Source organism: Macaca nemestrina, chromosome 10 (genome assembly GCF_043159975.1).
Source record: "Macaca nemestrina isolate mMacNem1 chromosome 10, mMacNem.hap1, whole genome shotgun sequence".
NCBI lineage: Eukaryota > Metazoa > Chordata > Mammalia > Primates > Cercopithecidae > Macaca > Macaca nemestrina.
In genome coordinates, this window is record NC_092134.1 from 1,257,892 (window position 1) to 1,401,271 (window position 143,380).

A 143,380-nucleotide genomic window follows, 5' to 3' on the forward strand; every position below is an offset into this window, starting at 1 on the left:
GCTGCCCCCGCTGAATAGCTAATGAACTTGTAATTAAAACAACTTTTCACATGGTGAAAAGCCGCATTCCAGCACCCGTGTCTCGGGCTCTCAGTCCGGGGCTGGAACCCAGCCCGGCGCAGCAGGTGTGCAATCCCGGACCCTCATGTTTATGGAGTGGGTAGAACGGCTGCCCTCCAGGACCCCGCCCCTGTGCACCTTCTTGTGGGAACACCTTCCTGGGGGCGGACCTGGCCCACGAGGTGCACCAGGGTGCTGGCCGCTTTCAGCCGGGGGATGAGTGGCCGTATCGCGCTCAGTGGAAGCCCAGTTCCCTGCACTGTGGATTGCGAAAGGAGTTGAAGAAAGGCGGAGGCAGCCTGGGCCTCGTGCTGCACCGGCGCCGGGAGGGTCGTCCATGCGCCACCCCGGCCGTCCATGCGCCACCCCGGCCGTCCATGCGCCACCCCGGCTCTGGGACCCTCTGGAGCGGCCGGGGCCCAGCGCCCCCTGCCCTGGGGGAACCGCCCGCTGCCTGGCGTGATTCCCGTGGTTGGGGCGGAGAGTTGGCGTCTGCTGCTCACCGGAAAGGAGCCGAACGCAGCGTTTAGTCTCCAGTCAAAACGGAGCAGCGGCGAGACAGCGCGGGGGGCGCCAGCAACCGGGGGGCGCCTGGTTCTCCGGCCGCTCCCTGCAGCTGAGGAAACTGAGGCTGAAGAGGCCCGGGCGGGGCGTCCCTGCCCGCCCCACACTCCGCCCGCAGCGCCTTCCGCTCCTTCTGTTCCGGGTCCCAGCGGGGCGCGCTTTGCCCTGGGGAGGGTTCTGTCGTCTGTCTGGGTTGAGTAACGTTTCCAAGACGCCAACAGTTCAAAGATCTAATACAAATGTCTCCTTTTTTTTTTTTTGAGACAGGGTTTCACTCTCACCCAGGCTGGAGTGCAGTGGCGCGATCTCGGCTCACTGCAACCTCCACCTCCCGGGTTCAAGTGATTCTCCTGCCTCAGCCTCCCGTGCAGCTGGGACTGCAGGCGTCCACCATCATGCCCAGCTAATTTTTTGTATTTTAAGTAGAGTCGCGGTTTCACCATATTGGCCAGGCTGGTCTTGAACTCCTGACCTCAGGCGATCCATCCACCTCGGCCTCCCGAAGTGCTGGGATTACAGGCGTGAGCCACCGTGCCCAGCCACAAAAGTCTCTTTAAAAAGTTTATCCGGCCGGGCGCGGTGGCTCAAGCCTGTAATCCCAGCACTTCGGGAGGCCGAGACGGGCGGATCACGAGGTCAGGAGATCGAGACCATCCTGGCTAACCCGGTGAAACCCCGTCTCTACTAAAAAATACAAAAAACTAGCTGGGCGAGGTGGCGGCGCCTGTGGTCCCAGCTACTCGGGAGGCTGAGGCAGGAGAATGGCATGAACCCGGGAGGCGGAGCTTGCAGTGAGCTGAGATCCGGCCACTGCACACCAGCCTGGGCGACAGAGTGAAGACTCCGCCTCAAAAAAAAGAAAGAAAAAAAAAAAAAAAAAAAAAAAAAAAGTTTATTTAGGTCCGGGCGCGGTGGTGCTTGCCTGTAATCCCAGCACTTTGGGAAGCCGAGGTGGGCGGATTACTTCAGGTCAGGAGTTCGAGACCAGCTTGGTTAATATGGTGAAACCCCATCTCTATTAAAAGTACAAAAAAAAAAAAAAAAAAAAAAATATTAGCTGGGCGTGGGGCACGCGCCTGTAATCCCAGCTTCTCTGTCCCGAGGCTGAGGCGCCAGAATTGCTGGAACCTGGGAGCCAAAACTGCACCACTGTACTCCAGCCTGGGCAACAGAGTGAGACTCCATCTCAAAAAAAGAAAAAAGAAAAAGTTTATTTAGGCCGTTTGGTGGCTCACGCCTGTAATCCCATCACTTTGGGAGGCCGAGGTGAGTGGATCACTTGAGACCAGGAGTTCGAGACCAGCCTGGTCAACACAGTGAAACCCCCATCTCTACCAAAAAATGCAAAAATTAGTGGGATGTGGTGGTGTGTGCCTGTAGTCCCCAGGAGGCTGAGGCAGGAGAATTGCTCGAACCTGGGAGGTGGAGGTTGCAGTGAGCTGAGATCGTGCCATTGCACTCCAGCCTGCGCATCAAGAGCAAGAAACTGTCTCAAAAAAAAAAAAAAAAAAGTTTTTCAGTGTATTCACAGATTTGTGCAACCATCACCAGCCTGTTTTAGAATATTTTTAGCACTTCAAAAAGAACCTTACAGCCATCAGCAGTCACTCCTTATTTCTCCCCAATCCCCCCAGCCCTAGGCAACCACTACTGCTTGTGGATGTACCTATTCTGGACATTTCACATAAATGGGATCTTAGGTAGATGCCGAGCAGTGGGATTGCCAGGTTGCATGTTCAGCCTTTTGAAGAAGAGCCGGACTGTTTTCCAAAGTGCTGTACCATTTTACATCCCACCTGCAGTGTATGAGCGTTCCAATTTCTCCAACACCCCCTACTCTTGCCAGCACCTGTGCTGTCTTCTTGATCCAGCTGTCCTAACCGGTGTGTGGTGGCGCCTCACTGCGATTTGCGTTGCCCTTCCCTGACGGCTAATGGTGTTGAGCCTCTTTTCCTGTGCTGACTAGCATCTGTATCTGTTATGTGGAGGAATGTCTATTCAGATCTTTTGACCATTTTTTAATTGGGTTATTTTCTTTTTATTATTGAATTGTAAGAGTTCCTTACATATGCTGGATACAAATCCCTTACCAGACACGCGATTTGCAGTTTTCCTTCCATTCTGTGAGCTTTTCACTTGATGGTGTCCTTTGACGCACAAAAGTTGTACGTTTTGATGAAGTCCAGTCTGTCATTTTTTCTCTCGTTGGTTGTGCTTCTGTGGTCCTGTTGAAGACACCACGGCCACCACAGTCGCAAAGGTTTAGCTTCTAACGCTGGTCTGCAGTTTCCACTCTTACCTGTTGGCCTCTGAGCCAGTTTGAGTTCACATTTGCACATGGTGTGAGGGAAGGATCCAGCTTCGTTCTTTGCACGTGGACACATGCCTTTCCCAGCAGCGCTTGTTGAAATGAGCACTTTTTTGTCCCCTGAATTGTCTCGGCTTTCAGTTCTGCCCCATCAGTTAGCTCTGCATGGTCCAGGTCCCTGCGCCGTCCAGTAAGTTTTCCAACTCTGAATTGTGAGTCTTCCAACTTTGTTCTTTTTCATGAGTGTTTTGGCTATTCTGGGTACAAATGCTTTTATTTATTTATTTTTTTGAGACGGAGTCTTGCTGTATCACCCAGGCTGGAGTGCAGTGGTGTGATCTCTGCTCACTGCAAGCTCTGCCTCCTGGGTTGAAACGATTCTCCTGCCTCAGCCTCCCGAGTACCTGGGATTACAGGCACGCGCCACCATGCTTAGTTAATTTTTATATTTTTAGTAGAGATGGGGTTTCACCATGTTGGTCATGCTGGTCCTGAACTTCTGACCTCAGGTAATCCACCTGCCTCAGCCTCCCAAAGTGCTGGGATTACAGGAGTGAGCCACTGCACCTGGCCAGGTTATACATTTTAAATTTTGAAACAAATTTATTTAAAAAAATTTGTGAAAAAGAATATTTTGTGATATGTAAAAATTCTATGAAATTCAGATCTCAGAGTTCACACATAAAATTTTATTGGAACACAGCCACACCTGCTCATTTACATATAGTCTCTGGCTGCTTTTATGCAACATCAGAGTTGAATAACAGAAACTGGATGCTCTGCAAATACTAAGATGTTTACCATCTGGCTTTTGCTGAACGTTTGCTTATGCTAAAGATGTTTGTGCAGATATGAGAAATGACTTAGGTACAAGGCTTTTAGAGTAGTGTTATTTGTAGCAGCAGGATCAGAGACAACCCAAATGACTGGTTAATCAGCAATGCGCCATTTATAAAATGGAATATTATACAGCTATGAAAAGAATGAAGAACTTCTCCAGCCCAGAGGAGTCCAGGGAGACAGGACTTGATACAAGGTTGGAACCCGGATGGGATCCTGGGACAAAAGAAGGACATTAGGGAAACAAAGGGAATCTGAAGTATGGACTTTCAGTAATAATAATGTATCAATATTGGTTCATTGATTATAACAAATGTACCATCCTAATGTAAGGTGTTGCCAGGAGCGGTGGCTCACGCCTGTAATCCCAGCACTTTGGGAGGTTGAGGCGGACGGATCATGAGGTCAGGAGATCGAGACCATCCTGGCTAACCTGGTGAAATGCCGTCTCTACTAAAAATACAAAAATTAGCCAGGTGTGGCGGTGTGCGCCTGTAGTCCCAGCTGCTGGGGAGGCTGAGGTAGGAGAATGGCATGAACCCAGGAGGTGGAGCTTGTAGTGAGCTGAGATCCCGCCAGTGCGCTCCAGCCTGGGCAACAGAGTGAGACACTATCTCAAAAAAAAAAAAAAAAAGTTTATTATTCTTTGGGTGGCCAAGGCGGGCAGATCACTTGAGGTCAGGAATTCGAGACCAGCCTGGCCAACATGGTGAAACCCCGTCTGAACAAAAATATAAAAATTAGCTGGGCGTGGTGATGCATGCCTGTAGTCCCAGCTACTCAGGAGGCTAAGGCAAGAGAATCGCTTGAACCCAGGAGGCAGAGATTGCAGTGAGCCGAGATCGCACCACTGCACTCCAGCCTGGGCGACAGAGTGAGACTCCATCTCTTTTTTTTTTTGAGACGGAGTCTCGCTCTGCCGCCCAGGCTGGAGTGCAGTGGCCAGATCTCAGCTCACTGCAAGCTCCGCCTCCCGGGTTCACGCCATTCTCCTGCCTCAGCCTCCCAAGTAGTTGGGACTACAGGCGCCCGCCACCGCGCCCGGCTAGTTTTCTGTATTTTTTAGTAGAGACGGGGTTTCACCGTGTTAGCCAGGATGGTCTCGATCTCCTGACCTCGTGATCCGCCCGTCTCGGCCTCCCAAAGTGCTGGGATTACAGGCTTGAGCCACCGCGCCCGGCCGAGACTCCATCTCAAAAAAAAAAAAAAAAAAAAAAAAAAAAAAAGAAAAGAAAAGAAAAGAAAAAAGAGTTTATTATTTAAAAAATAGGGAAGCTCTTTATGTTCGGATAAGGAAATGACTCCGAGACATACAGTAACCGCAAAAGCAAGATGATGCTGGCACAGAATAGAAATGATACACACTTTCTGTGTATAAAGATGTGTATTGGGACTGGAGGGGGAGAATATATTTGCATATTTGCTTGTATTTATACAAAGAAACTTGGAAAGATTCACAAGAAATTCCTATGTAGCCACGTGAGTGAATCACGTATTCGGACAAATAAAACCCCAAATGTTGGCCGTGAGGTGGAAGTTCTCAGCATTCCTAGCGATGCCTGCTCCTCAAAGGCCTGCCTGGCCTCCTCAGCTCCTCGTTCCCAAGCCCTTTCCCGGCCTCACCCCGCTCTTGCTCACAACCCCCAGTGCCTGTCTGGCTCCCGGAATCTGGCAGAGCAACCCAGCCCTCTCAGCTTGCATTAGGGCTCAGAGAGCTGAACGATCCAGACACGGGTCACACCCAGGGACACACGGGGCAGGGATCCAAGCTGCACACCAGGACATCAAAGCAAATGACTTCTGACAAAAGCCAGCCTTACTAAACACAGGTGAAGGAGACATTCTTTGGAGAACAATTTTATTAACAGTTTAAGAACCTTAGAAGTGATACAGTAAAACTACTGTAAATCTGTCCTAAAGAAGGAAAGAATATTTTTATTGTTGTTGTTGAGACGGAGTCTTGCTCTGTTGCCCAGGGTGGAGTGCAGTGGTGCCATCTCAGCTCACTGCAACCTCTGCCTCCTGTTTCAAGCGATTCTCCTGCCTCAGCCTCCTGAATAGCTGGGATTACAGGCGTGCACCACCATGCCCAGCTAATTTTTCTATTTTTTGGTAGAGACAGGGTTTCACTGTTGCCCAGGCTGGTCTCGAACTCCTGGCCTCAAGTGATCTGCCCACCTTGGCCTTCCAAAGTGCTGGAGTTCCAGGCGAGCCACTGCGCCCGGCCCCAGAAGGACTCTTTTTAAAGGGGAAAAACTCTAATTTCACAGCAGCATCCTTGCCGATGGTAAGGCAGGAAGCTGTCTAGATGTCCAACGGCAGGAGAGTTAGGCCTGGGGAGGGTGGGGTTGCATCTCATACGGGTGAGGGGTCCAGCCAAAGTCACCCTTGGAAATCTCTTTTTTTTTTTTTTTTTGAGACAGAGTCTCGCTTAGTCGCCCAGGCTGGAGTGCAATGGCGCGATCTCAGCTCACTGCAAGCTCCGCCTCCCGGGTTCACGCCATTCTCCTGCCTCAGCCTCCCGAGTAGCTGGGACTACAGGCGCCCGCCGCCTCGCCCGGCTAATTTTTTTTGCATTTTTAGTAGAGACGGGGTTTCACCGTGTTAGCCAGGATGGTCTCGATCTCCTGACCTTGTGATCCGCCCGCCTCGGCCTCCCAAAGTGCTGGGATTACAGGCGTGAGCCACCGCACCCAGCCGGAAATCTCTTTAATCACCCATGAAGTAGGACATTTGAGGTTTAACATGATAGTCCTTAGCCGTGATAAGACTTTATTTTTTTTTTGAGACTGGAGTTTCACTCTGTCGCCCAGGCTGGAGTGCAATGGTGTGATCTCGGCTCACTGCAACCTCTGCCTCCCGGGTTCAAGCAATTCTCCTGCCTCAGCCTCCTGAGTAGCTGGGACTACAGGTGCCCGCCATCACGCCCGGCTAATTTTTATAATTTTAATAGAGACAGAATTTCACCATGTTGCAGGTTGGTCTTGAACTCCTGGCTTCAAGTGATCCTCCTGCCTTGGCCTCCCAAAGTGCTGGGATTATAGGCATGAGCCACTGTGTGCCTGGCCCATGGTACGGAATTACTACTGTGTCATACACACAGTAATGTGTCTTGTATACACTATGCAAAGTCTAATTTTACAGGTTGTTTTTTTTTTTTTTTTTTGAGACAGGGTCTCACTTTGTTGTCCAGGCTGGAGTGCAGTGGCTCATTCATGGCTCACTGCAGCCTCGACCTCCCAGGCTGACGCTATCTTCCCACCTCAGCCTCCTGAGTACGTGGGACTACAGGTGTCACCACGTCTGGCTAATTTTTGTGTTTTTTGTAGATACGGAGTCTTGCTCTGTTGCCCAGGCTGGTCTTGAACTCCTGGCCTCACGTGATCCTCCTGCCTTGGCCTCCCAAGGTGCTGGGACTGAATCACTTGTGCCTGACCCAGTATTTTGTTTTTAAAGATGGGGTCAGCTGGGCGTGGTGGTGCATGCCTGTAGTCTCAGGTACTCAGGGGACTGAGGCAGGAAAACCTCCTGAACCCAGGAGGCAGAGGTTGTAGTGACCTGAGATTCTGCTACTGCACTCCAGCCTGGGTGACAGAGGGAGACTCCAACTCAAAAAACAAAAAACATGGCTGGGCGCGGTGGCTCACGCCTGTAATCCCAGCACTTTGGGAGGCCGAGGCGGGCGGATCACAAGGTCAGGAGATCGAGACCACAATGAAACCCCGTCTCTACTAAAAATACAAAAAATTAGCCGGGCGCAGTGGCAGGCGCCTGTAGTCCCACCTACTCAGGAGGCTGAGGCAGGAGAATGGCGTGAACCCGGGAGGCGGAGCTTGCAGTGAGCCGAGATCGCGCCACTGCACTCCAACCTGGGGGACAGAGCGAGACTCCGTCTCAAAAAAAAAAAAAAAAAAAAAAACAAAAAACAGATGGGGTCTCCCTGTCACCCAAGTGGCAGTACAGTGGCGTGATCGCAGCTCACTAGTCTCGACCTGCTGGGCTGAAGTGATCCTCCTGCCTCCGCCTCTCAAGTAGCTGGAACCTCAACTGCGTGCACCACGCCTGGCTCCGGTATTTAGAGTGCACGTGTGCTGCTGAGTTTACCGGGGGGTCTATGCAGAGTGTGACACCACTGCACTTGTTTCCGGGGCACACTCATTTCCGGGGGACACTCATTTCCAGGGGACACTGGCCATCACGAATGTGACACCATTGCACTCATTTCCGGGGGACACTCATTTCCGGGGCACACTGGCCATCACGAATGGCCGCTCTGGAGACTGGAGTGGTTGGAGGCCGGGTGGGTGGTCTTCCTTGCTCCAGGCACTGATGCCTGCTCCCATCTATCAGGGAAGTGCCTCAACCCTTCCAGCACCAACGCACCAAACAAAAACATCACCGTTATCAGGACGTGGCAGGCCCCTCAGGATTCCCCGACGTTCCAGACGCTGGCCAAGCCTGTGTTGCCCTCGCCGACGATCCTGGCTGCTGCCGGCATAAACGTCGCCTTGACAGTGCATGGGTAAAACCACGGTCCTGCTGACGTCTGGTCCCACGTAACGATCTCCCTGCATCAAGACGCCGATGTCTGGCTCATGATCCCCGACGCTTTACAGTGGAAAATGACCCAGTGAAACAAGGAGGGTGTGTGTAAAACTTGGAGGTGCAAACCCGAGGCAAAGCAAGGTTACCTCTGCACAGAGGGCCCATCTCAGGAGCAGCGCCCAGGAGCCACGGCAAACACAAACAGCCTGAACATGCTGGTTGCGTCTGATCAAGGAAGCTAAGCAGGGTTGGGCCTGGTTAGTACTTGGATGGGAGACCAACTGGGAATACCAGGTGCTGGAGGCTTTTGGTAAAAAAACAAAACAAAACAAAAACAACCACTACATACAAAAATTTTTCCATGTAAAAAAAACCTTAAAAAAAAAGTCAAAACAGCAATGACAAATTGGGGCAAACATTTACAAAATAAATAATACCAGAAGGCTAAGTCCCTTAATATGTAGAGAGTGGTTATGACTGAAAAAGAAGTCCATGGCAACACCCAGGCATGGATGCGGTTGAGTTCATAAAGCAACATAAACGCATTTTTAAACAGAAGAGAAACTGCGCCATTTGACTCATCACTAAAGAAATGCAAGTAAAATCAAGCCCTTTCCATCTTTCTGATTTAGCAAAGATAGAAATGTTTGCAGACGCTGCACCAGGAGGATGTGGGTAACATCTGCCTGAGGACGGTCACCACGGCTCTGCCCCAGCAGCAAAGGCCACCTGCGACCCCGAGCAGCCACTGGGGAGCCTGAACTGAACCGCAGTGCGCCGCGGCGGGAGGAAGCCAGCGTCTTCCCAGAGACGGCTTCGTGTCCAGGTGCAGGGGGCCGATGAGCGTCTGTGGGATGGACGGCTACTGCAAGCCGTGGGCGGGGGCGGGGGGCCCCGCGGGACGTCATCTCAGAAACCAACACATCAGGAGACGCCTAGAGTGCTACATAAAGTCAGCCACCGCTTGTGAGAGGAACCAGGTATATGGGACCGTGGGGGTGGGGGTGGCAGAGGAGCCTGGCTGTGCAGGGTGCAGGCCACACGGCTTTGCTCTCTGCCTCGTCCAGGGCCTGTGGCATTTCCGAGTCGTTGTGGGCAGCTGTGGGGCCTGTGCCTGTGTGTGTGCCTGGCCCCACGCACCCACCTGCTCCAGTTTGCCCTGCCTCACCTCACCCACACTGGCCTTTGTGGCAGGCAGTGTCTGGACCCCAAGTGCCATAAGGAGGAAAAAGTGTAATTCCCTTTCTGGGTTTTGGTAAATTGGCAGAACTGAAAATGGAACGACCTCGGCACAGCAGGGGTTTAAGTGAACGCCAGGGAGTTTCCTTCCTGTGGGGACCAAACTATCACTGTGACCTGACTGCAGCAGACAAGCAGCAAATCCTCATTTCTGGTGTAAGGACCTTATGAGCCCCAACTCCAGGTGGCCGGACCCTCAGCTACACACAAATTATGTTTCCACTGGGGCGGCCAAAGGCTGCAGTGGAGTCCCGGGCATCCGCACGTCAGGAAAGGCACCAGGAGCAAGCAGCCAGCGCTTAAGGCAACACGCGGTGCTTGGCGCGAGGACGCGGTGCTCCGTGTGGTGACGCGGTGCTCAGCGCGGGGCCGTGGGGCCGGGCTGCTCCCCTGCTGTGTGCCACCGCGCAGGGAGGGCCTGTCCAGCAGCTGCAGCATGGGTGCCGGCAGGGACACACGCCCACGGGGAGCTGACGGCCTGGGAAGGGGCGTGCGGTGATCGCAGGAGGCATGGGATGGGGAAGGGAGTCCAGCGGCTGCTGTCAGAGGGCTGGGGGCCCAGGACAGGGAGGCCCAGCGCTGCCCATCTGTCCCCGCCACACCTCCATGACCACACGTATAATAGATGACAAACAGTCAAACAGACCCAGAAGCCAACCAAGGAGAGAAGGAAGAAACCACGCCAGGGTCTAGCTAGAAAAGGTGTTTCCTCCCATTTTATTTCATAATACATTTTCACAGAAACATGATATATTTACAAATATACAGGTAAGAGACTGCTGGTCAGAAATCTTAAAACTGAAAATGTCATCAAAAATTAATTTACAAAAGCCACCGAGGGTCCACGGAGGCGGCCAGGTGGATGGTGTGGCCAGCGTCTGCGTGAGCCTGCCCAGAAGCCCACGCAGCCTCCCAGCTCTGCCTCCGCTGGCCCCGTCTCAGGAGGCGCTGGTTTGCAGGTTTTTGGAAGCTGCAAGCATCGCTCTGACTTTGGCCATGAGATCCTGTGCAGGGCGAGACACAGAGGAGAACCTGTGAAGACCTGGCCAGACAATCCATGCGGTGAAGAAATTCATCAACGAGCTGGTGGTCAAGACCAAAGACAGTGCTTCTAGCACAGTGGGGGTGGCGGAGGAGCCTGGCTGTGTATGGTGCGGGCCACACGGCTTTGCCCTCGGCCTCACCCAGGGCCTGCGGCATTTTGCCTGAGATCCCTGTCCCGTGCTGGTGTCGATGACGGGAGAGACAGGGAATGAAAATTAGCAAAAGAAAATCCGAGGCCCCTTGATGAAAGGCTGGGAGTGGGAGGGGGCACGCCCACTGACCTGAGTGATTTTGCTCTGCACGGAAGAAACGATTGCTGAAGAGATCTGGGCTTCTTTTTCCTGAGAGACTCCCCTGATGCAGAGAGAGAGAGAGAGAGAGAGAGAGAGAGAGAGCAGAGCTTACCACCGTGTGAAGACGCTGAGCCAAGGCCAGCGAACAGCATCTCCACCTCCAAACCCCAGCTCGAGGACTGAGAAGAGCCCACTGCATCTGCTTCCAGTATCCTTTTTTTTTTTTCCCCCCCAGACAAGAGTTTCACTCTGTCGCCCAGGCTGGAGGGCAATGGCAGGTTCTCAGCTCACTGCACCTCTGCCTCCAGGATTCAAGTGATTTTCCTGCCTCAGCCTCCCGAGTAGCTGGGATTGCAGGAGTGCGCCACCACGCCCGGCTAATTTTTGTATTTTTAGTAGAGACAGGGTTTCACCATATTGGCCAGGCTGGTCTCCAGCTCCTGACCTCAGGTGATCCACCCACCTAGGCCTCCCAAAGTGCTGGGATTATAGGCGTGAGCATATCCTTCAATAAAAACAGGCTTCATAAACATGCTGTTACACGCATCTGAAATGTGTACAAACTGCAATCTAACTAAAAAAAAATTTTCATATAAAATTACCTTAAACACAAAGGAAAAAAGAAACAAAGAAAGGAAAGATGCAGCAGAACAGTGGAGCCCTCCCAGAACCATGGCCTTGAGTGGGTGCCCTCGGCCTGTGCACAAGGCGTCTGTGTGGGGAGCCAGCACCCCTGCCCCCCAGCGATGCTCAGCCTCCCGCACTGATGTGCATTTGGCCATTATCACATTTTCAGAGACAGGGTCTCTCTCTGTCACCCAGGCTGACGTGCAGTGGCGCCGTCACGGCTCACTGCAGCCTCCACCTCCTGGGCTCAAGCAATCCTCTCGCCTTAGCCTCCTGAGTAGCTGGGATTGCAGATGCATGCCACCTATTTTTAGTAGAGACAAGGTCCTGCCATGTTGTCCAGACTGGTCTCAAATTCCCACCCTGGCCTCCCAAAGTGCTGGGATCACAGGTATGAGCCACGGTGCCCGGCCCGATTGACATTTTAGCTCTAAAGTTGCCACCTCTTAAGAGATTCGGATCCATCTCAAATGAGCTGAGGCCTCTGCCACCTGAATGGAAGAGTCGCACGTCCCATGATTCACATTTACGGAAGCAATCAGTTTAAAGGGAGCGGCTGTTCCCAGATGCCGCCCTCTGGTCCCTCCAGGGTGTGGGTGCCTGGGCAGTGGAGGGTGTCTGACTTGAAGTCATTATCACCTAGCCCAGGACTGGGATGCCACATCTGTGCTGCTGCCCAGGTGTGATGCCCAGCAACAGGTTGGCGTCATCTGGCCCCGGCCGTTGCAGCCTGGGGACCTGCTCCAGCCATGGCAGCCTGGGGAGCTGCTGACAGTTCCAGGTCTACTGGTCACTGCAGAGCCCAGTATGCCTGGTGAGCATCAGGCACGTGTGTGACACCCGGACTGCTTGAAGTGGACTGCTCCACTCCTGGGCTCTGCAGGAGGGTCTCCCCAGTACAGGACCTACTCCTCTGAGAGCTCATGGATCGTGAGAAGCCGCGTCTGGGGGACTTCCTTGCTACAGGGAGTGTGGTTGGCTTCGTGGCTGGTGCCCCCCAGGACACAGGCAGGGACTCAGGGAGGGAGGGAGAGTCCTGCCGGCCACCCCTTGCCCTTCCCCAAAGAGAGCCGCTGGAGGACAGGGGTTACCTGGAGCGTTCCTGGCTGGAGCCCCGACTCTCCACAGGGGAGACGCTGGCCGAGTGGGCCGAGGGGGCCGCGGGCCGGGGAGCTGCCTGCTTGCTGGGTGACACCGACTGAGACCTGGCCTTGGACTTGGTCCGCGACCGGGACCGCCTCTTCTTCTTCTTCTCGTGGGGACTTCTGAAAGGCAAGTGTTTCTGTGAGAGATGGACCTTTGGTTTAAAGGCAGAGCACAAAGGGAGAAGCTCGGACCTGAGCCAGTTTTTGGGTAAGAGTTCGTCAAGGCACAATTCAGGGATGGAACCATTCCAAACACATGAATTTTTCTTAAAGCAACTTATTTCACTGAACTGATAACTGCAACGCGGCAAATCGATCCATGGGTTTAACAAAAGCCACCCAGCACACTGAAGACTATGGTCTCCCTGGAAGAAGCTTTGTCCCAGTTTAGGACCTCAAGTAAAATACTTGTGGTATTTAAGATGCAACCAGCATTTTATTCACATGCAAAATACGTAAGATAAGCAACCATAGGCAGTTCACAGAGCTTTGCCGCTACGTTTCATCAATAAAAATTTCCAAAATGATACAGGAAATTATTAAAGTATCAATACATCGAAGTTTAGCGTTCCTTTTTTTAAAAAAGCGGACAGGGTTTCACGCTGCTATCCAGGCTGGAGAGAGTGGTGCCATCACAGCTCACTGCAGCCTTCACCTCCTGACCTCAAGCAACCTCCTGCCTCAGCCTCTCAGACAGTTGAGGCTAGGGGCGCAGCTTCTGGTGCTGCTGCTTCCTTTTTCTGAAGAGATGGGGTCTCACTCTGTTGTCCAGGCCGGAGCGGTGCTTCTTTCTGACCTGCCAGTTGCCCGCCGCTTGGTGATGCTGCTTAGCCTCTGGGCAGTGGAGCCTGCTCTGTGGGCAGCAGCTCAGCTCTGACTGCTGTCGTTCCCTGTCCTCTTGCCTCCCAGAGTCCACATCACCAAACTGACAATCCCATACCAGAAATGCTTGCCAGACATTCCGGCCTGCACCTGCCCTTAGACCATCCTTCTCTCCTGCCTGTAGAGGCCGACCCTTTGGCTTCCGCCTGGTCTAGCTCCTTTCCACACCTGAGCCACGTGGCCCTCTTGGCCACTCCTCTACAAACACTTGAGAGTGAACACGTACTTGGTAAAGGCAGACAGGCCTGAGCCCTTCCCATGAGGCCCTCCAAGCCCTGAGGTGCCCTACCTGGCATCTTTCAGAATTCATCTGTAACAGACGCTGCAGCCTGCGCTTCTGGGCCCTGAGTACAGAGTTTCTTGGAGAGTCTTTGCATGGGTCATTTGCATCACTGATTTCCTTCCTTCCTTCCTTCCCTCCCTCCCCATCCTTCCCCTCCCTCCTTCCTTCCTTCCCCTCCTCCCTCCCTCCTGTCCTGCTTGCTGGGGCCTGGACAGGATCTCCTTCCTTCCTTCCTTTCCTCCTCTATCCTTCCCCCACCTCCCTCCTTCCTTCCCTCCCTCCTTCCCTCCTGTCCTGCTTGCTGGTGCCTGGACAGGATTTCCTTCCTTCCTTCCCTCCCTCCCTCCTGTCCTGCTTGCTGGGGCCTGGACAGGACAGATCCTAGGAGTAGGGCTGCGGGGTCCGCTGCCGCAGAAGCTGCCAGAGGCCTCCTGGCTCAGCCTCACCCTCGCTATCCAGGTGGACCCGAACTGCTCAATCTGCCAACCTGAAGGGGGAACCGTGGTTCTCTGCTGGTGTCTGACTCTCCTGGGGTTGCTATCTGCACAGCTTGCAAGCGTCTGGCCTCCCTTATGATTCTGCGTGCCACGAAGCCCCTTCCCAGCCTGGCCTCTTCTGTCTTCCAGGGAGACCCCCAGGGTCTGTGCACAGGCCCAGTTACCCCAAGCCCTGCCCCTCATCAGGGTCTCCCGACTTCATGCATTTCTTTTGTGCCAACCCCCAAGATCTGGAACATTCTTGCTTAATGGCTGGGGCTGTGCTCACAGTCTGGGGTGCAGACCCCCATCAAGGGGCCATACCCTCTACCCATCTCTCGGACCCCACTGTGCATGGCCCTGCAGAGCTCAGACAGAGCTGTGGGAGGAGGGGCCACAGCATGCCCTGGTAGGGACAGCCCCGATATGCAGAGGGGGACTGAGCGTTTCTGTCCGGGCTCCCTTGTGTGGTTCTGGGCATGAGCAGACTGTGTTGGGGCCAATGAAGTGACCTAAAGCAGCAGCGCCAGGCCTGGGGCACTCCCACCCAGCTCCATTCAAACAAGGCAGGACCTGCCAGAGGCGGTGCTGGCTGGCAGCTTAAATCCAGTTGCTGGAGGGGCTGTCCCTGGTGAGCTGGGCCCGGACAGATGACCTGGCATCTTCTGGAAGCCTGCCTGACGTGCCCAGTGAGGACAAAATGTTGTAAATGGAGATGTTGCTCTTACTGTTCAATACGCCCATGTGGGATCTGTACACAAGAGTCATTTTTCTAAATTGCAAAATGTTTTGTGAAATTTTTGTCTATGAATACATGCCAGGATTTCAAAGGAAGCAGCAAATAAATAAAATATATACCAGCATGTGACATGTGTCCGAAATGACTTACTCTCGAAATCCAGCTGAGTTTATGTGGCTGCATAATGAACAAAAAGCAGGTTACTAATCCTTAACTGTAAACTGGCTCAATTCTGCTACAATCTGATCTAAGCCCTTGCTGAAGGAATGAAGTAACTCATTCATTTTTTTAAAGCACTAAGGTGCCATTGGGTGAAACGATGTCCTCGGTGCTGGCAAGTGCGCACACCCTGACACCTGGGCCCTATCCACGCAGGGGTGTCTCTTCCTTCCAGAAAGTTCCTCAATGCCACTTCATCTATACCTTCTCCACCCTGAGCGCTCCCCACTGCTCTGATTTCTAGGGCACAGCTTAAAGCTCTATGGAAATGAACCCCACACTATGCCTGTATTTGTTCGCTGGTTTGGCTTCTTGGTTTTCTGTTGTTTCTCAGACAGTTTCCCTGTTGCTCAAGCTGGAGTGCAGGGGCACAATCCCTGCTCACTGTAGCCTTGACCTCCCAGGCTCCAGTGATCCTCTTGCCTCAGCCTCCCAAGTAGCTGCGACGACAGGCAGACGCCACCACAAACGTTTTTTTTTTAAGTAGAGATGGGGGTCTCTACTTAAAAAAAAAAAAGCCTGGAAATCCTGGGCTCAAGCAATCCTCCTGCCTTGGCCTCTCAAAGTGCTGGGATTACAGGTGTGAACCACCACACCTGCCCTGTGTCTGGCTTCTTTTGCTTAGCAAAGCATGTCTGAGAGTCCTCCATGATGCAGGGTGATCCTCAATGTGTTTCTTTCACCTATGAATAGTATTACATGACAGGACGCTACCATCGTCTGTTGATTAATTCTCCTGTTAATAGAGATTTGGTTGTTTCCAGTTTTCGGCAATTATCAATCAAAGTGTTTTTGGTCCAGTGTTGACCTACAGAGGAGGTCACAGCGAGGAACAGGACAGCTGGGTGAGGGAGTAGGTGTATACTTAACTTTACAAGAAACTGCAAATATTTCCCAACCCAGTGTCTGAGAGTGCAGCCGCTGGGCCTGTGCCCACTCTCCCCAGAGCCCGTCCCGGTTTTCTGGGACGGGCGATTCCCGTCCAGTCCTGTCTCACTGGCTTCATCAGCACGGCCCTGACTGCTGACTCATGCCGTTCCACATCTTTCCATGTGCTTACTGGCTATTTCAGTAGATCCTTTTGTGAAGTCGGCTGGCGTCATCTGCCCCCTTCTTAATTGGGTCCTTTGTCTCTTTGGTACTGACACAGGCTTTTGTCAAGAGATACACGCCGCAAAACCTGCGGCCTGCCTATTCATCTTCTTCACTGTGCCTTTTGAGAGAAGTTTTTACACTTCAATGAAGTCTAATTGATTTTTTCCTCTTATCAAGAGGGTTTTCCACATCTTAAGGAATCTCTGCCACCCTCAAATTCATGAACATACTCTGTGTTTTCTTCAAAAAGCCTAACAGTCTGATCCGACCTGAATTAAATTTTGCAGATGGTGTGCGCCGCACCTTTCCCGTTCCGGTGTCCGGCTGTCCATGCAAGTTTTGCCGGAAAGACTTTCCCGGCTGGGCACTGGGGCTCACGCCTGCAGCCACAGTATTCTGGGAGGCCACGGCAGGAGGACTGCTTGAGCCTAGGGGTTCAACATCAGCCTGGGCAACATAGCGAGACCCCGTCTCTAAAATAATAATAAAAATTAGCCAGGCATGGTGGCGTGTGCCTGTGGTCCCAGCAGAGGCAGAAGGATTCCTTGAGCCCAGGAGGCTGCAGTCAGCCGAGCTGAGCCGAGCCGAGATCCCACCACTGCTGCACTCCAGCTTGGGCGACCGAGTGAGACCCTGTCTCTTTAAAAAAAAAAAACAACACTTTCCTTTCTTTTTTCCATCACTGAATCACTGTGGCTGTGGCCCCAGCCCCCTGCCCTTTGGGTGATGAATTTTTTCTGCACTTTCTATTCCATCCCACTGTTCTGCTGTATCCTCATGCTGAGGCCACACTGCCTTGGTCACGGCAGCTTTCTGGTAAGTCTTGAAATCTTGCTCTTTGTCAAGGAGGCTGTTTCGGCTCTCCCAGGTCATCTGCATTTCCACACATGCTTCGGAGTTTGTGCCAATTTCTAGACAAGCCATGGGAGCTCTGAGTGGGACTGCACTGCATCTCTGCACCAACTTGTGGAGAACAGGCATCTCAGTAATACTTAGTTGGCTAATATTTTATGAAGTATTTTTGCATCTATGTTCTTGAGAGTCCTAGTCTGGAAACATATACGTGTGTGTGTACACACAGCACTGGTCTGTGAACACACACACGTACGCACACACAGCACTGGTCTGTGAACACACGCACGCACACACAGCACTGGTCTGTGAACACACACGTGCACACAGCACTGGTCTGTGGACATGCATGCATGCGCACCAGTACTGATCTGTGAACACACACATGCACACACACAGTACCGATCTGTGAACACATGTGCACATACAGCACTGGTATGTGAACACACACATGCACACACAGCACTGGTCTATGAACACACACGTGCACACACACAGTACAATCTGTGAATACACGTGCACACACAGAGCACTGGTCTGTAAACACACATGCATGCGCACCAGTACTGATGTGTGAATACACACGTGCACACACAGCACTGTTCTGTGAACACACATGTGCGTGCACACAGTACCTATCTGTGAACACACACGCGCGCACACACAGCACTGGTCTGTGAACACAGATGTGCGCAGACAGTACTGGTCGTGAACAGAAACGGGTGCACGTGCACACCTTTCCCCAAACACAGAATCTTTATCTGTCTTAGGTATGAGAGATGATGGACTCAAGAGATGAGATGGGAAGTGTTCCCTCATCTATTTTTTTAAATAGAGTACCCCTTCTTTCTTTTTTTTTGTTTTCTGAGACGGAGTCTTGCACTGTCACCTGGGCTGGAGCGCAATCTCGGCTCACTGCAACCTCCACCTCCCAAGTTCAAGTGATTCTCCGGCCTCAGCCTCCTGAGTAGCTAGGATTACAGACGCACGCTACCACACCCAGCTAATTTTTTGTACTTTTAGTAGAGATGAAGTTTCACTATGTTGGCCAGACTGGTCTCAAACTCCTGACTTTGTGATCTGCCCGCCTCAGCCTCCCGAAGTGCTGGGATTACAGGCATGAAACACCACGCCCGGCCCCTCCTTTCTTGAATGTTAGAATTCACTGGTGAAGCCATCTGGGCCTGGAGTTTGGTGGAAAAGTTTTTTTTTTTTTTTTTTTTTGAGGTAAGAGTCTCACTTTGTCATCCAGGCTGGAGTGCAGTGGCACCATATTGGCTCACTGCAGCCTCCGCCTCCCAGGTTCAAGCAATTCTCCTGCCTCAGCCTCCCAAGTAGCTGGGATTACAGGTATGTGCCACCACACCTGGCTAATTTTTATATTTTTAGTAGAGACGGGGTTTTGCCATATTGGCCAGGCTGGTCAAAGTGCACTCGGCCTCCCAAAGTGCTGGGATTACAGGTGTGAGCCACCGCGCCAGGCCAGGTCTTGCTCTGTAATCCACTCTACAATCACTGCCTTTTAACTAGTCTTTAGTCTTCTTACATTTAATGTAATTATTTTACAATGGTTTTAAGCCTACAATCTTGTTTTTTATTTGTCCCATTTGTTCTTTCCCCCACCTGCCCTTTTCTGCTGTTTCATGAATTTAAGAAAGCATCTAGAATCCTACTTTATATCTTCTATTGGCTTTTTAGCTACATTTTTGTTTTTAGTGGTTGCTCTAGGGAATTAAGTTATGCATCCTTCAGTTAGCAAAGTCTACCTTGAATTAACATTTCATGGATAAAGAAAGATCTTTACTGCAGCAGTAAACTCCCATTCACTCACTCAACAAATAGCTGTCCATGTGCCTTGTGCAGTGTTAAGTACTAGAAACTCAATGGGGAAAACCTGTAACTAATCATTCATTGTATTTGCTACAATAAGATAACTGGGACATCTTGTTGAAGTGTGCTACTGTAAGATTTGGTCAATATTCTTGTGGAAAGCCCTGGGTGTGAACTCCTAGGCTCAAGCGATCCACTCAGCCCTCCAAGTAGCTGCGGCTGTAGGTGCCCGCCATTGTGCCTGGCTGAAAAACACTTCTATGACGTACTCAAAGTAACTTTCATGAATGTTGTTTTATATATATCCACATAGTACCAAATTTTACTCCTAAAAATTCCTCAATACGTCCACATCTGGTTTTCCAAATATTCACTAAAAGGAACCAGAGGTCCTTGAAGAAATGGCAGATTCCAGGGCTGGAACAGGGAAAATGCCCAGTAAACCTGGAATTTCCTGTACCAAAAGCAAGAACACAAAGAACCATGGGAGGTGTCAAAAGAACAGAACTGACTTGAAAGGGTTGCCACTGGCCAAATTGGAGACCATGTCACCATCTAATAGAATAATAATAGCAATGGGATTATCACACAACAAATCAAAAATCAAAACCAAAAATGCTCCTGAGTCCATGGTGAGATTTCAACAAAAGGGCAGGGTCTTCAGCTAATAAACACAGAAGGAAGAAGAGAGGGAGAAAGTCACTATTTGGCAGTCAGCAGTGTAAGAGCTGATTCAGGCAGGGCCACCCTGCCTGACGTATGCTGAGACAAATGAGGAGAGAGCTGCTGGGAGCAGCAGAGCCGTGCTGCTCACAGTGTCACCTCCTGGATTCCTCGCTGGTGGGGAGATGAAGGGGCAGATGCAGCCTTAATCAAGTGATCAAACTCAGCATCATGAATGATGGGACGAGCGGACACTCCTGTGTCTGCTGATCGGTGGTGCAGTGGGAAGCTACGCAACGTCGCCTGCGCAGCCAAAACATGCGCCCTGAACCCAGCCACGGGGCACAGCAAGACGAAGCCCGATTGTGGGACCATCTATAGTAGAGCTGGCCTGGAATTTTCAGGAATGTGAAGGTCATGAAATACACACACGAACAAAGGAGGGCGGGATGGGAGTGGATGGGATGGGTGCGATGGGAAGGGAGAGAGAGAGAAAGCAAATGTGGCAAAATGTCAGCTCTTGTGGAACTGAGCTACAGATTTTATGCATATGGGTGTTTATTGTACAACTGTTTTTGAAAGAGAGGGTTTCACTCTGTTGGCCAGGTAGGGGGTGCAGTGGCTATTCACAGGCACGATCACAGTGCATACTACAGCCTCCAACTCCTGAGCTCAAGTGATCCTCCTATCTTGGCCTTGAAGTGCTGGGATTATAGGTGTGAGCTACTGAGCCTGGCCCCATTGTACTATTTTAAACACTTTCCTGTAAGTTAAAAACATTTTCAAAGAAGTCAGTGAAAGAATCAGGCTATAATCAGTTTACAGAAATGACCCATCAGGGCCGGGCACAGTGGTTTATGCCAGCACTTTGGGAGGCTGAGGTAGGCAGATTGTTTGAGCTCAGGATTTTGAGACCATCCTGGGCAACACGACAAAACCTTATCTCTACTAAAAATACAAAAAATTAGCTGGGCATGGTTCCATGTGCCTGTAGTCCCAGCGACAGAGGAGGCTGAGGTGGGAGGATCAGTTGAACCCAGGAGGTTGAGGCCGCAGTAAGCTGAGATCGTGCCACTGCACTCTAGCCTGGGCAATCTCCAGCCTGGGCAATGGGAGTGAGACCCTATCTCAAATAAAAAGAAAAAAATTCAAATCTGGGTAGTGGGCATATCCCCGGGTCTGGTCTGGTGCTGTCCCAGCATTAAAGTGACAGCAACTCGGTAGCTGATTACGTGCACTGCACCACGGCAAGGAAGTGGATGCCCACTCTGAGACGGGGACACAGCCTGGCTGTAGGATTAATATGATTGCTAATAAAACATATTCTGTACCAGGCACGGTGGCTCATGCCTGCAATCCCAACACTTCTGAAGGTTGAGGCAGGTTGATCACTTGCGGCCAGGAGCTTGAGAGCAGCCAGCCAGGCACGGTGGTGGGAGCCTGTGGTCCCAGCAACTCAGGAGGCTGAGGTGGGAGGATGGCTTGAGCCCAGGAAGCAGAAGCAGAAGCTGTGATTACACTACTGCGCTCCAAAACAGAGTGAAACCCTGTCTCAAAAAAAAAAAAAAACCACCCCCCAAAGAAAACAAAACCAAATCCATATTCTGGATTTATAGACTAACTGGGGGCTTATAATTACAACTACAAAACTGACCAGTAATTACCGACATATTCACCTCTATTGAGTTCCTAGTGAATCACAGTTTAACACTCCACAGAGTTAGGTTTGCAGGTTTAATTCCGTCTATCCAGGCAGGGTAGCTCAGGGCTCAGCTCTGCACCGAGTCTAACGCTTCGCTTCTCTTGTGTGACCTGTTAGCGCTCGGTGAGAATATGAGCCGCTCACGTGAGTCTGGCGTCTGAGTGTGCTGGCTGGCCGTCAGGACGCTGCTACTTACAGATACGATCGCTACTTGCTCCCACAAGCTCTCTCTTAAAGCAAAGGTTAATGTGAAGGCCTCTTCTGTTGAGACAGAAGGAATTAATTTCTAACCATGCCCTTCACATATACCAAAGGTGATGGTGAATTTCTGATGTGAAATTACTTGTTTAAGGGATGGATTCTAACATTTTAATTTTCATCAGATTGTATGAGAGTAGACATGAACGCTCAGTGTAGGATTACTAAGGAACAAAATGTAATTTATAAACAGAGCCAGTTGTACATGAAACATTTGCTAGTATCTATCTGCTTTATAGTTCTTTTGCTAATTTTTCTGTTTTAAGAAAAAATCATATCTTGTCAACGGAGGGAACTGTGGTACTTGGCCAACTGCAGCAGCGTCTTCTTGCCCAGGGTGCTGTGGGGAGGACCTGCTGCGGCTCTCTGCCTAGGGTATGCCTTGCGGCTGGGCAGTGTGGGTGACGGCTGGGGCCATCTGTCCCAGGAGCAGGAGGGTCCCAGTGTGTGGGTGATCCTGGCAATGTAAGGCTCGTCCTCTGGAAGGCTCTGGGACCCTGAGTGTCTTGACCCCCATGCACTTAGCAGAACCGTGTTAAGAAACTCAAGGCTACGATGTGCAACGCTCCATCCTTCTCTGTGTGGCTCCAGACGCAGACACGGTCCACCCACACAGCCAGGAGGCTGCACAAACTCCATGTGGGGACACAAAACAAGCTCCTTGTGCTTGGAAAGAGTGGAAATGCAGGGCTGGCCCATGCAAGGCACTGGGTGGTGACATCAGTGGGTGAGAACCAGAGGAGGCGCTCGTGAGATGGCACCCTCATGGTCGAGAGGGCGGTGCTCACTGGCGGCACCAATGGAGGTGGCCGTCCACAGCTACTGGAAGCCAGGGCGAGAGGACAGATGGTGGATGTATTTCCTGAAGTGAAAGGTGGAACCTCTACTTAGTGCCAGGCACTGAGTGAGAGGTGAGCCTGTGGCACCCTGGGCTGTCAGAGGCCCTGCTAGGTACCACGGCTGGCGCTTCCGCTTGATAAACATGAACGCCAACCTCCCTCCATCTCCTGCTCCAACCAAGACAGGTTCTCCTTAGTGGTCAAGAGGTAAGGGATGGATGCTCCTTGCCCTCTAGGCCCCAACAGGACTCTGTGGCCTCTCCTGGGAGCTCCAGCCTGGGCTATGGTCACAGTCACACAGCACCCAGGCAACTACGGTGACTGTCCTTGAGACCAGGAGGCTTTGCGACCGGAAGCTTGCATTTTCCTTATGTTTGTGCCTTCCTGTCCTCTCCACCAGCAGGTAGAGGGGCAGCAGCTGCATGTGGACCCAGTCAAGGTACCAGCACAGTGGAAAGCTGGACACAAAGCCAGGCCACGCAGAGCCCTGGGGGGTAAGTGAGCCCCGCCCACCAGACACAGGAGCTCAGTGTGATCAAGTGTCAACAGGGATGGCCACGCCACGGGGAGGGACTCAGCACCTCCCTCTGGTCACCCACAGCTCTGCTCACAGATACCCGACCTTCAGACGCCCTTTCCGCCCAGGGAAACCTGGCCCGCATCCGGCACCTGTGCGCACACCCAGTGGCCTACCTGGAGCGGGTCCGCTTCCTGCTGGCCCCAGGGCTGCTGCTCACGCGGTAGGCAGTGGGCACACTCCTCTCTTCTCTCCGTCTCTCAGGGGAGTGGGCTCTCCTCCGAGGGGACCGGGAGCGGGACCTGGACAGAGGAGGAGGCAGCATTCAGTTCTGTGGCCTGGCTGGCGGGACGTGTCATGCTTCCGACTGCCTTGGCAGAGATCAGGCCCTGTCTGCAGAGGCTGCTCCTCAGGATGGTGCCCGTGTAGACCCTGAGGCTTCAGAGAACCCCCGCCGAGCTCCACTACTCTACCGACAACGAACTGAAACCCCGAATCCCATCTCAGAGGCAGAGATGGTCTCTCTCTCGTTCCACACACTTATCACACCAAGGATAAACTTTTAACCAATATACAACTGGCGTGGAGGCTGGAGCTGCTTCAAATGGTCAATGGCAACCAATTCCCCACAAGCCATGGTCTGAGTATGCAATTTATGACCACCTCAGGCTGCCGCTTTCTCTTCCTTCCTCCTGCCTTTGCCCATTTTATCTCCCTATACATTTCAGCTCACTGACGTTTCTACCAGCATGAGGTAAGAAAAGGCAAATCAGACTCTAGCGAATCGGGTCTACCTGTCTGAGTAACAGCAAGAAGAAACTCAACGGTAATGAAGCTAGAGGCCTACCTGGAAATTTCTCCTGTTCACACTAATCTTACAGCCTCTCAGCACAGACACTCAGAAACAGGCTGTGGGGCACTGGCATGAAGCCTGAAACCTTCGATCCAATTCGGAAATGCCAGTCTTACGACAGTTTCGGCTAACTTAAGTTTATGAGATTTCACAGATGCAAAGCCACCCATGAACACTGACTCCTCCTCCTCCTCATGTGCCTGGAAAGGACTAATTTCTCTCCTGTGGTGATACAACGCACACGTGGCCACGAGGACCCTGAGACCCGCGCCCCTCCAGGGTGATGCTCCTTAGTGGAGGCCCCGTAGCGATGAGTTGGGACCTTCGTTTTAGTTCTTTGTTCATTCAGGAAAGCTACTATTTTGGGAAGACCTGCAATGAGCACAAATCTGGAAAAAAAAACTCCATTTATTTCCATTTTGTTTCCATGACAACTCATTCAAAACAATATAAGAAGAGTGGTCTGATTTTGCCATTTGAAAAAGTTCTACACTGAATCATTTTCATGACAATAAACCGCACACGCCACAGGCTATGCTTCTGCAGATCAGCTCGGGATCACTCAGCCCCCGGCATCCTGGAGAGCCGGGAGTGGCCATCCTTTAACTGACAGAATGGTTTTGATTTTTTTTCCAGACCTTTCCTAAGATTTACAGAACAGACGATAAAGGCGAGGTCAGTTAGACACCTTGACATTTTACCAGGTTTTCCCTCAAAAGAACTCGCGGAGTCAAATCTGCTGGTGGCCGAGGCTGGCTGATAACTTCCTGGCTGGGCTGCCGCTGTCACTGACACGCTGCTCTGACAGGGCTCCGCGCGCAGCATCCCTGGGGAGGCTGAGGCTCTGGGACACGGAGGCACGCACTTCACACTCAGAATAAAAGGTGCTGGGCTGGGCGCTACCAGAACTCTGAAAAAAGCTCTGCTTATTCAAAGCTATAGCGGCTAGGGAATGCTTACACGTAGAATTCTACAATAAACTCAATAATCAGGAAAAATAAGTTAGTTTGTAAGGCCTGCAAATTCATAAGTTTGAAATACAATACCATTTGTAGTGGCTATTAGTAATAGACTTCTTTAAAGGGAAATGGCTGTTACCAGTAGATTTTCAAGTTATCGGGGGAAAACGCCCATCTCAGAATGAGGGGGTTACATACCATTAGACAATTCTCTAAGTTTGACTTTAGCTAAAGAAGCTTTAATGCTTTTATTCTGCTAATTAGGCTTCTCATATTGATACCACAACATAGTGCAAGAAACAGGAATTCCATTTTATAAGCAAATCATCCATATAATGTGACCAGAGGCCTTCTTAAAGATGAAATGGTCTGAATTAAACACTTTCAAGCATAACGTGACTCAGTTTTGTTTTTTTTTTCTTAAAAAAGCATAATGGTTTGCTTTCAAATAGAAACATAGGCCGGGCGCGGTGGCTCAAGCCTGTAATCCCAGCACTTTGGGAGGCCGAGGCGGGCGGATCACGAGGTCAGGAGATTGAGACCATCCTGGCTAACACGGTGAAACCCCGTCTCTACTAAAAAAAAAAAATACAAAAAAAAAAAAACTAGCCGGGTGAGGTGGCGGGCGCCTGTAGTCCCAGCTATTCGGGAGGCTGAGGCAGGAGAATGGCGTAAACCTGGGAGGCGGAGCTTGCAGTGAGCTGAGATCCGGCCACTGCACTCCAGCCCGGGCGACGAGACTCCGTCTCAAAAAAAAAAAAAAAAAAAAAAAAAAAAAGAAACATAATGAGACTTTTTTCAATGACAAAACTCCAGATATTTTATCTGAATGACAGTGGTCATATTTATAAATAGCCTCTCTTCTCCGACATGTAACCATTTCATCTACTCCACTTCCTCCATTCGCGTCCCTACCCACGGCATTTCAGTCACGGAATAATCTGTGCAGACGACTTAGCAGCAAGGGTCTGGCTCTGCCACAGCTGGAACTTCCAGCAGCTCCCGGAATAATCTCTGCAGATGACTCAGCAGCAAGATCTGGGCTCTACCAGCAGCTCCCGGGGCTTAATTTTTCTCAAGTTGAAACTGGATCTGATTTCACATGCAATTCCTCCTCATGTCCCCAGCCCAGTGACAGCCGCTGCAGCTCCCCTCCTTCCTGGACTGCTCAGTGCAGATACCCTCTGGTCTTATCTGTGTCTGGCTATGATTCACTTTGATTCACTTTGCAAGTGATGGGAAGACGGTCCTCACCTGAGCATGATCAACACTGCCACTCGCGAAACTGCAAGCATCTGGTTTCCTCCTTTAAGGAGCAGGATTAGGAGATGAGTCATCGCTTTGACTGATTTGCTATGCAGTTTATCGTGGGTAAAAAGGGCAATGAGGAGCCACAACTTTCAACCTAAAGTCGAAACCCAATGTTGCCTGAGTCCCTTCTGAATGCTAAACAAGACTCCTAAGAAAAGTCTTCCAAATCCATCCCCAGTCTCCTTCACCAACCCCAAGTATTTAGGAAGCTAATTTCTACAAATAAATAGATTATATATATATTTTTTATATATATTTTTTGAGACGGAGTCTCGCTCTGTCGCCCAGGCTGGAGTGCAGTGGCGCAATCTCGGCTCACTATAAGCTCCACCTCCCGGGTTCTTGCCATTCTCCTGCCTCAGCCTCCTGAGTAGCTGGGACTACAGGCGCACGCTGCCACACCCGGCTAATTTTTTGTATTTTTAGTAGAGGCAGGGTTTCACAGTGTTCGCCAGGATGGTCTCGATCTCTCGACCTTGTGATCTGCCCACCTCGGCCTCCCAAAGTGCTGGGATTACAGGCGTGAGCCACCGTACCCAGCCAGAAATATGTTTTTATCATATAGGTCTCTACACTAGAAGATATCTTAAAATGATAACATGCAGAGATCTATCTAGAACTCCCAGAAGCCCAGCCTAACTCTGAAGATGTATTTAGATAAGTAAATGAACACAAGAGACCATCTTAGCAAAAGTTTTAAAAATAAACTTAGTTTCAAACTGATACTTATTAAAATTTAATTTTAGGTTTTAAATGAACTGCATGAGTACTTCTTCATTCCATTAAGATAGAGAACCAGATACGATATCAAAATACAAATGAAAACAGAAAACAAGACAACAAAAGTATTTTAATTTTTTTTTTAAGATGGAGTCTTGCTCTGTTGCCCAGGCTGGACTGCAGTGACACAATCTTGGCTCACTGCAACCTCCACCTCCTGGGTTCAAGCGATTCTCCTGCCTCAGCCTCCCGAGTAGGTGGGATTACAGGCGCCCACCACCACACCTGGTTTTTTGTAGTTTTAGTAGTGGTGGGGTTTTACCATGTTGGCCAGGCTAGTCTTAAACTCTTGACCTCAGGTGATCCACCTGCATCGGCCTCCCACAGAGATGGGATTATAGGCGTGAGCCACTGTGCCAACCTCAATGTTGATATAAAAGACACTAAATACTACCTGGTCGTAACTAGTATACTTTTTGAGAAGTAACATAGTGATTTCCCAAAACTAAAGATTTTTACATGTCTAATTTGTCTTTGGAGATCCAAAGTCACCTATAACTTAGACATACTAAATAAATGGGACTTCAACCACAGGAACAGTATGGCCATTAAATAAATATTCATTGTGCTGTAAGAAAGCTTTCTAATCTTAACTTTCTGTATTTTACATAGAACTTTAGTAATTTAATATATACAAAAAACATATTCCACATAGCATCCTACCACAATTAGAAATATTAACAACTGTGGTATTCTACTGTGGGCTGGCAGCAGTCATTAAAAATGATCAATTAGGTCTGTTCAGGCCCAGGTGACAAGTCTGATCCATTCTGAGTGGAGGCTATGTTTGTTAACAGTTTATTCTATCTGATAACAACCGCATTAACACTTTCTTTTTTTTTTTTTTTTTGAGACGGAGTCTCGCTCTGTCGCCCAGGCTGGAATGCAGTGGCGCGATCTCGGCTCACTGCAAGCTCCGCCTCCTGGGTTCACGCCATTCTCCTGCCTCAGCCTCCCGAGTAGCTGGGACTACAGGCGCCCACAACCGCGCCCGGCTAATTTTTTGTATTTTTAGTAGAGACGGGGTTTCACCGTGGTCTCGATCTCCTGACCTTGTGATCCGCCCGCCTCGGCCTCCCAAAGTGCTGGGATTACAGGCGTGAGCCACCGTGCCCGGCAGCACTTTCAATACTTTGGTTAAAATTTAGTTATCTTTTATACTCCAATAATTCATATGACTGAGGAGACCACCACCCCTCCCATTTCTAACTTGCATTTTTAAGGCCACTTGGATCCCTGGAAATGATTATTGCTGGCAGAGCTTGGATGGAGGACGCAGGTTTGCAGCCAGTTTAGAAAAATGCAATCCTACTCAAAAAAACACACACTCCCTGTTCCCAGAAGAGCTGAGGCAGAATTCCACAAGAAAAGGTTATGGTGAGAAACCATCAGCTTCTTCTTCTTCTTTTGTCATAGAGAACATGTCCATCAGGCTAGATTCGAACTCCTGGGCTCAAAGGATCCTCCTGCCTCTGCCTCCCAAGCATCTGGGGCTTGACTAGCTTGTTTAAGTCATGTCCTTGGACTCCAGAACCCACGACACTGCTGGTCTCTGCACCCAGCCTGCCCTTGGCCCGCACTGCTGGTCTCTGCACCCAGCCTGCCCTTGGCCCGCACTGCTGGTCTCTGCACCCAGCCATGTCCTTGGCCCTGTGGAGGAAACAACTGCCAGGGTTCAGCACCTACGGTAGAACTTGCTCAACAATCCAACACCTGGAAGGTTTTGTTTTATAATACTCTTATTTTCATTTTATAATAAACGTGCACTTTGCCTTCATATTTTGTCTCAGTTGCAAAATTGAATGCTTTCTAATCAGTTATTTAACTAAAATTAACTAAAAGTATGTAGATACTACCTCTTCAGCCATGGAGATTAATTAAAAATTTGAGTGTTCTGAAAACACTTTGCTCTGTTGACACTGTAAAACATTTTAAATGTAGGTCAAATTAAAATTGGTAGCCTACCATCACAGTAGAAACCATACTCAGGTAATTTTTACCTTAATTTTTTCTTTTAACTGAAAGTTACAAACAAATGAGTAGGGTTTGGCTTCTTGGACTTGTCAGCAATGAATCCATAAAAATAATATAAAGATATATTTTTATATAAAGTAATATGCTACTAAAGCTATTCTAAAGTACATTATTCAAAAATATGTAACTCTAAATCTATTCTAAAACAAATCACTCAAGTAAGATGTAAAATGACCTTTTCTCCTATAGTCTAGTGAACAAAAAGGAGGCACAGCCTAGAAACCTGAAATTCCAAGTGTGAGGTGAAGCCTTTCAGCTCTGAATACACCAATATGGGAAAAGCTGGCGGCCACGGCATCATCTGTCCTTAGAAGTGAATGGTAGGAGACCTGGAAATATCAGATGCCGCATCCACTGTGTTTGCAAAAACTCCCCACGTGAAAGCTGAGCTAATTTCTTACACTAAAGAACCACGAACAGCTGTTACAAGGATCGGCCCCAAGGCTTGGGATTTAGGAAGGAATTATGCTTTCTTTGGAGCCTGTAGAAAAGGAAAACTGGGAAGAATTTTACTGCATCTGGTCACTAGGAGGGCTTGTTTATGCCTGTCTTCAGCTATGTAATGTCATAAGAAATATTTTCAAGTGGGAAATTTTTTATTTTAATCTTCACTTAATTGCATGTAGAGGCAGGGTCCCGCTCTGTCATCCCGGCTGGAGTGCAGTGGTGTGATCATAGCTCACTGCAGCCTCAAACTCCTGAGCTCTGCTCAAGCAATCCCCCCACATCAGACTCTACGCTTGAGCTCAGGAGTTTGAAGCACGCACTGCCACGCCTGCCTAATTTTAAAAAATATTTTGTATACTCGGGAGGCTGAGGTAGGAGAATGGCGTAAACCCGGGAGGTGGAGCTTGCAGTGAGCTGAGATCCGGCCACTGCACTCCAGCCTGGGCAACAGAGGGAGACTCCGTCTCAAAAAAAAAGAAAAAATTTTGTAGAGATAGGTCTTCACTGTGTTGCCAAAGCTTGTCTCGAATTCCAGGCCTCAAAGTAATCCTCTCATCTTGGCTTCCTAAAGCACTGGAATTACAGGTGTGAGCCATTGTGCCTGGCCTCAAATGAGAAATTTTTAAAAAGCTTTGATATATAAGCTCCTGGGAGCCTTCAGAAATTGAAGATATGTTAGCAAAACTGTCCATTTGATTAGAAAATAGCAAGGTTTCTTTTTTGTGTGTATAAGGGTATGAAGTGATGAAACATTTAAAACACTCGCAAAAATGCAGAGTGAAAGATCAAACTGATTTATCATAGAGTCAAATCCAATTTCACTGCAGAGAAGTCAGTGTAAATGCCTGTCAAACTTTAAGTGTTGGCTGCGGTAAAAATAAAGAAAGCAGGCTGGGCGTGGTGGCTCGTGCCTGTAACCCCAGCACTGTGGGAGGCCGAGATGGGTGGATCACCTGAGGTCAGGAGAGAGAGAGACCAGCCTGGCCAATATGGTGAAACCCCATCTCTACTAAAAAAACAAAATTAGTTGGGCGTGGTGGCGCATGCCTGTAATCCCAGCTACTTGGGAGGCTGAGGCAGGAGAATCACTAGAACCCTGGGAGGCAGAGGTTGCAGTGAGCCGAGATCACGCCATTGCAGACCAGCCTGGGAAACAAAAGCAAAAACTCCGTCTCTAAATAAATAAATAAACAAACAAACAAATAAATAAAGCATATTGTTTTTAGGATATATTCAGAGAGGCAAATGTGTAAAATTATACTTAAAAAGCCCACAGAGCGCCCAAGGCATCTGTATTTTTCCCATGGAAACGTAAGAGCTAACAGCAATTCCAGAAGAAAAACTAGACAAGCACAGTCAGTGCCGCACTACAGAAACCGAGAGAGCCAGTCAGTGCTCAGCAACAACCCGAGGTGTAACGGGGCCCTGAAAACACAGCAAGCTGTGCCAGCCTCCCACAGGCCGGCCACTGTTTTGTTTTTAAAAAATGGTTTTCACCAAGATGTAAATTCTGTGACTCTTAAATGTTTTTACATTTTTAATTTCTGCTCCCAGAAATGTTAACCTGCTTTCTGAAAAACTGGCTCCTCACCAGGAAGGCCTTTGGTTTAATAGTGACTTCCGGAAGGAGCGTGGAGAGGAAACAGTGTGCACCGGCGCCGCCCTCTTCACACACACCTGTGCCACCCTCTTCACACCCACCTGCACCGTCCTCTTCACACACACCCGCACCGCCCTCTTCACACACACACACTCGCACTGCCCTCTTCACACACACCCGTCAGCCCTCTTCACACACGCCCGCGCCACCCTCTTCACACACACACACCCGTGCCGCCCTCTTCACACACACCCACACTGCCCTCTTCACACACACCCACGCCACCCTCTTCACACACACACACACACCCGCGCCGCCCTCTTCACACACACCCGCGGCACCCTCTTCACACACACACACCCGTGCCCCCTCTTCACACACGCTCACCTGTGCTGTCCTCTTCACACACACCCGCAGGCCCTCTTCACACACACCGGCACTGCCCTCTTCATACACACCCGTCGGCCCTCTTCACACACACCCGTGCCACCCTCTTCACACACACACACCCGCGCCACCCTCTTCGCACACACACCGGCACTGCCCTCTTCACACACACCCGTCGGCCCTCTTCACACACACACACCCGCGCCACCCTCTTCGCACACACACACCCGCGCCACCCTCTTCGCACACACACCGGCACTGCCCTCTTCACACACACCCGTCGGCCCTCTTCACACACACACACCCGCGCCACCCTCTTCGCACACACACACCCGCGCCACCCTCTTCACACACACACACCCGTGCCCCCTCTTCACACATGCTCACCCGTGCCGTCCTCTTCACACACACCCGCAGGCCCTCTTCACACACACTCACCTGCGCCGCCCTCTTCACACACGCTCACCCGTGCTGCCCTCTTCACACACACACCTGCCGGTCCTCTTCACACACACCCACACTGCCCTCTTCACACACGCTCACCCGCGCCGCCCTCTTCACACCCACTCTGCACACATGCTCACCGGTGCCACATGAAGTATGTGCAGAGTGTGGCACCGGTGAGTGTATGTGCAGAGCAGGGAATCCAAACCCAAAACCAGTGCTAAAGAGTTCTCCTGTCTTGCAACTTTACACATTTGAGAGAAATTAGCATGGGAAACTTCACTTACACAAATAAAACAAAAGACCCCCCCAGCACACCACCCTGTGAATCAAGGTCCTGGTAGGCTTACTTCCAGGACCATTAGAATTTAAACAAACCAATTTTTAAAAACCTGGCAGTAGTTAAGTATAGGCCTGCGCGGTGGCTCAGGCCTGTAATCCCAGCACTCTGGGAGGCCAAGGTGGGTGGGTAACCTGAGGTCAGGAGTTTAAGACCAGCCTGGCCAACATGGTGAAACCCCATCTCTACTAAAAATACAAAAATTAGCCTGGCATAGTGGTGGGCGCCTGTAATCCCAGCTACTCAGGAGGCTGAGGCAAGAGAATCACTTGAACCCGGGAGGCGGAGGTTGCAGTGAGCCAAGATCGCACCACTGCATTCCAGCCTGGGCAACAAGAACAAAACTCTGTCTCAAAAAACAAACAAAAGTTAACTACAAAACAAACAAAAAACCAAAAAAGATCTTATTTGGACTTGCAGGGCACACGAGCACACGCATACACACGTCTGCTCAATGAGAGTGGCACTGATTCTAAACTTTCTACCTAGCTCTACTGGGTATCCTGTGAAGGACACAGGGGTCACGAAGGCACCAGAGGTGCTGCCCCCTGCACACCCACCTCGACCGCCGCACTGTCCGATAGGCACTGGGAAGAGAATGCTTTGCTTTTGAGTGTGATCTAGACCTGGACTTGGATGACGAATGGTACTTGGGAGAACGCGATCTTGTTCGAGATCTTTTTTTGTGCTTTTTCTTTTTCTTTTCTTTCTCTTCTTCTCTCGGTGGATCTTTGCTTTTGCTCGAAGGCCTATCGGGTGGTTTAACTTCTAACGTAGGCAGAGGTCTGCCTCCAGTCAGTAGAGGGCAGGGCGTAGTGCTGGGTTCCTAAGAATAAAAGGGAAATCTGGGTGTTAACAGGGAAAACAGAACACTGAAGTGTATGTATAAAGTTTCAACTTTGGGCCCCTCACACCAACAAACATAGCAACCATCCCTTACAAAGACCCGTCTCCTCCTGTAGCTATCCAGAGTGACCTCCTTTTCACCTCCCAGGATGCAAAGGGAGAAAGGGAACCCCCTCTGGTTCCCGAGCCTTTCCACAGGCAGCACTCCCTTCCCAGCCCCCAGGCTGTGGACAGCAGGAGCCAATAAGAGGAGCACAGTAATAGAGAAGCTATGCTGGAAAAAAATACGTTTCTTTTTAATAGTTTTAACTACCAACGGAGAGATTCCTCAAACCTCCAATATTAGGTTTTTAAATGAATCTCTGCACTACTCTGACAATAATTTTTAAAGGTCTAGGTTCCCCTTTGATGTTTTAAAACCTCTCCATCTGAGTGTCACATACATGCAGAAGAGCACACGAATCTTCAATGCATCCTGACACATTTCCACCACAGCGCATCGGAACCAGGTCAGGAGACAACACCCTTCAACAGTGTGGGCCTGCAGCCTGGCCCTCTTCCCCGGAAAGCTCACTCTCTCCTCAATTCACTTTAAGTGAATTTTAAACTACAGCCATTAAACATTTCACACCTTTAGACACAGTGAAAAAATCTGCAATTCATCATTTAGTGCCTCGAAGAAATTCAGGTCAGGTGCTGGGGTAGGACCCAGTCTCCCAGGCTGCCCCCAGCTGCTCCCCAGGGAGAGAGCTCCAGCCCAGCCCGTGGCACAGTGTGCAGGATGGCACAGTGTGTGCAAGACGGCACAGTGTGCGCAGGACAGCGTCTGTGAAAGGCAAAGTGCTAAGGGGGCTTCCCTTCCTTCTTTCCGCTCCCTAGGTCTGCCCTGGCAAGGCCAACTGGCTGAGGGAAAACACTGTAGAAATGATTCTTCTACAGTTATGCTTCTTACTTTGGCTTTGAGATCAAAAGCAATTCAGCGGAGCCCTGGTGGGGCAGGCCCCAATTTAAGATGAGATTCCACTCGAGCTGGCTGCTTTATGATGGCACTGTGATTTCCCAGTCCTCTGTTCAGCCTCCTTGCTGTTTCCGTTTACACCATGCTCTCTGATGCCCCTCCCTGGTTGTGGGTGTGCTACAGGCAGGAGGGCAGGGACGAATTCCTCGTCGGGATCTGATGGCCCTCCCATTTAGCCGCTACCAAGTTCACTGCTACCAAGTTCATCTTTACGGCTCTGCCTAAATTATCTCCAGGGACACTTTGGTAAAAAAAATCCATTTTACTGTGGGAGAGTTCTTATCAAAAAGGTCTTTCTCATTTGAAATTCTATAAGTGTAACAATATTTTTCAGGTCTAACTTTTAAATATTTTATGTTTTTTGGTTTGTTTTGAGGCAGAGTCTTGCTCTGTCGCTGGGGTAGAGTGCAGTGGCGTGATCTCAGCTCACCACAACCTCCGCCTCCCGGCCTCAAGTGATTCTTGTGCCCCAGCCTCCTGAGTAGGTGGGATTACAGGCATGTGCCATCATGCCCAGCTAATTTCTTTTTTGTCTGTATTTTTAGTAGAGAAAGGGTTTTGCTATTTTGGCCAGGCTGGTCTCAAACTCCTGACCTCAAGTGATCTGCACGCCTCAGCCTCCCAAAGTGCTGAGATGACAGGCGTGAACCACCGCACTCAGCTAAAATATTTTATTGCTTACATAATTCTAACACACAAACGTCCAATGAGAAGCCAAGCTCTATATCCAAGAACACCCACTGCACTCTGGCATTAGTCAGGATTTGCCCATGAGCAATGCGACATGATCCTTTAAATTAAAAAGACAATAAATAAAAGCCAGTAAGCTTTACAACTTCAGAGGCTCAACATCCTAGCTATGGCCTCTCCCATACACACTGCAAGGGCTTCCATTCGGCAAACAGCAAAGAACAAAGGTTTGTGAGCTGAGCACATCCTCTGAGGTGAGCCCTGGGTGGGACCAGAGAAATCAGCTGAGGCACTAAAAAAAATCCCAATATCCATGGGCTCTAAACCAGGAGAAAGCCAGCCACCCCGGGGATGAAAGACGCCACTGGGAACCTCAGCACGGGCACCTGTGAGTGTTTGGGGAAGTCAGAGCTGCTGCAGGTCCTTTTAACAAGGCCCGGGATCTCCCCAGGAAAACAAAGAGAAGGCTGAAGAGGAGACCGAGACGCAGACTCCACCCTCGAGTGAGGAGTCTGTTCTGTGGCGAGAAGGAAGAGAAACACGTCTTTGTTGTCTTTTTCTGGTGAAGAACTCTCCTCATTTACTCTCTCTCACAAAATCACTGCACTATTTTGGCATGTGACTGATAACACATGGCGTTAAAACAGAGGGGAGATGGAAAAACCCGGTCCCTGGCAAATGTCTGTGAAAGACAAAACCAAAGGGGCGCGAGACGCCATCTGAGGCATAGTCAAGACAAACAGGGGTGCGAGTCAACTCTCCAGCTGAGTTTCTACTCCTGTTTTTACTGCCAACGATTTGAACCTCTAAACTTTTTTTTTTTTTTTGCCTTTATCCTAACTAATGCCTGTCATTAATAATACTTGGCCGGGCGCGGTGGCTCAAGCCTGTAATCCCAGCACTTTGGGAGGCCGAGACGGGCGGATCACGAGGTCAGGAGATCGAGACCATCCTGGCTAACATGGTGAAACCCTGTCTCTACTAAAAAATACAAAAAACTAGCCGGGCGAGGTGGCGGGTGCCTATAGTCCCAGCTACTCGGGAGGCTGAGGCAGGAGAATGGCGTAAACCCGGGAGGCAGAGCTTGCAGTGAGCTGAGATCCGGCCACTGCACTCCAGCCTGGGCGACAGAGCGAGACTCCGTCTCAAAAAAAAACCAAAAAACAAAAAACAAAACTTATCTCACCACTGTGGTTAAAGACGAGGGCTTCATTTTGAAGTGAGGGGACAATCTGAATCAACACTTTCAAATGTCACTTGTAATGAAGCCCAGTTCTATTTACTCCAACAACACAATCATCCTTCACCACGAAGGTGAAGACCAGAGCTGCTGCGAGCTCTGCCAGGCGGAATTAAGATGGTCTGTGATGTTGACATGACCGCTTTTTTCAGCTTCAAGTGCTAAAAGTGCACAAGGACTGATGCCAAACACAGCTTTCCAGAAACCACAGCTGCCTTTGAGATGCAATTTTAATATTCCAGCAAAAATGATCAAAACCGAAGTCATGTTTGAGTGTGGGGGGGCAGACGTACGTTGGTTCAGGTAGAGTCGAGGACAAAGCAAAGAACTTCTGAAAAATGGTCATTTATGAGAGCATTAAAAGCTTACTGCCTGCCACTTTTGTAACATTGGAAAATAACATTGATTAGCCCCCCTTTATCACAATGAAGTATTTGGCAACAAATTAGCACATGAACTAGCAACTATTATTTCCTACTGTGGCAAAACAAATTGCTCAAAAGCAGACCGACTGTGTATCTGATTGTATTGGAAAATAAAAGAAATCTTATTTGTGAAGGGCATTACATTAACTATGAAATGGGCCAATCCCACGGACGGATGGCAAACACTAAAGCGTCCTCTCCATCCCTTCACCCAGCCCCACTGCCCTACTGTCTCCTGGCCAGGTGCGTCCTCCCACCCCTGCCTCCACTCTGCTCCAGCGCCCCCTGCCCCACAGCCACACTCTTTCAGCGGAAATGCAGCTCTCGTGCTCTCGTGCTCATGCTCACTTATCCTGGCGTCCCAGGCTCTCTACAACTGGCCTCCCATTGTCATACCCGTCCTGCCTGAGAACGTGTGTTCTCGAGTGGGGCCACCTGTCCTTTACCACTTGTGGGTCTTTGGTCCTCGTGGGTCCTCACTATTCTGTAAGCGCCTCAAGGCCTTGCCTGAGCCCTAGATCCGGGAGCTGCCACTCTCCTCCTGGCTGTGCTGTCCTGATGGAAATGCCCATGTGTGAACAGCAACAGCTCAAATGCCGTCACGGTCACTGGTGAACAAGCAAGCTTCTAATGCATATCCCAAAGTGCCTCAGCACCTAGCACACAGCAGATTCAGCAAACACAGGCGGGTTTCAGTTCCTATTTCCTTGTCAAACTCTTACTGGAATCGTAAACTTGGCAGGATCTGTAATTTGAAAACATCTATGGGCTGGGTGCAGGGGCTCATGCCTGTCATCCTAGCATCTTGAGAGGCCAAGGCGGGAGAACTGCTTGAGGCCAGGAGTTCAAGACCAGTCTGGGCAATATAGCAAAATCCCATCTCTACCAAAAATACAAAAAACGTTTAGCTGGGCGTGGCGGCAAGTGTATGTAAGTCCCAGCTACTCTGAAGGCTGAGGTAGGAGGACTGCTTCAGGCCGGCAGGTCAAGGCTGCAGTGAGCTGTGATGGTACCACTGCATTCCAGCTTGGGTGACAGAGTGAGACTCTCTCAAAAAAGAAAAAGAAAAAAATGTGTGGAATCCAAGAAACCATCCCGCAGTCTGTTGCTACTGTGTAAATGACTGCACGACTATGTAAATGACCGCACGACTATGTAAATGACCGCACGACTATGTAAATGACCGCACGACTATGTAAATGACCGCACGACTATGTAAATGACCGCACGACTATGTAAATGACCGCACGACTATGTAAATGACTGCATGACTATGTAAATGACTGCATGGCAAAAGGGGCTCAGTGAAGACTTCTGCCTTCTCTTCATCCTGGATTAAGAACACACACTAGGAATGGAGAGAGAATATATGTGACACGGACAGGAGGCAGGGAAATACTGGCGAGGGCTTCACACTCAAGCCTGGACCCACGGCCCAAAGTGAGAACTATCCCTGTTTTCCTGCCTGAATGTTGCCTTTTGGCCTGTTCTGCCCCCTATCCTGTGCCCATAAGAACCCCAGACTCCAGACTTAGGGGACACACACAGAAGAGAGACGCGTCTGAGCGAAGAGAGGATACGAAGCAGCTGGATGTTGGAGAGGAGTTTGGCTGAGGATGGCCAGACTCCAGGGGAAAATTATCTTCCTGCTGTAACCCCTTGTCAGCTTCCCTTTCTGCTGAGACCACTTCCACAGCTCAATAAAGTCCTCCACATTCATCATCCTTCAATTTGTTCGTGTGACCTGATTCTTGCTGGACGCTGGACAAGAACTCAGGTACCAAGAGGGCAGGGTGTAAAGGCTGTCACCCTGGCCCTCCAGAGCTGATTAACACTCAACGCTGACTGTAACACACGCTTTCTGGGGCTCCAGGGGTCACAGACACCCCCTCCTGGACGGCAAAGCTAAAAGAGCATTGTAATGTGCTTGGAGGATGCCGTGAGGCCAGCGCAGAGCCTGCTCCCGCTAGAGAGGAGCGTTCCTTTGCTCTGGTTCCCGCACCTGTCTGTTCATGTGGTCCCTCCTGTAAGAGATTGAGTGGCGGCCGAGTAAACGAGCCACCCCCTTTGCGAGTCCTGGGAAGGGGTCAAGGGAACTCTCCAGTCTCATATGCAGGTTTATATGCACTATTTTTGCATATGCTTTTATAAATTTTATACTCCACTTGAAAAATTTAAGAGTACTGCCAATATCTTTCCATGCCAACAGGCACACTTTAGGACATCATTTACAACTGTATCTCAATACGTAAAATCACCTCTCCTAACGATCAATGGGACTGAACAGGAACACATACGCAGAAAGATCGAGTACAAGTGGGAGTTCAGCACGTCGTAAAGAAGGCTCTGTGAGTCACTGGGGAAAACATGTATGACTTAGTGAATGTGTTGCATCTAGCGACAGGCTCCTCAAACTGAAATTAATTCCAAGTGTGGCAGGTCAAAAACGTACCAGAGGAAGAAAAGTTTGTGACACTGATGACAAACAGCTAACATGAAGCAGCACAGACAAAGAAAGGGCCCTTCCTGGGGCCGGAAGAAACACAGGCCCAGGCTAAGGGAAAGTCAGTTCAAAAGGCAGCAGACAAGGCCAAGAAACATCAGCAAAGTAGCCGGGCCAGTGGCTCAGGCCTGTGATCCCAGCACTTTGAGAAGCTGAGGCGGGCGGATCACGAGGTCAAGAGATCGAGACCATCCTGGCCAACATGGTAAAACCCTGTCTCTACTAAAAATACAAAAATTAGCCGGGCGTGGTGGCACCCGCCTATAGCCCCAGCTACTTGAGAGGCTGAGGCAGGAGAATCACTTGAATCCGGGAGGCAGAGGTTGCAGTGAGCCAACTGAGCCGAGATCGCACCACTGCACTCCAACCTGGAGGCAGAACGAGACTCCGTCTCAAAAAAAAAAAAAAGACATCAGCAAAGTGACTCAGTATTACTTATCATTAAATATGTCAGTTAAAGCGGATGCTGCTTTCCCACTGAAAGGCTGATGGTACCCAATGCCGACAGGGGCATGAAGAAACAGTTCTCATACTCCATGGGCGCCAATAAAACTGCTACAATCCCTTCAGAGGTCAACTGAGCAGTATCTCAAATTAAAAAAAGAACTCCATGATGAGGATTTCCCCCATGAGTGCACTCACTGGAGTACACAAGATACAGGACACAGATGGGTGATGGCATTGTTCACAAAGACAGACCTGAGACGTGGCTCACATTTCCCACAGCAGGGGAGGGGCACACACAGAGGGGGTGATTTACAGGTAAACTACTTACAGTCATTTGGTCAGTAAATATCTACCAAGTGCCTGTAACACACCAAACACTACTGTAAGCATTGATAACAGAAGGATCTCTACTGTAAGTCAAAAAATACGTCAGAAGATGTCAGAAAAATACGTAGGGTATGATCCCATAACTGTGAGGTTTTACATCTCTACATACATGAATCGAATTGAGTTTTTCCCCTCAAGGATTCACAGGAAACAAAGGGAGGGGATACACACGACGGAGCATCATTCAACCGCAAAAAGGAAGGGGGTCCAACGCGGCTGCCACATGGCTGGACCGGAGGACACCACGCTAGGCGAAGTCAGCCAGGCACAGAAGCACAGAAGCACAGACACCGCAGAATCCCACTCACAGGCAGTCCCCAGGAGTCCCGTTCAGAGGCTGAAAGCAGGTGGGTGTCAGGGCTGGGGGAGGGGAGAGCAGGGAGTTACTATTTAATGGCTAAAGAGTTTTGGTTTTAGAAGATGGACATTCTGGGAATGGATGGGTGGTAATGGTTGCACAGTGTGAATACACTTAATGCCAGCATAAACGGCACAGTTAAAAAAGGTAAAATGGTAACCTTTATGTTAAAAACTCAAACTACAGAAGGGAGAGAATTGAGAGGAATTTTAAAAAGTGCCATTTCCACAGGAATTTAAAAAAATACACAAGAAAGAAAGGACCTTTTCTCTTTTATACCTTTCTGTAGCATTTGAACTTTAAAAATAATATGTATACATCAGTTTTATAAAAAGCAAAGTAAAGACAGAGAAGTGACTGTCCTTCAGTCACATAAGCTGCTCTGTGGCTGTTTTTAGTTAACTTTAAGGTGACAGTAAAATTCCTGCCATGTTACGCCAGGCCTTGTATAAGGGAGTGTCCTCATGCCACCCTGCAGAGTCAGCCTGAGCTAGCCATGGCTCCAACAGACCTGGGGGTGCCATGAGCCTCCTGGTGCTGATGTGCCCTCAGCCACGCTGGCTCCCTCACTCAGGGTGTGCGGTGGCCAAACATGGTTTTGTCTCAAGTCCTCCTGGACTCCGAGAATTTTACAACTACACAGCTGGGTCAAATGTCTCAACATCAGTGAGTAAAGTAGATGCTAGAATACTTAGTAAAGTCAAGGGTAACCTGTCCCAGAAGTTGTTTTAGGCTAAAAATATTTTTGAGTTTGATTTTTATTTATGACAATTGCCAATTTAATTACAAGTATTTTTGTTTCAGAAGCAATTAAAGACATTTATCATCATCTGCTACAACCATTACACTTTTGTTGAAATGGCTTGGTAGCTGTAATCTGCACATACACACACATATATCCAGGGAGAGCATTCTAGTGATTTAAACACTCGTTTCCATGTTCTACAGATTCAAAAACCAATGCCTGCAAACAGGAGAGGTGAGAGAAATGTACATATAAAAATAAATAGGACAGATCGAGACCATCTTGGCTAACATGATGACATGATGAAACCCCGTCTCTACTAAAAATGCAAAAAAATTAGCCGGGCGCAGTGACAGGCGCCTGTAGTCCCAGCTACTCGGGAGGCTGAGGCAGGGGAATGGCGTGAACCCAGGAGGCAGAGGTTGCAGTGAGCCGAGATTGTGCCACTGCACTCCAGCCTGGGTGACAGAGTGAGACTCTGTCTCAAAAAAACAAATAAGTAAAATAAAATAAATAAATAGGACAAAGGCCTAAGCTGTAACATATTTTGTGTTTATAAGGAAATAATTCTGGTTGCTGTGATGTGGAACTACAGTAGATTGGGAAAAACTGGGTTAGTGATAAATTATAGTTGTGACTGAATTTCACTGGAAATTTTATTACAACATACAGATACAGTCATGTAATATAAATGGTTAAAGTATTCTCACGAATGTCTTTTGATGAACCCCTTTATCCACTGCACAAATGATATCAAAACACGATAACCCGTACGCCACTGTAACAGGTCCCTTACTTTCTTAAATTCCCTTCCCTTCTTGCCACATGCATATTTTCATGGCTGTAACCACAGAAGTGGATGTATTTTATATTGTGCTTCTCTTTTTTTTTTTTTTTTGAGACGGAGTCTCGCTCTGTCGCCCAGGCTGGAGTGCAGTGGCGCGATCTCGGCTCACTGCAAGCTCCACCTCCCGGGTTCACGCCATTCTCCCGCCTCAGCCTCCGAATAGCTGGGACTACAGGCACCCGCCACCACGCCCGGCTAGTTTTTTTTTTTTGTATTTTTAGTAGAGACGGGGTTTCACCATGTTAGCCAGGATGGTCTCGATCTCCTGACCTCGTGATCCACCCGCCTCGGCCTCCCAAAGTGCTGGGATTACAGGCTTGAGCCACCGCGCCCGGCCTGTGCTTCTTGCCACATGCATATTTTCATGGCTGTAACCACAGAAGTGGATGTATTTTATATTGTGCTTCTCTTGCTTATTACATCAGAAGCATTTTCTGTGTGGCTACAAGCGTCCTCATGATCATTTTTGTTGTTGTGTATTTCATCCCCTTATTGCTGCCGAATATCTTTTTTTTTTTTTGAGACAAAGTCTTGCTCTGTCACCAGGCTGGAGCACAGTGGCGTGATCTCAGCTCACTGCAACCTCCATCTCCCGGGTTCAAGCGATTCCCCTGCCTCAGCATCCGGAGTAGCTGGGACTACAGGCGCGCAACACCATGCCTGGCTAATTTTTTGTATTTTAGTAGGGATGGAGTTTTAACATGTGGGACAGGATGGTCTCAATCTCCTGACCTTGTGATTCACCTGCCTTGGCCTCCCAAAGTGCTGGGATTATAGGCGTGAGCCACCATGCCTGGCCATCCTTTTTTTTTTGAGATGGAGTCTCCCTCTGTCGCCCAGGCTAGAGTACAGTGGCGGGATCATGGCTTGCTGCAAACTCTGCCTGCCAGGTTCGAGAGATTCTCCTGCCTCAGCCTCCCGAGTAGCCGGGGTTACAGGCATGCGCCACCATGCCCGGCTAATTTTTTGTATTTTTAGAAGAGACGAGGTTTCACCATGTTGGCCAGGTTAATCTCGAACTGCTGGCCTCAGGCGATCCACCCGCCTTGGCCTCTCAAAGTGCTGGTATTACAGGTGTGAGTCACCACACCCAGCCAAGAAATCCTATTAAAGCTAAGGAATGACCAGAGATCCTTTTGCCATAACGGGCTGAAGTGAGGAGCCAGGAGGCAGCCCCGACTCTGAAGAGCCGTGGAAGGGCTGTGAGATGGTGTCCTGCGGGGCTGCTGGGGGTTCCTACCTTCCCTGAAAATGTTCATTTCTGGGACTGGCAAGTCGAACGGCTCAGAAGACTGGGCACCACCGACCTGTGGAGCTGAGGCTACAGTGGGTGGCCCGGGCACTCCGGAATCAGGGGCAGGAGCCCACCCTGTGGCACTCGGGCACTCGACAGGTCTCACACAGACTCATCTTCTCTGCTCCTCTTATGTAACTCTCCCCTCCCTGCTCATCGTATTATTTCTGAGGCCTCCTGCCAGATGTGAGGGGATTTCAGACTGACTCCCAAAACAGGAAAGCTGATTCAGCCTTCTGCACCATTTCAAAAGTCTGAGCCCAGAATGTTGTTTCCACACAAAAACAAGCGGAGTGACTTCAAGCAGAGAATCAGTTTTGAATAATGGTCCTGGACTCTTAGAAATGTCAGCATAATTAAAGTGAAAGGCTCATTCTATACTACGGGAAAAAAAGAGCTACAAAAGACACGTGGGGCCACTTGGAGCAATGTGACTGCGGCCTGCAGAGGAAGTGATGTACCATCAGTGGGCAATCTGCGTGCGGCACTGTGTTTCCCAGGAGAAGGCCCTTCATGGGTATTCAGGGTAGAGCGGTCACCACGTCTGCAAACGACTCTCAGAGAGGGTGAGCACGCATGGGTCAACGTGCCCACATATAGATGAGTAAGCATGCGCATGCAATCGCCTGGGCACTGGGGGTATCTTACCATTCTTTCCAATTTTTTGAAGGTTTGCAAACTTTTCAAAAAGTAAAATTCCCAGTGTTACTATCTTTTTATTCTTTCCAACTTTTATTTATTTCATCACCCAGGCAGTGAGCACAGTAGCTAATAGGGAGGTTTTTCATCTTTACCTTCCTCACTCCCTCCCTCCCCACTCAATGAGGCCCTCGTGTCTGCTGTTCTCTTCTCTGTGTCCATGTGCACTCAATGTTTAGCTACCACTTATAAGCGAGAACATGTGGTGTTTGATTTTCTGTTCCTGTGTTCATTCATTTTTTTTTAGGAGAGAGATTAGGTTGAGAAAGATTTTATAAAAAGATTTTTTAAGTGCTCTTGAAATAACATAAAACCACAACTTTTTAGCTATTGTCTAATTGTAGATCTAAACCCATCCTAATATTATAGTTCAAATGTTAAGTCAGCTTTTAATTCATCTACAATTATAGGACTAGTTACTAAAATGCCCAGTTTTGTCATAGTTTATTGATACAAAGACAATCCTCCTTTAATCATCAAAGGATGTGTCCTACTCTATTATTTTTCTTACTTTAAAAGAGTTATGTCTCCAAAATGCTCCTAAACTCCCCAAAGAATTTCTGGATATTCTTGTAGTTTAAATACAAAATAAAATTCAGAGACAGAACTGCTATAAAAAATCTAAAATTAAACTTAAAAGATTCTAAATTGATGTGACTAAAAAAAAAAAAAAAGCAGTGTTTTTGCTGAATATGATTAATTACGGTACTGCTGCTGCTGAAGGCATCAGTGTTTCCTGAAGGCCTCTGGTCTCAGACACCCATGTGAGCAATTCCCCTGGCACAGGAGCCAGTGTCTACTGAAGGCCTCTGTTCTGAGCACCTTCCCTTGGTGCAGGAGACTTGTAAGGCAGCCATGTGATGACCCCCATGTAAGGCCATATCTCTGCTCACACCACTGAGGAAGGAGCCATGTACTCCCGGAATCTGTTCTCTTAACTCCCTCTTCCTTTTTCTCTTTAATTAAAGTGTTGACATTGATACAGACTGTGGCAAAAGGATTTCTGCCCTAAGTGTGAGCTCAGTACTGGTGCTGCTGCAGAGGCGGGGCTCCAGGGAAGTGTATCCACCACATTTCCCCAGCAGGACCCATGGGAGTGACTCCCCAGGCCCTCCTGCCCGCCCCATAAGGGCAGCCGTGAAGCAGAGGCTCCCCCGAAATCGCAGGCAGTATTTGCTGTTTATGTGAACGTGCACTTACGGGGCAAACTCTTGTCAAATTGTTCGATTCACAGCTATAAAGCAAAAGCCAACCCACGTAGGAAGGAAGAGCTGGGGGCTCATATCCCTCACTCAGGCCAGAGACAGGCAGCTGGAGGGAGACACATCCTCCCTGCTTCTATGTACCATGCAGCCCCGCAAATACCAATGTGGGATTTCTTTACTATACCTCAACACTGAAAGGACTCTCCTCAATTTTCCCAGCTTCTGCTTCCGGCAGAGGATTTTTGAGGGTCTGTAAAAATAATGCCGCTTTCCTTTTACGTTCTGCTTGAAGCTGCTTCTCTTTCGACTCCTTAGACGCCTGGGCCAGCTTTTCCCGGGCAGCAGCTGCGAGGCGATCTTCCAGCTTTTGCTTTGCTTAAGGAATAAACAAAGAGAAAAGAGAAGTTTAGAGCAAGCAGTATTTTATCTGATCTTAATTTTCACAGGTTGCAAAAGCGTCATACGATGCAGTCAGTTAAAGTTTCTGAATAGGTACATACATCGGACAAATCAAATTTTGAAAGAATTAGTTTATAACGTGCCCTTTTTTGGATATTTTACTTTTAGAGTTAGAAGGCTGATGAGACTCTATACTAACGAAAGCTGGAATAATGAAAACCTCAGAATGGCTCTCAACATATATCCAAAATATTCACACCAGGCAATGGATACTCTATGAGAAGTGTTTTATTCCAAATGATCCGACAGTTGGTTAGTTTACACACAGGAAGTACAGATTCAGATGTACAGGCATGAGTACAAGTTTGCTCAGGGAGAACGCCACAGCACAATGGAAGTTCTTGATGGTGGATTGTGGTTGAAAAATGGTCTTTTTTTTTTTTTTTTGTGAGACAGAGTTTTGCTCTTGCTGCCCAGGCTGGAGTGCAATGGCGCGATCTCGGCTCATTGCAACCTCTGCCTCCCGGGTTCAAGCAATTCTCCTGCCTCAGCCTCCCAAGTAGCTGGGATTATAGGCGTGCGCCACCATGCCTGGCTAATTGTTTTTTTTTAGTGGAAACGGGGTCTCACCATGTTGGCCAGGCTGGTCTCTAACTCCTGACCTCAGGTGATCCACCCACCTCAGCCTCCCGAAGTGCTGGGATTACAGGCATGAGCCACCTCGCCCGGCCTGAAAATTGGCCTCTTTTAAATGTTGCTTGATCTGAATGTGTGTATACAGGAAAAGCAATTTAAGAAAATCAGTTAGAATAGATAACAACCACAATGCAGCAACCATTATTTGACTGCTTTAATGCAGAATAGAATTTATTTTGGAGTCAGGATGGGAAGACTATATGCTGTCCCCATGCTACCGGCAGTGTTGGAGCGGGTGTGGTGGCCACGCTGTGGCCCATGAAGATGAGCTGCAGCCCGAAAACCAGCTGGGTACACACCACCTTCAAGGGCCCAATGGTTCTGTTGGGAGGCAGCCTCACGAAAGGGCATCTCCTAGTTTGGTTCCTGAGCTGGGAAGCAAGGCTGAGCCTTTTACCCTGGGGCTGCCAGCCAAGCGCAAAGTGAGCCTCCATTAATGCATTCCACTGTGGCGCATGAGGGCTAAGACGGCCAACTCAGTTTCTTCGAAAACAAACTGCCAACGGCACTGCATTTGAGGTTCAGTGAAGAGCAGAGCTCATTCCTCTAACAGAGAACGTTTCAAAACCTCAGACATGTTACACAACTCCCAAATGGGTCTGATTTCCAAAGGCTTCAGATTCTAGTTGGCAGCCTTGAGGTTTTTTGGCTTAGCAGATAAATCTTATATTTATGTATTTCCTTTCTTTCAAGAAGTTTAAAAGCTATCAACAAACCTTGCTTTGCTTCTAGCTCCTCCTGGGTAAGTTGAGGCTTCTTCTCCTCAACAACTACACAGGGTGGGGCAACTGCTGGGTTAGTGTTTGCAGCACTACTAGAACTTTCTTGGCCTTCTTTGCTTTCTTCATCATCATCACTGTCATCATCTAGCTTAACACGATTTTTTTCCAGGGGAAGCAGATCATTTTCTTTGGCCTTGATTGCAAAGCTTATTGGAGCAAAGGAAGCTATTGAGGAAAGGTGAGAATTATGATACATGTTACAGAGTGGAAATCTTTGCAGGCCCTGCTACCCACCTGAGCACAGGCTGCTGGGAAGGGGATGACCAGCATGGAGCCACATCATACACAGGGTCTCTGGTGGGGACGCCATGCCATCAGAGCAGACCTGGACAGACATGCACTGCACGGCGCTGGGCTGGGGCAAGCCCCTGAACTGTGCTGTGAGAACGACACTGACTGGGCACTGCATGGCAAGGGCACACTTGCTGATGCCAGGGCAGTCACCTGCAATTTTAAATGGCCAATTCTTGTCATTTCTCTCTCTTTTCTTTTTTGAGATGGAGTCTCGCTCTGTTGCCCAGGCTGGAGTGCAGTGGCACGATCTTGGCTCACTGCAACCTCTACCTCCCAGGTTCAAGCGATTCTACTGCCTCAGCCTCCCGAGTAGCTGGGATTACAGGCGCCCGCCACCACGCCCGGCTAAATTTTTGTATTTTTAGTAGAGATGGGGTTTCACCGTGTTAGCCAGGATGGTCTTGATATCCTGGCCTTGTGATCCACCCGCCTCGGCCTCCCAAAGCGCTGGGATTACAGGCGTGAGCCACTGTGCCCGGCCTCATTTTTCTTTAAAAAAAAAAAAAAAAAAAAAGCTCACGGCTCAGCATATATCTAAATTTGCTTCAGAAGGCATATGATGTGACTCCACTATAAACAGGTCTCTTTCAAAAATTCCCCATGATACAAAATAGCCTTTTCTTACAAACCAAAAATTACAGAATCCATGCCTTTATTCAGCAAACATTTTTACCTACTTTGTGACAGGCATTATGTTAGACCATTTTCCACACCTGTAAGAAAATTTCAAACCCAGCGTAACAAAAATTTAGAAGCAATCCCTCCTCCTAGAATATCCAGAAAGTTTAATTTAAGGGAAATATGGAGGCCCTGAAGAAAAAAAATCATCTTCCCTGCCCCACCACTCAATGAACACAGAGTCCCTTTCTCTTTCAGATGCTGTGATAAATGGCTCTTGACAAGAGCTAACTGGTTGCAATAAGATACAGTATTTTAAAAAACCATTAGTTGTTATTTATGAAGAATATTCAAGTAACCCACAATGAAGGGGATGCTAAGTGCACCGCAAACCAGGTGACTGAGAGGGAGGTGGGTTCTGGGTAAACAAGGAAGCTTCTGGAAGGGCTGCAACTTATGTTTGTGATGCTCTGCGGCACACGGCGGGCTACCTGGCCGGCCCCTGGGGGAGGTCCTCCCGCTTTAGCAATTTACGGCTTCAAACCCGGTGTGACGTGAAGTAGACAGTTAAGTATGTGATAGCCCGGACCCTCTGAAATATAACCACTTTTCATCAGCAACTGCCTCAAGGGACAGGGCACACACCAAGACACTAATACCGGGAGAGCAGTACTTTATAACGTCAAAATAATAAGGAGCAGGGCCGGCAGCTGAAGCCAGATGATGAGCACATGTGTGGGGCGTGAGTGGGCATTATATGATATTGTTTTCGTACATGTTTGAGATTTTCCATAAGAAAAAAAAAAAACTGACAGGGCACAGTGGGTCATGCCTGTAATCCCAGCACTTTGGGAGGCCGAGGTGGGTGGATCACAAGGTTAGGAGTTCAAGACCAGCCTGGCCAACATCGTGAAATCCTGTCTCTACTAAAAATATACAAATTAGCTGGGTGCGGTGGCGGGTGCCTGTAATCCCAGCTACTTGGGAGGCTGAGACAGGAGAATCACTTGAACCCGGGAGGCGGAGGTTACAGTGGGCTGAGATCACACCACTGCACTGCACCAGCCTGGGCGACAGAGTGAGATTCTGTCTCAAAAAACAAAACAAAAAAAAACAAGGGGCTAGACTAAAACATATCACGAAATGATTTAATAACAATTATTTCCAAACCATTTCCCCAAATTAGAAAAATATGCAATCAACAAATAAGAGTATTAAGATGAAAGCTTCTGGAACACTTTCTAGTGATGCTTATTTCATTTTACATTTTATTTTCTTAATATTTTTTGAGACAGGGTTTCACTGTATTGCCCAGCCTGCAGTGCAGTGGTGCAATCATAGCTTATTGCAGTCTTGACTTCCTGGCCTCAAGCAATCCTCCTGCCTGAGCCTCCCGAAGTGCTGGGATTACAAGCATGAGCAACTGTGCCCAGCCTCAAGTAGACATTTTTTGCTTTTTTGAGACAGAGTCTCACTCTGTCGCCCAGGCTGAAGTGCAAAGGCGTAATCTCAGCTCATTGCAACCTCTGCCTCCCAGGTTCAGACGATTCTCCTGCCTCAGCCTCCTGAGTAGCTGGCATTACAGGAGCTCGCCACCATGCCCAGCTAATTTTTTGTATTTTTAGTAGAGATGGGTTTCACCATGTTGGCCAGGCTGGTCTCGAACTCCTGACCTCAGGTGATCCACCTTGTCCGGCCTCTCAAGTAGACATTTTAAAGCTAGTATCTATACATACCAAACACAAAGCCAAAACCACAGCTACTTACACTAAGAGTGGCCTATGGCACACGGCCCACAGGCCTCCCTTACTCAGCCTTTACAGCTCCACAGAACGGACACTGAGAGGCTTCCCATTTTACAGATGGGAAAACTGAGGGTGAAAAGATTAAGTAAGTTTCTCATGGTACCTCAGGTCAGTGCAGGGAATCAGGAATTACTTCTTTATGTGGAATTTTTCAATCACAAAATTGTTGCTTCTGCCTAGAATCCTCCTTGCAGATCACGTGACAACACATGGAAAGCATGTCCTACCGCTTCAGCGAGTGGTCTCATGCTGCATTCAGAATAAACCCAGTTCCTTCCCAAGGCTGCCACGTCCCTGCGTGACCGGGGCCATTGCTCCACGTTTGCACTGCCCCTCACCTCTGCTGCCGGCCTGCCCTCTGCCTGAGAGCTGCCTGCTCTTCTCCTGTCCCTTTCACATTCTTCAAGGACCAGCCCCTACGAGGCCTCCTCAGACAGACCTGCCCCACCTCCTTCCTGCACACCACTCACTACGATCTGCATTCAGGCGATGACGGCCCACTATCTCCCAGGCAGTGGAGGACGGGACCAAGCGGGGACAGATGCACGGCTGACATGGCATCGGGCACCCCTGAGTGAACCCTCCGTCTTCCGTAGCAAATAGGTTTCTGCTTTTTAGCTAACAACTCTTATTGCTAACTTCTAACTTCAAAAGTAATATACATTTTCTATGGGAAATTTTGAAAGCATATGAGCAAAAAGATCAGCTGCAATCCCAATACGGAAAAAAATCATCTGAACATCATTGGTGGATTCCTCGGCAGAAGTGTACAATGGTACACGTGTGAAAAGTGAGGGCACAGCTCCTTGTTTCATAACCTGCTATTTTCACTTAATAAGCAACTCCTTTTTTATTTTTTCTTTGAGACGGAGTTTTGCTCTTTCACCCAGGCTGGAGTGCAGTGGCGTGATCTAGGCTCACTGCAACCTCCACCTTATAGTTTCAAGTGATTCTCCTGCCTCAGCCTCCCAATTAGCTGGGACTACAGGTGCCTGCCACCACACCTGGCTGATTTTTGTATTTTTAGTAGAGACAGGGTTTCACCACGTTGGCCAGGCTGGTCTCAAACCCCTGACTTCGTGATCTGCCCCCCTCGGCCTCCCAAAGTGCTGGGATTACAGGCGTGAGCCACTGCGTCCGGCCCCAGCAACTCCTTTCTTTACTGTGTAGACACATTTCCGTGTCAACTCAGACCACTTAGACAGCAAAAAGTAGTATGGACATGCCAATTCACAATTTACCATAACTGCTTCCAAGGTTTTTTTTTTTATTTAAAAAAACAAACATGCCCTACAACAAACATCCATGTATAGACATCTTGGTAAAACACGTTTCTAGGAGTAGAAGGTCATTTTCATTTAAAATTCAGTCCATATTACTGGGTTGTATCAACTTACACTTCAAAACCAGTACTCCCACTGCCCACAGCCTCTCTATCACTGTTCCTTCAAAACCAGTACTCCCACTGCCCACAGCCTATCATTGTTCCTTCAAAACCAGTACTCCCACTGCCCACAGCCTCTCTATCATTGTTCCTTCAAAACCAGTACTCCCACTGCCCACAGCCTATCATTGTTCCTTCAAAACCAGTACTCCCACTGCCCACAGCCTCTCTATCACTGTTCCTTCAAAACCAGTACTCCCACTGCCCACAGCCTCTCTATCACTGTTCCTTCAAAACCAGTACTCCCACTGCCCACAGCCTCTCTATCATTGTTCCTTCAAAACCAGTACTCCCACTGCCCACAGCCTCTCTATCACTGTTCCTTCAAAACCAGTACTCCCACTGCCCACAGCCTCTCTATCATTGTTCCTTCAAAACCAGTACTCCCACTGCCCACAGCCTCTCTATCACTGTTCCTTCAAAACCAGTACTCCCACTGCCCACAGCCTCTCTCACTGTTCCTTCAAAACCAGTACTCCCACTGCCCACAGCCTCTCTATCACTGTCCCTTCAAAACCAGTACTCCCACTGCCCACAGCCTATCATTGTTCCTTCAAAACCAGTACTCCCACTGCCCACAGCCTATCATTGTTCCTTCAAAACCAGTATTCCCACTGCACACATCCTCTCTATCATTGTCCCTTCAAAACCAGTACTCCCACTGCCCACAGCCTCTCTATCACTGTTCCTTCAAAATCAGTACTCCCACTGCCCACAGCCTATCATTGTTCCTTCAAAACCAGTACTCCCACTGCCCACAGCCTCTCTATCACCGTCCCTTCAAAACCAGTACTCCCACTGCCCACAGCCTCTCTATCATTGTTCCTTCAAAATCAGTACTCCCACTGCCCACAGCCTCTCTATCATTGTTCCTTCAAAACCAGTACTCCCACTGCCCACAGCCTATCATTGTTACTTTTTTTAAACTTTATCAATTTGAGAGGCAAAAAATAAAAACCTGTTAATGAGGATACATTGAAAAAATATATTTACTGGCCATCGATTTTTCTTCTTTTTGGAACCATCTTTTCATGTCCTTTGTCTATTTCTCTAGGTCAGTGACTGTCTTTTCTTATTGATTTATAAAAGCTCTTTCTATAGTAAGGATGTTAACCTTTATTTTTATGTGTTAGCAATTACTGCCATTTCTGTATTTGTCTTTTAACTTTATTCAGGCCAAGCCCCCATTAGACCTACTAATCTTTCCCCATGATTTACAGCTTCAGTTCTTAGACACTTCTTTCCAGCTCCAAGATTATTTCAAAAAATTACCTTTATATGTTTCTACTTTTCTAGTTTTATTTTTTACATTTAAATACTGGATTTATATGGAATTATGGTTGTCAAGTATGTGATGTCTTATTATTTTTCAAAACGGAGAGCCTGTTTTTCCAACATCAATTACTGTTATACTAAAGAAGTTTCATCATAAAAATGTGAGAGAATGTTGCTGCTTTCTCAGCATCTGAGAAAGCCATTCATCTGTTAATATGATAAACTGTACTAGAAGATCTTCTCATTTTGTGACATACTGGGATTCCTGGAACAATCCTACTTGCTCATAACTTATTACTATTTTCATACATAGCTGAATTCAGTTTCTTATCTTAACATCTATACTTGTAAGTGATCGTGGTCTACAGATTGCCAAGCTTTGAGAGCTTCATTCTTTTCCATCTTTCTTAATGCTCTGGAGTGGCTTTAATGATGTAGGCGTTCTATTTCTTGAGGGTGAATTAACTTGACCTTTAATTTGTCTTGGCTGACTGCCTGGGTTTAGAGGTATTTCACTAACCAATTATTTTCAAAATTCTTTCAGGTCTATAGATCTATGTCGGTTCCTTATTTATGAAATAATTTCAGCAACTCATGTTTTCTTAGAAAACGTTATTTTTCACTGATTTTCAAATTCATTCAAATTTGAAATAATATATGTTCTTCATATACTTTAAAGATACCTATAATTTTTTTCCTCTGTCACACACGCTGGAACGCAGTGGCGTGGTCTTGCCTCACTGCAACCTCCATCTCCCAGGCTCAAACAATCCTCCCACCTTAGCCTCCAAGTAGCTGGGAGGCCAGATGTGTGCCACCAAGCCTGGTTAATTTAATTTTTTTGTAGAGACATGGTCTCACGATATTGTCCAGGCTGGTTTCTACCTCCCAGGCTTAAGTGATCCTCCCACTTCACAGCCTCTGTGAGGAGCTGGTGCTACAGGCATGCACCACCATGCCTGGCTACATTTTTGTAATTTTAGCAGAGACGGGGTTTTGTCATGTTGCCCAGGCTGGTCTCGAACTCTTGGACTCAAGCGATCTGCCTGCCCTGGCCTCTCTATGTGCTGGGATTATGGGCGTGAGCCACCACACTCCACAGCAATTTATTTCTAAGCAATCTTTTCCACGTCTGATAATCAGTAGCACAAGTTTTATATTTTCAGTTTTGTAGAATACAAATTAGAGACTTAAAGATTTTTCTCCTGTTACGCAGTCTGTTTCAGAGATGCCCATATGCCTGGAGGCTCAGCTGTGTCTTCCGAACTTTGGAATCTCTGTGGGGGCGATGACATTTCTGTCTCCGCATCTATTCAGAGAGAGGCTGGCCTGTGCTTTTGAGAACTGAGAGTTAGCATGAGTTTTGTCAGATACTGAGTAGATCTCTGTTCAGGTGTCTCAGGCTTGGGTGGATGGAGACGGGAAACTTCTGGGTGTGCTGTTTTGTCTGCCAGGTGCCAGGACAATCAGGGAGGTGTGGAGAAGGCCATGCTGGTTGGCAGGAGCCTTGTGTGCAGGGCTGCTCCTCTGCAAGCCCCACAGCTGGCAGGGGTCAGGCGCCTTCCCTGGGCTCACAACCCCTCTCCACGCCCCAGAGCTGGCTGCGTCAGGCGCCTTCCCTGCGCTCGCAAACCCTGGGGCAGGAGGCAGGTTCGGGCTGTGGTTTCTTTCTGGGTGTGAGAACGGATGAGGTACTGCTGCCTCTGGGATGCCCCCAGCTTGTTCCAGCCTCCTGACCACCCCTCTGCGGCTGACGGTCGACTCCCCTGGGGTCACCGCCCTGAGTCTCAAGGGCACTTCTCTGCGAGCTCCAGGTGTGCTGCCTTACCCTGACATACAGACAGTACCTCCCCCTGCTTTCTAGAGCAATAACCATTTTCATCCTCTACTTATTACAATCCTTTGGTTATTCCAATGAGAGTCTGCGGGTGGCCGGGAAGGGTGAGAGATGGATCATTTGTGCTCAGGTAACCTCCTGGAATGAGAGGCCCAAAGACACACATAGTGAATTGCCTAGTTAACAGTTCATCCACACGGATTTGGTTTTGCTAAATGATCACCATTCTCATACAGCAAGGCATCTTTATGCAAAGAATGGTCCTCTTACCACCCCAGCCTACTTCCTCAATCTCTCGTCTCCACTCTCCCTTTCCTTCTAACCCAAGAGCTGTCACCTCGCCCCACTGCCACACCTGTCACACTCCATTCCAGGCCACCAATGCCACCAGAAATCTCTGAAGTCGCTCCAGTGGCTTAATTGCATCGCAAAGTCACCAGACTGGATAAAGTTATTCTGCTGACCTGAAACCTGTCAGTTGTACCAGCCCCTCCCCCAAAGGGCACGCCTGGACAAGCTGGCCAAGGATCCTTCACCAGCCACCCCCCTAGTCACTGCTGACTACCTACCACATCTCAGCACAGGGCCGGGCAGCTCGCACCATGGGGCTCCAGCCTAGGGCTGCACCCCCGCCTCGGTGCCTCCCGTTCCTCTCGCAACACCAGCTGAACGCCTCTCCTCCACAGAACCTCCCTCCTGTGGGGGAGCCCACCGCTGCTCCACACGGGCTTCCATGAGGTTCCTGGCTACGGGGCCTGCTCTGGCCTTTGCTTCTGTCTGCTTTTTAATTGCACTGGCTTTTTATTTTTACGTGCATGTGTGTCCTGCAACATGAAAGTCTCCCTCCAAGAACATAATAAAGTAACTGAAATCGAGTGAGCGAAGTATCGCCTGGCAGAGATTCTCAAGGAACCTGCTTTGACAAGTAAGTAAATGAATTTCATTGGTACAACAGTTTGCATATAAATAGCTTCAGAAAGTCCCAGGGAGTATGAAGGATTATTTGAAACTTTCTGCAAACGTCCAGTACAGTGAACAGACTTAAACAGACACATACCTAAGGGCTGCTCACACCCACGTTACCTCCAGTGCCACGCTAGGCAAGCACGACACAGCGCAGAAGGCGGAGGTTTCGCCGCAGCCACCTGCGGGGGCCGCCAACCCCAACCCAGCCTGCAGGTGAGGTCGCCGAGGATCCTGCGCTTGCCGACTTACGGTGGAACGTGCAAGGCCAACATGCAAGTGGCAGCGTACCTTTCACCAGCTTCCCGTCCGGGACGGTCTTACTGGACGACGCCTCCTTCTTCCCGCCTGAGCCTGCCCGTGCTCCCACCTCGGCCGTGTCTTCAGGCGCGCCGTCCTCCCCAGTGTCACTCGGCTTCTCAGGAGCAGAGTCTGTGGGAGCCTCTTCCGGTGCGGACACAGCCTAGAGATGAAATGTCACTATAAACTGTCAGCAAGAAATTATACAGACATTTTCAAAAAAGAGAGATGTATACAGTATGTATGTTTCACTGGACAATGGCAACTGTATATTACTGCCCAAGCAGCACTGGGAATAGACTTCCATATCCAGATCTGCTATTTTTTCTTACAATAGAATGTATCAAAGAGGAGCAGAAGATTTTCTCCTGTCTGAAAAAACACTATACTCTTTGAAGCCCTAATACTGCCTTGGGAACCAATCTTCGGTACCTTTTCTTTGGACGCTGATTACTGAGAATTCTTTAAAAATACCAATTTATCCTCATCACCTACAGAGGAGTCAGTTTCTTTCAGTGTGGGCCATGCCATCGGAGATAAAGGTCTGAAGAAATCTCCTGAGAAGCAAGGTCCATGTCATCTCTTCACCAAAACTGGCTTTACAAAAATGTCAGAGTGTCTGTATAACTGAGAAGAGCAGAGCAAAGGCAGAAGACGGGGCTGCGGGACAAAAAGCACTTCCAAGGGCACCAGCACCACGCCGGGGACCTGGTGAGGGGGAAGGGCGTGCAGGAGCAGGCAGAGACCATGCTGCAGGACACCCCCAGCAGCAGCTGGCCAGGTGTGAGGCGCCCACATATATATATATATATATATATATATATTTTCTTTTTTGAGACAGTCTCACTCTGTTGCCCAGGCTGGAGTGCAATGGCATGATCTCTGCTCACCGCAAGCTCCGCCCCCCGGGATTCATGCCATTCTCCTGCCTCAGCCTCCCAAGTAGCTGGGACTGCAGGCATCTGCTGCCACGCCTGCCTAATTTTTTGTATTTTTAGCAGAGATGGGGTTTCACCATGTTAGCCAGGATGGTCTCGATCTCCTGACCTCATGATCCGTCCGCCTTGGCCTCCCAAAGTGCTGGGATTACAAGCATGAGCCACCGTACCTGGCCATATTTTATATATTTCACACATGTTAACACAACACATGCAGGGTACCCGGCTGTCAGGAAATGTAGCTAAAAACTGTAGACAGCCAAAACATTGAACAGCTGAAGGAACAGGATTTTTTTTGTTTAGAATGTGCTGGACAAACAATCATCAGTACTGTGAATGTGGGCAGATGCTTTCAATAGATCAAGTTCCAGAGCTAAGGGGGACGTGAAAGATGGAGTATGCCAGACACACATTAAAGAAAGGTGAAGAATCACCCAGCCCTTTCACCTGTAGGAGAATAAACAGAAAGTGACTTCTGATCTGGAAGGCAGAGCCACCTGTAACAGCTTCACGGCCTCCCTGTGTTCAGACACGTACCTGCGTGCTATCGCCCCCTTCTTTCTGGAGGAAGAACTGCTTCTTAAACTCATAATAGGCATTATACTGGTGCCATGGCTGCAGGAATTCAAATCTGAGCAGAAGGAGAAAGAAAATGGGTCATTTACCAACATAAGCACACTGAAGTAACAACAGGCCCTGTTCTCCTAGCTCTTTACTGATCTCCACAACCCCACAAGGTGGTTACTATTACAGCTACTCATAGACGAGGGAGACGGCATACAAGGGGTTGAAATCGCTTGCCCGGGGTTACACAGGTCACACGGCAAACTGACAACATATTTTTAGGCTTTACTAGCACTGAAGCATGGGACATTACTTGGTTTTTAAAAAGAAGGGTTTGTGTCTAGATTTTTAAGGCAGATTCTTGAAAACCATGAATTATAGGCTTTTATTTTAGGTAGCTTCAAAATTCTTTTTTTTTTTTTTTTTGAGATGGAGTCTCGCTCTGTCGCCCAGGCTGGAGTGCAGTGGCCGAATCTCAGCTCACTGCAAGCTCCGCCTCCCAGGTTTACGCCATTCTCCTGCCTCAGCCTCCCGAGTAGCTGGGACTACAGGCGCCCGCCACCTCGCCCGGCTAGTTTTTTGTATTTTTTAGTAGAGACGGGGTTTCACCGTATTAGCCAGGATGGTCTGGATCTCCTGACCTCGTGATCCGCCCATCTCGGCCTCCCAAAGTGCTGGGATTACAGGCTTGAGCCACCGCGCCCGGCCCAAAATTCTTACTTAAAAAATGAAACAAACAAAAAACAGGTAACATAATTTAAAAACACCACCCCAAGTCTAAGCAATTTAACAAGCCAATTTTTTTTTTTTTTTTTTTAGACAGAGTCTTGCTCTGTCGCCCAGGCTGGGGTGCAGTGGCCGGATCTCAGCTCACTGCAAGCTCCGCCTCCCGGGTTTAGACCATTCTCCTGCCTCAGCCTCCCGAGTAGCTGGGACTACAGGCGCCCGCCACCTCGCCCGGCTAGTTTTTTGTATTTTTTAGTAGAGACGGGGTTTCACCGTGTTAGCCAGGATGGTCTCGATCTCCTGACCTCGTGATCCGCCCGTCTCGGCCTCCCAAAGTGCTGGGACTACAGGCTTGAGCCACCGTGCCCGGCCTAACAAGCCAATTAAAAAATGTATTTATCTAAAGACATTGGTTGGGTGTGGTGGCTCATGCCTGTAATCCTAGCACTTTGGAAGGCCGAGGCAAGTGGATCACTTGAGGTCAGGAGTTTGAGACCAGCCTGGCCAACACAGTGAAACCCTGTCTCTACTAAAATACAAAAATTAGCCTGGCGTGGTGGTGCGCACCTGTAGTCCCAGCTACTTGGAAGGCTGAGACAGGAGAATTGCTTGGGCCCAGGAGGTAGAGGTTGCAGTGAGCCGAGATCACGCCACTGCACTCCAGCCTGGGTGACACAGTGAGACTCCATCTCAAAAAAGACATTTGAGCCAAGAAAAGGATTAAAAATACATAAAAAAAAATTCATTCTGTACCTACATTTTTAAAAAAAGGCTAAACGAAATCCCCAAATGCCATATACCTAACATACAAAATTCTTCTTCTGACCTTTGATCATTCTTGGCACGAACACTGGTCTCAAACTTCAGGCCGTTCCTGGCGACATACTCGGCTAGCTTGTCAATCACAGGCTGGACGTCGGGGGGCGGGGGGATGATGGTGGCCACGGGGGCAAGTGCACTGTGGGAGAAGAGTCTGTGAGGCCCCTGGGCCTCAGGGGCTCGCCAAGCTCAGTCCTGGCTGCTCGGAGGTCCTCACCGCCTCAGATGTCCAGAGAGACATGTGAGTTACAGTATATAGGGGAGGCTCTTGTTGAAGGTGATGCATACGACAGAAACTAAAGTCAACTAGACAGGATTATTGTCGAGTGAAAATGGGGATTTTAGTGATAAAAGGTGCATTTTTCCTAGTAATTAACATTTCTCCCCAATCACAAGCTAATTCTTAGAAATAAACAAGAGTAAGTTTTTGTTGTTGTTGCTGTTATATTAAAAAAAAAGTCAGCAAGCATGATTCAGCTTTCTTCATTTCCTGTTTGACTTGCTCAGCATGACCAGAAAGAGTCGTTTTTACAGAAACTCCCGTGTTTTATTACATTTCCCAAGAGCCTCCTTTCAAGGCCGGGCATTCCAGGCCCTCTGGTAAAGCACCTGTCTCCTCCTCGTCCCACGAACACTGGGGGCCCTCGCTGTTGGGGAAGCTAGGGCTCTGCCGATGGCTTCACAGGTTAACTAAAGTAGCTGCCAGGCCCCCGCAATGGCCAACAGCTTGGGAGACTCATGAAGCACCCCAACATCACCTTCCTCAACTTTACGAACCTGCATGTTTTACAAACAACTGCAGTTTCACTGCATACTGATTTTGCCTAGCACAGCTCAACTGAGACTCTGACACAAAGCGCAAGAACAGATGCTGGAGATCTGGGGCCAGCGTGCAATGTGAAATGAACTCAACTTTATAAGAGGTTTAACTTCAACGCTAAAAAGTTTGTGCTACGACCATTTCTGTTTTCCTGTCAACTTTGTAACTTGGGGATTTGGAATAATAACTACTCAGATAATGGGGACCCCTATATGTGATCCAGATTATAAGCCCCCCATGGAGACACAGACGGCTCCAGTGACTGCAGTGCTAAGTGACCCACACAGCAGGCACCGGCGGACCCTGCTCCTACCTTGTGGTGGTGGTTGTGGAGGTGGCCCCGCTGCTTGTCTCCGTCGTGGTTGGGGGCGGCGGTGGCGTGGTCCCAGGAGGCGGTGGGGCAGTGGTCGTCACTCCGGGGGAGTTAGACACGGTCACACCAGCAGGAAGGGTGCTGTAGTAAGTGGCCACATCGATTCCGGGAGGGGGCGGCGCCAGGCAGTAAGTGCCATCCGGTAGCATGTAGTAGCTGTAATACATGGCTGCCACGGTCGCTGTGGAGACACATTGCCCGGGAGTGAGCGTGGCCAGCGACAGACTGGTCCGTGAGTCTGCAACACAGTCACAAGAGCCTGTCCCCCGGCAAGATGCAGCCTTGCTTCTGCTCACTTCCAACCATGCTGTTTTCTAGATTTTTCTGATACAAAAATGTTGTCTGTGCCATACGCAATTTAAAAGAACCAGGCAAAGCCACAACACACATCCAAAGACAGATGGAAAGTGAACAGCATGAGGATGTTCAAAGCCACCAGACGTGAATATTCTCTAGACAAATTAATATTCTCCTTAACTTCAAAATGTGCAGGTTGGGAACAGTCTCCTCTCTTGCGGCAACCAGTCACCCCTTTGCTCACACGGCTCACGAAGGCCACCTATGCTCCTAAACGCACATGTGAGGAAACGCCTCTGGCTAGCTGCCTGCGCTGACATCAGCTTTCATTCTCCAGGCACACTGCTCCCTCCGTTCGTTCACACGTTAATCCGGAAACTACCCCCTCGGTAAGGCAGGTGCTCCTGGCAACCCCGGTGTCAACCCCCGGCCCCAGCAACACAGGCTGTGCGGGAATTTATCCAGTAAATAAAAGTTCCCAGGGGCACTGAGTCTGCGTCTGGACCTTTCCATCACAGAGAGTGATGTACGCCATCTTCCCCCCTATTCTGTGTACACATGCAGGTATCTGTAGGGCAGTGGCATGCTGTCTTAACAATTAAAAATCCTGTACATTTATCCTTTTTGGGGCTAAATGTTCGGAACCATGAATCGCAGAAGATTCAACGATTACTTATGAAATTTAATTTCCAGTCCTGTTGTAGATAAGCAAGTAGTTCTGACTACACACAGATTTAATTTCCTCTTTATTAGGAGATGGCAAAATTATTTTTCTAATTAAGAACTTTTATCTTCATTTTCAAATAATTCACCTTGAAACGATAACACTGAAAAACAGTGAAAGCTTAACCATGGTTTCCAGTAATGTATGCTATGCAGAGAAACATTTCAGAAGTACGACTTAGACTCTCTTGACCTTTCCGTCATAGATTGGCGAGGCAGCATAATTCCTACGTACTATAGGCATATTCTCCAGCTGCCAACGACTTATTTAAATTAATTACACACGATGAACTCCTAAACCGTCGTTCTGTAGCTCCATGTTATATACCAACCACCATGACACAGAAACAGCAATACTCCAAATTTTCAAAATAAGGTAAGTGGGCTCAATGTACTCCACATTATCGTCTACACAGAAATATCTGAGTACCATCTCTGAGAAAAGGCCGGGGGCAAGGATGAAACCCTTGGAGGTCAATGGGAGGAGGCTGACAGCAGGGCAGGCACCGTCTCTGAGGTCCTACGGGGCAGGTCCTGTCTTCACTGTCTCTGTAGCCTCTGCGCTGAGCACAGAGTACGTGCTGGACCGACGAACCGACCTGATAGTCCAACAAAGGCTTTCCTATCAAAATCAGGAATCCAAATATAAGCACTTGCTTCTGTAAGAGACAACGTCGTCCCTGGAAGAGGGGAGCTGCTGCTTCCATCCACTCCCTGCTGGAGCCATCAGGCTACTGTGTATGGGCCAGGGTGAAGCCAGCACTCCAGGGGAGACAGCGCAGCCCACTGTGTGCTTGGCTCTGGGGAGGGCTGGGCGGAACCGACGCCACTACTGACTGGCTACTGTCAGGTCTCAAGCCTCCCACCTCAGCAGGAAGGACGGAAACCCCATGTCCTGCCCTGGACAGTCAGTCTCATCCCTAAAAAGAAGCCCAAATATGTTTTAAACTGGGGCCACAAAGGAAGGGATCTGAATTCATAAAAACAAACAAAACAAAACAGTTTATAATTATTTCAACTAGTAAGTACATATTACGCAACTCCAACCTGATACCTGCATTCTTTATGTAACTGTGTAAAGTGCAATCACCCTGGAACACAACAGAGATGAAGAAGTTATTTTCAAAGCTAAGCGCCATTTCTTTGAAAGAACCCGCAGACTGTTAGACTTTATGACCTTCCTGAGCATTCCATCTTGTTAAATAAAAACGAAGTGTTAAAAAAAAATAGCAGTGCTGGCAAAATGGCAGACTACTCAGAGACTCATCCACTACAAACGTCAAAAACGTTGGCTAAAATATAATGAAAAATTTAGCCTGGGTGCAGTGGTTCACATTTATAATCCCGGCACTTTGCGAGGCTGAGGTGGGAGGATGCTTCAGGCCTGGGCAGTATTGTCAGACCCCATCTCCAAAAAATAAAATAAACTAGCTGGGCATGGTACACACCTATCGTCCCAGCTACTTGGGATGCTGTGGCAGGAGAATGGCGGGAGCCCAGGAGTTCGGGGCTGCATTGAGGTGTGATGGCACCACTGCGCTCCAGCCTGGGTGATAGAGTGAAGCCCTGAGCTGAGCTCACAAAAAGAAAAAAAGGCTGTCTCTAGGTGTAAAAATGAAACAAATCCCCAAATCTGAAAACACCTCCAGGGACATCCTAGCCTGGGTCCCCAACTTGCTTCAGAGGCTCCACACAAAAACCACCCAGGCTGACCATGCTCTGGGCACACCCTTGACCCAGACCCAGGAGAGTCTCATGGAGGAGAGCTGTGAAGCCGAGATACGCGCAGCCTCTGTGAGCCGGTCTGCTACTAGCCACTGCTGCTGTGACCTCTTCCCTGTGATTCTCTCCAAGGTTTTAATCAAATTTGAAAATCGTCCTGCTTCTCAAAAGGACTCCAAGAGAAATAAAGTATGTGCTGTTCAATGAGATGAAAACACTCATCTGTCGGCAGACGGTGGAATGTGGAACGTGGGGCGTGTCCTGTGGCACTGCCATGCTCCGAAGTGGCCCGGGAACCAGTGCCGCAGGGGTGCATGAATTCCGCTACACTGCTCTTGGGTTGCCTCTCCCAGATTCCCATTTCGTAGGGTATCAGGGATGTGAAGATCTGAGGGAGGACATCAGATCCATCCTTCCCCAGATGCTGTGGCCCTGGTGGGAGGCAGGACGGGCACAAGGCATCTGGAACAGCCCAGGGCCAGTCTCCTGAAGGGCTTCTGCCGCTTGCCCAGCCCGCTCCTTGCCCTGGTTTCTGGTCCCCAGGTCTCTGTCCTTGGCACGGCCTCACAGGGTCTCTGCCTGCCACGAGAGGCCCCTATTCAGCTTATCTCCAGTGCCACTTCTTTTGGGAAGCCTCTGCCTCCTTGGCAGACTCAGGAGGCCTTTGCTCTGGGCTCACGTGGGACCTCACGTGGGACCCTGTACACAATGCCCTAAGGTGACTCCTGCGCCAGCCACCAGGACTGGGGTGCAGCTATGGCCCCAAGGACTCCACATCTCCAAATAGTGACCACAAAACCTCAGCAGCTCGCACAGCTCCTGGCATGAGCAGGCCCTCAGTAAGTGTCTAATGTGTGAGTTCATGCCAGCTGGTGGCATGGCCTGGGCTGCTTCTAAAATGCCTCAGTGCTAAAATATCCCGCAGTGACCATGAAGCTGCTTGACACATGCCCCACACAGTGGCAGCACCACACAGCTGACAGAACCCTTTAACTGGACTGAAGCCCTTTAAACTGACTAGCAACTACAGCACACAGGGATTTTGTACACAGCCCCTTGTATGTTGTATACAGCAATTCTCATGAACACTAAACTTTAAGAATTTCTGGACTAGAACAGGGTGAGAACAGAATTAGAATCTACGAGCTGGGCTGTAGTCTACAAACTGAAGTCTGGGCTGGCAAAAGTCACATCAGCTTTACAATAACTGTGCCATCACTAGTCATAAATGGGGGCGGGCACAGCGTGCCAACAATAACTGTGCCATCACTAGTCATAAATGGGGGCGGGCACAGCGTGCCAAGGGGCTCCTGCTGTCCTCAGGCTGCCACGACATGCAGGGAATCTCCTGGGCTTATCGTGAGGCTACTTCCCAACAACCTCACCATACACTGACAACACCGTGAAATGGAAAATGCACTGAATCCACCTGTAGCCTACCCAACATCATGGCACAGCCTCCCCTGCCTTAAATGTGCTCAGGGCACCTACAGTAGCTGATGGCTGGATGAAATCATCTAACACGAAGCCTATTTTATAATAAAGTTTTTAGCATCTCAAGTAATTTACTGATGCTCTACTGAATGCAAATTGCATTTGCCCCACCATCAAGTTGAACCCTCAGTAAGCTGGGACCACATATATTTTGTTAGGTTTGTTGCTGTTCTCAGGATTTTATATTGAATTTCCCAAAAAAGGACTAGGTTTTAAAGTAAGTCAAATGCTGATGTAATGTTACTCTAATAAACACTATGAGTACTACGAAAGCCTACTCCAAATAAATCCAAGAAAGGAATTCCAACAGGTACCTACACAGTCCCTAAAGGCAAGTATAGCTGTACGACGAGAACCAAGCTGCTTAAAAGCAGGAAGCACATTTGTAAGTCCTTCTTCCCCAATACTGCCTCCTCTGAAACATGCAGAGCTACTTAACACAGGTCAGAGAAATCTGCCTAATTATCTCCCAAGGCCCCTCTATTCAGCTGGCTTCTTACAAAAACCAGAGCCAGTTTCCTGGTATCTCCGCATGATCTTAATCTCGTGTAAATTCAACAGACAGAACAGAACTCCTGTGCTGAGAAGGTTCTTAGAGAGGAGGAGACTGGTGAGCAACCACCTTTCCGGAAGAACTAAGTCAGGGAAGATGAACAATGTGTGCATTAAGAATAAAAACAGGGTCAGGCGCGGTGGCTCAAGCCTGTAATCCCAGCACTTTGGGAGGCCGAGACGGGCGGATCACGAGGTCAGGAGATCGAGACCATCCTGGCTAACCTGGTGAAACCCCGTCTCTACTAAAAAATACAAAAAACTAGCCGGGCGTGGTGGCGGGCGCCTGTAGTCCCAGCTACTCGGGAGGCTGAGGCAGGAGAATGGCATAAACCTGGGAGGTGGAGGTTGCAGTGAGCTGAGATCGCGCCACTGCACTCCAGCCTGGGCGACAGAGCGAGACTCCGTCTCAAAAAAAAAAAAAAAAAAAGAATGAAAATAGGCTGGCCAGGTGGCTCACGCCTGAAATCCCAGCACTTGGGGAGGCCAAGGTGCAGGGATCACTTGAGGCCAGGAGTTCCAGACCAGCCTGGCCAACGTGGTGAAACCCGTCTCTACTAAAAAACACAAAAAAATTAGCTACTTGGGAGGCTATGGCAGGAGAATCACTTGAACCCGGGAGATGGAGGCTGCAGCCAGCTGAGATCAGGGACAGACTGCCTCCAAAAAAAAAAAAAAAAAAAAAAAAAAAAAAAAGAATTAAAATAGTTAAGAGTTCTATGGAGATAAGTATAGATATTCTGAAAAAAACACACCCATCCGAGTAAGCCCCTGGGTGTCAGCCAGGCAAATGTCACTAGCTGAGCATATCTGAGAGGCAGCAACAAGCCAGCCCTCCTGTCTCCCGGCTCTCCAGCCATCCAGAGCCAGACGTGGCCTCGCTGCTCCCACAGCCCCAGGCTCTTCCTCAGCACCAGCCATGCCTCTATCTCCTTTCCTGGATCTCTAAATCCTGTTGACAGGGACTCTTCTAAGTTCAATGGCTTTAAATTCTATTTATACCTGATGGCTGCAGAATTCACATCTCCAGCCCTGAGGTGAACTTGAACTTGTGCGTTAACCACCTACTCAATGTTCCCACTGGGACGTCTCATCCATATTTCAAGTCGAATGTGTCCAGAACAGAGCCCCTGATTTCTCCCATGCCTCTCTTCTGTAGTCCCTCAACACAGGAGGTGGCCACACCCCTCGTCCATCCAGTCCATCTGTCAGACCCCATGGCTGATGCCCCATGATTCAGCTCTGCGACCTGCCCTCCAGCTCCAGCACCTCCTGCCCTCCACGTGCACAGCTCTGCCCCGGGCTTTTCCGCCCTTGCCTCCACAGTTTCTGCCTGAATCCCTCCCACGGTGACCTCTCTCAACCAGGGTCAAGCTAAGTCCCTTGTCTGGGAAGCCCTCCTGCAAACCCACTTGCCTGCTTCTCCCACCTCATGTCCCATTGCTGTCCCATCCCCCACCCTGCACATGGTAATTGCTGGGCTCACCTGCACTTCCTCTGGTCTCTGGTCACAGGAGGCCTCCCCGACCCATGATGCCAGCACTGCTGGCCTCCCCAGAACCCTGGTCCCCTTGTCATGGCCACTTTCTCCATCGCTTTTAGTCACGTGTCCACTGTCACTGTCTGGCTCTGCCCTCCAGAACATAAGCTCCATGGCAGAAGGAGCTTTGTCCACTGTGTTCCTGGCATGGCAGAGCATGATGCAAATCGCTCAAAGCCTGTACAAGTTACACAGGAGAGAATGGGAATGAACATGGCATGAGATTTTGTTTTTTTTTTTTTTTGAGATGGAGTCTCGCTCTGTTGCCCAGGCTGGAGTGCAGTAGTGCAATCTCAGCTCACTACAAGCTCCACCTCCTGGGTTGATGCCATTCTCCTGCCTCAACCTCCCCAGTAGCTGGGACTACAGGCGCCCACCACCATACCTGGCTAATTTTTTGTATTTTTAGTAGAGACAGGGTTTCACTGTGTTAGTCAGGATGGTCTCAATCCCCTGACCTCGTGATCCGCCAGCCTCAGCTTCCCAAAGTGCTGGGATTACAGGCGTGAGCCACAGCGTCTGGCCGGCATGAGCTTCTCCATGGCAGTAAAGGCTCCTGCAGATGGTGGCACCCAGCACCCACATTCTTAGGGAAAGTCATACCCATCCAGCAATTCTAGGTCCTTCCAAACTACCTGTCAAATGGGAGGGCAACATTAAGGCATTTTCAGATATCCAAGAATTTAAAAAACTTTGTGTTCCTATGTACCCTTCCTTGGCAAACTACTGGAGGATGTGCTCCAGCAAAATACAGAAGTAAACATACAAACAACAGTAACAGGAACGAACACAGGAAAGAAAGACAAGTCACAGAAAAGTACTGGCTACAGGCTCAGAACACCACTGTTCCAGGCGGGGGACACAGAAACCCAGCTGTCAATTTCACCAAATGCACACTGCAAACAAATGACCCACACACCAGAGAAGCTGGCTCCACCTGGATCCAGCAGCAGCAAATGAGGCATCAAAAGTCAAGACCTGCTTAAAAGATGGCACCATTACGTGAGTCTACACTACAACAGCGCTGTAGGTCCTCAGCGAGGAAGTCAGCACAGCTCCGTCTGAGAACTGCCCCTCTTGCCTGCATTCCCTTCCATTCTTTGTCCACACGCACACTGACTTCTCAGAGATACAGAGTGGGCTGCATTGCGAAGATGATGTGCACGCTCCCAGTCCTCACCTGAGATCTCTCCAATTCAGGCTAATGGTTCACCAACATATGCAGTCATCGGTAATACTAGGCATGTACATGTATCAGTGTGTCAAACAGAACATGCAATATGCAGCAAATTTCCTAGACCATAACCGATGTTCGTTTATTTCCATTTAATTTTCAAGCTGGATTCTAGGAGGAAGCTGCTGAGAGCAGATTTACCCTAGCAGTGCTGGTGAGCCAGGTAGCCGCCTGCTCTGAAGCCCACAGCCTGACCTGCTGCCAAGAGCCACTGTTCCCGGCAGGCTTATTCGACTGCTGGATCAATGTCAGAATACATTGTTATCATGGCAATTCCACTATTTAGTGTAAAATTCTACAATACTACTTTTTTTTTTTTGACAAAAAAAAAAAAAAAAAAAAAAAAAAAGCCTTACTAAAAGTTTTACTACCATCTGAAGATACAGATCCCTGAAAGAGGTATTTTTAGTTCCTTCAGACTGTGGCAGACTGTTGATTTGAGACTCTTACTCTGCTTACAGTTAGAGTGCTGCCTTATTCACAGTGAAGACCTGCACCCCAGGAGAGGTTCAAATTCTATGCATGGAAATGTCAGGCATTGACAACACAATTCAAGAATAATTGTTTTTATTACTGAATTCTGCATTCTCAAGAGTGAGGCAGTGCCTAATACACCCAGGGGATGTTAGAAACCTTCAAGGTCTTCTAGAAGTGAATGAGAGAAAACAGGGCTGAGAAACTCTTTCTCCTTCTGCAAGTTTCTCTTTTCCACTCAATTATCTCCATTCTCAAGACTTCTGACTTCATCTCCTGAACTCAGATAATTTTCAAGAATTCCTAAAAGACCCCTTCTGGCAATAGTTTGTTTTAGGCAGGGTGGTTACCTATTAGCTCTCTATAACATAAATCTCATATTGCAAGAATAAAAATGGTAAAACAAACCAAAAACTCCTTAAGATGTAAGCCCACAGTTTTTAAGAAAATATGACTTCCTTCCCATCCTCCCATACTTAAAAGCATTTATTATTTGGCTCATCACACATTGTGTCCAAATATTTTCCAACTGAGATAAAACAGTGACATAGTTTGGCCGTGCCCCCACCCAGATCTCATCTTGATTTGTAACTAGCACAATTCCCATGTGTCGTGGGAGGAGCCTGATGGGAGGTGACAGAATTATGGGGGTGGGTCTTTCCTGCACTGTTGTCGTGTTAATGAATGAGTCCCACAAGATCTGACAGTTTCAAAAACAGGAGTTCCCCTGTACAGGCTCTCTTTGCCTGCCGCCATCCATGTAAGACATAACTTGTTCTTCCTTGCCTTCCGCCATTATTGTAAGGCCTCCCCAGCCATGTGGAACTGTTAAGTCCATTAAACCTCTTTTTCTCTACAGTCTCAAGTATGTCTTTATCAGCAGTGTGAAAATGGACTAATACAGTAATTTGGTACCAGAAGTGGGGGACTGCTGAAAAGATAACCCCAAAATGTGGAAGTGACTTTGAAACTGGGTAACAGGCAGAGTTTGGAACAGTTTGGAGGGCTCAGAAGAAAACAGGAAAGTTTGGAACTTCCCAGATATTTGTTGAATGGCTTTGCCCAAAATGCTGACAGTGATAGGAACAATAAGGTCCAGGCTGAGGTGGTCTTAGATGGAGATGTGGAACTTGTTGGGAACTGGGGCAAAGGTGACTTGTTATGTTTTGGCAAAGACATTGGTGGCATTCTGCCCCTGCCCTAGAGATCTATGGGACTTTAAACTTGAGAGAGATGATTTAGGGTATCTGGTGAAAGAAATTTCTAAGCAGCAAAGCACTCGAGAGGTGACTTGGGTGCTGTTAAAGGCATTCAGTTTTATAAGGAAACAGAGCATAAAGGTCTAGAAAATTTGTAGTCTGACAATAGAAAAGAAAATCCCATTTTCTGGGGAGAAATGCAGGCTGGCTGCAGAAATTTGCATAAGTAACCAGGAGCCAAATGTGAATCCCCAAGACAGCGTGGAAAATGTCTCTAGGACACGTCAGAGGTCTTCATGGCAGCCCCTCCCATCATAGGCCTGGAGGCCTAGGAGGAAAAAATGATTTTGTGGTCCAGGCCCAGGGTCCCTGTGCTGTGTGCAGCCAAGGGACTTGGTACCCTGTGTCCCAGCTGCTCCAGCTATGACTAAAAGGGGCCAATGCATAGCTCGGACTGTGGCTTCAGAGGGTGGAAGCCCTAAGCCTTGGCAGCTTCCATGTGGTGAGCCTGCGAGTGCACAGAAGTCAAGAACTGAGGTTTGGGAACCTCTGTCTGGATTTCAAAGGACGTATGGAAATGCCTGGATGCCTAGGCAGAAGTTTGCCGCAGGGGCAGGGCCCTCATGGAGAACCTCTGCTAGGGCAGTGCGGAGGGGAAATGTGGGGTTGAAGCCCCCAAACAGAGTCCCTACAGGGGTACTGCCTAGTGCAGCTGTGAGAAGAGGGCCACCATCCTCCAGACCCCAGAATGGTAGATCCACCAACAGCTTGCACCATGTGCCTGGAAAAGCCAGTCACTCAACACCAGCCTGTGAAAGCAGCCGGGAGGGAGGCTGTACCCTGCAGAACCACAGGGGCGGAGCTGCCCAAGACCATGGGAACCCACCTCTTGCATCAGCGTGACCTGGATGTGAGACATGGAGTCAAAGGTCATTTTGGAGTTTTACAATTTGATGGCCTTGTTAGATTTTGGACTTGTACAGGGCCTGTGCAGCCCCTTTGTTTTGGCCAATTTCTCCCATATGGATGGTTGTATTTACCCAATGCCTGTACCCCGATTGTATTTAAGAAACAACTAACTTGCTTTTGATTTTATAGGCTGATAGGCAGAAGGGACTTGTCTTGTTTCAGGTGAGATGTTGGACTGTGGACTTCTGAGTTAATGCTGAAATGAGTTAAGACTTTAGGGGACTGCTGGGAAGGCATGACTGATTTTGAAATGTGAGGATGTGAGACTTGGGAGGGGTCAGGGAGGGGGTAATGATATGGTTTGGCTGTGTCCCCACCCAAATCTCATCTTGAATTTTAATACCCACTATTCCCACATACTGTGGGAGGAAACTGGTGGAAGTGAGTGAATTATGTGGGCAGGTCTTTCCTGCGTTATTCTCGTCATAGTGAATGAGTTTTATGAGATCTGATAGTTTTAAAAACATGAGTTTCTCTGCGCAAACTCTTTGCCAGCCACCATCCATGTAAGACATGACTTGCCCCTCCTTGCCTTCTGTCATGATTGTGAGGCCTCCCCAGCCGTGTGGAACTATAAGTCCATTAAACCTCGTCTTCTCAGTCTCTGGTATGTCTTTATCAGCAGTGTGAAAACAGACTAATATAAACCGTAAGGCTAGCCGTATCACAACACAGAATGGTTTCCAATGATCTGTTAACGGGTTCTTATATGCCAAGACCTACTTGAGAAAATCAACACTTAACACGCAGTCCATCACAACCACACTGTATTCTGTTGCAACTTCCAGATGACCTAGTATCTTAAAAAAAAAAAAAAAAAAAAAAAAAAAAAAAAAAGTTCCCCAACAAGAGAAGACTCGTTTTGACATCACCGAATTGGATTTGGGAAACCCGAATGAATTCTGTAGTGATGCAAGATTATTCTACTTGTCAAGTTGGGAAACTACAAAAATGAATCTGTTTTGGGCATTTAACCAGCTATTTGGAATTTTAGCCCACTGTGCTTAAAAGTCACCTCTTTTTGGCAAATAAAACTTTCCTCTAGAAAAAAAAAAAGGCCTGTCTCTAAACATTACTTACCATTTTCATCAGTGACCCTCAAAGTAAAAAGTTTTCAATTTTTAATGCTGTATTGAGGTTTTGAAGATTTCTTACATAAAAATAGTTGTGGGTACAGAGAGCAAGTGGCTGAAGTGGGACCTGGGCCCCACCACAGAGAGAAGCAGGCAGAAATGCCATTGACCTGCAGTGGGGATCTTGCCAGTGAGGAGAAGGGGGCTTGTGGACTGGGGGGGGCCCTGCTTGACAGACAAGCTGTGATACTCAAGAACGCCTCTCTCTGTGGGTCCCTCACTGGGGGAAGGAAATCCACTAGGACATTTTTAGAATCTCACAAAAGACAGCAGAGGACAGGTCTTCCCAAGAAGGCTGCTGGAAGGGAAGACAAAGGAGCTAAGAGAAGGTGAGAGAGCATCAAGGAGAATCCACCCATACCAAGAACACACAGGCTCGCACACCAGGGAAGGAAGAGCGCCAGATGGCATGAGACCCCGCACACGCCCCCAGGAAAAGCAGCAGAGGGAAACAGCATGGCACGTGAATGGCAACTCAGGCTGAAGAAGCGTTAACCCGAGGAACCTCTGAGCTCTCTGAGCCACAGACGAATCTGGGAAGACAGGAGTTCAACAAAACACAAAAATAAGGTAACACAACCACATGCAATAGAGGGGGAGGCTGTGAGGCAGGGTCCAGCAGGCGCTCTCCCTGTTCTTGTACAGCCATCAGCAGAACGGTGTTTACTGGCTTTTTTCTCTTTTGAGACAGGGTCTTGCTCTGTCACCCAGGCTGGAGCACAGTGGCACAACCATTGCTCCCTGCAGCCTGGAACTCCTCGATGTCCTCTCCATTGCCAACCCCCACACCTCACTTTCCCCAGCAGCCGGGACCACAGGTGTGCGCCATTATGGTCACCTAATTTTCTTAATTTTTTTGTAGAGACAGTCTCACTATGTTGCCCAGCCTGGTCTTGACCTCTTGAGCTCAAGAGATCCACTCACCTTGGCCTCCCTAAGTGCTGGGACTATAGGTGTGAGTCACCATGGCTGGCCTGGTTTTTACATATTTAAATGGTTGAAAAAAATACAAACAAACAAAAGAATAATATTTTATGACGTCAAAATTACATGAAATTAAAACCTTAGGCCGGGCACGGTAGCTCATGCCTGTAATCCCAGCACTCTGAGGGGCCGAAGCGGGTGGGTCATGAAGTCAGGAGTTCCCAGCCTGGCCAAGACGGTGAAACCCCGTCTCTACTAAAAATACAAAAATTAGCTGGGTGTGGTGGCAGCGCCTGTAATCCCAGCTCCTCGAGAGGCTGAGGCAGAGAACTGCTTGAACTCGGGAGGCGGAGGTTGCAGTGAGCTGAGATCCGGCCACTGCACTTCAGCCTGGGCGACAGAGTGAGACCCCATCTCAAAAAAAAAAAAAGAAATGAAAACCCTCGTATCCATCAATTAAGCTTTAGTGAAGCCCTGCCACACACACGGGTCTACGACCATCTGCAGCTGCCTCCACACCCCAGGGACAAAGCAGGGGCTGCATACAGGCTGGGCAGCTGCAGGGCTGAAGACATGCACCTTTATATAGAAAGGCTGTGGAGCTTTGCTGTAAAGCTTAGAAAACCAGCCGAGCATCCAAACAATACCATTGCAGAACCAATGGAATTTAAACTACAAGGAATAAATAGACATGGCTGAAAAAAGTCGCTGAGAGGGAAGACAGACACAGTCCTGCTGAGTGTCAAAGAGAAACACAGAAGAAAGGTGACCCGAACCAAGAGACTGCGGCCCTCAAGCAGAAGCACCAATGCATGGGACAGGAAAGGTGCTCGAGGCACAACAGAAAAGAGCTTCCCGGAAATGAGAACTGAATCTTTGACTGAAAGGTGTACAATATAGTCCCTGAAAAATGGGAAATCAAGTTAATAAAATTTAAGGGCAAAGCGAGACTTCCTCAGATGTTGGGTCAGAAAGAGCATCCGCCTCCCAGGGCAGGGTAGGGAAGACAGGGCTGGCCTCGCCCTTTCCATAGCAACGTTCAGTTCCACTTCTGAATCCCAGGCAAGCGACTCGGTGCATCATTCCATGCAAATTGCTATTTATGTTACAAGGCAGCCGAGAAAGATGTTCAAGCATGAAAAAACTCAGAGAGCAGCACAGGAGCAATGAATGCAAACCAACCAATGAACAAACCCAAATAAGCAGTCATGACCCACCCAGCTGCCCTGGGCCACCCTGCCCAGCCGTGGAAAACAGTATCAGATGCCAGTTCCCAGAGACCTGAGAGGCCCACAGCATTACTTAAAGAGTTTTATACCCAGACAAGCTGTCCTGTTCACATAAAGGTCAAACGCAGGCATTTTTCAAGAGGCAGAAATTCATGAACTACAGCCCTTGTAAAAATGTGCTTGTTTATGAAATTCAAATGACCAAGAAAAGATGAATTGAATAAATAACTCAAAAGGAGAAGCTGTGGGGAAAAAACAAATCCAGTCAACCATAAAAATAAAATTAAGCAACTGGGGGCCAGGCACGGTGGCTCATGCCTGTAATCCCAGCACTTTGGGAGGCCAAGGCGGGCAGATCACGAGGTCAGGAGATCAAGATCATCCTGGCTAGCACAGTGAAACCCCGTCTCTAATAAAAATACAAGAAATTAGCTGGGCATGGTGCTGGGAGCCTGTAGTCCCAGCTGCTTGGGAGGCTGAGGCAGAAGAATGGCGTGAACCCAGGAGGCGGAGCTTGCAGTGAGCCGAGATCGTGCCACTGCACTCCAGCCTGGGCGAGAGAGCAAGACTCTGTCTCAAAAAAAAAAAAAAAAAAAAGCAACTGGGAAATAACAGAATGCAAATACTATTTATAAACTCTCATAATTTAAAAATATTTCTATAAAGGAATCAAAGTCAAAGTCATATATATAGTATATTAACTGTCCTACTCACTCTTCAATATATTTCTGTATCAGCATATTCAAATCAATCTTACATTTTAAATGGTTACACAACTAAGCAGCTCTCATATCCCCGTGGTGACAATGCAGCAATGCATACGGCACAATGTTTCAGAAGGCAACTGCTCAGTCACTGGTAATACTTTGAACAAATGCATATACTCTTTGAACTAGCTGTTTATTTTCTAAGATTTTTTATCTTGCATATAGGATTATACCGTGTTAGTGCTTAAAAGCAATAAGTAATTGGCAGGCCACAGTGGCTCATGCCTGTAATCCCAGCACTTTGGGAGGCCAAGGTGGGTGGATCACTTAAGCCCAGGAGTTTAAGATCAGCCTGGGCAACATGGCAAGACCCTCTAGAAAATTCATCTAAAAAATCAGCCAGGTGTGGTGGCACATGCCTGTGGTCCCAGCTGCTCAGGAGGCTGAGGTGGGAGGATAGCTTGAGCCTGGGAGATTGAGGTTGCAGTGAGCCAAGATCCCGCTACTGCACTCCAGCCTAGGCGATAGAATGAGACTCTGTCTCAAAAAAAAAAACACACAAAAAAAACACAAAGAGTGTTCATTACAGTATTGGAAAAGCAGAAATAATTGGAAATCATAAATAATCAAATTATCAATTAATGGAGGGCTGTTTCATAATAAATCTATATGACAGGATACTAAGCAGCTGCTACAGTGAGGAGAGAGAAATCTACATGCACTGTTACACAAAGATGTTCGATAGATATTAAATGCAAAGAAAAAGTTGAAAAATTCTAACAAAAATCAGGAAAAATACACAGCTTTATAAAACATCTACAATGACAACCTCTCAATGGTCTCCTGACCTTTTTTCAGAACTGAATTCTTTAGGCATAAAGGAAACTTTCATCCGAAGTTCCACAGTTACTTCACTTTTAGATTGCAGGCTCTTCTGTTTAAGTAAAATTAAGTTTATTTTCACTTTAACGTAAGTATTTCTAGAGACACAGCCAACATTTTAATTGATATTCGTGCATAAAGATGATCTTTGTGTTCCACAGATAACAAGCTTCTTTCTTTCCTTTTTATTTAGCACGATTACCTCAGTCTTTTCCACTTTGCTAATGATGTTCACTAATGGCTATTTCTGGATGGTGGAATCTTGGGTAATATTTTTGCTTTCTTTCTTCTTCTCTTGACATACAATAAAATCATTTTTAAAAACGGGTTTGGAAAGTAAGAACTTCAAGGTCATGATTTGCAGGAAAAATATACCATAAACAGCAAAGACACATTTAAAAAACCGGGACCAAGCTAGAAAATATCTATAGTAGCCACGTGCAATGGTTTAATTTCACTGCAGATATTTATAAAATAAATATTAAGAAAAACTGAGTTGGCATTTTATTTAAAAAACCATAGGCTATCACAGTGGGCAGTATTTCACTATTACTGCCGCCTGCATAATTAATTTTATTATTTATACTCTTCTGTAAGGATTTATAGGTAAATAGCAGGAGACAACTAAGTAATGAAAAATAAAGAGCATGAAAAGTGGTTCATTGTCAGGCTAATTAACACATGAAATAAATTGTTAGTTTTACACATCCATATTTAATGAGCTTATAGAAAAATCATTTTATATACATATATATATGTAAAATTCTGCTGGACTTTAAGGAAAAAAATAGATGCTTTTCTTTCCAGGCTGCCAAAATGTAGGAAAATCTCTATCGGTAGGAAGTAAGAAAGAAAGAATGACTGAGTGTATCCTAAGGTAATTATTAAATACCAGGCCACATGAAAGCCAGAAAAGCTTAGTGACCCAACAGCCCCCGCGAGACACAGCAGTACTGGGCATGCCAGTCTTCACGGGGAAAAGGATGTTACAGGGACCGCTTCCGCCTAAACAAAATACACTGAGCAGATGAAACACCTCAAAATTATAAAAGCATGTATTATTAAAATACAGAATTGTAAGGAATTAATTCAGGATACTAGTTTAGTCTCAAAATAAGCACCACGTCAATCTGCATGTTTTGAGGCAACGAGTCACGCTGAAAAAATTCAAGCAGCACGAACGGGCAGGTGAGACTGCGACCTCATCCTTCCAGTTCCCCTCTCTGTGCTGGCCACCGGTCCTTCTTACCTGTCCTTTTAGGTGCTGATACAGAAGCACGTACAGACACTTCCCTCCCCTTCTGACGTGAACAGACTGCCTTGTGCTGCCCTCCTCTTGAGTCACCTCGTCTTCATCCTCAGGAAGAGGCATTCCGGCGGGCAGCCCTGCAATACTCGGGTCCTGGCTCACCCCCAGAGCCCTGCAGCCCGCCTCGAGAGCGCACCAGAGGGACTCCATTAGTCCTCCACTGAGGACGTGGGTCGTCTCAGGCTTTTGCTACTACTAAAATCGTACTATGATGAATATCTAGTGGCTATGTTCGCTATGTTGAACAAAGCCATGTTCACCCACACATTAGTAAATGAGAGTAGACATCCTGGGTTGGAGGCATGTGTGTTTTAGACTGATTGCCCGCTGGCCCTCCACATGTACCACATCGCTGGTACAAATCTACACCCCCACCAAGAATAAACGTCTGTCACCTTTTCTCTCTCTGCTTAAGTGACAGCTGAAAAATGGCACGTCATTGTAGGTTTCCTCTGCATTTATTTAATCTCTATTATTAAGGTACCCAAACTCGCATATACAAAATAACATTCTAACAGCCTAGAAATCTTCGTCTTCTCCTAAGTCTTAGACCTGCAGAGTGTTCTGTGTGCCTGTGAGCGCGCTCCTTTCTACTGTAATACGAAGCCTCTCATCCTAACACATTCGCTGCAGCTGAGCTGAACCAAAGCGCTGGAGTGGTGGTCACTACGGATTTCAGGCTCTGCAGTCAACAGACACAATGTCTGTGAGAGGCAGTGAGGGTGAGCCTGTAAAACCGTACGGGCATTTTTACCTCTGTGATTTATTCACACTGCAGATCATGCTTCTACTGGACTATCAGACTTTTTTCCTATTTGATTGTAAAAGCTGTTTAGACATACAGGCTTTTTTTTTTCCCCTCAAATTTTTTTTAATTAGTTGAACATAACTGCTGACTGAAAATAGATGATTCTTCATTCTGCTGAAGCATCCTTACTTTCCTAAGAATTTCCACAACTGGCATTTACATCTGGAAGTGACTCTGATATGGGTAAAAGTGAGGCTTTAATGTGATGTTTTCCAAATAGCTCTTCGTGTCTTAGAACATCCCTTCCTGTTAGCTTGGTGTTTCCTTTTCTCCGTCCCTATTTTTATTTGGATCTGTTTCTGGGGACTCATTCATCCCTTCCCACTGCAGGGCCTGTGGATTTCTGTGCTGGTGCCGCCTTGTGTGAGACACACGCAGAAGCTTCCTGGCTAGAATGACAGCTCCATCTTGCTGGGTTGGCCGGTGCCATGACAAACACCAGGGTAGAAGGGGTGTCTCTTCAGAAGCCTGGGCCTTTTTGCTTTTAACATTAGAGTCTTTCTCTTATTTTTTCCAGTTAAACTTACTGTAATTACGTGTTTGATGAAAATTTATGCAACCGTAAAACTTGAGAGATGAGAATGATCATTTCTGTGAAAATGAAGCTGAATACTTTGAGAAGATGGACAAAAAGTCACCTGCTTTAAGAAGCCATAGTGCAACTTGAAGAGGGAGAAGTAACCATCAAGTCCTTGAACTACTGTAAGTCCAGCATCACTTTACAGAAATCCAGACTGGAGGTCAGGGCTCTGCTGGCTGGGTGCAGCTCACATGAGGACCACAGGACGCCAAGACCAAGGGAACAGCAATAGACGAGCTGAGGCCCAGCAGATGTTCACGGTTTGGGTCCACACACAGCATGTGCAGACCTGTTTTAACCACCTATTTTGCTTAAAGCGCCAACTACAAGGCTCGAGAGACCTTCGGTGGCAGCATAACACTTTATGATCACGTGGACCCTCCATCATTTGTTTCTCAAACTCTCCCTGGGGCTCCCAGGAGCAATGGGAAACCTCCCAAACGTTCCGGAATTAACTGGTGTCCCATTCAGAATACGATAGAGTGCTTCTGTTATTTAAATTAATACCCTAATGGTACAAATAGGAAAACTGAGGCCCAGAGAAGCAAAGCAAAGGGCTCAGCGTCATCCAGCCACAGCAAAGCCCAACTGCAAAGGCCGTCCTGGGAAAGTGCGCAAATCTTCTGTCGCGGGCGTGCAGGAATGATGCACAGCCCATGGCTACGACGGCTCTCTTCGCTAGGGGAGGTTGTGGGGACTTGATTTTTCAGCTTTTTTTGTCATTTCCAAGTTTCCCTTGTCCCCCAAACCCAAATACTTGTCACTGCTTCCAGCCAGCAAAGCCTCTCGCCAGCTCTCTGGGGAGTCCGAGTGCCTGTGGCCACGCGGTTCCACTGCTGCCTCCCGCTTTTGTGACTGTGTGGCAACAGCTTGCTGCTAAGGTTATGGTATGAGCGTCACCTTCACGGACAGCTGCTTCCGGCCTGACCTGTCTGTCTCTCGGAGCAGGCCCCCTGCACTGCCCCACCCCGCCCCCATGCGCCATGCCAGCTGAGGTGGTATCTGCGGCTGCGGCAGCAGCTTCGTCATGTTTGAATGCCTGCTCCTCAGCATACACGTGTGTGTACACGTGCGCACGGAGACAGAGCTGGTTCATCTCACGTGTCAGTTGGATCCAAGGTACCTGTGCAGGTGATTTCTCCCAGGAAGCACCAGGTACTTTTGGAACTTCTGCTCTTCACTTTTCTGAAGTTACTTGGTGAATGTTCCTGGGATCCCCGTGGCCCCTTGGATCGAGGTGTAGGGAGCACACTGGCCAGTAAGACAGTCCCAGCCTTTGCCTCACGGACCTCCAGGTCCACAGGGCATTCACACATGCACAAGCACACACGACTGTGTAACTCAAAACCGTAACAGGCTCTACAACAGAAGTGTGGTAACACAACAACGGGGCCCCAGCTTATAAGCGGGGAGTGCGGGGCAGGGTGGCTGCCTCTCTGACCTCCTAGTCACTCTCTGTTTGATCATAAGTCCTCTTCTCATTTCCCCTGCACATTCATTTTAAAGTCCTCTTGGGTTAGATCATGGCTAGCCAAGACACTCATTCTTGTCTTCGTAAGAACCCAAAGTCTGTAACTTTGCTATTCTAAGTTGTGGGGAAAAACAGGAATCCAGTGTGTGGGCCCTGTCCTATGTACGAGCCACACCCAGCCCAACATCAGCCTTCAAGTCCTCGAGGGCGGCAGGAGCCAGCGATGAACACGCTCTCTGTGCCAGGGGCCACCTGGCGTCCACCGTGGCAGAGGCTCTGAGCTTCCCCAGCCTCTGCTGCAGGTGTCACTGTCACCTGAGCTGTCGGGTCTCAGTGCCACATGGTGGGCACTCACCTAGGACAGGAGCAAAGTTCCCGAATGGTGGTGGCAAAGCCACGCACAGGGCGCTGAGCTGCTCCCATGTGTGTGTTTAGTGTCTTATTTGTATCTAGGAGGTAAGTCATCTGGAGACCGTGCCCTGGAGGACGAAGCTGCAAGGGGAGTGGAGGGGCAGGTGCCAGGATCGAGGCCTGGGAGGGCTACTGCACTGTGGCAGGAAGACAAGCCCAAACACACATCCTGCACACCTCAGGGCCCACTCTTGCCTGTCCCCCTACCTCACCAAGCCTGTGACCCCAGGGCGAGGTCCTCTGTGCCCGTCATGAGGAGACTGTATGCACTGCTGTTTCCTTCTGGGCTGGCACAGACGCTGTGACAGGCCTCTTCCTCTCTCCAAGAATATGGCTGCAGTCTGTGAGCCCCCGCGAAACACAGTGAAGAAATCCCCCGAGAGCACGGAGCCGCGCCCACCTCCAGCCTCGGCTCCACTGCTCAGAGGCGAGGAGAAAGCCCTGCTCCTGTGACCCTTTGAGCACTGGGGCAGTGCAGGAGGGGTCGCTGCCTGGATCTCAGGATGCATGCTGTGCTTTATGATCGTGAAATTTCCTCCCACAAACGACAAACTGCCGCTCCCTGCAAAGCTGGACTGAAAATCCTAAGACCCTCAATGTGAAAGGCACCTTATAGGCCTGCCAGTCCACCCCTGGCTCCACAGGTCAGGAATGGGAGGAGGAGATGGCAGAGACGCACACAAGAAAGTTCTCGCAGGGCAGGGTGAGGAGCTCCTGACGATATGCACCTTCCCAGTAAGTCCCAGGATGTTTCAAGTCTACGGCCAAAACGTCCTTTGTCTTGTCTTTGGTGTCCACAGTTGGCAGTGGTTTGAAACGTGGGTCACAGAGCTCTGCTTTCATCGTGGGGCATGAGTCTCTGCAGGCTTTAAACCACGCCTCCTCCCTCACACACAATTCCTCTGTTCTCGGGAAAAGTAACTGGGTGCTGTGGAAGCTGACGTGCTTGATGGACACTAGCCCCACCCCTTTCCAGACCCCACGGGGCCCCAGGTTTGCCCCAGCTGTGAGTCTCCCAAAATGTTATCAGTAATGTTAGTAATTTTCCAGATAGCTTTCTCTCCAGTATCCTACTATTTCCCCAAGTGCACAGCCCACAGTTTAAGTCCTCTTCTGAAAATTACTTTAATGCCTCTGACGGTTGTGCCTTCTCTGTAGAAAGCTGGCTGTTTAAGAAACAAACCCATGCATGCCCAGAGCATGGAAAATCACACATTAGAGATACAGGAATAACAGGCTGTATACGAAACCCCGTGGGGCAGCACTTCTGTGAACGCACTGGGTACATCAGGGGGAGACGAGGAGCAAGCTGAGAGCAGCCAAGGGCAGCACAACCCGCAGACCTGCTTCTCAAGCTCTCCTGAGCAGGGCTGGGTGGGCCCAAGACAGAAAGGGGCCCCTCAAACCTTCCTCTGTGCTGGCTGAAGCAGGAATTTCAAAACAGCCCACCAACTTCATACACTGCATTCACAAAGCCCAACTTCATACACTGCATTCACAAAGGCTCGCCAGACACAGCCCGTGAGTAAGGTCTTTCCTTCAAGCAGCTCAGAGGCCTGAGAAGGAACTTCGGGAGATCTGTACAGGCCTGGGCTTGCCACAAACTCAGGTCAAGGCACAGGCTGCTCTTGTCCTCACTGTCACGGCGTTTCAAACACTACAGTTATTCTATGAACTTTGTATTTTACTTTGTTTCTTAAGTATAATGGCCACATGGCTGGGCGCAGTGGCTCAGCTTGTAATCCAGCATTTTGGGAGGCTGAGGTGGGCGGATCACCTAAGGTCAGGAGTTTGAGACCAGCCTGGCCAACATGGTGAAACCCCGTCTCTACTAAAAATAGAAAAATTAGCAGGGCGTAGTCACGAGCGCCTGTGATCCCAGCTACTTGGGAGGCTGAGGCAGGAGACTTGCTTGAACCCAGGAGGTAGAGGTTGCAGCGAGCCGAGATTGCACCACCGCACTCCAGCCTGGGTGACAGAGTGAGACTCCCATCTCAAAAAAAAAAAAAAAAAAAGTAAAATAGCAATGCATACCCAAAAACATTAGGAAAATGAAAAAAGTGGCCGGGCGCGGTGGCTCAAGCCTGTAATCCCAGCACTTTGGGAGGCCGAGACGGGCGGATCACGAGGTCAGGAGATCGAGAGACCATCCCGGCTAACACGGTGAAACCCCGTCTCTACTAAAAAATACAAAAAAACTAGCTGGGCGAGGTGGCGGGCGCCTGTAGTCCCAGCTACTCGGGAGGCTGAGGCAGGAGAATGGCGTAAACCCGGGAGGCGGAGCTTGCAGTGAGCTGAGATCCGGCCACTGCACTCCAGCCTGGGTGACAGAGCAAGACTCCGTCTCAAAAAAAAAAAAAAAAAAAAAAAAAAAAAAAAGAGAAAAAAGTATGCAGAGAAAAAAAATCAACCAAATGCCAATCTGAGAGGTAGCTCTGAGCCTCACAGTATTTTTTGCACAGCTCTCTTCAGTTTATTATTTTAAGCATAGTTGAGATCCCACGGCATTAATACTTTTGGAAACTAACTACATATAATGAATGTAAAAATATTATCTTGAACTTTAGCACAACGGAACTCAACCCAAAAACTATGACCAGTGTTCCCTCTATTTGAACTGCATTTGTAAATAAATGCTGTTACCAATGACTGATTACAAACCAATAACCACAGAGTAGTCAGTCCATGAATTACAGGTAGTTCCCTAATTATGACAAACCTGGGTAAAGCAATGACTGCTGTCTCCACCTGCAACTGCCAACAACCCGCCACACAGGACCCCAAATTCCGCAACAACTTCACTGAAAACCCAGGAAGGTGAAGACGAGGTCATGAGGGACTTCCACCCACGAAACTTCAACAGCACACAGAAGCACGAGGCAGGCAGAACCAGATACTCAAAGGGTAGCAGAGGAAGACGGCGGGCAGGGAGGCGTGTGTGAGTGAGGCACCCCGGAACCTCTGCAGATTCTGCAGCAGCCGCACAGCCCGGGCTTGCATGGTGCTGGAGGACCCTACTACTGCCACACCACAGCCACTCATCCCATAAGGCTGAGCGCCTGAGTACAGGTTTACACTGATTTCTGCTGGGTTTTACAGTGATTTAGAGCCAAAGTTCTAGCTCTTGGCTCTTCTTGGAAACTGGATGAGGACACCTCCCCCACCTTCTGAGCCTCCAGATCCAAGATGGGTGGGACTGTGGTGGTGGCCCTGAGTGCTCATCGAGGAAGCTCTAGGCACTGTGCTAAGGGCTCTGACCCATATGGCTGATGCAGGAGCGTGTGTCTAAAACCCACAGACCCTAACATCAGACACACATGCTTTCCCCAGCCTCCAGGCACCCAGCCGCCTTACTCTCACACGTGCGTGTCCACTGCTCTCGCTGTGTTGAGGGGAGATAATGTCTCAAAACAACTCTACTGTGCTGAGGGGAGGAGAGGGCGCCCCCTGCTGGAGCACTTGCAGCTGGGAGGATGGGGTGGGGTGCCGTCAGTGCCCAGGGTGGTGGTAGTCGGGGGCCTGAACAGAGTAAGTTTGGGGTTCATCAGTGGTCTTGGGAGCCAACAGCAGGTGGGGAGAAACCAAGGTGTGTGGGCTCTGGTCGCCCTGCGGTGAACCCTTGGGAATGTGCCCAGCCTTCTGACCCAGACAGCTCACAATGCCGCCCCAGCATGCCTCGGTTTAGATCACGTTCCCACTAGACCAGGGGATGCTGTGTGTCACAGAACGGCCACTATCAGCCAGCTCCACCATCCTGCCTGGCCCTGCGGGGTCTGCACATAGCTGTTCTTCTACTAGTGATTAACACGGCAAATAATCAAGGTCAGCCTGCCCTGAATTTGTAGTCCTCTCCTCTGCAACAGCTTCAGGGATCTAGTGGACGTGCACAGACAATGCATGTGGCTCAAGCAAACTCAACGACAGGCTTGGAAAAAGGAAAGGAGGAAGCAGAGGGATAGTCCCTCAGTGGGCAGGCATCCCGGGCAGAGCATAGCACCCCATGATGCCAGGGCAGGAGCTTCACAGGCTGCCAAGTGGGGCTCAGGACTTAAAGGTGTGCGGCCGTCTATCCAAAAATCCATGCAGTGAAGCAGTGAGGACTGGGCGTTAGGAGAGATCTACAGAGCACCTCAGCTAGCTGGCTGCCTACACCATTCAACACGCACCTCTGTAGCAGTAGAGCTGATCTTTGATTTGAATATTCAATAAAATCTGATATGACTTGATTTAATCATTTAAAGACAATCTCAGCTTTAAAAGTTTTTTGGGGGGACACATGCAGAGAGTTCACTCAAATAACTAATTTTTTAAAGTCTAAAAACGTTTAGTATATGCCAGTGCTAAAAGGGAAGAGCGAAGAACACAGCTGTGATGTTTACAAAAGATTGTATCAAATAAAGAGGAGCTCATGTTTTAACAATTCATCTCTGGCTGAACTGAAGAATATAAGCTTTACAAATGGAGTCAGGGCACCAGATGTGCCTGGGAAGCAGATTCAGCACGTGGTTCCTCGGCTCTGCTAAAGCTTCCTCATTCCATATTTAACCTCTGAATAAAACAACTACAAAAAGACCTGACGCTGGAACCAAGGCCAAACACTTTCAAATGATCTCCTGCATGGACCTTCAAGACTTACCTTCGATTAATACCATAAAATAATTGCAATCAGCAAGAAAAAGAAATGTAATTCCTTTACATATGCATATAATATGCTGCCTTACACTGTAAGGCTTTTTTTTGGAGACAGGGTACTGCTCTATCGCCCAGGCTGGAGTGCGGCAGTGCAATCATAGCTCCCTGCGGCCTTGACCTCCTGGGGCCAAGCCATCCTCTCACGTCAGCCTCCCAAGCAGATCAGACCATCATGCCCAGCTACTTTTTTTATTTGTTGTTGAGATGGGGTTTTAGTATGTTGTCCAGGCTGGTCTCAAACTCCTGTGCTTAAGTGATCCTCCCACCTCAGCCTCCCAAAGTGTTGGGATTATAGGCACCAGCCACCATGTCTGGCTTGCCGTGAGCCTTTTTAAAGAAGCAACTGTGTTAGACAACACTATGTGTCTCCCATTCTCCCTGTTCTTAACAGCATTTGACTTTGTTTAGGGCAGCAATATGTTTAACGGAGGCCCCACTGCCCAGCCTCTGCTGCAGGTGGGGAGACCACGTGACACCACGCTAGCCACTGAGAGGTAAGGGAAGCCACTAGGTATGGTTTGGGGGGAGATATTTAAAGAAGGGCAGAGCCAGGGCCAGGAGCAGCGACTTGCGCCTGTAATCCTAGCACTTTTGGAGGCCAAGGCAGGAGAATTGCTTAAGCCCAGGAGCTCGAGACCAGCCTGGGCAACACAGTGAGATCCCATCCCTATCAAAAAATCAAAATCAGCCCAGAGTTATAGTGCCTGTAGTCCCACCTAATAGGGAGAGTGAGGTGGGAAGATCGTTTGAGTCTGGGAGGTAAGGATGCAGTGAACCATGCTTGCATCCCTGCACTCCAGCCCGGGCAACAGAGTGAAACCCTGTCTCAAAAAAAAAAAAAAAAAAGAGGAGGCAGCCAACTACCTTTGCCAGTCCTTCCTGGAATGCAGAGCTAATGCTGGAACAGGGCAGCATCTTGCTGACACGGGGCCAAGCAAGGCCTCATGGCACTCTCCCTCGGGGCCCACGCTGGCTCTGGGCTGCCTGCTTCCAAACTTGCTACACTGAGGACAGAACACCTGGGGTTTAGAGCCCTGCAGCTGGCTCTGTCACAGGCAGCTGAACACAGGTCAGGATACACACAGTGAGTACTCACAGTCTGCCGTGTACTCCACCTGGGAGGGCTGCACAGGCACACCGTCTGCGTTGTGTGGGGTGGGAGTGGAGCTGTCAGCCTGCGCCTTACGAACAAGCGCTGCGAGGGGATGATCTGGGTCCACCACCTTCAAGGGCTGAAAACAGAGAAGACACAGCCTTAGCATTCAGTATTCTGAACCACACGGAACTCTTCTGCTACAAAATGCTCACCTCTAGGACACAGTACATGCCTCAGAAAAAACACACACACGCATGCACCCATGTAGGTCCTAACTAGTTGTGGCCAAATGCCCCAGCTGGCTGTCTCAGAGGAACTGAGTAAACACAGGGTTTCAATTTCCAAAATAACCATCAAGAAAAGGACAGATGAACAACTAAGTCCAGTTTGACACCAATTAAACCCCATGCAAAACTTCAATAGGAGTTTCTGATTTTTAATCACCAACAGCTTTTCCAGTCCAATCAATCAGCAATCATTCCCACAAAAGGCCACCCACACTGCACAACTGCTGAAACTAGATGCTTAACTGCTGAAAACTAGACACTTAAATCTAGTAGACTCCAGTTTTTTCTGTCGCAAATGGCAGAGTGGTGTGAATTAACCACAAGATACTGCTGAGTGGTTTCTTCACACAGATGAGAGGAGAATTAGAAGTGGAAACATTTATTTAAAAACAATCTATGATGGTAACAGAGGACTTGAAGATGCATACATTCTAATCACCTACAAAATCTAATCCTATGATGAAATCACAACTAAACAATTTTCTTTTTTTCTTTTTGAGACACAGTCTCACTCCGTCTCCCAGATTTGAGCGCAGTAGTGTGATCTTGGCTCACTGCAACCTCCACCTCCCAGGTTCAAGCAATTCTCATGCCTCAGCCTCTTGAGTAGCTGGAATTACAAGTGCACCCACCATGCCTGGCTAATTTTCGTATTTTTAGTAGCGATGGGGTTTCGCCATGCTGGCCAGGCTGGTCTTGAACTCCTGACCTCAGGTCATCCACCCGCCTCAGCCTCCCAAAGTGCTGGGATTACATGTGTGAGCCACCGCACCCGGACAACAGAACAATTTCCAAGTCTTAACCAACACTCTACTTATTCTAAGTATCTCAGAGAGTAAAACTCTAATGAAATGATAAAATTATCATGAGCAAATGCTCATGAATTTTATAAGATAGATAGGTAAGAAACCAAAGAAGCAGATGCTTTGTCACCCAGCTAAAAACAAAAATGCAAATACACCTCAATGATGATAAAATAAGATACAACTGTAACACACAAGAATGACATGCTTCAAATTTTCCAAAATTACGTTAGCAGTTTTGTGGTGGCATAAAAAATATAGTTCAACAATGAGATAAAAACCTTCATCAGCTCTTCAAGGCGGTTACACTTCTTGGAGGCAAAGAGAGAGGGATGCAAGTAATTCCCATCTTCTTCATCATCATCATCTTCATTGTCAGAGCTGACTCCTGATTCTGAAATCAAAATCACATTTCAAGATTTTGGTGTTTGGTGAGAAAAAAAGTACAAAAATAATGCAAAAACTTAGAAGCCGCCAAAGGTAGAGCTTCTTGGTTATCTGTCCAAAAAACACTATTAGTAATTTTTCCCTAGAGTCACCCAAGTTGCTCAGACGAAGGCCAGCTAGAAAGGACTGCAACCTTTGGCCATTTGGTGACTCCTGCCAACACTGAACACCAGCTGGTCTGGGGCTCTGTATGCTTTTCTCTTTCTTTTTTTTTCTTTTTTAAAAAAGGGCAAAAATTGTACTAATTTATGAAAAGTAAAATAACAAACAGAAATAAACAACTACAACAAACCTGAAGATGAGATCTGCATTAAGATTTACACAACTGATTTGAAACTTATTTTAGCTGAAGAGAACAAAATTCAGTGGAAGGGCCAGGCACAGTGGCTCACGCCTGTAATCCCAGCACTTTGGGAGGCTGAGGCGGACAGATCACCTGAGGTCAGGAGTTCGAGACCAGCCTGGCCAACATGGTGAAACCCTGTCTCCACTAAAAATACAAAAATTAGCTGGCCGTGGTGGCACGTGCCCACTATCCCAGCTACTCGGGAGGCTGAGGCATGAGAATTGCTTGAACCCAGGAGGCAGAGGTTGTAGTGAGCAAAGATCGCACTCATGCCACTGCACTCCAACCTGGGCAAGAGTGAGACTCTGTCTCTAATTTAAAAAAAAAAAAAAATTCAATGGAAGATATGTGTGTGTGTGTATATATATACCCACATATATGAACAGACTTGTCAAAATACCATCTTTATTCAAAATACAGCTAACTGGCTTTTGCAGTAAGAACTCTAAAAGAGAAACACTGTTATAAAAATAATAGCTTAAAATAGATAATCCAAGTAAAATTTTCACTTTTGTGGCCATGTATAGAGCTATACAGCCCTGAACACTATGGTACATGAATAATCCAAGAGAGGGTATAACTGTTTTCTCTCTGAAACGTTAAGTGGGTAAAATGAGGGCAAAAATTTCCCACCCAGATGATTATGTTCTGATAGCATCAATATTTAATTATATTTCATTTATCTATAAAATATTAACCAAGGATTTAATAAAGGTGCACCAGCAGGGGTAATGATCACGCCTTAGCTGCAGGATTTCAGACACATTCTAGAAATTCAAGTCTGGCTTTCAACCATGCATCTGTAAGAATGTACGTCTTCAAACTTTTCCCAGAACCACCCCCCCTGCCTGCCACCCCCACAACACAGGCCCAAAGTCTGGAAGGAACAGATGCAGTGGGACCTACTTTTTTTCTCGTCACTTTTGTTTTCCGCCAGGATGGTGTAGCGTCCCTCTTTCATGGCTTTCTGGATGAACTTATAGTAGGGGTTGAGGTAGTGGTCGAAGCGCAGGAAGTCGAACTGGGAGTTCCGGGCCTGCTTGGCCTTCAGCATGATCTCAAACTGCGCTCCCTGCCTGCACACGAAGCTGGCCGTGCGCTCGATGATGGCGTGCATTTTAGCAGTTGGTGGCTACGGGAAAACACACATATTCACATTACCCATCTGTGCTCTTGTCCACCGGCCACATGATTTCATTAAAACAAAGAAATGACTCTAGCTTTACTGTCAATTTTAAGAGATACGAGACTTGAAGCTGGAAGAGCCAAGGCTGTTCAGACTCCTCATCTCCAAATCTCGTCAGGATTTTGCAGGGGAGAAAACTCGCCAGCTGAGGCAGGCCACTCCACGGTGGTACAGATCCATGGGAGGCAACCTCTTTTTGCACCAAGTCAACATTTTTCTATATATCAAGGGTCTTTAAGTTTGGTTCTATGATGGAATTCAGGGGGTTTGTGAATCCTTTGTGTATGCAAATTTTACATACGAACATTTTTCTAGGGAGAGGATACACATCCCATGGTTCTCAGTAATCAGAATCACCGCTCTTTCCTTTTTCTTAGCGGGGACTTGTTCTCACAGCTTGGAGGCTCCCTCTTAAAAAACAGCCCTCTCGACACCCAACAAAAGCCACAAGAGCACATACACCATGTCTTGTCTTCTGCTCCTGACCCCTTCTCCTCAGCCTCTGCACAGTTCCTGGCTCACTGCCATGCCCACTTAGAAGCAGTATCCCAAGCTGAAGACCACCTAGGTGTTGTCTGGCCAGAGCAGACGGGACACTCCAGACACTCCAGGTGAGTTTCTTCCCAGCATCAAAGCCCTCCCTCATCCTTTCATGTGCTGCTAAGGAGTCACTTCGACGACCCGACCCTCACGCTCTTAGCATTTCCTGCCCCCAAAAGGATCTTGTTAGACTAAAGGCTGAAAGCCACACGTCTAAAATACTTTTCATATCAACAAAGAGATTAACACTAGGAAATTACTTGCAAATAAAACTGGCAATTATTCTCATTAAAAATGGATGGTTAAGAATTCAGGGCTTCATCCTTCATAAAATATAAATGGCTTAGTTCTCTAATTTAATTTTTGAACTAATAACATCCTTCATACTTAAAAAGGATAAATGTCTACAATTAAAGTTATTCATTAATCCCCAAATAATTTAAATTCCATGTTAAAGGCCCATTGTGTGCATATGGATCATGACTTGGATTTTCAGTAGCTTTGGTTATTGATTGTTAAAACAAAATATTCCATAAACACATCAATAATTAATGATCACTTCATAACAACCACCCTTAAAGGAAAATATGATGTTCCCAGTTGAGGCTTTCTTTATTGACCAAATCAACTTGTTGATCTAAAATTTCTTAAAAGTCGGCCTATTTGTTATATAATGTTACTACTACCATGGTTAAAAAGCAACGTGTAGGCTTTTACAAAAAAACAAAACATCTTATGAACATATTTCAAGGTTGGCTACCAACCCTGAATGAGATTAAAAAGTACCTGGTTTGGAAAAAGCCATTCTTTACTTTCTTTATTATGCAGACTTTAGGTAAATCATTTTCCATTTAAGAATATCATGATCATTCCTACTACACAATGAGATTTAAAAAATACAGTTAACATATAAATATGCATGTTACAATGGCCTGAGAAAAGGAAACTGTTTTTCGAATTTAAATCCAGTGGGGAAGGCTTCTGTTTAAGGAAGCTGACAGAGCTCCGGAAAGGGTCTAACACGTCCTCTCCCCCTCCCTGGAAATTCCATTAATGTGAATTTAAACTCCAGGGGAGGCATGGGAAACGGGAGACAGGTATCTACGGGTCAGAAAACCCACACAAATGTATGGTTTCCTAAGAGCTTTGGAAAAAGGTTGAGCTCAGACCCATCGGGGAACCAGGAAGGAGGTGGCATGACATGAAGACAGGGAAATTAGCAAGGAACCCCAGGGGCAGCAGGGCCAGCCCTCTCCTCACAGGATTAGGGGAGAAAAAAAATCAAATACCTGCTTTGCCCAGAGCCCTAAATAAGTATCAGATTGAGCCAAAATTCAAAGGCAAAAGTACAAATACAGAAGTACGGCCAGGCCCGGTGGCTCACACCTGTAATCCCAGCACTTTGGGAGGCCGAGACGGGTGGATCATGAGGTCAGGAGATGGAGACCATCCTGGCTAACATGGTGAAACCCTGTCTCTACTAAAAACACAAAAAATTAGCCAGGCGTGGTGGCGGCGCCTGTAGTCCCAGCTACTCGGGAGGCTGAGGCAGGAGAATGGCATGAACCCGGGAGGTGGAGCTTGCAGTGAGCCGAGATTGCGCCACTGCCCTGCAGCCTGGGCAACACAGCAAGACTCCATCTCAAAACAAAAACAAAAACAAAAACAAAACAAAAAACAAAAACAAATACAGAAGTACTAGCAGTAAATATAGGAAAATATTTTCAAACTCTTGCGAGTGGGAAAAGTCTTCCAACATAAGCTTTAAAATTCTGAAGCCATAAGGAATAGAGGAACATGTATCACTCTACACCTAAGTTCTGCACAGAGTCGCACAATCACTTACAAGACAGAGCGTGGGGAGAAAACAGCTGGAGGACACACTGGGGACCAAGAGTTACTGCTCATCAGACGTCAAGAGTCCTTACGAATCTGAGCAAAAGGCCAATCACTCCACAGCAGTTCAAGAATGAATCAACATTTTTCCCTCCCCACCCACCTTCCGTTGACAATATAGTACCTAAATTATGATGAAATCACACTCTAATCTGCACAGATTTGATAAAGCTTAACTTCAGTGGTTCAGCGCTCTGCAGTCGGTCCCTTGGCTGGAACCCCAGGCCTTACTCTAACATATCTAACTTAGGGCAGTTACTCTTAACTTTCTAAACCTTAACATCTGGAAACAACTGTATCTGCTTCACAGAGTTATTTTTGTATTTTTATTTTTTTGAGACAGGATCTGGCTCTGTTGTCTAGGCTGGAGTGCAGCAGTACCATATCAGCTCACTATAACCTCCACCTCCAGGGCTCAAACCATCTTCCCACCTCGGCCTCCTGAGTAGCTGGGACTACAGGCATGTACCACCATGCCTGACTAACTTTTTTTATTTTTTGTAGAGGCGGAGTTTCACCATGTTGCCCAGACTGGCCTTGAACTCCTGGGCTCAAGCGATTCTCCCACTTTAGCCTCCCAAAGTGCTGGGATCACAGACATGAGCCACTGCACCCGGCCTGTAGAGTTACTTTGAGTATTCACTGAGAGATACGCCTAAAGAAGCACTTAGTACAGTGTCTGGTACACAGTAAGTGCTCCATAAAGGCTGGTTCTATGTTATTATTCGTTAATGGAGTAAACGTTGCACATAACCGCAACTATCAAATCCTTCCCTGCTTTTCTTCTGTCCATAACATGTGTTGGAGCAAGCACATTTCCCTTGGAACCATGCCCTAACAGGTCTGGGACTACAGGCATGCGCCACCACACTGGCCTGTTATTTTTACTTGTTTATAGAGACGGGATCTCACTATGTTGCCCAGGCTAGTCTCGAACTCCTGGCCTCAAGTGATCCTCCCATCTTAGCCTCCCAAAGGGCTGGGATTACAGGTATGAGCCACTGTTCCCAGCCTGGGGTGCTGTAATTTCTAACTACTTCTTACTCTTCATCCAAAAGCCTCAAGGATCCTGTCATCATTAGGTTCTAAACCAAGTTAGTTCAAAAACCAAGAACCTCCTAAAGTACCTGCTGTTTTTCCCAATCACTCCAACCTCGTCATTGAGTCAAACCATGTCCTGCCCCTGAGGCAGCAATAGTCTACTTAACCACAATTCAACAATCCTGAGGCCTAGTCACCAAAACACCTTATAATTCAGACACTTCTGTTTTCTACATTTTCTCCACTAACATGGACACCACAGTGTATAATTTACACAATGAATTACTGCCAAAAAATCATAATAATTACGAGAATGAAATACTGACACTACCACAAAGTAAATGAAAGACGCAAATGAGAGACTCAATCAAGCCCTCAGTTTCCACACAGTCAAAACAACATTCAAGAGACCTTTTATAATATTAGAAGAAACTCTAATGATAAGATAGCAAGTTGCTACACACTAAGACTTACTTTGTTCTCCAATGAGTGACAAGTATGTTTGATCTGGCAGACTACCAAGAGCTTAGTGATGCTTAGTTTGGCTGAGAACACAAAGCTATTAAATATTTTAATAAGAATTAAGGCAACAAAATTCTATTGTACCTCTATATTTAAATTTGAATAAAATTTAAAAAATCTTTAACACTAAAAACAAAATTCCATATAGTCAACTTCACATAAACTTTTTAGCATTAAATATTAGATGCAGCACTTAGCATTTAATAAAAATGGAGTAACTGATTTTTAAAGCTTCATGTTAATGTGTCATGCATAATAAACATATTTCAGAACAAACAGAAATACGACATATACTAATACATGGAAAATATATTAATACAAGTCTCAGGATATCAAATCTTTGGGTAATTTTAGCTTTAACTATAGCAAAATCATCAATACTAGAAATGGAGAAACAAACAGATGTAGTAATATAGTTTGGATCTGTGTCCCCACCCAAATCTCCTGTTGAATTGTCATCCCCAATGTTGGAGGTGGGGCCTGGTGGGAGATGAATGGATCATGGGGTGGATCCTTCATGAGTAGTTTCGCACCATCTCCTCAGTGCTGCTCCCGTGATAAGACAGTGAATGAGCTGTTGTGAGATCTGGTCATTTGAAAGCATGTAGCACCTCCCTGTCTCCCTCCTGCTCTGGACATGCTAAGACATGCCTGCTCCCTCCTCACCTTCCGCCATGAGTTAAAGCTTCCTGAGGCCTCCCCAGAAGCAGATGCTGCCCGGCTTCCTGTACGGTCTGCAGAACCGTGAGCCAATTAACCCTCTTCTTTATAAATTACCCAGTCTCAGGTATTTTTTAATAGCCATGCGAGAAATTACTACCAATACAAGTAGTAATTACACTAGGCAAAATCCAAAAAGTTATTTTACCCATATTTGCAAGAATAAAAGAGAGAGAGAGGATATGTAAATGAATAAGGGAAGAGAAGGAAAGTGTTGGAGGCACGAATTAAAAGGGCTATTTTTATATTGCCCTTCATCACATAATGAAGGGTAAGAACCATCAAATTCACGCTGAACTCAATGAGACTGGCAGCAAGTGATCGCAGTGGGAGGTGAGAGATGCTCTTTCTGTGCTGAGCTTTCCCGGCATTTACTGTGCAGGTGATTCAGGATGTGGGACACAAAAAGAATCGAGAATGCCTGCGTCTATGCCACTTGCAGTCCAGTTACAAAAATGTCCAAGAAAAAACTTCCTGCTAGGCACAAACACTTAAGATTCCTTCCCAAGTATACACACGCAGCAGAAAGATTTTCAACTTCCCTAGTAAACATATAAAAACCCCATAAAGCACGGTGACTGAAGATGGCATCATAGTTAAGACCACGGTTCCCAGTTGCCATTTATTAGCCAAATTCTTGACGTTCCTAAGTCTCAGTTTCTTCATCGGCACAAGAGGGAGAGTAAACAGCAGCTCACTTATAGGACTGTTAGCATTAAATAAGATTAATATGCAAAAAGCAGCTTAGCACGTGACTAGAATGTGGAACTCCCTCAATGAACATTCAGAAAAAAAGGAAAAATCCTGGTTTGGGCTTTAACACCTGTTATAACTTAATTTAATGTGACATAACTGAAATAGCAGGAAAGGTCAATGCTGAACAGACAGTAACCAGCTGCAAAGCCCTCAGATGAGGAAAACCAGGGTAGAATTCCCCTTCATCAGTGGAAGGGCGGCCTGGGCCTGGAGATGCCACAGGGACCTAATCACAACACAGAAAACTGCCAAGAAAATGTAACGTGAAGTGCCCCCAAAAATCACACTTTAAAAAGCCAGAACAAAGCAACGTTACTGAAATCAACGCTGTCCTGAGCAAGAGTGCTTTTGCATCTATGTGTGGTTAACAGCCCACTCACCACTGATTCTGACTTGGGGATTCAACTATATGGCCGCTGAAACACACCCAGTCCTCAAGTCCCTAATGCTCCAGTCTAGTTCAAATTTTGCTATAAGTCTTCCCTTTTTCTTTGAGGAAAATAAGTAGGGTGTGATCTTTTTACCCATTAACTCACAAACCATTTTAAAGCATTACATGCCTAAAAAGCAGCTGTAATCATCGTTGAGCTTTCCCACAAGCAGGACTGAATCATGATAAATCATAATGACGACAACTAGTGCTCATGAAGGACACATACCAGCTCCACGTCAGATGGGACGCTCAATCCTAAGGGGGCAACGAAGGGCTCTTCATTTTCCTCTAAATTTTCAGCCTCATTTTTTTCTGCATAAAAAGAAAATTTAAAAATTCAGAACAATGCAGGGAGGAAGGCACCTGCAGCAAGACGGAAGCATGTGACTGGCTGTTCCTGTTTCTTTACCTTCTGTTTTACTTCTAGAAGCCAGTTTCAGCTTTCTCTTCTACCTACAACACAAGTGAAACTCACTTTACAAAATTCCCAATGAGGCGGGGCGGGGGGTGGCAGGGGCGGTTGCGGCAGGGAGGTGTGGTGCAGCAGAAGGAGTGTGTCTAGGGTCAGACTGCACGGCATTCCCTTGGTATATACAGGGTTCTAGGACCCCTGCGGACACCAAAATCCACATGTGCGCGAATTCCGCTTTTGGTCCATTTGAACCCACATATACAAAGAAGCTGACCCTCCATATATGCGGGTCTCACATCCCTCAATCTGATCCCTGTATGGCTGAAAAAAATCCTCATATAAGCGGACCTATGCAGTTCAAACCTGTGTTGTTCAAGGGTAACTGTAGTTAAACTCCTGCCCTGCCACTTGTTAGCCCCAGGATTCTGCTGTTCTCTGTGTTGTCACAGGCTGCGAAGTCATCGCATCTACTCCCAGGGCCAAGTGGGGCTCAGGTGAGATAGCCCACCTGAACATCTCTACCATAATCTTCCGCACTTAGCAGATGCTCAGTCCATGTTCCTTTTCCCCTCCGCATCTCTTTCAGGTATGTAGGTAAGTATTTCATTGGTATCGCTAAGATTTTTCTCCAACTATTTCTGTGGATTCCTGACAGCATGACACAACACAAGGTAATCAATTCCTAGATAAATGATTTTCATCTTTGAATTGTAAACTACCTGGGTATAACTGTCAAGATTCCTCCACCCAAGCAAATTACCTCTTTCACAAATAATCAATTATTTTTCCATTTCTGTTTATTCATTAACCATTCACTTAACAAGTATTTGCCTACTACGTGGTAGACAAGGTACTACACATTATCTTTCTGTATTCTAAGGTACCTAAGTACATCTCAATAACTCAGATGATTACCAGTTTAAAAAGACACACTGAAATGTACAAAAATACCACAGCAAACTTTAAAAAGCTAACTTTTTTAAGGATTTAAATGATCTATTGAGGTTCTTATTTAAAAACAGATGACATTAAAGAAGCAAACCTTAAATCTTCATGAAAATAAATGTTTCTTTCATACACAGTAAAGGCTCTTGAAGCAATCAATAATTTGCAAAGATCTCCTGTCAAGCCTCATTCTGTGAAACCAAGGAGGAATTTTAAGCAGGTTTCCTGGTATATAAAAACTTGGGTATTCTAGTCTGATCAGATACAAGTTGATTACAATCCCTATTAAGTTACAGTTATTTAACACTGTCCCATCCATTTCTGTTTGAGTCCCCTGTTCTTTCAAAAATCAGAGACAAAGCTGGGTGCAGTGGCTTACACCTGTAATCCCAGCACTCTGGGAGGCCGAGACAGGTAGATCACCTGAGGTCAGGAGTTCAAAACCAGGCTGGCCAACATGGTGAAACCCTGTCTCTACTAAAAATACAAAAAATTAGCCCGGCATGGTGGCACACACCTGTAATCCCAGCTACTTGGGAGGCTGAGGCAGGAGAACTGCTTGAACCCAGGAGGCAGAGGTTGCAGTGAGCTGAGACTGTACCACTGCACTCCAGCCTGGGCCACAGAGTGAGACTCTGTCTCAAAATTCAATCAATCGATCAATCAATCAATCAGAGATGAATGAGAGGGCAGAGATTTACTACTGCTTTTTAAAAAGCTCTCTGTAATTAGTAATCCTGTCATTCAGCTTCAGTAACCAAACGACACAGTAAGATTAGAAAAGACCAGAAACACTGGTCTGCAGCGATTTTCTATTGGTAAAATGCCAAGCAGCAGATGTTTCCTCTTTCTCAAAATCTCTTTGGGAATGAGGCAGGAGTGTGTGTTTAAAAACGCAACTTTTTATATTCCAAGGTAGACTGCCTTAAAAAAAATAAGTAAGGCTGGGCACGATGGCTCATGCCTGTAATCCCAGAACTTGGGGAGGCCGAGACAGGTGGATCACTTGAGGTCAGGAGTTTGAGACCAGTCTGGCCAACATGGTGAAACCCTGTCTCTACTAAAAATAGAAAACTTAGCCAGGTGTGGTGGCAGGCGCCAGCAATTCCAGCTATTCGGGAGGCTAAGGCATAAGAATTGCTTGAACTCAGGAGGCAGAGGTTGCAGTGAGCTGAGATCGCACCACTGCACTCCAGCCTGGGTGACAGAGCGAGACTCTGACTCAAAAAAATAAAATAAAATAAATTTAAAAATACAACTTTTACTATATTTTCCTAAAATGAAAAAAACGATTAAAACATTGTCTAGGCAAAAAGCCTTTCCTTAATGTTAAGTTATTCACAAAAATAAAGGCATTTTAATTGAAATAGCCTTTTGGGATGGATGGGTTAAATAGATTTGTTCTATTCTTATATATACCTTTATTTACAAAAAAAACCCAGCTTTAGTAGCATAAAATAAAAACCAACCATTGCAATAAAAACTCAGATTTAAATAAATTCAAATAATCTTTTGTTTAAAAAATAGATATATAGCAGTGAGGGCCTGTCCCCGCCCCATTATTCCCCTAAAAAAGAGGAAAAAAATGGATATAGAATAATGATGAAAAATTATGAACATCTAAAGGATAGAAACTTGACTGAAAATAGTAAAGATGGCAGAGATGGAGGCACCATCAACTGCTTTTGGCTAGTATCACAAGGCTTTAAAATACTAACAAACAATACAATAGAGTACTTTTGAAAATCAAGACATAGGTAGACATATTGATGGCTCAGGAAAAAAAAATTATTTTAACAGAATGTGACACTCAATGTGGCTGTTAGTGGTATTGGATTCTATCACAATATGCACGTGTGTGTGTGTGTGTGTGTGTGTGTTAGGTGTTTCACTTATATTAATGCAAGTTAAACATAAAACGTCAAGCTCTAAGTTTTATGTGGGCCCAATTTCCATTAAGGAAATTAATCAGCATATAAGGTAATGTTCTGAGAACATGATTACAGAAAGAAAAGAAGTAACACTGTAAAATACTAAAGAGAATTTTATCTTAAGGGGAAAGCAAACTAATACTCAGAAGATAAACTAAGTCATGCTGAAGTTCTCAAAATTCAGTAATTGTAACAAACTGAACACCATTTAGCCCAATAATTACACTGAGACAACGGTCCACCAGCGAGAACCGGGGCTGACAAACTCTATAAAATGCCAGACAGTATCAATAAATATTTTTGGTTTTGTGGGCCATATGGTCTGTTTCATTTCTTCAACTCTGCTGTTGAAGTGTGAAAGTGGCAACAGACAATATGTAAACAAATGAGCACTGCTGTGTTCCAATAAAACTCTGTTATTTTCTTTCCAATATTTTAGATCTGTGGTTGGTTGAATCCACAGATGTGGACCCGATAAGCTGACTGTATTTCAACTCTTTATTTGTGAAGTGGTTATAGTATCTATTCTTTCCTTCTGATAAAAACACCACAGATAGAAAGTCGAACTCATGTGTGTCACTTAGAGATAAGACAACAAAATCACAACTATCCAGAACCCTAGGAAGGAGAGCTTATGCTGGATAAATAAATGGGTGTTTACTTTTTAGACCTGATAGAACATTTCCAGTGCATTGTAACTTCTGAGGGATGGGTAGGTTTGAAAGTTAATGCAAAAAGTCTTAAGTACCTTAACTAGCCTTTAACTCGGTATAATTACAATTACACTTGAAAGTTTCTCTAAAAGCTCATAAAATAGAGCTGTGCAACAGTAATTCTTGTGCCCACGAAGTAAGGAGCAGGACTAAAGGCAGGGCAAAAGGAAAGCCTGTGTGCGTTTGCCCCACATTCTATCATTCCATTAGGACCGCAGCCCTTGGAGAGTGCCGACGGGTAGAACCCTCGTGCAGTCACAGCACGGAGTGGCAGACATCATTTTGCTTTAATACTAAAATGCTGTAATTGCTTCACACTTGTTAAAAGATGTGTTACTTCGCTGGACGTGGTGGCTCACGCCTGTAATCCCAGTGCTTTGGAGGCGAAGGCAGTAGGGTCACTTGAGCTCAGGAGTTTGAGACTAGCTTGGGCAACACAGTGAGACCCCATCTCTTTTTAAAAATTATTGTGTATTTTATAATAAAAAAATTTAAAAAGATAACAAAAAAGTGTTACTGAAGGAGAAACCAATGAAGTTCCGAATAACAGATTAAATTAGCTCTAAAACTGAATCTCCATTTGATGTAATTCCACTTTACTAAACGTTTGAGTCAGTTTCTAAGTTAACATTCTCCTTCTTTTTAAACAGAACATCCTGAATATAGTGATCCGTCTTTAATGTGTCAGGTTCATGTTACCATTATTGGTAACTAATGACTGACCATGATGCAGTGCTGTGGTAGTGGAGCTCTCAACGCTTACTGAAGTGATTAAGGATATTTGTGTCTACACCACATGAGCCCAGGTTTTTCAGCAGCACTATTTTTTATATCCAAAGTTTTCCATGTTAATCCAGAAAAGCATAAATTCCAAATCTTTAATTTAAAGTACTGTGATAAGCATATGCCCTAGGTGGCACCAAGGCTACCGGAGAGCTGTGTTGTTTTCTGGGGAGTAGTAACTCACTCACTGTGTCCTTCCACTGGGCATGTGTCACTGTCTCAGTTGTGCAGGGATATGGAGAAGCAGATTGGTGAGAGGGCGGTGAGGTTAATGTATCCCAGCTCACACCTATTCTTTCACTGCCTCAAGAATGAATCCCTGAGGATGTTAATGAACACGTTAACAATCTAGAAACAAATAATCTGGAGCGAGTAATTCTGTTACCCGAATCAATGAGAAATAAATGATCCAATGCATTCACTTTCCACCTCCACTAATCATTCCTGTTCTAGTTTTTAACTTTGTTTTACCAAAAGCAGGAATAGCACTTCCTCCCGTTTTCCCCTGTGGTCACAGTGGTGCTATCATGAGTGCCAGAGATGTGTTCTGCAGACTTGACCATGGTGCACGCAGCCTGTGTGTACACATGTAGCCCCACACCAGCAGTCCAGGCAGTTCCCGCTCACCTCTCTGTTTGGAAGGCTCCTCCTCCTCCGTCGGCTCTGACGGGTCATAATAGTCGCTACCGTAAGTGAACCCCACGGCATTGTAGCTCCCATCCTCTGCTAGTGCTTCACTCAATCGCTTGTATTCTTCCTCTTGAATAAAAATGAGAATTTTATCAATAAAAATAGAAAATTACTGAGAAAAACTTTTATTTCTAAAGTTGTAGCTATCAGTAAAGCATACAACATACTTTTTTCAACCTCCTTTTGAGGTAAAATATTTTTTAAAATTCACACTTTATATCTATCAATATGTACTTTTGTCAGTACATGTTTACCCACAGACAGCTGAATACACGTCTTTTGTGGAAAATTTCTTCCTGCTGAGAAAATCTTGGGATTAAGAACTGTATTAAAGATTGTTACGGCAAAGACAAGAACATCAATTTTATTTATACGATACTGTTAAAGAAGAACAGTTAAAGAGTTTGGTTTTTGTTTTTTTCAAATCCCAGTCTGCCCTCAAAAGCTGGGAAAATTCTTTGTGGCTCTATTTATAAACTATCCTGAGGTCCTCTCAGAACGCAAAGACTCCTGTTTTTCCAATCCACTGGGTACTGTCAAGATAATATCAGAAAGAGTGAGTATAAAAAAATGAATGGGAGTAAATTTTTAAATACTTAAAAATTTTAAAAAGTTTGTTGCTGAAGTAAGTTTGTCTTGAGCAGTACCTTGCCTTGCCTCCTCCTCAAGCAAGTCCGTATGCAAGGCTAAATACCTCTCTTCATCACACAGGGCCTCTATTCGCGCCTCCTCTTCAGACAGCTGATAATCTCTGTTCCACGTGGAATACTCAGCATCGTACTCAGAAAGGTCATGCAGGTGACCACGTCCATCATATCTGTAATGTGAACAAACTGGTCAATAAAAGGAAATTAACGTCTAGACTGGCGTGTGTGTGTGTTTTTTATATATATATATATACACACATACTTACCGATTAAAATAAATAAAAATATTAAAACAAGTATAAAAACTCTTCCCAGGTTTACATTTAATTTGGATAGTCATATCTCACCTACTTTTAAACTCAAGTTATCTTAACAAAGTCTAAATTCCTTTCCACAGTAAGATAACATTTATAACTAAAGGCAAACAATCCATTATTAGGAAAAATGGTATCCACTTCACTGGCAGTTCTTACCATTATGGTTTGGTCAACCATTCAATGCCACTTGCAAAAAATTATTATTTTTTTCTGAAAAGTTAAATATCATAGCTTACATTCACACAAACCAAATACATAAATACCTATCCGTAAGAACCAAACGGTCGAAATTTCCTCGCTTCTTTCTGCTAGTCCCGAACTCTCAGGAGAGATCTTCACCAAAGAAACTTGCGTCCATTGGAGGTAAAATCTTGGCTAGGCTCGCCCCCTAGCCACTTGGCTGAGGAAATAAGTGCTGGGTTATGTGATAGAGAGACACACATACATCGGAACAGTGACATATACATGCAGTTTAAGGAGGTTCACTGGCAACAGAGCAAAACTATTAGAAGATACGGTATCAATATTTCCTTCTGAACTTTATACCCGCAGGAAGTAACATACATGAAGACACTTCCATGTTTCTCTTGCATGGACCAATCAGTAATTTAGCCAAACAATGGGAGCACTTTCTGCTATGCTTTTAACATAAACGATCCAATGAGGATGCTGTCAACGTGTAAAACTGTCAGATAATAAATGAGTGAGTTAGTGAACTTTACTTAAAACACTCAGATTTAGGGTTTCAAAAACAAACAGAGAAACAAACAAAAGTCTGCTTATTTTTTAAATGCTGACTTTTGTAATGGGAACCACAAATATTAATGTAGACCAAAAAAGACATTTACAAGAAAAAGGCCCAAAATTCCAGGGTAGTCAAGTTACTGCATTTTATTAAATTTCAAAATTAATTGGACTTTGATGTAAACCTCCTTAACTTACAAATGTAGATTATTATTAAAAATACTATACATGTACATGTGCGGCGTTTGCTCCCCACCAGTTTTGGAAGACCTAACTCAAATCATGTACAGAATGATAGGAAAACTGTACAAAGAGCTCAGACTTCATTGCTTACCAAACTTTAATGATAAATATCACAAGTGACACTTTGGAAAAGCAAGCCTGATAACTCAGGTGACACATTCAATATAAACCATGGTGTGAAGGCACAGCAGGCTTGAGCGGAGCACGGAGCCATCAGATCCAGGCATGATCTGATTCCGCAGCCCTCCCTTCACCAGTTCTTGTTTTCTAGCTCTAATTCCAAGTGGAAACGTCAGGGATGGAAAAAGGCCTATTTGGTCATAAATGTGTCCATTCTGGCCAGCTCAGAGGTCATCCCTACGGTCATGATCCAGGGCTTTGAAGAATCCAGTTTTAATGGTCTCAAACGATGGGCTTTCTTCACGTGGAGAGACTATTCCACAGTTTAATGGTTGGTCATGGTTAGCTTTTCAGTCCGGGCCCCAGAAGTAGCCGAACAGGCAAAAAAGAAAAAATACCACCCCACAACAACCCCAAAACCCAGAGACGAGGGGAAGAGGGACTGAAAAAATGGGAAGAGGGGAGCAAACCACCTACATCATGTAACGTTATCCTTTTCAAATCAAACGCCTTTAGAAATCCCTAATCCCAGGCCCCCACTGCCCATAATGGCTAGACACCCTCGAGTGACGACCTAAAGCAGGTTTGATTTGAAAAGAAACAACACATCTATATCCCAGCTCCACCCTTCGGTTTTAAGAGACAGTGAAACCAGCCCTAAGAACACTATCTCTTCCAAGGGCAAGGCCAGGGTCCGCACGAAGTCAACTGGCCGCCAACTGACGGGCAACTTCGCTCACTACCTCAATCTGTCGAACTCGTCGGATTATCACCAGGAAGTCAAACGTCATGCCGTTAAAGTACCGGCGCTCCACTGAGGGCGCTGGGGTCGTAACAGGTTAAGGCTAACTCACAGGGTCCAAAAGAGACTTCTAGCCACGGTCTCAGTGAGCGGCGGTTCGGAAGAATAAAGGCACGCCTCCCAGGCTACCCTCCCAGTACACCGAGCAGTGGGAGCGCGGCGAGTAGAAAAGCAGCGCGCGACCCCATGGCATCGCCGGGCGGCAGGCCCAGGTGCGCTCAGAAGCAGACCCTGGGCACTGGCAGCTTTCACCGCGCGGAATCGCCAACTGCAGCCCAGCGACAGGGTGAGGGGTCAAGGGGGCTGCGGGACCAAAGACGATCCCTCCGGAGACGGACGCGGCACGCAATTCCAGCCAGTGCCTTAGGGCAGGTTTCACCGTCCCCCTCCCCACCAGAACACCAGCAGGAGGTGGGGACAGGGGAGGGGGTGTCCCCCAGATCCCCGCTGGCTCCGGAAAACCCTCTGCAGTCCTTGCAGTCAAGTCAACATCAGACGAGATCAAGCGGGTGAGGGAAGGGGAGGATCGACGGGTGGGGGGAGGAACCGACCTGTCGATGAGGATCTTGTGGTCCCCCATCCAGGGGATGAGGTGCTGTCCCTGTTCCTGAGCCAGGGCCCGCTCGTCGTCCCGGAACAGCTTGCAGGCATAGCCGAAAACCAAGAGCTCCACTCGGCTGCCCCCACCGCCGGCACCGCCTGGCCCGGCCTCCTCCTTCGCGCCACTTTTCCTCTCGGGTTTGGCGCGGCCCCCGCCCGCGCCGTACATGACAGCGTCCCCGGCGTCCAGGCTGGTCCTCTTCTGTGCCGCGCGACGTCCCTGATACCTCCACTTGGCCTACCCCTTCAGTCAAATGCCCCGCATCCCGGACCCAACCTCAACACCGCCGCCATAGCGGGCCACAAAATGGTGGAGGGGCAGCTTCCGGCAGGAGGGCCCGCATTTCCGGCGAGCGGACAGGCAGATTCGTCATGGCTCAAAGCTCTTTTAGCCGCTAGGAAATATTTTGGCGTTAATTTTCGCATTCAGATGCGCCGCCACAATAGGTGCTTCTGTATTCAGTGCAAAGTGCAATTTTAATGTTCGTTTTATCGGGCAGCCGTCAGGTGAGTGACGAAAGCGCGGCGTGGGATCGCGCGCCGGCTTCCGCTGCGGCCAGTCTGGCGGCGACGGAGTCGGAGGGAGGGGCCTTGCGCGCTCTAGGCCTTGGGCGAGTCCCTGTGGGTGGCCCTGCAGCGGGTGTGGAGGCCTCGGGTCCACCCCGGGCCGCCGCGCCCCTCACCGTGTCCGGGTCGCTGGGGCCATGCGTGCTCTGCCCAGGGCGGCGATGTCCTTTTCCTTGGCCCCCTTCTTCATCCCTAGGGGGACTTGGCCCCCCACCCGCCCACCTTTGAAGGTTTCCGAGGCAGCAGAGGCCCCTGCGCCGCAAATCACACGCAGGTGGCGAGATTTCGGAGACCTGAGACCCTTGTCGCGGGGAGGTGGTCTGTCGGGTCTGGAGACTGGCCACCCTGATGCGGTGCGATTTTGCTTGGTGTGTTTCCTCCTGGGCCGCAGTTTTTCCATCGGTGGTTCCGTTAGGATCTTTCGGTCCCTTTTAGCTCAGTAATTTCAGGTCAAAGGGGCTGGAGTGCAAAATCTTAGGATGGGATATCCCCATGTTTGCCCTTGACTGGAAAACGATGACAGATAATCCCCTTTCTGGGCCTCAGATCCCCTTTCCATGAAAATGGCATCTTTCTACTAGTGATGTTGAAGTGAGATAATGTGTATGAACCTTAACTGACTTTTGGAAATTAAGAAACAGGCAGTTCCCACCAAAAGTCTTTTGTTGTGGTTTCCCCTGACTGGGTCATGCTTCTGTGTTTTCATTTGTCAGGCTCCTCACCCAAGTTTAACTCAGTCATCCATCTCTCCACCTGGGCTTATGTGTCTATGTTGTCTGGAGTTTCCCCTCCCTGGTGGCTGACTTGTGCCTTCCGATTTGTCTGTGTACCACTTATCACCACCTTAGGTTACATCCTGTGTTCAGCATCCCACTAGAATTAGCTTTAAGAGATCAGGGACATTGTTGGGGGTCACCTTAGCATCCTCCGTGCCTAGAATGGTGCTTGGCACGCTGTGAGCCAAATACCATTTAATACCTGTAGAATGAGCTTTGCCAGCAGCTAAGCATGCCTGGCCAGGCCATCGTCTTCTATCTGACTCTACAAGACTGCTCTGCCACTGCTGAGGAATATGTACGTGTCATGGTTACTTGGTAAAAACACTGTTGGTTGCCCCCAGGCATATACTAGTTTGTTGGGGTGCTGGGCTCCCTTCAAGCTTTCCCTTGGATTTAGGTGTGGGGTGCTAAAGCGAATAAGGAGGCCATTAGCTTGAGATCAACTCTGTAGCACCAGCTCCTATGCAAGCAAACCAAAACCCAATCAAGTAATTTCTGTGCTTCCATGTTGGGTCTATAAAAGCTTGCTGTTCATGCTGCTGAGTGGAACTCTGAACCTCTTCTGTTTCTGCATGCTGCCTGGTTCGTGAATTGTTTTTTTGCTCAAATAAACTTGAATTGGTTTTCTGTAAAGTTTTTCTTTTAACAGTTCTGGTGTCAGAAATGGGGTCTGAAGGCCCCCGCATCCCCTCAATCATGACCTCTGGGAACAGTGACTAAACGGATGTAGGTGCTTCATTGCGCAGGACAGTTTTCTGGATAGCCTTGGGCCTACCCAGTTCTCCCTCCTTTTCCTTCGTAGTTTTCAAGAGTAACTGCATAACATGCTGGGATGCAACATCCTGAGATTGGGAGGGACTGGCCGAAGTAGCCCAGGCTCTGTTCCAGTTCTCCCCTGGAAATAGAAGGTCCTTCAGCACTTTAGCCCAGTGATTCATGTGAACACGCGGTGTGTAATCTGGGTGGGCCGCTCTTTGCGATCTCTTATCTGTGGTGTGAGTGAGGAATGTGCAGTGGAGACTTCATCCACCTGGGTAACTTTCTGAGCTTTGGGGGATTGACTCACAGTGAGTCCTAGCCTTCGTCCCTACCACTTGTCTATAGGTACGAAATGCACTGCGTGTAAATTGTTGCTTATGATAATTCAGAACAGGCTGGTAACCAGTGCCCAGTGGGTCTGCTTCACATGCTGAGCCGTTAGTGCTCACAGCTTCTCACTGCACATTTGGAGGCTGCCACTTGTAGGCCCTGCTTGGATACAAACTCTACAACTTGTGTCAAATTCTTAAAGTTTATTTGAGCATTTTTTATCTGAGCTGGGTCCAGAAGTTACGACAGAAACTGGGACTGGATCCAGTACAAGGCCTATGGGAACAGGACTGAGTCCAGTAGGAGGCTTATGGTTGGAAAGGGTATGAGAATACATGGAATGATGCCTTCATTTGGATCCAAGGAGTCTGAAACTCCTCCACCTGGAACTCCAGCCAGTTTCATATGTAAGAAACTATCAACCCAGAGTCTGCACTTTTGCAGAGAAATGGGTGAACCTACCAAAGGTTATCTAAGAGTTAGCAGTGGTCAAAGTGAGGAAGTTTTAACCTAGATAAAATTGTTCACTTGCAAGGCATTAGAAAAGAAAGGATCTTTGCAGGACTAGGTCTGAAAGCAATAAAATAAAATATTAAGAAAAAAAGGATAAAAAGCAGCTCAGAAACAACAGGGTGTATTTTGATTGACATGCAGAGACTTCTAAAAGGTTAAATGAACCAAAAATTGCCTTTCTAAGTGACTTCTTACAAAAAGCAAATGAAAAACTTAAGCAGCTAATTTATGAGAAAAAACTTGTATTTTGGTGGATTGAACTCACTGTGCATTCTGTCTTTCTATCCTTCTCTGCCTACTCAGAATCTCCTAACTTCTTATCTCAGTTACCTTCCTACCCCAAAGACAAAAAGAAAGCCAAACAAATGCCTTATATAGTTAGGCCCTCAGATCAATAAGTCTGCTTCTTTAATTACTGTTATGCCTTGTTCAGAAATCTTTTGAGTTCAGAGCAATAGTGAAAGGTTTCAAAGGAAAGCCCCCAGAAATTTTCTCAGAGGTAAAAAATTCTCATGGAGTACATGATCCATGATTCCTTGATCTTTCCCAATTTATTCATATGATATTGGGACTGGTGATACTTGTAAATGGATGGCTGAGGCCAGATGGGAGGTACTTGAAAAAGATATCAAAGATCTAACCGTTTGGTCTTTCAGGGATGGACTGAAAAACGGCTAGGGAAATCTCATATGTCAAAGTAAAGAGATCACAAGATCTTAAATTTGGAAAGGAGAACTTTATTTTTGAGAAGGGTTGCAACCCACAGCCTGGGAAGCAGACCCTCTGGCTGAGACAGAAAGGAGGCACTTCGAAGGAAGAAGGGTGGGACAGGAGTTTTATGATAAACAGGTTGGCTAAACATACATATTTAACAGGTTATAGGAGGAGGTATGAATATTCGTGAAAGGGGCTTGTGAGGATGTGTGGCAAGTGAACATTTATGTTACATGGTCCCACGTTCACTTCAGGGTGGAGACTTTACATTAAAATCTAATAAAATTAGTCTGTGTATGTCAAAAGGTAAAATTTAGGATTGTTTGAGCCTGGAAGGTCGAGGCTGCAGTGAGCTGTGATTATGCCACTGCACTCTAGCCTGGGTGACAAAGCAAGACCCTGTGAAGACCTTGTCTTAAAAAAAAAAAAAAACAGGTAAATAAATAAGATTAAAGAACTGTAAAAACCTAAGAATCAACATGCAAATGTGTGTTTTGTAAAATTATTTTAAGTTGCCATATAATAATTGTACGTATTTATGAGTACAGTGTGATATTTCCATTGCATGTATACAGTGTGTAATGATCAAATCAGGATAATTAGCTTATCTATTGCCTCAAACATTTATCATTTCTTTGTGCTGAGAACATTCAAAATGTGCTCGTTTAGTTATTTGAAATATACTATAAATTGTTAATTATAGTCACCCTGCAATGCTATGGAACACTAGACTCATCCCTCCTAACTAGATGTACTTTTGTATTTGTTTGTTTGTTTGTTTGTTTATTTGAGACAGAGTCTCGCTCTGTCGCCCAGGCTGGAGTGCAGTGGCACCATCTCGACTCACTGCAACCTCTGCCTCCCGGCTTCAAGCGATTCTCCCGCCTCAACCTCCCGAGTAGCTGGGGCTACAGGCGCGCACCACCATGCCCAGCTAATTATTGTATTTTTAGTAGAGGTGGGGTTTCACCATGTTGGCCAGGATGGTCTTGTTCTTTTGACCTCGTGATCTGGCTGCCTTAGCCTCCCAAAGTGCTGGGATTACAGGTGTGAGCCACCGCGCCTGGCTGACTACTTTTGTATTTGTTAATCAACCTTTGGCTATGCCCCCTTCTCCTGACACTTCCCAGCCACTAGTAACCATTATTTTACTCTCTACTTTTATAAGATCAACTTTTTTTAGCCTCCACATATGTGTGAGAACATACAATATTTATCTTTCTGTGCCTGACTTATTTCTCTTAATGACCTCCAAGGTCGTCCATGTTGCTGGTATGACAGAACTTTCTTTCTTTCTTCTTTTTTTTTTTTTTTTGTTGAGACGGAGTCTGGCTCTGTCGCCCGGGCTGGAGTGCAGTGGCCGGATCTCAGCTCACTGCAAGCTCCGCCTCCCGGGTTTACGCCATTCTCCTGCCTCAGCCTCCCGAGTAGCTGGGACTACAGGCGCCCGCCGCCTCGCCCGGCTAGTTTTTTGTATTTTTTAGTAGAGACGGGGTTTCACCGTGTTCGCCAGGATGGTCTCGATCTCCTGACCTAGTGATCCGCCCGTCTCGGCCTCCCAAAGTGCTGGGATTACAGGCTTGAGCCACCGCGCCCGGCTATTCTTTTTTTTTTAGATAGAGTTTCACTCTTGTTGCCCAGGCTGGAGTGCAGTGATGTGATATCGGCTCACCGCAACCTCTGCCTCCTGGCAACTCCGCTTCCCGGGTTCAAGCGATTCTCCTGCCTCAGCCTCCCGAGGAGCTGAGATTATAGGCATAAGCCACCACGCCTGGCTAATTTTGTATTTTTAGTAGAGATAGGGTTTCTCCAGGTTGGTCAGGCTGGTCTTGAACTCCTGACCTCAGGTGATCCACCTGCCTCGGCCTCCCAAAGTGCTGAGATTACAGGTGTGAGCCACCACACCAGCCCAGAACTTTATTCCTTTTTTGTGGCTAAATGGAATTCCATTGTGTATATATACACCACATGTTCTTTATCCATTCACTTGTTGATGGAGAATTTTATCCTGGAGAATGTTCCATGTACTGATGAAAAGAAAATGTAATCTTCAGCTGTTAGATGAAAGATTCTATAAATGTCTGTTAGGTCCATTTGGCATAAAGCATAGTTTAAATCTAATGTTTCTTTGTTATTTTCTGTCTAAATGACTTGTCCAGTGCTATGAGTGGGGTGTTGAAGTCCCCAACTGTTACTGTATTGGAGTCCCTCTCTCCCTTTAGATCTGATAATACTTGGTATTTATGTATCTGGATGCTTTAGTGTTGCGTACATATATATTTATTATATCCTCTTGCTGAATTGATCCTTTTATTATAACATAATGACCTTTTCTCTTTTTACAATTTTTGCTTTAGAGCCTGTTTTATCTGATATAAATACAGCTAATCCTGCTTGCTTTTGATTTTCGTTTGCATGGAATATCTTCTTCTATCCCTTCACTTTCAGTCTTTATGTGTCTTTATGGGTGTAGTAAATTTCTCGTTGGTAGCGTATAGTTTTGTCATTTAAAAAAAAATCCTTTCAGCCAGTCTATGTATTTTTAGTGGGAGAATTTAACCTGTTTTAATTCAAGGTTATTATTAATATGTGAGGACTTATTTCTATCACTTTTGACTGTTTTCTTGCTGTTTTATATATCCTTTGTGCCTTTCTTCCTTGCTTATTGTTTATTATTTTGGTGTGGTGTATTTCTATAGTAGCAAGTTTTTATTCTTTCTTTTTTTTTTGAGACAGGGTCTCACTCTGTTGCCCAGGCTGAGTATAGTGTCATGCCCATGGCTCACTGCAGCCTCAACTTCTCAGGCTCAAGTGAATCTCCTCTCTCAGCCTCCTGCGTAGCTGGGACCACAGGCATGCACCACCACACCTGGCTAATTTTGTATTTTTTGTAGAGATGGGGTTTCACCATGTTGCCCAGGATGCTCTCAAACTACTGAGCTCAAGCAATTTGCCTTCCTCGGCCTCCCAAAGTGCTGAGACTACAGGTGTGAACCACCCTACCCAACCAAGTTTTTCTTCTTTTGTGTTTCTCCTTTGCGTATCTGGTCTACCAGCGAGTTTTATACCTTTGCATGTTTTCACAATAGTGACGATTATCTTTTCACTTCCAGATGTAGGACTCCCTCAATCATTTCTTATAAAGCTGTTCTAGTGGTAATGCATTTCCTCAGTTTTTGCTTGTCTGCAAAAGACTTTATTTCTCTCTCATTCCTGAAGGATAGCTTTGCTGGATATAGTATTGTTAGTTGACAAGTTTTTTTTCTTTCTGCACTTTAAATATATCATCCTGTTCTCTGGATCCGGCCTGTGAGACTTCTGCAGAGAAATCTGCTGTTAGTCTAGTGGGGATTCCCTTATATGTGACTTGATGCTCTTCTCTTGATGTTTTTATTTTTATTTATTCATTTTATTTTATTTATTCTTTTGAGACAGGGTTTCACTCTGTCACCCAGGCTGGAGGTGATCTCAGCTCACTGCAGCCTTGACCTCCCAGGCTCAGGTGATCCTCTGACCTCAGCTTCTTGAGTAGCTGGGATTGCAGGCACATGTCACAGTGCCCCGCTAATTCTGTGTGTGTGTGTGTGTATTATTATTATTATTTTTTTGGTAGAGATGAGGATTCACCATGTTGCCCAGGCTGGTCTTGAACTTCTGGGCTCATATGATCCACCTGCCTTGTCCTCCCAAAGTGATAGGATTACAGGCGTGAGGCACCGTGTAATAGTGTCCCATGTCTTACAGGTTTTTAAATATTTTTCATTCTTCTTTTTTTTTCCTCTGCTAGATAATTTCAAATGACCTATCTTCATAGTCAGAAATTCTTTCTTCTGCTTGATCAGGTCTGCTGTTGAAGCTTTCTATTGTGTTTTTATTGTATTCATTGAATTCATCAGCTGCTGAATTTCTGTTCAGTTGGGATTTTTTTTCTATGATTTCTATCACTTTCTGGAATTTCTTGTTCATATCCTGAATTGTTTTCCTGATTTTGGTGGATTGTCTATCTGTATTTTCTTGTATATTGTTGAGTTTCCTTCAGATCATTATTTTGAATTCCTTTTCTAGCAATTTGTTGATTTTCTTTTCATTTTGGTCTGCTGCTAGAGAGTTATTAGATCCCTTTAGTTGTGTCATACTTCCTTGCTTTTTCATGTTTCTCATGCCCCTGCATTGATGTCTGTGCATCTGGTGGAAAAACCACCTCCTCCAAATTTTGAGAGTGCCTTGCATAGAGAAAGACTTTCACATGTAGTTGGGTTGGTTTAAACGTGCTGGTTAAAAAGGATGTGGTGACTCTGTTTCCAGATAAGTGCAGTGATATAGTCCCCACTCAGCTTCTTCAGCTGTGTTGAATGCCAGCAGTAACTGTAGGTGCCTCAGTTGTCTAGGCTGTAAAGTTTGTGGTAGCAGTGGTGCCAGCATAGGCTGTTAATGTCCTTGGTATCAAAGGCTTTTGGAGTCCTCCTATTCCTGTTTTCCCCACAATAGGGGACTCAGGTCAGGGCATCTCTCTTGATGTCAGTCTGACATGGCCTGTAAGCAGCTCCAGTGGTGCTGGGTTCCAGGTGTAGATGCTTGCAGCAGCTGTGAATCCAGGGTCCTAGGCTCAGGGTCTCACAAGCCTATTATGGCACGTGGGTTTTGGTGTCTAGGTTCATTCTTTGTGGCAGGGTTGGATGTTGGTTGCCAATAGATCTGTGACTCTGAGCCACTCCCTAGCAGCTCCGGCCTGGGGCCTGGGTTGTAGCTGTGATTCTACCCCTGGGAGACAGGGCACAGCACTGGCCCAACTCTGGGGAAGAAGGCTTGTCCTGGGGGTTTGGGCCTCAGGATCAGGGCATGACTGCAATTCGATAACCTCAGCCAATAAGGCTCAGTGGTAACTTGGGTCCCAGGGGATGAGGCACTAGGTGGTAGTGACTCTAGACTCTGGGATGGTGAGGCTTGGCAGTACCCCAGACTCTGGGAGGCCAGGTGCAGAGGTGGCAAGGATGGTAGTATAAGGTTGTCATTTGGGCCCTTGAGGGGTAGGGAATAGCACAGCAATGCCTCCACTTCCCAGGTAGAGGACTGTCTCAGCTGCTGAGACTCTAGAGTGCTAGTCCAGCTGCAGGGAAGCAGGTACTAAAGTTGTTTGGCCTGTAGGGTGGGTGTCTCCGCTCAGCCACTGCTGTTTCCCTGGAATGCGGGGCACCATCTCAGCTCTGCTCTGGGATGTGAAGCTGTGCAGCTTGGCCAGGGCACTGACTCCTCAGGAAGCAGTGTGCTGTTTCACCTCAGGCTTGGGGAGCATGGCTGCTCTGGGCAGCCCAGGCCCTGTTTCCTGGGATGCAGGGCCCTTCTCAGCTCCGGCCCAAAGGGGTAGAGGGAGGGGTAGGCAGGTGGCTTCACATCTGCCTGGCCCCACGGGAAGGCTGTGACAGCTGCCCAGAGGGGTAGAGGGAGGGGTAGGCAGGTGGCTTCACATCTGCCTGGCCCCACGGGAAGAGGCTGTGACAGCTGCCCCAGTTCTGCTTGGGGATGTTGGGTCATTGGGCTGTGGTGGTTCCACAGGAGCTGCCCTTATTGTTCCAGACCATGACACACTCCAGCCATGCTTCCAGTTCCAAGATGGCGGGGCACAGTAGCCATGTGGGCCATGGGGGTGGGCACCGTGTTGCTTCCTTCTCTGGGGGATCACAGCCATGTAGACTCCAGGCAGCTCCCTCTGCTGAGCTTGGTGCCTGTGGGGACTACAGGGACCCCAGTGGTGAGGGCTGTGGGTGTCCATGGTGGTGGTGGGGGCTGCTGGGGTCCTCTTGCTTTCCTCCCCACCCAAGGGAGAAGCTCCTTGTGGGTCCCAGCTGGTCCCAGTTGGGGGATGGGGTGGTGGAGGCCCAGCATTTCCTTCTCGATGTGGCCATCCTGAGTTTCTGTGCTCACCAGCGTTTCTGTGACTCTTCTGATGCACTCCACCGCTCTCTCTCTCTCAGTTACTTTCATTCCGATGCTGTTGTGTGTTCATTGTTCTGGCTGTCTCCACGGGGGTCCAAGCACGAGGGGCTTCTAGTCAGCCATCTTCTGACCCATGTGTATGTGTTTTCTGTGGTTAAACGAAGGCCATGATCAAAGTGTGATTTCACAAATAACGTGGTTTAATTGCTATACAAACAGACTCCTTTTGTCACAATGCTCAAAGATGGGGAGGATGATGAGAACAAATCTCTCAGGGAATACACTCAACAGATGAGGTACATTTTGTTAGGGTTCAGTTATTAAAGTCCAGTTGCTCTAGGGTGGAAGCAGGCTGCTGGGGATGTAGAGTATAACTGAAGTTTTAGGTATACCTTTCTATGAGAAGTTCTTGGAAGAGACGGTTTGACCAGCACAGCAGAGATCTGGGGTGACTCTCCAGGTCCCTCGACACGAGTGAGTGGTGTTGCTTGTGGACGAGGCTTCAAAGCACAGATCAGAGGCTGGCAGAGTAGCCTGGCCACAGCCTGAGCTGTCAATGTGTCTGTTGAAATTATGGATGTGTATGTGTTTTGGGGTCCAGTAGTCACATACGTGGTCTGACAAGGTGTGATGTAAGATCTTCATGGGGCTGGGGCTTATTCTCCATTTTCTCATCACAGCAAAGCATGTTCCACTCATGTAGCACACGATGTGTTTGGAATCATGTCACAGCTGCATAGCAAAGTGGCCTGCAGAGTCCATCCCTCCATGGATGTCAAGCCCCACAGTAAACCCCAAAACCTATGTATTTAAGTTTTTTGGGATTATTGCTTTCATGATGACAAAATGAGTAGCACCATCTCCAGTTTTCCCATTTTCCTGGGCTATTTCACAGCTAACATATTTCTTCACCTAGCCTTTCTTCTAAGTTTCTTTGAAATCCAGTGTTCAGAGTGAAAGCTTGTAAACAGTTATGATGAAGCCTTTTTGAAAACAGCTTTATATTTCTTTCCCACTTGGGCGAAGGCTTGACTCAGATGTATAACTGGCAATTTTTACTCCTGATAACAGTACCCTGGCTAGATCAATCGATTGACCTTGATGTTTAACTCAGCCAGTTGTACCGGAGGCTCTGTTCTCACTCCCTTCCCTCACTGACTGCACAAGTTTGCCATTTAAAAATGCAGCTGTGTCTATTTCACTCCTCACCACATTGTCCCCAGTCATCATTTCTCTCACTAATTGGCATTATATTCCAGTTTAACTCTGCAGCACCATTTATGAACTATTTAATCTCAGTTGAGTCATGATGGTACATTTGGGATTGGAAACATTCGAGCCTGATGTGCTCTGTGGGACTAAGAAGAAGGAATAAGGTTCTATTTGTACAATCCATCGGCAATTGATCATGGACTGTCTTTTGTCTTCTACTGTCTTGAATTCTCATTTCATCTTTCCTTGTTAGCCTCGTTAGTGAACCAGAATACACACATTCACTCTGAATTCACTCAGAAGGGACCTTGCAGATGTGGCTGAGGGTCTTGAGATGGGAGATGATTCTGGATTCTTCGTATGTGTCCAATATAATCGCATGGGTGCTAATGAGAGGGAGGCAGGAGTGTCTGTGTCGGGGGAAAATGATGCGAAGCGGAGGTTGGAGTGATGCGGGGTGGCCTCTGGGAGCTGGAAGAGGCCGGAAATGCACTCTCCCCTAGACCGGTGGTCCCAACCTTTCTGGGACCAGGAACTGGTTTTGTGGAAGGCTTTTCTTCCACGGATGGGGTAGGGATGGTTTCAGGATGATTCAAGTGCATTACATTTATTGTGTACTTTATTTCTATGATTATATTGTCATATATAATGAAATAATTGTACAACTCACCACAGTGTAGAGTCAGTGGGAGCCCTGAGCTTGTTTCCCTGCAGGTAGATGGTCCTATCTGGGCGTGATGGGAGCAGTGACGGATCACCAGGCATTAGATTCCCATAGGGAGCTCACAACCCAGATCCCTTGTGTGTGCAGTTCGCACTAGGGTTCATGATCCTGTGATCATCTTTTTTTTTTAAATTTTTTTGAGACAGAGTCTCACGCTGTTGCACAGGCTGTAGTGCAATGGTGCGATCTCGGCTCACTGCAACCTCCGCCTCCCGGGTTCCAGCGATTCTCCTGCCTCAGCCTCCCAAGTAGGTGGGATTACAGGCATGTGCCACCACGCCTGGCTAATTTTTGTATTTTTAGTAGAGACGGGGTTTCACCATGTTGGCCAGGCTGGTCTTGAATTCCTGACCTCAGGTGATCCGCCTGCCTCAGCCTCTCTAAGTGCTGGGATTAGAGGCGTGAGCCACCGCGCCCGGCCTCCTGTGACAATCTAATGCCGCTGATCCGACAGGAGGCAGAGCTCAGACGGTAATGTGATTGACAGGGAGCGGCTGTAAATACAGACGAAGCTTCGCTTGCCTGCCACTCACCTCCTGCTGTGCAGCCTGGTTCCTAAAAGGCCTGGTACCGGTCTGTGGCCCGGGGGTTGGGGACCCCTTGGGGACCCCTGCCCTAGAGCTTCTGGATGGAACCAGCCCTGCCAGCACCTGGGTTTCAACTCCTCGAAGACTCGTTGTGAACTTCTGACCTTCCAAATGGGAAGAAAGCAAAGCTGTATCGTTCTCAGTTGTTACAGCAGCGATGGGAAATCCGTGTGTACAGCAGCTCCATGCTGAAGCTTCTGAGGCACTGCCAAACTGTTTTCCAGCTGGCTGTAACATGTTCCATCTCCACCACCACTTGGTGTGGGCAGTCCTTTGGTCTGTAGCCATTCTAGTGGCTATGTGTCTCTCTGTGGTGTTAGTTTGCGTTTCTCTAGTGACTGATGATGTTGAGCATCTTGTCCTATGGTCATCAGCCATCCAGATATATTCTGCAGCAAAGTGTCTGTTAAAATCTTTTACCCATTTAAAAGCTATGGACTTGCGGGAGAGATGGCTGACACCTGTAATCGCAGCACGTTGGGAGCCTGAGGCGGGCAGATCACCTGAGATCAGAAGTTCGAGACCAGCCTGGCCAACATGGCAAAACCCCGTCTCTGCTAAAAATACAAAAAATTATCCGAATGGCGCATGCCTATAATCCCGGCTACTTGAGAGGCTGAGGCAGGAGAATTGCTTGAACCTGGGAGTTGGAGGTTGCAGTGAGCCGAGATCGCACCATTGCACTCCAGCCTGGGTGACAGAGCGAGACTCTGTCTCCAAAACAAACCAACAACAACAAAGTTATGGACTTTTCGTATATCCTGATATGCTGATTACCTGATATGCTAATTACCTGATATGCTGATTAATTTTTTTCTTAAAGGTAACTATTACCCTGACTTTTACCATGGTAAGTTGATTTTGCCTGTTTTTATATTTTATGTAAATGGAATTATATAGTATGCATGCTTCTAAATCCGTTGTCTTTTACTTACGTTTGTGAGATTTTCCCAAATCATGGTATGTTATGAGAAAAGTAAAGAACTTTAGGCTGAGGAATGCAAGTCCCTTTAATGATCAGGCCCAGAGAGACCGTAGAATGAGCGGCAGCCACATGCTCCTCCCTGCTTTGAATTGTGTACTCGACTCTTCAAACTGTGGGCTGTCGCCACAAGTAGCTGTAAATTAAGCTAGTAACGCCACACTAGACACTGTGACCCACACCCTACCTTGTAACATGGTACAGCCAATCACTAATCAATGTTATTTCTGTAGACTAATGAGAATTCTTTTTTCCTTTTTTTTTGAGACGGAGTCTCGCTCTGTCACCAGGCTGGAGTGCAGTGGTACGATCTCGGCTCCCTGCAACCTCCACCTACTAGGTTCAAGCGATTCTCCTACCTCAGCCTCCCGAGTAGCTGGGATTATAGGCATGGGCCACCACGCCCAGCTAGTGTTTTGTAGAGGCAGGATTTCGCCATGTTGCCCAGGCTTGTCTTGAACTCCTGAGCTCAGGTGATCCACCTGCCTCGGCCTCCCAAAGTGTTGGGATTACAGGCATGAGCCACTGCGCCTGGCCAGATAATTCTTGATATAACTTTTTATCAACCCACTCCTTGTTCCCTTTTGCCTTTAAAAATCCACTTTTAATGGTTGCTAATCAGAGTGTATATTCGGGAAACTTGAATGTGTGCTCCTGGGCCACAATCGTCAGGTTTGGCCCAAATAAACTCTCTACTTGTATTAATTTTGCCTCAGTTTCTTCCTTTTGGGTTAACAGTTATTTCTAGTTTATTCATTCTCATTGCTGAATAATGGCCCATTATGATAGCACCATCGTTTATTTAGTAGTCTGTGGGCATTTGAGTAATTTTACTTTAGGGCAATTGTAAATAGCGCTGCTGTGAGCTTGTGTGCACATCTTTTTTTTTTTTTTAAGACAGAGTTTTGCTTTTGTTGCCCAGGCTGGAGAGCAGTGGTGCGATCTTGGCTCACTTCAGCCTCCATCTCCTGGGTTCAAGTGATTTTTCTGTCTCTGCCTCCTAAGTAGCTGCGATTACAGGCACCTGCACCATGGGCATTTTCACACGTGGGGGCCACACCGAGGGACCCTGTTGCTAATCAGTGTGGCCAACGTTGTCGTCTTTAGGCTAGTGAAACGAGAAAGGATGGAGGAAGAGGTGAGTGTCAAGATTGGAAACCAGGACCAGGGAAGGGGCGAGGGCCAGGGAAGGGACACCAGGGGTGGGGAGTGGCGACCACAGGACAAGTGAGCCAAGGTGTTTAGTGCTAGCTCTGTGGCCGACACCATTGCAAAAGCATTCGGAGTCTCTATTGGGGGGATTTAACTTAGACACACGTGTAATCACTTACGTGTGTACGGGCATCCTGGTGACTTGTGGAATTGGTGTGAAGCTGTGCAGTATTTACTGCTGTTGCCCAGTTACATCTTTGTGGTGGGTTGAACAGACATGAAAGGACCATGTTGGGAAGGTGGCATCTAACTGCCCTTGTTACTCAGGGACATCCTTTCCCACACCCAAGATGCTTTTCCATGTCAGAGGCAGAAGCGAAGGGGGAAAAGGTTTTCTTTCCCTATGACATCAAGCCCGACTCTGTCATGATTTCCTTCCACGAGGAACAGGTGGTCTTGGCAACTGAGTTCCCGAGTCAACCTGCTCTGCATTCAACCTCCACTTTTCTGAACCTCAAAATGTTTACATCTTTCTGAAGACAGCCTGACTCTTCAAGAGTCCCAGCGCAGTGTTTTCCCTACACCAGAAGTGTTAAGCTCAGGTACCGCCAGGGGCCAGGCCTGTAGGTGAGGCTGCTGCAGAGGTGGAGGTGGTGAGCGTCAGGGTGGGTGCACCAGTTGCACCCTGCAGGAGCGCCAGCTGGGGATGCCTGAGGAGAAGCTCAGAGTATGGATTTTTATGTGAAATCCCCCGTTAAGAAAAAAGTTGGAATAGCAGCCCAAAGAAAACACACCTTCCTGCTAGGCCACTACTTTGCAATCTCTGTTCTAAATATTTTAAAACATGATTTGAACCAACAGAATCGTGTTTAAAGCAACCAGCTCTGGCAAGGAGACCACGGAGAGCTCAGCACTTAGACTGGGAAAAGCCCCACAGCCCCTTCCGATGGTCCCGTCTGCGTGCAGGGAGCAGGCACTCTTTGTAGGGATGACCTCCATGGGGAAGGGACTATTCCACTCACCCTCACAGTGGAGGCCTCACTGGCTCTCCCCAGGCACAGGCAGTTGTATGCAGCTTCCGTGTAAAGCCTCTGTATGCAGCGTCTCTTGCAGTTTCTGTGCGGCTCTGTGAGAAGTCTGTGTGTGCAGCTTTTGTGTGCAGCCTCTCTGTGCAGCTTCCATTGCGTGGCCTCTGTGTGCAGCCCGTGGGCAGCCTCTGTGCATGGGCTCCCTTGTGCGGGCCGTGGACTCTGTGCACGGGCTCCCTTGTGCGGGCCGTGGACTCTGTGCACGGGCTCCCTTGTGCGGGCCGTGGACTCTGTGCACAGCCTTTTTACAGCATCCTTTCTGCCCTGCTCTGTGCTGTTCTGCCTCACCCACTGTCATTGTCAAAGGGTTTCAGCAGGTGCCCCCTCCTCACTTCCCAGTCCTGGGATCAGAAACCTCAAGGGGGTGTGTCTGCTGCAGGGTGGGCAGGTCGGTGGGCCCCTGGTCTCTCCCCTGGATGCAGGACCATAAGGTAGGCATGTGTGTTTTTGGGCTGTGGTGTCTCAGCTGGGGACTGTCCTCTGCTGGCCTGTGACCATGGGGCATGGTCTCTGCAAACCCCTCTTGGACCCTGCCTTAGGGGCCGTAGGGGGAGGCAGTGAGACTGGAGGGCTGTGGAGGTCAAAGCAGCTCCATGTTGGATGTGAATCTGCCATGTTGGCTTCTGATTAACCCCTGTTCTGGGAAGGCCTGTGACGTTTCCAGTTTATTGATTGTTCCTTGTATAGGAGCAGGTACTTACTCTAAATCCTGCCACTGGATCAAACAGTCTTAAGGTTACCATCCTTCAGTTGTCTCTTCTGAGTCACCCCTCCCTGTGGTCTATGAGCCCTGGGTCTGGGAGTGATGGGGCAGGGATCCACCATCTCGTCTCGCTGTCGTCTGAGACACAGACCTGGCTTCTGTTCGTGAGTCACTATTAGATGTTTCTTTTAAAGAAACTGAACATGTCGGCCTCTTTCTTCAGCAGCTTCCTTGGACTTTGGGGTGGACTTGCACACACCTGCCTACGGTGGAATTACAGAGGACTTTGGGGTGGACTTGCACACACCTGCCTACGGTGGAATGACAGAGGACTGGTGGCCTCCAGTTTGCTTCCTGCTCCTCTGAGCGCCACCCCCCAGCAGCCACACTTCTACCAGCAGTGCAGGCAGCTCCGGGCTCCTGCCTGCTCAGCCCAGCCCACCCCTGGCCAGCCTCACTGCATCATCCTCCTGTGTGGGGCCCTCAGAGTATGGGTCTTAGCCCCGTGGGGTCCCTCTTCCAGCTCCTGGGAAATCAGCCCCAGCTGGGACCCAGGAGATTCTCCAAGTGTGGAGGTGTGCGTGGTGGGGAGTGTGGTATTGCAGAGTGAGGGGCCCTGGAAGACACATGACGGGGGCTGCCTTGGCTGCCTGGTGTGAGCCCTGCAGGAGGCAGGAGGAAGGGGATACCCCGCGAGGCTCAAGGGGCATCAGAGCAGCGAGGACCTGGACTCACCCCTGGGGAGGGCCAGGGAGGGAGCGAGACCCAGAAGGAGCTGAAGGCTGAGTGTGCAGGCAGAGAGGGTCTGGCTGAGCCCCCCAGGCTCAAGTGCGAGTCATTCTATGCCCCAAGAGTGGCAGAGGGAGGCCAAGTGATCCTCTGGAGGGAAAGAACCCTGGGGAGACGGGCAGAAGTGACACTGCAGAGCCCCCACCCCAACGGACGACGGAGGCTCTGTGGACGCAGGCAGGTGTGTAACAGCCAGCCCTTCAGGTAAACTAAAGAAAGCAGCCTGGATATGTGGCATTTGCCAACTTCTGTGGTGTAAACACTGCCCAGGGCTGACCTCCCACTGCACTGTAATGCCCCTGAGGGTGGAGCTGGGGGCGATGCTGGTGGTCTCTACTGCATGGCGCTGCCACCACAGACTCAACAGCTAACTGCAACAGTTGTAAAATAACTGGGAGCTGAGGGCTTGTAACTATTACCCTTGCTTTAATAGAGTTTACTTCATGGTAAGTTTATCTGATGCAATTGTGATAAAGGCAGCATTGAACGCCCGGCTTGTGCATTCCCAGAGCTCTAATGACTGGCTCTGAAAGCTCACAGGGCAACTCCAGCACACCCCACGGAGGCCCCTTGCACCATGATATCCTTTCCTGTCCTGGATGGGCAGGTGACGTCAGGGATCTGGTGGCCTCCTGTCTGCCTCGCCGCCTCTGCAGCACATCACAGACCCTGAGACTCAGCTGCCGTGCCTGGGGGAGCTGAGATCCAGTGTGTGCCACGGGGGCAGGTGGAGATGAAAGCCATTGGTGGAATCGTGAAGGCAGTGCTGTTTCCCACACACCAGAGCTGGAGGACACTCCCAAGGGCCTGAGCTGCAGGTGTTGGGTCCAACTCACCTCAGGCCGACCTTCAGCGACGCAGGTTGGTTCCCCCTCCCCGGTGGGGTCAGATGCGTCACTGTACCTCCCAGGTGTGTGGGGGTTCTCTTTAAAGAAGCCTCTGCACCCAGCACTTTGGGAGGCCGAGGCGGGCAGATCACGAGGTCGGGAGATCAAGACCAGCCTGGCTCACACGGTGAAACCCTGTTTCTACTAAAAATGCAAAAAATTAGCCGGGCGTGGTGGCGGGCACCTGTAGTCCCAGCTACTCGGGAGGCTGAGGCAGGTGAATGGCGGGAACCCGGGAGGCGGAGCTTGCAGTGAGCTGAGATCCGGCCACTGCACTCCAGCCTGGGCGACAGAGCGAGACTCCGTCTCAGAAAAAATAAAAAAGAAGAATCCTCTGCAGACATTTCTTCCTTGACAGCAGCCAAAGCTCTAGGAATCCTGGTGTCTGGCACCACCCTGAAGAGTGAGGGAAAGGACCCCAGATGGGCCCAGCCGGACTGTGAGAGGATAACCCGCAGGGCCCCGGGCACCGCCCTCCCTCCCCGACCCTGGAGGGGCGGCTTGGCCTTCCCCTCTTTCACAGGACTCTCCTCCTGCCCTTTCGTGGGCGCCTGCCCACCCCGCCATGCGAACAGCCCAGACTCAGCCCTCATGAAAGGGCTGGAAGCAACCTTAAAGTGAAAACGTTTTCGCTCAGCACTTCCTTCCAGAAATTCATCCAAGAAAAGCAATCAGAGGTGTGTGTGAAGATTTATATTGTAACAGCATTGTTTGTAATGGTGGAAAACATTGGAGACAATCTAGACGTTTAAAATAGAGGATGCCTTATGTAAGTTATTGTACATCATTCTCATCGCATATCCAGCAGGCATTAAAAATAATGCTGTAATGTGTGCAAGGACGTCTGAACGAAGATATCATTACGGAGTGATTTGTAATAAAAGACTAAGATAAATGTCTGTTGATAGCGAATTGCTTAAACAAATTACGAGGCCCCTATACAGTAGCACAGGCTGAAGCCATTAAAAATAATGAGGGTTCTGTAAGGTCCCGTGCACTTGTTCCTGTACAGACTATCTTTGATTTTTTTTTTTTTTTTGGGACAGTCTAGCTCTGTCTCCCAGGCTGGAGTGCAGTGGTATGATCATGGCTCACTGCAGCCTTGACCTGCCGGGCTCAAGCGATCCTCCTACCTTGGCCTTCCAAGACGCAGGGATTACAGGCACACACCACCATGCCCGGCGGAAACTATCTTTGGAAAGACCTTTTAGAGCAGGTGACCGCGGCAGCCTTTGAGGGCTAACATGGAGACATTGTGGCCAAAATGACAAAGAAGAAACCTCTTTTCCTCCCCGCTGTGTATTTTATACTCTACACTTTTAAACCACAGACATGTCTTATTTTGGGGACATAAAAGCAAAAAACTAAAAAAACCAAAAAGGCCCTAGAGCCCAGTGCACACAGACGTTGTCCTGGGGTGAAAGCACTTTGGCCGTGGTGGGAAAATGCCAGCCCTACCAGCCCCAGCGTCCTCTTTTGTAAAACGTTCGATTTCAGCTGGGAAATAAAGTTTTAGGGTTACAGCTCTTCATCTCTGATTCTGCAGCCTCAACACCCACTGTTTCCCGTGTTTTAAAAGAAACTTTTCCTAGTTTAGCATGGCTTTCTTTAGGTTTTCTGAGAAGTATGAAGACTGTACAGAGTCCTTGCAGCTCCTGTCCCGTGTCCTGTCACTAACCTCTTTCATTACCACGGTACATCCGTCACAGTTAATGAGTTTGCATGGATACATCACTCTTAACCCATGTCCACACTTCAGTCACACTTTATTAGTTTTCCCAACGTCCTTTTACTATCCCAGGCTCCCACCCACGATCCCATGTGACATTCAGTCATTGTGTCTCCTTGGGCTGCTCTTGGCTGTGACTGTTTCTCAGACTTTCCTTGCTTTGATGACCTTGACAGTTGTGAGGAGGACTGGCCAGGTGTTCCGTGCATGGTCGCTCCGTTGGGATTTGTCCAGTGATTCGCCTGGGGTGTACAGAGGTAAGGTGGCTGTCTCTCATGGTGTATTGAGGGCCCCTGTCATGGATCGGACATCATGGCTGACATTGACCTTGATTCCTGGCTGAGCCTGGTTGCCGGGTTTCTCCACTCTAAAGTGACTGCTCCTTTTTCCATTCTGTGCTCTTTGAAGTCGCCATGCAGAGCCTCGATCCGTGTCTCTAGTAAAGGTGGTGAGAGTGGTCCCTGCTGGTGGTGCTGCCCAGAGGGAACGGTGCTGTCGGCTGCCCTGGCTCTGTCCTTCCCTGTGGCTGCACGACTGAGTCACAAGCCTACACTTCTGCACACCCTTGGCTATTCACTGGTTCTTTATCTGTGGCTTTCACCGCATGTCCTGGGGACAGAGTTCCAGAAAGGATGGCCCATCCTCGTTTGTGTGTGAGGTATGTTGAAGGAAAAATAAGGCTGGACATCATTATTTAGGCCTTCGGGGGAAAGTTTTTGAGTCCTCTGTATGCCAGAATCAAGATGTATAATTCAGCAGCTGAAATCTCGGTCTTACTTTCACGTCTGGAAATGAATTATTATATATATACATGCAAATGAAGGAAGGTGACTTTTTTAAAATCCCTGTTCCATCTCTCTACAGGACAGTTTCTACCACGTTCAGCTGAGCGTGCAGGGTCACATCACATTTTCCCTTTCTCTGAAGTTCATATTTTATTTGAATTCTGATGGGCGTTTATCACCCCTCTCCATTTGGAATGACACCGTCAGAACCCACTGTCTTTCGACATCTGCACCTCATTCCTTATTTATATGAGATTCCCCAAAGGCAGATGTTATGGAGCAGAAAATTGGTTTCGGAGCAGACTTTCTCCATGAATTTTCAGGACGACTGTTGCATCAAATGCCCGTTAGTAGAAATGGAGTGTCTTAGGCTGTTCTCTGCTGCTGTAACAGAATATCACAGATGGTAATTTATCAAGACGAGACATTTCTTCTGCTTATGTTTCTGGAGGCTCCGTGCACATGGCACTGGCCTCTGGTGTGGTCATCCTGTGGTGGAAGGGTGGAAAACAAGAGGGTGAGTGATTGCAGAGCCTGGCCTCCTCTCCTCTCCTCTCCTCTCCTCTCCTCTCCTCTCCTCTCCTCTCCTCTCCTCTCCTCTCCTCTCCTTTCCCCTCCTCTCCTCTCCTCCCCTCTCCTCTCCTCTCTTCCCTCCCCCTTCTCCCCTCCCCTCCCCCATCTCACCTCCCCTCCCCACCCCCTCAACTGCGTTAGTCCAGGGGCTGCCTGGGGGAGTGGGGATCCCAGAGCCACCTGCCCCATCCCCTGGTGGCCATGGGGTCCGCTACACCTTCCTCCTCCCCCAGTCTGGGCCCCATCACTTCCCCTGCCCTATCCCCTGGTGGCCATGACGTCTGCTCCACCTTCCTCCTCCCCCAGTCTGGGCCCCACCTCTTCCCTTGCCCCATCCCCACTGGAGGCCATGGGGTCTGTTCCACCTTCCTCCTGCCCCAGCCTGGGCCCCACCTGTTCTCCTGCCTCCCCCATCCTTTAGAAGCAGAGGAGGCCATGAGGATCCAGCATCCACAAGTGAGCTCTGCGTACCCTTCCCAGGGAGGGGAGGGGAACCCCCACCTGATGTCACCCTCTTTCAATGCCAAGGCTCTTAGTGTGTGATTAAGATTGTTCTTGGGCGGTTCTCGACCATCACCCACGACTCTCCTGGTGTCCACTGCAACCATCTCAACCCAGAAGCCCTGGCAGGTGCCGTGCGACCTGTGTCTCGGGGACTGAGCCCAGGTGTGCAGGTTCAGGCCCTTGGTGGGAAGTGCCAGAGACGGACATCAGCAACTGATGCAGAAACTAACCCACAGGCAGGGCGCCGGGAGGTCCAGGCTTCGGGACACGGGCGCTTCCGAGCCTCCCTCCCCCACCCGAGGTTCCAGCGTCATCACCACGGAGGCAGTCCCGGGTGCAGCAGGGACATTTATGTCCTAACCAGCAGGATAGAGGGGCACGTGGCTCCCTCGGATAAGTCAGGGCTCTCCCCGGAGAAGAAGACAAGGACGTGTGGTGAGTACACACTCAGGCAGCGCCAGAGCCCAGCACTAGAGCCAGGTTCACTCCGCTCTTCTCCACAGCGCTGAAGCACACCATTGTGTCACCACGGTTTTCTTGGTGTGACAAGTAATGTTTTTCTAAATACCCAAGTGCCACAGATTGGGAATGTTTTACTTTTTAATAAATGAAAGGTCATTAGAGTAATTGACGGTGGGTGACTTCACCTTTGCTGCATTCAAACTCGCTGTGTCACCAGAGAGGAGAGCTGGGATCACACTGGCAGGGCAAATGCCTGGCTTGGCCGTCCACAGTCAGGAGAGGGCGAACAGCTGGGGGCAGTTCTCTGCGGAGCATCAGAAACCCTGATGCCAATCAGCGGATGCCCGGGAAGTGTTGGCTCACGTCGCGAGGAAATCTAGGTTATTCTAGCTGGTTTCAGGTATCGTGAGGAAATCTAGGTTATTCTAGCTGGTTTCAGGTGTGGCTGCATTCTGGCCTCTAGAGACATCTCTCTCCATCTCTCCATCTCTGTTTCTGTCTCTGTCTCTCCCCTGCTCTTCCTTGCTCTCTCTCTCTCTCTCCTGGTCTCTCTCTTTCTCTCTCTCTTCCCTGCTCTCTGTTCTCTTTCTCTCTCTCTCTTTTTTTTTTTTTTTTGACAGTCTTGCTATCTCCCCCAGGCTGGAGTGCAGTGGTCTGTTCTCCGCTCACTGCAAGCTCCGCCTCCCGGGTTCACACCATTCTCCTGCCTCAGCCTCTCAAGTAGCTGGGACTACAGGCATCTGCCACGGTGCCCAGCTAATTTTTTTTTTTTTTTTTGTATTTTTAGTAGAGAAGGGGTTTCACCGTGTTAGCCAGGATGGTCTCAATCTCCTGACCTCGTGATCCTCCCACCTTGGCCTCCCAAAGTGCTGGGATTACAGGCATGAGCCACCACACCCGGCCTCTTTTTTTCTCTTTCTCTCCTGCTGTCTCCTCTCTCCTGCTCTCTCTCTTGTTCTCACTCTCTCTCTCTCTCCCCCCTGCTCTCTGCTGCACTCACTCTCTCTGGCTCTTAGCTCTTCCCTCCTGTGCTGCTTCCATCTCAGGCCCCACATGCTGTCCCCTGGAATCCCCTCTGACTGTGACCCCATCAATGCTGCAGCACCTCCCAGCTCACCTGTGCTTAAGAAACAGCACACGCCTTCCCCAATAGCTTCTGCAGTGGTCCTGATCTTGCTCTGCTTGGCCCTGATGGGGTCATGTGACCCCTACCCCACAGAGTGCTGTCCTAGGGAGGCTGTGCCTTTACTCTGCGGCCCGATCACATGATTCACGTGTGTGAAAAGGCGAGGGCCCCACCCGGCCCACAGGGACTGGACGTGGGGAGGGGCAGCCCCCCAGGGAGAGCCAAGAGCATCATGGGAGGGAGGGAAGGTGCTGGGGAGGAGCCTCGTGTCCGCGTGGCGGGTCCTTCCTGTCAGAGCCGTCTGTCCTGGTGTTCGGGGGCTGCCGTCTCTATTCACGCCCCCAGGGAACCTGTCTGGGCTGGTCAGAGTCCGCGTCAGCCCCAGGAGTGTGTGTGCTGCACACTTGACCGCGTCCGTCATGCACATGCAGCAGCAGAAAGGCTGAAAGCCCTGGTCTGTTTCACACCTGAGTGAAAAATTAAGTCTTTTCATCCGTGAGGACTTCAGTGGTAACGACCCAGGCTGCTGACTCCCAAGGGGGCTTCCGTCTGCTCCATCACTCAGGACCCCAACCCCAGAGCTGAGACGGGGCAGGCCCTGACTTTTCCTGCAGTGCGTCTACCACAGTTTATTGCCCAGGATTAATGCTGCTTGTGACTGAGAGCGTGCAGAGAGACCAAGACGGACGTGGACCAGGGCGGCTCTGCTCCCAGCTTCGCGAACGCTGGCGCCTGCGTCTGGAAGGGAAGCCCTGCAGGCTGGGATTCGGGAACGGGGGCGCTGGAGCTTCCCGGGAGAGGCGGGCAGGACTCCCTGACCTGGTGTCCACTGCAACCATCTCAACCCAGAAGCCCTGGCAGGTGCCGCGTGACCCGTGTCTTGGGGACTGAGGCCAGGTGAGCCGTCAGAGGCAAGAGCTCAGCTCCAGGTCAGGCAGGCCTGCGGCTGGATTCCACACCACAGCCGTGTGGCTCTGGCCTCAGTTTACCCACCTGTAAAATGCAGATGACTGTCGTATTGACATGATTGCCTCGAAAGGTGAACGAGGCCGTCCTGTGAAGATGGCGCGGACACATCCCAGCTCTCGATCACGATGGGCAGTGCTAATATAATACAACGACGTGAGGTTGGGAGCTGCTGTTCACCCCACCCGGGACGTTTCTGCTGATTGTTTTGAAGCCCCACCGTGAATCTTCCCTTTTCCCCGATCCTAAATCTCTCCCGCTGCTGCAAAGCCGTCCGGAGACACTCGCAAGAGGTGGGTTCTGGAGCCCTGTTGCCCGGCCAGCTGGAGGGACAGAGCTCCAGGTCAGGCACCCCTGCATCCCCTCCCTACGCTCCCGCCCCTCAGCCCACGTCCCACAGTCCAGATCCCGCACCTCCCCCTCCCCTTTCCGTTTTCCTCCCATAAGACCCACCTCTTCTGCCCCTCCCTGGCCTCTACCTCCTGCTCAGGGTCCAACACTGACCTCTGCTTCCCTCCACGTTTCCCTCCTTCTTCCCTTGGCCCCTGTCATCCACAGCAGATGCCCCTCAGCTGCCGCCCCACCTCCTGCTCCTGACCCAGCTGGCTGCCCACGTCCCGTGAGGACCCTGCTCCTGGACCCCAGCAATACGTGTCCTCCCACTTCTCTCCCTCTCATCGGCCCCTCCCAGGAGCCCCTTTCCCAGTGTCATCTCTTGGCTCCAGCTTCTTCCAACCAAACCCTGAACTCCATCCAGAGTGGAGCTGATGCCCTGCTCCAGAGTCCATCTGGTCAACCCAAGTCAGCCTCTGGGACCCACCCCTGCGGGGCAGCCACATCCCAAGTGGGGAGAGCGCGGTTGGCTCATCCAGGACACATGCTTACTGGCTTGTTCTATGTGATCGGGGATTGGGTCTGGGGGGCCTGTGGGGTTTGGGTCCCAGGGTGACTCTCACCTGACCCACCCCACGTGCCGGCCGCCAGTCACACGGGCTGTGCAGACGTGACTGTATGTTCCTCCCAGGCCACTCTGTTGTCCTCAGTGAGGCCATTCCGGGGAGGTGACAGTGATCACAGATGGGGCATGTGTGGCATTGTATCCCCATGTGTGACGCGTGTCCTCTGTTAGGAGCTCAGGGTGTGGGTGCCATCATGTCTCCACATGTGACCTCACGTCCTCTGCGCAGAGCTGGGACACTGGTGCCATCGTGTCCCCACCTGTGACCTCATGTCCTCTGTGCAGAGCTCGGGACACTGGTGCCATCGTGTCCCCACGTGTGACCTCATGTCCTCTGCTTAGAGCTGGGACACTGGTGCCATCGTGTCCCCACGTGTGACCTCATGTCCTCTGCTTAGAGCTGGGACACTGGTGCCATCGTGTCTCCACGTGTGACCTCATGTCCTCTGCGCAGAGCTGGGACACTGGTGCCATCGTGTCCCCACGTGTGACCTCATGTCCTCTGCTTAGAGCTGGGACACTGGTGCCATCGTGTCCCCACGTGTGACCTCATGTCCTCTGCTTAGAGCTGGGACACTGGTGCCATCGTGTCTCCACGTGTGACCTGATGTCCTCTGCTTAGAGCTGGGACACTGGTGCCATCGTGTCCCCACGTGTGACCTCATGTCCTCTGCGCAGAGCTTGGGGCTGTCCTCTCATGGCCGCTCCTAGACGGTCAGGCCCTGTGTTCCAGGCGGCTTCGACAGTGACTGTCCCCGGTGCTGCCGTCACTAACCCAGCCTAAGAGCAATAAAGCCACCTGCCCTGGCGTGGAGAATGTGTGGGTTGCTATGCACCAGTCGTCATGGCACCAGCACCCGTGACTTCAGGTCGGATGAGTGTCTGGAGAACAGTGAGCAGCGTCAAATGGTCAGGGGCCCAGGGTGCCTGAGGAGGTCAGCCTCTGCCCAGTTCTCTGCGGGGAAACCTGTGGGGCTGTCCTGGGCCCCACGGAGCTCACAGTCGCCCTGGGGAGTAGGGAGGAGGGGCCCAGGAGGCCTTCTCATCTGGGACAGTCCTGGAAGAGGCCCCTCGGGGACACACATGGGAAAATGGGGCATCCAGCAGCCAGACTGAGCCAGGACCTTGAGAGAAGAGACAGCTGTCCCCGGAAGTCCTGCACTGTGGCTGCTCCATCCACTGGCCAAGTGGAGCATCCTGGACCACTCACAAGGGGCTCTGCTCTTCATGACTTTAATGCAACCTGTCACCGTCGTTGTGGGTGATCACTAACACAGCATAGCAAGGCAGGGAGACTACAGGGTGAGGAGTTTCTGCAGAAGATGTTGGAACCAGGAATGTGCACAGACACCATGAATGTGAATTGTAACTTCAAAGGGAAGGCACAGGCAGCCCAGCAAAAGCAGCAGCTGATGGGAGCTCGCGGCGAGCCCACCTCTCCTCCAAGTGGCGAGAGACCCCAGAGGAGAGGCCCGGGGTGTCGGCCCCCCTGGAACAGAGAGAAAGATGCCTGGGTGGACGGGTCCCCAGAGGTGTGGACAGCAGGGTCCCCATGCTGACCGCGGCAGGACAAGCTCGGGTTCAAGCTCCTCAAGGAAAGCTTTAAGCTCATCCCCAGCTTCTGAGCAGGTGCAAGCCAGTCCCAGGGACGCTTTGTTCCGTTCCCTGCTCTCCAGGGGAGGCGGGTGGGGAAGGGAGGAAGACAGGGGCCTCTCCCTCCTCCCTGCACAGCCTCAGACCTTCCAGCCAGAAGCAGTGGCATCTGATAACGATGATGACTACGCTACTAATTATTAGCATTATGATTTAATAGGCAGGGAGCCAGTGAAGTGCAGGGGCTGGGGGAGCTGCAGCACAGAGTCCAGGAGAGTCCATCCCGGCCCCGCTCCTGAGCCCGGGTGACCTTGGGCCAATCCCCCAAGGTCAGCCATTCTGTTGGTTTCCATCACCTCTAAATTGCAGTTCCCAGGGAGCACAAAATGAGAAAAAGCGCTTAAAACCCTGAGCATGGATGGCTCCTGCCTCAGGGCTGTGAGCTGCTGCCACCATTAGTCCTGAGAAAGCCAGTGGGGCGGGGGCTCCACCCAACCTGGGACGCTCCATGTGGTCCATATGTCGTCCTGTGAAATTCTGAGTCTGTTGCCAGTAGATCAAAGTCGGGATGTTCCAGGTAAAACCTGGATTTCCACCTCCTCCTGGAGAACCGGAAGTCCTGGCAGCTCCAGGCGCACCCGGCCACAGTCGGCTGTCAGAGTCAAGGCTGGGGGCTGCTCCCCAGTGACCCAGCTCCCACCAGCTCAGCTGGACTGGCAGCCACGTCCACCCAGCCCTGGGCATTGGTGCTGTGACCCTGATGTGACCTGGGCCTTTGCCCCCGAGGCCCTGAGCCCCCCTCCCCCAGCGAGAGGCCTAGGGCGTCCGGAGTAAGCTCAGTGGGGAGCAGCCTGTGTGGGGACGCCTCTCACCACAGGTTCCCCCTGAGTTTAAACAAAATGCACATGTGCACACACGCACACACTAAAACACATATCTGCACACACCTGCACATAGCTACACACCCACACGGATGCACAGCACACACATGCCATGAACACACATAGACACACAGGTGCACTCACACTCACACATCCCACAGACACGTGTGCACACTTATGCACACATGCTCAAGTACACACCTGCACAGAACACATGTACACACATGTACATACACTCATACCCACACACCCCATGTATGTGTGCACATGTGTGCTTAAATACACACCTGCACATAGCACATGTGTACACATATGCACACATCTCTACATCCCATGTACCCGTGTGCACATGCATGGTCAAATACTCATAACACATACATGTACATACATATGCACACTCACATCCATACATCCCATATACCTGTGTGTACACACATGCTCAAATACACAGCTGCACATAACCCATGTGCACATATACATACACTCATATCCACACACCCCATGTACCTGTGTGCACATGCATGCTTAAGTACTCATAACACATACATGTACACATATATGCACACATGCACACTCACATCCATACATCCCATATACTTGTGTGTACACACATGCTCAAATACACACTGGCACATAACACATGTACACACATATACACATACTCAGATCCATACAACCAAAAACACATCCATGCACACACATACACATGCACACGAAAACACGTCTGCACATTCATGTGTACTAGACGCACACATCCACACACCCACATGGATACACAGATACACAAGCACACTGACATCCACACAACACACACGCATGTACACACCCGCACACACCCCCGCACACACATGCCACATCACATCTATATGAACACCTGTACACACACATGCCACCTGCACACCTGCACACCCAGCCTGTCTCCCAGCCCTTTGACAATGACATTCCCCCTTCAGGGTTCCCAAATCCATGACTACACTCAACCCCTCTGCAGGGCCGTGCAGACCCCGAGTCTGCTGCAGGAAAGGAAGGCAGTGGGGGATGATGAGAAGCTCCCCTGACATGGCTGGATCCAGTGTCCCCTGCACACATGGGGTTGGACAACTGGCCACTGAGGCCGTGGCATTAGAGAGGAGAGGCATCGAAATCCCCTGTGGGATGGCTGTGGGAAAGGATGCGTGTGGGGTGAGGACGAGGTGCCTGAGCTGGAAACCAGAGCTCCAGGTTCTCCCCGAGAAGGATCAGATGAGACCACAGGCTGGGAGTCTCCAAGTCAGGGGTCAGCAGGAATCAGCCTGGGGCCCCGGCTCCCTGCAGGGGGAAGGGGCTGGATGGCCACCGTGGACTCAGCCTCTGTGGACTGAGGGAAAAGCTCTCGCCCTGCAAAGCCAGCCCACGCCTGCCTCGCTGAGGGACTGATCAGCACCTCGCAGGACCCTCCACTCAGCACTGGAAACAGAATGTGCTTGGGCCGCTGACTTACTTGGGCCACCCTGAGGGAAAGTTAGGAGGCACCAGTTAAGTTAGAGCTTAGGGGATGCAGGGACCCTTCGTCAGGAACTCAAAGTGGAAACAGAGCCCAGGCCCTGTTATTCCGCATCTACTCACCCCTCCCTCCGCAAGGGATCAGAGGCAGCTGGGGGTGGGAGCCCCTCCAAGACGTCTGAGCCCAGGGGAGGCCCCGTCCTCTCTCTTCTGACGTCTGAGCCCAGGGGAGGCCCCGTCCTCTCTCCTCTGATGTCTGAGCCCAGGGGAGGCCCCCTCCTCTCTCCTCTGTGGGACATGCCCCGGCCCGGGGATGGGGGACCAACAACGGGCTCTTCACACAGAACCAGACTGTTTCATTGACCCTGGGAGTGAGAGTTCCGGGTGCTGTGTGTCCCTGAGGAATGACTCACCTTCCTAGCAAACTACAGTTAAATGCCATCAAATCAAGCTGCTGGTTCTAACCCCAGAACTTACATGAAATGCAGGGAAGGGAGGAGCATCTCCAAGGATGCCTGGGGATGTGATCAGCACCATCTGGACAGGGGACTCACAGGACAAATGGCACAGCCCTGTCCTTCTGCAAAGAAACCATGGGGAGAAAAGAAGGGGCTGGAGGAGAGGGGAGAAGGAAGATGGCAGAAATGTGCGGATACCTTCCCCCCATAACCAGTGGTGTGCTGGCAGAGGCAGAACAACGGGATCTCTTGGCATGTGTGTATGCTCACACACATGTGCACAGATTTTCATTTTTACTGACACAGAGGCTCTGCAGCACCCAGATTTTCAATAGTGAAATACACCATGCCCTTTATTGTGAATTCCAAATTGCAAGCGGTTGTTGCAGGATGTTCTCACTGATTCTTACTGAACTGTTCTATTCATAGTTGACTTCTGGGTGCCGGCTATTGATTTATTGCCTCTGGGTTCCAAAGTTGTCCTGCGTTGTCTGCTCGGTGGAAATGCATCTGGGCCCAGCAGTGGCTCTCCTGTGTCAGCTGGTGCAGTGTTGAGCACAGTCAGCAGAGAGCGCCGAGGAGGCCTGGCAGGAGGAAAGGTGCTGCTCTCCGGTCCCTAAAACAGCTCCAGTGGCTGGACTGGAAGGTCTGGGCTGGGCTCCCTTGCAGGGTCGTGCTGGGCTGGTGGCTTCTCCAGTGCAGGCGCCTGTATGAGCTTTCTCATGTTCTTTGGAGTTCTCTGTACTCCTTAATCCTCAACTCCTCCTTTCTGCAGTCCTCTGTTAAATTGAACAAACCATTAAATAAAACCTGCCTGGTTCAAATCACTGTGGGATTTCTCTCTCCTGATGGAACCCAGGCTGACACACTGTGGCTGCAAATCAAGCAAGATTTGGCAAAGATAGACAATGAGTAAATGTTTTCACTGTCAGATTCAGCAAGAGACTCGCAGGACTGGCAAATGGGTGCAGTTCTGACGTGCGTGTGGGCTGTAATTTCATTACACTGACCTAAGTGAGATGACATCACGTGCGTCGGCTCAGGTCAGACGGAAGTTGACGCTGGAGTCCCACTTGTCATCAGTGAAGTGAGCAGCTTCTTGACTTAATCAGAAAATAACTTTCAGGCCGGGTGCGTGGCTCACGCCAGTATTCCCAGCACTTCAGGAGGCTGTAGTGGGAGAATTGCTTGATTCCAGGAGTTTGAGGCCCCTGGAAAATCCCATCTGTCTCTACAAAAGATTTTTTAAAAATTTAGCTGGATGTGGTGGTGTGTGCCTGTATTCCCAGCTACTCAGGAGGCTGAGGTGGGACGACTGCTTGAGCCCTGGAGGTTGAGGCTACAGTGAGCCGAGATTGCACCACTGCACACTTGAGCCTGGGCAACAGAGTGAGACTCTGCTTCCAAAAAAAGAAAAAAGAAAAAAAAAGGAAATGGTTCGTGGTTTTCCAGTACTGGAAGAACATTTTCTCATTTTTTTGTGCCACTCACAGTGTGTTGGCTACTGACACAACACGTTTAATCTGAATCTGCACAATTAACATGTTTCTTCTGTACTTACTTAAATCTAGAAACTCAACAAAAGAATAAATTAGGCCCTCATTTGCACCATTTGATGAGTGCCACTGTTTAGGTATTCTCACCATGACTGGTTCAAGCTGTCACCGGAGGTCTCTGAACAGAGCTGGGAGAGGCGTGCAGCCCAGCACCACCGTTTCCACCATGCAGACACCACAGATGCCGGGAACCCTGAGGGCGGAGACCACGGTGGAATGTAGTAAGTCATCACAGGGACACTGTGAGAGTTTATTCCCTTTGTTTTCACACAATTTATTCCATTGTAAGTTTACAGGATTTAATTTATGACAACAGCTGTGTTTCATGACTGGTCAGCCCCAGCACCCACTGCCCGCTCTCTGGCCTGGGAGCCCCCGACAGGAGCGAACGCGAGACGGGCCCCGGGTCTGCCCCTCCTCCTCCTCCATCCTGGTGTCCACACGCTGCACGCTGTGAGCGTCTCCCCACACGATCCTCATGATTGAAGTCAGTCTTTCCCCACAAGTGACCCCTACATCTAAAGCAAGGACAGCATCTGTGACTCACTGAGGCCCAGGATCCGAGGGCCGGCATGTGGTGCGGGGATGCTGACAGCTCAGACCGGGCCGTGGCCTGAAGCCAGTGAGGAGTAGAGGCCGAGGCGAGGAGCCAGGTGCCCGCCCTCCACGCTCCGTGGCCCCTCTGTAAAGTGACCTCTCAGAGCAGGGACGTGGATGTGACATTTGGACAGATGCCCGATGAAGTGAGGGAGCTGTGTGAGCACTCGGAACAGGGCCTTCCCAGCAGTGGGAATGGGGGTGCAAAGGCCCTGAGGTCAGGGGAACTTGATGTGTTCCAGGCACAGCAGGGGCACCTGCTGGAGGAGGGCGTGGGACATCAATTCAGGATGTCAGAGCAGCCGAACTTGCATGGCCTGTGTATACCTCTGTGTCCCAGGCTCAGACCCAGGTTTTGTTCTGAATATGTAGAGAAACCTCGGAGGCTTTGAGAAGGGAAGGGACAAGGTGTTTAGGATGCTCACCCTCCTGTCCCCCACTTTCCACGTCACGCCCAGCACCCGTGGGTCCAGGCAGAGTCGGGGCAGGATTTCCACTGCCGTTCTCGCCATTTCTGACACCATCCCGGCTCTGGGGACTGCACTGGTGCAGAGTTCTTTCCGTCCTGTCTCTCTGACTGTGTGGCGGGTGGTCTTGGCCATTACTCCCTCAGATTAGAGCTGATAATTCACTGAAATGAAATCTCAAGGTGTGAGTCTCGTTAGGCCTCTAATGAGAAGGGAAGGCGGGGCCCCCGTGGCCCTCATCAGCTCCTTCTGTCTTTGCACGTGGCCCTCGTCAGCACTTTCCGTCTCTGCAGCAGTGATTGATGACATGACCAGCCTCAGATGCTGGTCTCTTGATCCACACAGGAGGGGCCCCTGGGGTCCTGTGAGGCCAGGGCTGGGGGCAGCAGGTGAACTGGGTTTGCCAGCGGAAGGTCCGGGCTGGGCTCCCTTGTAGGGTCTGAGTGGCTGAGTGCATCCTAAAGACCTTGGGTAACAGTAATGGAGCCCACCCCAGGGGCTCAGGTGGTCGTGGGGGATTCCAGGGCCCACAGAGCTGAGATTTCAGGGTTGCGGCAGGGCCTCTCGGCCAGGACATCTTCCCAGGCTGTGGGATTCGGCTCCCCCATTCCTGCCTGGCTTTCTTCTCTGGAGGTTGCTTTTTTTTTTTTTTAGTTGTAATAAAGGACACATAACATAAAATGTATCATCTTCACCTTTTTTCTAAGTGTATATATAGCAGTGTTAACCAAATGCACAAGCTAGCACACGATTTCTCTAAACGGACTCTATCCACTGAGTGACTCCTCTTCCCCCTCCCCACTGTCCCTGGCAACAGCCATTCTTTCTGCCTCTAAGAGTTTGACTGCTTTAGGAATCTCACATGAGTGGACTCATGTTGTGTTCATCTTTTTGTGACTGGCTTATTGACTTAGCATAATATCCTCAGAATTAATCCATGTTGTAGTGCACGGCAGGATTTTCTTCCTTCTGAAGACTGAAGAGGATTCTGCTGTGTATAATCCCACACTTTCTCTGTCCACTCACTCTTCAAAGGACATTTAGGCTGCTTCCACCTCTTGGTTATGGTGAGCAAGGCTGCAGGGAACGAGGGTATGCAGATATCTCTGAGATCCTGTGATCAGTTCTTTTGGATAAATAACCAGAAGTGGGATTGCTGGATCATAGGGATTTTTTTGAAGAACACCACACTGTTCATTTGAAGACACCTGTGAGGGCTTATTTCTGGGTTCTCTATTCTGTTCCCTTGGTCTGTATGTCTGTCTTTATGCCTATGTCATACTGTTTTGATTACTGTAGCTTCGTAACACATCTTTGGTTTTCTTTCACCAGATTGTTTTAGCTATTCAGGGTTCTTCAAGATTCCATATGAATTTTAGGATGCTTTCTAATTTTTCTATTTCTGTAAGAGGTCCCATTGGGACGTTTATAGGGATTGCATCGAATCTGTGGCTCGCGTTGGGTAGTATGGACATTTTAATGCTGCTAAGTCTTCCAATCCATGAACACAGCATATCTTTCCATTGATTTGTGTTTTCTTTAATTTTTTTTCAGCAGTGTTTTGTAGTTTTCAGGGTACAAGTATTTTGCCTCTGGTTAAGTTTGTTCCTGAGAATTTTTTTCTTTTGATGGAGTTGTAATGGGATTGTTTTCTTAATTTTCTTTGGAGATTGTTCATTGTTAGTATATTGAGATGACACTGAGTTTTGCATGTTGATTTTATATCTTGCAACTTTGTTGAATTGGTTTATTCATTCTTTTTTTTCGAGGTGGAGTCTCGCTCTGTCATCCAGGCTGGAGTACAGTGGCCCCGTGATCCCAGCTCACTGCAACCTCTGCCTTCTGAGTTCAAGCGATTCTCCTGCCTCAGCCTCCCGAGTAGCTGGGACTGCAGGCGCCCGCCACCATGCCGGGCTAAATTTTTGTATTTTTAGTAGAGATGGGGTTTCACCGTGTTAGCCAGGATGGTCTCGATCTCCTGACCTTGTTATCCGCCTGCCTCGGCCTCCCAAAGTGCTGGGATTACAGGCGTGAGCCACCATGCCTGGCCGGTGTGTAATCCTTTTAATCTGTTATTAAATTTTGTTTGTTAGCATTTTGTTTAGGATTTTTGCATGAATATTCATCAGATATTTGGTGTTGTAATTTTCTCTTTTTGTAGTATCTTTGATTTTTGTATCAGGGTAATACTGGCCTCATAGAATGAGTTTGGAAGTGTTCCCGCTTCTTCAATTTTTGGAAGGGTTTGAGAAGGATTGGCGTTGGTTCTTTAAATGTTTGGTAGAATTCTCCATGAAGTCATCTGGTCCTGGGCTTTTCTTCTTTGGGATGTTTTTGATTATTAATTCAATTTCCTTACTAGTTACAGGTTGGTTCAGATTTTTTATTTCTTCATGGTTCTGTCTTGGTAGGTTGGATGTTTCTGGAAATTTATTTTTTTTCCAGGTTATCCAATTTGTTGGCATATAATTGCTCATGCTAGTTTCTTATGATCCTTTTTATTTCTGTGGCATCAGTTGTAATGTCTCCTCTTTTATTCTTGACTTTTGTTATTTGAATATTTTTTCTTTTTTTTTTAGTGTAATAAAGGGTTTTTGACTTTATTGATCTTTTCAAAAAACAGCTCGTAGTCTTATTGATTTTTTTCTATTGTTTTTCTATTCTCTATTTTATTTTGGCATTAATCTCTATTATCTCTTTTTTGTGTTAACTTTGGATTCAATTTGTTCTTTGTCTAGTTCTGTGAGGTGTAAAGTTAGGTTGTTGATTTGAGGTATTTTTTTCTCTTTTTAAGGTTGGCATTCACCATGGTAAGCACCCCTCTTAGTACTGCTTTTGCTTAGTACTGTATATTTGCACCTAATGTATAACTTTGGTATGTTGTGTTTTTATTTTCACTTGCCTCAAGGTATTTTCTAGTTCCCTTGTGTTTCTTCTTTTGCTCATTGATTATTTAAGAGTGTGCTGTTTGTTTTCCACATATTTGTAGGATTTTCCAATTTTCCTTTTGTTGTTGACTTCTAGTTTCATCCCATTGTTGGAAAAGATACTCAGCATAATTTCAGCCTTCTTCAATGTATTATGATTTATTTTGTGGCCTAACATATGATCTTTCCTGGAGAATGTTCCCTGTGTGCTTACGAAGAATGTGTGTTCTGCTGCTGGAGAGTGTTCCGTGTGTGTCTGTCAGGCCCAGTTGGTCTACACTGTTGCTCAGGTCTTCTCCGTTCTGTGTGAGTCTGTCAGACCCAATTGGTCTACACTGTTGCTCAGGTCTTCTCCTTCCCTGTTCTTCTGTCTGGCTGATCTATCCATTAGTGGAAATGGGGTATTGAGCCTTCTGCTGCATTTACGTGTATTTCTCCCTTCAGTTCCGTCAGTTTGTTTTACATATTAGTGTGCTTTGTGATGAGTGCGACCCTAACTGGGTTATGTTGAGGAAAGCAGGGATTTTCACATCAGAGTTAGGAATGGCGGTGACAATGAACTAAGGAATGGTTTCCGTGGTTACAGTTGACAGGCGGAATCTTGTCTTACAAAGCCTGCCTTGAGGCTGGTTACAGTGGTTCATGCCTATGATCCCAACATTTTGAGAGGCCAAGGAGGGAGGATCGCTTGAGGCTAGGAGTTCAAGACCAGCCTGGCCAGAATAGCAAGACTCCATGTTTATTAAAAATTTTGAAAGGCTCACTGCTTTGTGTCTCAGGATTGCTCTGTGCTGTGTCAGACAACAGGAGGATGAAAACAAGCTCTCCAATCTCGGGCCGGGAGGAAAGAGGGGGCCTGTTATCATGACACGGGATGAATTGATCTTTTATTTAGTCCTTCTGCAATGCTCGTTGGTTCGTTCCTTCCTTCCTTTAACAGGCGTTTCTTGCGGCACCTACTAGGTGCCAGGTGCTGTCCTGGGCTCTGCAGATCCAAAAGCGAAAGAAAATCCCTGCGCTCCTGGAGCTCCCCTGAAATAAGTGCATCCGTTAAAGAAGGGATGAGACGCAGCCAGAGGCGTGGAGGGTGGGAAGGGAAGAACCGGGCAGCGCCTCGTGGGCATCTGGGGGGCGCCAGCGGGGGCCTCTCCAGCCGCGGGGCTCCTCTGAGCGGGGCCTGCGGGGTGAGGAGCGGCCCCCGCGGAGGGCAGGAAGCCGCGCGGGATGGGGAACCGCAGGGCAGAGCCCGAGGCGCCTCCGGGGACGGGCCGGGTGTGCCCAGGAGGGGTCAGGGCCGCAGAGGGGGCGGCGGGCGGGACAGGCCCTGACTCAGGGTCCCGGGCAGGAGCGTGGACTTTGTGCATTCGGGAGCCGCAGGTCGAGGCTCGGTGGCTGCTGTGGGGCGGCGGGCGGGGAGGGCAGGAGGCGGCTCTGTCTCCACCTGCTTCTCCTGCTCGAGGACACGAACTAGCGTCCTCCGGGCGGGGACCCGGCGCTGGCTGGAGGCGTCCGCAGAAGACCCGCGCTGGGTCCCAGGGCCGCGTGGGGGCCGCAGACTCGCCAGGAGCGCAGCCCGGGCGGGCAGGGCCGAGCGGGACCCGAAGCCGGGGAGGGAGGCGCGGGGCGGGCTCCGCGCTGGGATGTCGGCGCCGCTGGGGGTTCCAGAGAATTCTCAACCGCCAGCGTCTCTCCCCCGTGGGGCAGCGTCTGTTCCAGTCTGACACGGGCGCCAGAAGCTCGCGCTATTTGTCATTTTAAAGAGAAAACACAATTTACTTGTCCAAAGTGGAGACGAGACAGCTCGCGGATGCCTGTTAGTAGGATTTGCGGGGTGAGACGGGAGAATTCACACCGGTCCCAGCGACCCTCCCGGGAAAACAGAATCCACGAATGTGTCAAGTCTCCGTGTATCCATCACCGCGTGTGCGGGGAGGGCTGTGCTCAGTGTCCCGCGTGAGGCTCCTGGGAGAGCTCCCTCCCCTTCCGCGTCTGGCTCTGGGAGGGTCTGTGGCCCTGGGCGGCCAACCGGGATCCCCACTGCCTTCGCCAAAGTGCTGGGTCCGGGACAGGCCTGTGAGCCACGTGGCCTCCAACAGTGTCCCTGTGGATCGCGCTGCCGTCGTGGGGTTTGAGGAAGAAAGCCCAGCGCCTTCGCCATTTGGTCTCACATCAAAGTTCTAACCAGGTCCGACCCTGCTTAGCTTCGGAAATCAGACGAGATCGTAGGTGTTCAGGGTGGTATGGCCTTAGACTTTGGCCACTTGGTACCACGGTGGGCTGAGGGGCTGTGGGTGGGAAGGCGATCTGAGGAGCACATTTGCAGACAACAGCCTGTGGCTTCCAGAACTGACTGTCCCCGAGGATATGGCCTGAGCTTCAACAACCCTGCAAGTGGGTTCAGCAACCCATTTCACAGTTGAGGAAACAGAGAGCGCTGGCTCAGCCTGGACCCGGAGCTGAGGTGGGCCTTGCAGAAGCGGTGGGGGGCTCGGACTGTGCATGGGGGAAGCGCCACACCAGGAGCTGCAGTACCCCTTCCTGACTCCCCCAGGACAGGGCACCTGTCATTTCTCTAGACCCCATTCTCCCTGGGCCTTCTCCTTTGGCTTCCCCCGCATGAAGGAGTTTGCTCCAAAGCACGGAATTCTAGCAAGCCTGAGAAATCCATGCAGGCCCAGCACCCAGTGCCCCAGGGCCCCAGTGCTAAGGGTCCCACAGGATCCACTATTTGGGGTGAAGGCCCTGGGTGTGCCCGGGAGCAGAGCTGGGCTCTCTCCTGCTTGGAGGAGGGCGTGCTTTTGTTTCAGAGCTGTGGGAGTAGACAACATTTCTGAAGGTTGCAATTTTTGTTTTTTAGCAAAAACTCCCTTCTAAAATTTATGAGCCTGAGCAACACATTCATTTTTGTGACACAGAGTGAAATAAGGCTGAATTTTTCACATTTCTTTTCTCATTCATTGGGCATTACATGCACAACTCTTCGGCTTGTCAAAATGTTTTAATTTGTGGATTTGTTTTTAAAAAGTGTATGATTGGCAGGAAGTGGAGGAGGGTTCCCCTCATGAGAACACCCACCACGTAGACAGGAGGCCCCAGTTCCAGCTCAGGACGTTGGGGGTGGGAAATATTTAACCGGGATGGGGAATCCCCTCCATGACAGGTTCCCGTTCCCTGGTTCACCTGGAGGCTCCTGAATTTGGCCAGATGAGACCCCGACGTGGAAACAAATCTCTGGGGCACAGGCACACTTCAGGGTGAGTGCAGCCTTCACAGGGGATGGGGCCTCACTGGGCTCCGAAGGCCGGGGCCTTCTCCTCCTCCTCCTTCCCAGGGATTCCTGGAGTCCCCTCCCCATTCCCATCCCCCAGCCTCCAGCCTCCATCCCAGGCTTTAAAGAGATGCATTCACCTGGTGAAGAAGGTGGCCCAGGCAGGAAAAGAGCAGGGTCCGCTCCCGCCTTATTCCCCAGGAGCACAGGAGAGGAGCCTTTGAGACCGACATAGGTCTTGTGGCTGCTCCACCCAGACTGGAGTCTGACCGAGGTGGGTCAGCAGGGAGGACAGCCCCGAGCGGGAGGCCCAGCCCAGGGCAGCTGTGGTCTGCAGGGCTCCCCTCCAGAGGCCGCACCTCAGACCTTGGCAGCAGCTCCAGCTCCGTGGATTCTCCAGGAGATTTTCCCAAGCTCTAGCCCCAACCCTTTAATTCACACTGGGAAGAGCCTCAAAGAACCTGGCAAGGACGGATCTCCCCCCACCCTCTGGGCAAAGATCGACTTGGTTAAAAGGGCCTCTAGCTGAAACCCATCTCCTGGGGAAATTTATTAAAACAGGAACTGCTAGGAAGATGGTTTTGCTCAGACTTTCTTCTCCTCCCGGGTTTTTGCTTTTACAAAGTCTTGAACTAAATTTAATGGAGAAACCTTCACTGGTTGCTGGGAGAGCAGAGTGGAGGTTTAGGTGAGAAAACTAATTTCAAAGAACTGTAGGGGAAGAAAAACTTCTCCTCTACTGTCTCACCTTCAGTGGGTGGGGGCCTAACTGGTGAAAGTCATTAACAGGAAGAAAGTGGCCAGGCGCAGTGTCTCACGCCTGTAATCCCAGCACTTTGGAGGCGGATGCCCTGAGGTCGAGAGTTTGAGACCAGCCTGACCAACATGGAGAAACCCTGTCTCTACTGAAAAAAAAATACAAAGTTAGCCAGGCATGGTGACACATGCTTGTAATCCCAGCTACTTGGGAGGCTGAGGCAGCAGAATCACTTGAACCCAGGAGGTGGAGGTTGCAGTGAGCCGAGTGTCCTGTGATGATAATAATCATCACCATCATCATTACCATTATCATCATCATCATCGTCATGACCACTGCACTCCAGCCTGGGTGACAAGAGTGAAACTCTGTCTCAATAAAAACAGAAAACAAAAACAAAAACAGCAAAAAAGCATGCAGTTGGACATTTTAAACTTCACATGCATGAGAGTGTCCCAGAAATAAACAAATACCAGAGGAGCAGTGAGATTCTGGAGCTTACACCTCGTCCTAATGGGAGTGGGGAGGGCAGAGGCGCACTTACAGAAACGTAAAGGACTTTATTGAAAGATAAATGGCCATTTTCACAATATTGATTCTTCCTATCCAAACTGCTTTAAAGTTCATATGGAACCAAAAAAGAGCCTACATTGCCAAGACAATCCTAAATCAAAAGAACAAAGCTGGAGGCATCACGCTACCTGACTTCAAACTATACTACAAGGCTACAGTAACCAAAACAGCATGGTACTGGTATCAAAACAGATATATAGACCAATGGAACAGAACAGAGCCCTCAGAAATAATACCACACATCTACAGCCATCTGATCTTTGACAAACCTGAGAAAAACAAGAAATGGGGGAAGGATTCCCTATTTAATAAATGGTGCTGGGAAAATTGGCTAGCCTTAAGTAGAAAGCTGAAACTGGATCCTTTCCTTACTCCTTATACGAAAATTAATTCAAGATGGATTAGAGACTTAAATGTTAGACCTAATACCATAAAAACCCTAGAAGAAAACCTAGGTAATACTATTCAGGACATAGGCATGGGCAAGGCTTCATGTCTAAAACACCAAAAGCAACGGCAACAAAAGCCAAAATTGATAAATGCGATCTAATTAAATTAAAGAGCTTCTGCACAGCAAAAGAAACTACCATCAGAGTGAACAGGCAACCTACAGAATGGGAGAAAATTTTTGCAATCTACTCATCTGACAAAGGGCTGATATCCAAAACCTACAAAGGACTCAAATAAATTTACAAGAAAAACACAAACAACCCCATCAAAAAGTGGGCAAAGGATATGAACAGACTTTTCTCAAAAGAAGACATTCATACAGCCAACAGACACATGAAAAAATGCTCATCATCACTGGCCATCAGAGAAATGCAAATCAAAACTGCAATGAGATACCATCTCACACCAGTTAGAATGGCAATCATTAAAAAGTCAGGAAACAATAGGTGCTGGAGAGGATGTGGAGAAATAGGAACACTTTTACACTGTTGGTGGGATTGTAAACTGGTTCAACCATTGTGGAAAACAGTATGGCGATTCCTCAAGGATCTAGAACTAGAAATACCATATGACCCAGTCATCCCATTACTGGGTATATGCCCAAAGGATTATAAATCATGCTACTGTAAAGACGCATGCACACGTA

At 48.4% G+C, this 143,380-nt stretch overlaps 1 protein-coding gene and 2 long non-coding RNA genes across 9 annotated transcripts in view; all 3 read right to left on the reverse strand.

Annotated features, from left to right (window-relative positions):
* Nucleotides 1–10,246: 10,246 nt before the first annotated feature.
* Nucleotides 10,247–103,219, reverse strand: SFSWA (splicing factor SWAP). Of its 5 annotated transcripts, XM_011756289.3 has the most exons (19): nt 102,854–103,219; nt 100,077–100,246; nt 99,367–99,498; nt 94,182–94,267; nt 87,768–87,993; nt 86,350–86,462; nt 84,979–85,114; nt 59,473–59,713; nt 58,347–58,478; nt 56,768–56,861; nt 55,284–55,455; nt 46,691–46,921; nt 45,064–45,254; nt 32,736–33,001; nt 24,562–24,717; nt 23,197–23,322; nt 12,612–12,785; nt 10,882–10,954; nt 10,247–10,560 (listed from the first exon to the last, which is right to left on the reverse strand). In XM_011756289.3, the coding sequence occupies exons 1-19, from the start codon at nt 103,069–103,071 to the stop codon at nt 10,495–10,497; spliced, it is 3,003 nt and encodes a 1,000-aa protein (XP_011754591.1). In that variant the 5' UTR covers nt 103,072–103,219; the 3' UTR covers nt 10,247–10,494. The 5 variants fall into 5 exon arrangements, with proteins under 5 accessions (XP_011754591.1, XP_011754587.1, XP_011754590.1 ...); XM_011756285.3 differs by lacking the exon at nt 24,562–24,717 and having other exon boundaries at nt 102,854–103,217; XM_011756288.3 differs by lacking the exons at nt 24,562–24,717; nt 102,854–103,219 and adding an exon at nt 100,657–102,752 and having other exon boundaries at nt 100,124–100,246.
* An 18,883-nt stretch (nt 103,220–122,102) lies between these two features.
* On the reverse strand, nt 122,103–128,691 carry LOC105490541 (uncharacterized). 2 transcript variants are annotated; one of them, XR_011608632.1, is made up of 3 exons: nt 127,724–128,691; nt 126,795–126,905; nt 122,103–123,520 (listed from the first exon to the last, which is right to left on the reverse strand). It is a non-coding gene; the product is annotated as an uncharacterized lncRNA (long non-coding RNA). The 2 variants fall into 2 exon arrangements; XR_011608633.1 differs by lacking the exon at nt 122,103–123,520 and adding an exon at nt 123,554–123,625.
* A 2,905-nt stretch (nt 128,692–131,596) lies between these two features.
* LOC139356595 (uncharacterized) overlaps nt 131,597–143,380 on the reverse strand; it is a 13,588-nt gene continuing 1,804 nt past the window's right edge. The window contains exons 1-3 of one of the 2 annotated variants that reach the window (XR_011608631.1): nt 139,128–139,474; nt 133,783–133,888; nt 131,597–132,918 (exon numbers count right to left, since the gene is read on the reverse strand). This is a non-coding gene — a long non-coding RNA (uncharacterized lncRNA). Of the gene's footprint in view, nt 132,919–133,782; nt 133,889–139,127; nt 139,475–143,380 lie in introns of those variants that run through there. The other variant, XR_011608630.1, reaches the window with a different exon arrangement.

Excerpts from the sequence above, each read along its gene's own strand:
- SFSWA (XM_011756289.3), bottom strand. The coding sequence starts at position 103,071 with ATGTACGGCGCGGGCGGGGGCCGCGCCAAACCCGAGAGGAAAAGTGGC. Across the intron at positions 99,499-100,076 it reads TGAGGAGGAGGCAAGGCAAG|AGGAAGAATACAAGCGATTG; the intron begins GTACTGCTCAAG and ends TTTTTATTCAAG. Across the intron at positions 85,115-86,349 it reads GCCTTGAAGAGCTGATGAAG|CCCTTGAAGGTGGTGGACCC; the intron begins GTTTTTATCTCA and ends CTCTGTTTTCAG.